We start from the raw sequence: 121,896 nt of genomic DNA on the forward strand, positions 1-121,896 counted from the left end.
TTTAGTTATTCATCAGTTTGTTGTGTAGACTTTACTGTATATCGGGGTGCCTAAGTCTGGTCCTCAAACTTCAAGCTCAAGGTCCTTATCTCAAGCTTGCTGATGAGCTGATCATAGCCAGGTGTGCTCTAGTCGGGCTACACCTCAAACAGACTAGATCGGGGCTCTTGAAGACCGGACTTGGGCACCCCTGCTGTATATAATATTATATACGTTTGCCAGTGATAATGGCAAAAATGAGTTCCCTGGACTATAGGATGCCGTTCGCTAACTCAGCTGGACATAGGAGCTTGTAGAAAATGGCATTCAGAACCATCCGGAAGCTCTCAGAGGACCTCCGGCAATGCTGGAGGCAATGAGGAGAAGTTCGTGGTCAAGCGTGGACCTCAGCCTAGGAGTGGAATTGGAGCGCTGAGCTGATTTCAACTGGAAGTGAGGATAACAAGGAGCGCTGTGTTCCAGGTAGGACTGCGATTCATCTTGCTCATGTTACAGTTTCTTTTGATTTTGCTCGCTGTGTGAAGTTTTTGATCTTCACTTTCCGGAGCATTGATACAGTCCTGCAACTTAGGGTTGGTTAACTTGGTGTGTGTGTGTACGATTTTGTGTGTAGTGTCGAGATTTATTATTATGAAGCAGACAATGATAGAACCCAGAGCTGACTCATTTGTGAGTAAAAAAAAAAGCTACATAAAAATACAGTGTTGATCACAAGGCATGACTGGATGAATCCAATTTTCTTACCTATAGATCTTCTCTAAACTTCAAAGTGTGATTTCACGTTCTACTTCTCCACATTGCACATTCAGCTTCATGCACTATTTATATCTGTTGTTTGCTAACTCGACAGGCTTGTCCTTTTTTTCCCTTCCATCTCTTTGGACCTTTGTTTTCGTCTCCTCCTGCGCCATGTCTAGGGCTAATCTTTTTTTCTTTTTCTCTCTACCTTGAACTCGCTCTAACTGTAAATCTCCATTCATTTTTGTAATCTTGCATTTTTTTTGCACTTCCGCCCGTCGTCCTTGTCACTGCATGATGGGCCCACCTCCACATCCCTCCCATCATTACATTCGTATTTATTTCATTCCTTTCCTCGTCCCCGACTTCCCCCTTTCTTGTTCCTCCAGTCTTTTTTTCTCAGATGTATGATTCATGGTTCCACCACTATGACTGTGACATGAATATTTTAAAAGAACCAAATATAAATTTTCAGCAGAACGAGCGTGCATGTGTGTTGGGAGGATGTTAGTTGAAAGAAAAGAAGAAAAAAAAAATGAGTGAGGGGAAAAGACGGTGTGGATGGGTTTTAATTGTGCAAATCCAAAAAGTGTTTTTCTTCTGCCAGGGAACTAATTTAATTGAATGCAAAAAAAAAAATGCACTGTCACCTTTTTAAAAGATGTTTTTGTTTGCCAAAAAAAAATCAACACACTATGTCCATTTTGATTATGAAAGAAGTAAGACATTAATTCTTGTTATGCACTTAAGCACTTAAGAGTCTGGCATGATCATCAAGCAACAAAGAGATTCAAATATCACCATCGCACACTATCAAGGGCAACTTGTTTGGCAATATGCTCAGACACACACTCACAAGGAATAACCAAAAGAGACATTGCAGAGTCAGACAAACTGCCAATCAGAATATTTCCTCTTATGTAACTAAACTCATGCTGCTGTTGAATTTTGTCTCTGGAATATTATTTGTATTCTTGTCGCATTCCTAATGTGTTTGCATTTAATTTATTGACAACAAATTCAAATTATTGACTGAAAAGTACAAAAAGAAAATATTTTTGCTACTCACACAACAGGCAAGGGCAAATAAATCCAAGCTGCAGATATGGAGAAGTTAAACAGAGCCAAGACGTGTTTTTTTTTTTTTTTTTTTTGCTGTCAGAGGTGACATTGTTTGGAGGTCATTTACAAAGCATCCTCGTTATCAGCTCCTCTGTTCAATTTGGACGACCGACCTTCGTAAAATCAGGCACGCTGACGGGGATTGTTAAGACGGCAAGGTTGTCGACAAAGAACACAACAATGTGACCTTTACGGCTTCGCTATACGCAAGAAGGAACAAATGTGACTTCTATTCAAGCAACTTTTTCTTCAAAGTTCATTCGCCCCCTCTTTTAATTTTTATACCAACTATCTCCAAAATATTTGAAGTACTCCAAAAATATTTGGAGTAAGAGTCGGATTACATTGGAAGCTAAAACTGCAAAGATGAGAGATGGCTAAATGATGAAGTGACAGGTGATTAACAGAAATAAAAAGGGCTGAACGTTGTCAAAGGAAATTATTAAAAGATGAAATATGGTAAAGGGGAAACGTGAAGGGACAACGGAGGTGAAGGAGTAAAAGAATGAAAAAGAACAAGAGGGCAATTGAAAAGCATGACGGGCAAATATATTTTTTATTTTATTTATCTGACACCTTTGACCCAATAAATTGATGAGTACATTCAAATACTAGCATGAGAGCCAGACAGAGATATTAATTATATTTCAAATGTAAGTTATTCCTTGTAAAGAACAGAATGAATTAAGAGATGGTGAGACGTTCATTGCTGCTGGATGGAAAGTGGGTCATGTCAGGAGAGACCAGAAACAAGATGGGACAAGACGCAAAATATAAAATGAAAAGCATAAGGTGGAAGAAGGTTGGAGAAAAGATGAGTTAAAGCATAAGTGAGTGCCAGAAGAGAACAAAAATATTTAAAAGGGAAATGGAGCACTGAAAAAAATCCACACATACTGTAAGATCTTTGAACCCAGTGTATAAAAATATAAAATTATCAGGATTCCTCCCAAAAAAAAAAAAAATCCCAGACAGCATGAAGAAAAATACTTGTGCTGTGTGAACATTAATATTTTCCCAAATAGACTCTTCAGATCGGACGACATGATGAAACATGCCACGTCGCTCGTGGAGGTCACGAGATGCATCATCAATATCACGTGAAATTAAAATGTCACCGTTGTCCGCCGACATTCAATTTCTCACCTAGTAAAGCCTCTCGCAGATTCCGATATCTTCAAACATGCTATTAGGCTAACAGATTGCTGCGGGAGCACGTTTGTTGAAATGCTCCCTCAGGCTTGATTCGGTCGGTGCAGATGTGAGCAGCCAAACACTTCAATTGACTCTTGATTTGATTTATATTTATAAACACTCGCATAGTTTTACATACGATGAAGATGTCACTTCTTAGTCAAGTAATACAGGTAGCCATCTTGTCCGTGTGATTTAAAAAAAAAAAAGAAAAAATCATCCAGAATTCCATTAACCCAATTGACATGTAATGTTCCACCTTGTTGTGTTTCTGTAATTACCACTTCTGCCACTGGTCTGACTGTTCATTAGACACGTACGTCGATCATTATCGTGACTAGCTACTGATTGGTCATGATGACGATCAATGTGTTGTGTCATTAGACACCATAGCGGGAATTATCATTTGGTGTTTTAGATTGAAAAGAATGTGTGGGAAATTAATTGAACTAGGACAAATGCCTCTTTTAATTGACCAGAAAGTAAGCTAGCTGTGTTCACACCCACAACGGCGCAAATGCCCCTTTTTACCATGCTACATAGTGTTTTTTTTCTCACCAGTAAAACTTGACTATTTTTCTGCGACTTTCCCGCTCACATTGTGCTCTTAAGCGCTTGCGACAACCCAACGAAAAGTCACCTTGACGTGTCGCCCGTTTCGTACCGTTGTCGCACAGCTGCTGCTTCTGATCTGTCCTCTACCTGTCTTCATTGTCACCTGCACGTTTGTAACCTTGAAGTCACATATATGGACGGACGTTATATTGGCATGCACTAACCTTAGATTTGTTTTAGTCATTTCATTTATAAACACAAATTTGAAATGGCATCACATTGGAAGGCTCAATGGAACATTGAAGAGAGATTAGTAGCAACTGGAAAATGTCAGCTTATAAAAGGAAAGACTGATATTGATGGACAGGAACTAGAGGGGCGTTTGTTATTCAGTATGTCACTTAGCTGGGGGAGATCAATCATGAGTTGTTTAATGATTATTTACTCGATAAGATGATCAATAGTGTCTGGGATATGACCTCGTATGTGACAATATTCGCCCACATACATTAAACAAACAAAACACACTAGTAGTGTCAACCGGATGATATTTAAATTTTCATATAAGGAAAACTATTTGGAAAAGAGCAGGGATATTTTGCTGTTTCATGCTAATTAGGCCAAGTAAAGAGTAAAACACAAGCAAAATCCGTGACCGTGTGTAACATTGTCGATAAGTCGTGCCAGCCAGTCAATGCAAATTTTCCTTCTGATTTTTTTGTATCCATGGGGGAACACCAGCTCATCCTAAACTGTGGGCGGCAGCAGCAGCAGGTCGCCAGCTCACACACTCATTCAAGCCCATTGCGCCATACCTGGCCAGCAACAAGGCATAAAGCCAAAATGAGCAAGTGGCTGCGTAGCATAGACAAACAGCTTGCCAACTAAATAGACCCAGATATTTTTCTAAGTACTTGGCAGACTAAAGTAGGGCTGAGCATTGTTGGACTCTCATCCAACAGTATCTCATTCAAACATGTTACTCTGGCTTGACTCGATATGAAAGTAACATCAAGCAGTCGCTAGGAGACCATTACATTTATTTCTATTCATCAAATACATTTCTCATCTGAGAACCAAAACAAAACACTACGCGGTAAGCGCCAAACATTTGGTAATTACATCCTCACCTCTGCATGCCCAGTTGAGAATGTTTGTAGATGTACTAGTCATATTTATTTTGAACATATTTTCAGTCAGTGTGACTAATAATAATAATTAGGGCAATTATGTGTTTTGTAGAGTCACAGTGAGCATGACCTTTGACCTTCTAATGTTTATTAAGAGAACTTCAGAAATATCGACTCAATCTGAAATCTTCTTATGCATTATGTGGACAATTTAAATGCTTTTAAATATTAAATGCTTAATGGGAATATTTTTGATTTTTTTTTTTTGCTGCATTCACTTCCTTAATACTGCCTTTCTCTTTAATGGAGCTACTTAAAATGTGTAACGTGTAAGCAGTGCGGAGAAGTGTTGATTCTGGATTCAATTAGCCAGGTCTGCCTGTGGAAGAAGTAATGCCCCCCCCCGTCACCCCCCCTCCCCTACCAGCTTAGCTTATCAGTCTTTCTCCACCGACAAAAGCTGGAGAGAATGTCAGGAGATAAATGACCAAATCTTCACTTGTAAATCGATTTTCGTGTCATTTGTTTTTCACACGGGCTCTCATTATGTCTTGATCGTCACACCTCTTTGTCTGTGTGCAGTCAATAGCGACAACCGCATCATGACTCTCTGTGGGCTCGCTGAAGCAACCATGCATCAGTGTATGCGCCGCAACATGAGCCAAAAGGGGGAGAAGATAACTAAATCTTTATTATTTGTGACTAATTACACGGGCGCTAATTCTTTGCAGCAAAATCTTCCCTCCTTCAACACCCCGTAGATCATTTTTTACACATCCCTGTCTATTTCTATTTACTATGTTTTGAGGTCCAGTGACTCCTTGTAAATTAACTTCCCAGTAAATGCTGGAATGCTCCCGCTCCTTCCGTCTTTATCTATTTTGCACTAATGATGATTCATTATGGATTTTTGTTGCACTTTTTTTGTTCTACATAATTCACCCTACATCAAGCCGGATGTTTAATTGCATTTTCAAGAGCAAACCTATTAGTCACACTTGAAGACTTAGAAGAAAGCACAACACTATTAACTGATGGAGTGTTTTTTGTGTACACTTCTCAAGAGATTAAAAATGAGAGGTTGGAAAGAGTTTCATGAAGATGTCGACAGCGCATATGCTGTTCCAGTTATTTCGCTGTCACACAACAGCAGCAGCAGCAGCAGATGGCATCAAGTCAAGCTATACCAAATGGTTGGCTTATCACATATATGCCAGCGAGTGCCCGAGTATAGGCGGGTGCACGGAAAGTTCGAGCAGGAGGAAGCAGTCACACCTGCTGCCTATTGCAACGAAGCACTTTTCAGCACCTGGGTCTGACTCCACATAATGGGTCAAAGGTCGTAACCGTTGCTTGTGATTTTTTATTTTTTTGCATTTTTATTAAAGAGGACATCAACCCCAAAATTATTTTCTTTGTAATAATGTTTTGTGTAGTCTAGTTAGTTGAAATATGTTCTGATTAATGTTTTGTTTGTGGAATATTAATAAAACGGGCAAAAGCCACCAAAAATGACATCACAATTGTCAAGTGTCAAGTCTCAACCAATCACAGCTCACCAGTTTTCTGAAGCTGAGCTGTGATTGGTTGTAACCAGAGAGCTAGCAACTGTGATGTCATTTTCAGTTGACAGTAAGTGGCAAAATGGCCGCCCCTGACATGGATAAAAACGGGTTAATTTTATTGTAAAGAAAATTTTGGGGTTGACGTCCTCTTTAAACAGATTGCAGTGGACTAATTTAATAGCAGTCAATAGCAAATATTTTTCAAAAAAAGAAAAACATTCCCACTATTGTTCTGTGCAAATGTGTTTCTGGGAATTGCAAGCTTACAAAATCTCTAAACAACAGCTGCAGAATGGGGTATGAAATGTCCTCCAGTAGAGAATAAAACCCTGCTGGCTACATCTTTTCGGTTTGTTTAAAGATTATTCTAACGCCTTGTGAGGATTTGAATACGCTGGTGACCCTGAATATTGTATCGCTGCTTTTGAGAGTCTGGCAAACCGTGCCAAAAACTAGCTGGTGCCAAGGTTTGTTTTGACAACACAAAAAAAATGTCAACTTTTGTGTATTTTGCTCCAATGACATCCCATCTGGGTTACCCATCAGGAATCGCATACAAAGCTAACAATTTTATTTTCCCTGCGCTACGGCTTTTCGACTTTCCCTCAACACTGCAGCGAATCTGTCCGCAGTCTGCCGTTCCCTTTTAAAAGTCTGTAATGTGTGCGAGCCAAGAAGAAAGATAATTGGAAACAATCGAGGAGAAAGTAAAAGCACTGAGGCGAATACCTTTAAGAGATACGGGAGCAGGGCAAGTGTTGGCTTTTATCACTGTGAAACAAAACAGCAGTGTCACTCGTTATGATGCACATGCGAGAGCTTTACACACACACAAACGCACATCTGCATCCACGTAAAACACACAGCGGCTTATCAGTTTGTTTTTTTCCCATGAGCAATAACAAAGCAACATACTATAATGACACTATTAAAAACCCAAATATCATTTTCTTCTTTTCAGCTTACTTGATCGACTGCAGGGGCTTGTTCATGTAAAATAGGATCGAAATGTGCAATTTCAATTTACCGTATTTTCCGCACTATAAGGCGCACCGGATTATAAGGCGCACCTTCAATGAATGGCCCATTTTAAAACTTTGTCCATATATAAGATATATACATTTGGCCCACGGGCTGGACTAATGGACACGCCTGCTGTAGGGGCTCAATGTTGGTCAATATATAAGGCGCACCTGATTATAAGGCGCACTGTCGGAAAATTGGAGGTTTTTAGGTGCGCCTTATAGTGCGGAAAATACGGTACTTGAAGTTTGTAAACATTAAAGCTGTGGAGACTCTCTTCTAATAAAGTGATTTCAATCCAGACTTCAAGATTTAGTGGCAAAGAATCAACAGGATCTAAATATAACAGCACACACACCCTCGACACGATAACATTATGACACATTGTTTGGTGTGCGTGTAATACGTACGTGCACGCGGGCTACGCTGTCTCTTTGCGTATCGTTGTTTGTATGATGTAATTACCAACGGCACGTTAAGCCGTGGGGAACTGGCGGAGTCGTGATGCGTGACCTTATATGGTATGGAGATGATGTGACAGATTTCAAGGCGTAAAGTACATACGGCCGCACGCATATTGTACATCCATGCGTTGTAAATAGCATAATCACCTACACACATGTAAACATACGACACACATGCAATCGGCAAATAATTATGGTTGTTTTCGACTCTTCTGGACTACTTTTATTGTGAATTGAAAGTTGTTAAAGTAAAACTGAAACAGGGTCATATTTGCATATATCATGTATCACTGCTGTTTAAATTGAAAATAGCTAGTTTTACTTCAAATATTCCACTCATTGTTCATGTTTTAATATTGAGAAACTCAAAGTAAAGCGAATCGTCAAATATTGAGGCCTGAATCGAAAAATTGTATCATAAGAAAATCGGGTTGCTATCGTGGTTGCTAATATTACAAACAGTAAGTTAAATGTGTCTATCTTTATTATAGAGTAATGTTCTTTTAATACGTTAAGCTTAAAAGCTATACACTCCTTGAAATGTTAGCTTTTACGATTTGGAATATAATTGCCAATCACGCTAATGTTTATTTGCCTGGATTTCCATAATATAAAACAGGATCTAACTTCTCTGACTTGCCCATTAATGCGCGATTTCTTTTTTGTTCCATCTTGCTCTAATTTGCTCAAATTGCTTTCCCATTCCCCCCCCCCCCCCCCCCCCCCTTATTTAATTAGACCTAATCAATTTTTGCTCTTCTGCCAGAATTGAAATGCATGTTTGGAGAAATTATCTTCTAATAGTCCTCATGAATTCTGAATCAAAGTCTGTTAATCGGCGGTAACGTTATTATGTGATCGTCCCCTCGTCCCCTTTATTTTCCTTTGAGCTCAGATGTTTCTTTATTTCTTTCAGACATCAATGTTCTGAGGTGGATTATATCATATTATATATATTTAGGTTTGTTAGATTACAGTGGGCTGCTTAAAATTGCTTAAAATTTTGAAAACGGTAAATCGTTTTTTGTTCCACGTCGCATCAAATATATTTTAAAAAATCCATTTATTGATTGCAAGGTCACAAAATGTATTAAAAGTTCAAGAGGTATAAATTTTGAATATTTGGAACTGCTTGTAGGAACACACTTATCTTACCTGCTGTGAAACAGCAGTAAACAACTCACCACCTACGTGTCCTTGTGTGTGTGTGTGTGTGCATGAGTTTTGTGTGTGTGTGTGAAAGGAAGAAAGAAAAAGTGACAGACACACAGCGGCTGCTGTCGGATGCATCTTTTCGTTGGCTCCAAATCAAAAACACTTGTACTGTATCTCCTCGGGGAGCACGACAGACAGCAGCAGACTGACAGCAACCGAGGGGGAGAGAGAGAGAGAGAGAGAGATGGGGGGCGGGTAAGAGAGTAACATGCAAAACAGACATCTAAATCCAAATTAATTAAATGATGAATTAAACTGGCGAGTCGTGATTGGTTGTGACCTGAGACTTGGCAACTGTGATGTCATTTTCAGTTGACAGCAAATGGCAAAATGGCCGTCCTCTGAGAAATCTAAAAATATGTGGCTTTTAATTTATATTCCACAAATGGAGCATGAATCAGAACATTGTGGTTTGACTACCGTAATTTTCGGACTATAAGCCGCACAGGACTATAAGCCGCACCAGCTAAAATTCATGATTCAGGGTTCAAAATTTGACAAAAAGTAGCTGCTTATAGTCCGAAATTTACGGTAGTAGGGCTGCACACAACATCTTTTTTGGGGGGTTTACGAACCCTTTAAAAACGTGTATGATTTTATTAGTCATCTTAAATTTACATTTGATGCAGCCAGTCTGAAAAAACATAAGCTACTGCATGTCACTCTCCTTTTATTTCCTCATTTTCTCCTACTCATCTAGAATCTTTATTCCTAATTAATTCTCTTTATTAATTTGGGATGGAGGAACGAAGAGGGTACTGGATGGGCAAGTGAAGGATGAAAGAGGAGTGGAGCATCTTACCATCTGCATTCCTTCCCCGCAGGGTAAAACGATGCATAAAAGTCCTTTGTACTCTGTCGTTTAAAAAAAAAAAAAAAAAAGAATGAGAACGGGGATGATTTGAATCTTGCTATCCAAATAACCCTATGTATCATCTATTTTTACCCCAAACGTCTCTACCCATTGCATTTATGTATACGTCACGGTGTCCATAGTGGCTCTGACATCCATGGGACCAAAAACAAGTACGGCTAAAGGCTGACAAGTTAAAAGGTATGGATGGAGAGGTTGTAGGAGAGAGCTTTAACAAGATGCCCATTAAAGATTCAAAAGCAAACAGTCATAAAATGGTGAGCTTCACTCGTACATTTTACAACTCCATATAACATTCTTGTAAAAGTATCAGCGTCAACTCGAACATGGACAGTGACAAGTAAAAATTAAGATGCGTGTATCTGTCTTGAGAATGCGCCGTAATGTACTGTTCATTCGCTAAATGTAATGTAGCATAATGTGTAAAAGCTAGCATAGCATCATATAACCAAATAGTGTTTTTTTTTTTGAAGTTCTGTGTCCAGACATTTATTTTACTATCATTTATATTAATTCATAGTTTGTATATATAAATGGTTATGTTGTGCTGCAAATAATGCATTTACAAGTTTTGATGGCGGCCATTTTCCCCAAATGTATACTTTAGATGCAGGCTTTGTCCCTGAAGGGCACCTAAAGCAGAATTTCTGTTGATCGGCTGCTACTAAAAGTCTCATCACAAAAAAAGGACAAAAAGGAGAAACTAATTTGGAGTGCAGAGATTGGTATTCATTGTCCGATTTTGGTTCAATCAGGATTGTCATACCCTGTCTGGAAACAAATACACACAAACTGAATGCTAAAGCGGGTGTGCGGAAACACTCGAGCGTCAAAGCATCTGCACCATTTTGCATTCCTTCAGTTAATTTTACTCCTCGATTGATGTTCGTTCTTCCTAACAGATGTTAGCATTTTTAATTTATGGACTTATTTAACCTGCCTCTATTAGATACGAACCCGTGCTAGATTAGTTTCGTTGAACTTCAAATGGATTTAAATGATTGCTGAGGAATTTATTCTGATTGATAATCCTGAAAAATGGATCCCTTTATGATATTACCCTATTTTCCGGACGACAGGGCACACCGAACTATAAGGCGCACCTTCAATGAATGGCCCATTTTAAAACTTTGTCCTTATATAAGGCGCACCGGACTATAAGGCGCACCATTAATGCATCATGTTAGATTTTTAATCCAAATAAAATCATTCTCCATTTTATCTTCTTTATTTCAACTTCAGACGCAACAAATTACTTTATAATCACAAAATAATGATCCTTAGTCTTTTTGATTCATGATTCATTGTCTTGAGCGGGCCACTTATGATTGATTTCATGACCCAATGCTTCGGGCCAGTTTAAATTTAGGAATTTTGTCCATATATAAGGCGCACCGGACTATAAGGCGCACTCTCGGCTTTTGAGAAACTTTTCGGTTTTTAGGTGCGCCTTATAGTCCAGAAAATACGGTATTCAGTTCTGTGTTCTCATTTGAGCTGTACTGTAAATACATGTATTGAGCATCTTAAGCTTGCTAGATTTTATTTATTTTTTTATTTTTTGCTCAAACGAGTCTGATTGACATGTTTAGCTTATTCAGCGTTGGCAGAGGTTTGCACCCGGCTAATTTTTTTTCCCTCGCCCCATTTTCCGCATCTGGTCTTCCGTAATTATATATGCAAATGACATCTTGTATGAAAATGCTCTCCTCTTTGAAAATCTCAATATTAATGAAGGTACGCATATGCCCGTACACCTGAGACGAGCGCTGACCGACCGCAATGACAGCGTCTCCTAACGTGATAATTGCCTTACCGCCTAAGCGGAGCGCAACCATCTGCAAACTCGGCTTATCCCAAACGCTGGCTGTTTAAGATGCGGAAAGCTTGGTCTTCAGCAAGGTCACACCGCTTGTCCCCCCCCGCTCACTTCAGAGGAGAGCGAGGAGCTAATGTGACAAACTGCTCTTGATGCCTGATGACATAGGACGTATTAGTGTGTGGGTGTAAGAGCAGCAAAGACGAAAAGAAAGAAGTAAAACTACACAAATAAAGCTTAAAGGGAGGGAGGGAGGGGTGATGTTTCCTCGACCGCCATCGTTTTCTCATGCATGGCTATTTATTTCCCCATCATGGATGCAAGTGCACATGCTCACTGCTGATGGCCTTCAGTGATTGCTTGTGGAGACACTGACCTGGAAAGAGATGACCAAGCCCCAACTCCCAAATGAGCATGTTATTGTTGTGTGTGTGTGTGCTCCTTTGTTAGCCTCTTTTTCTTAGTCTCTTCCTGAGTAAGAATTTGTTCCAAATAGGTTTCACTTTCTTTGTGAATCTTAATTTCCCTCTGGGATAGAATAAAAGCCTTTGACTGCTTTTCTACAAAGTCATATGCAAATTATGTTTTTGTACACAATTTATACCCGTGTCCTCGGTGAGGAGGGTTTCTAATAGTTTTCCCCCCTTCTATGTAGATAATTATAACACGTATTTGTATTACCGTATTTTCCGCATTATAAGGCGCACCTTCAATGAATGGCCCATTTTAAAACTTTGTCCATATATAAGGCGCACCGGATTATAAGGCGCACCTTCAATGAATGGCTCATTTTAAAACTTTGTCCATATATAAGATGTATACATTTGGCCTGCGGGCCGGACTTTAGACACGGCTGCTGCAGTGGCTCAATATTGGTCCATATATAAGGCGCACCTGATTATAAGGCAGCTTTTGAGAAAATAAGAGGTTTTTAGGTGCGCCTTATAGTGCGGAAAATACGGTATAAAAGAAATGGATATAATGGCTACAGGGATGATACAGTGACATGACAAGCCACAATAACAAAGATCTGTCAATCAAAATTGAATTTGTGACTGATTGCAGATTAGTTGTCTTAATTAAATTAATGCTAAGGAGGATGCTGATCGGCAATAAGTGGTGTGAATGACTAATTATCACTTGTGGCGACAGGATTGGCCACTTGACTGTGAATGGCCCCTCCATGCTGAATCCAAGCACTCTCACACAAACAACATCCTACATAAAAAAAAAAAAAAAAATCTACTTTAGCACTGCCAAAGCTGCTGATTGCTCCACTTGGACAGCACGAATGTGTGGCTCGCACTGCCCCAATCGGGTTTGGGGAAGAATTGCAGCTCAGCCTGCTTCTGCCAGCCGCCGCAGAAGAAGCAACACTCGTGACTTCCCCACTGTGGAATGACGTAAAGCTCTAGTGGTCTTCCTACTTCCACTTCAGTCTGAGTACTTCTACCACTTCTGACAGACACACAGCAGATAAACTGTTCCGACTATTACATTATTCAATATTGTATTTGCGCAGAGAGTTTATGCACTCACATTTCATTGCAGGCAAAGCTGCTGCAAAGTTGCAAGATGAAATGAAATTACCACCAGCAGGATTCTTTCCAATCGTTCTTTATCAGCATGTCATTCATTCATTGGGAGAAAGGGGGAGGGCGGGAACCGTGCTAATGTGATATGACTTGGCTGCGTTAGCTTACCACAAAGCAAACAGACATGATCCATCAAAACACACACACACACTCCACCGTCTTGATCTGAACACAATCCAGCAGAGGCTGCCAACAGCAAAGGTCGAACTGCAATCATTCATTAAGCACCCCCCTCCATCCACACACACACACACACATATTTGCACATACCAGCTGTCATCCACCTGCTTCACACGTTATTGAAAGATGTCTTCAAAGTAATTGACTTTATTAATTTCCGATAAGCAATCATTTACACACAGCAGCATATAAAGGGTTACTTTACTTAGCTAATGAATACCGGCTCGGTTTCTTCTTAATCTTAATTATTTGTTTACAAAGACAATTTGGACAAAGTTGTGCTTCCACCTTGTGAGAGCATTTTGATTTATGATCCGTTTGATTTATTTTCTGAGATTTCTGTGGGCAGAGCTGAATAATGAACTGTGTACAGGGTAGGCATAGGAAATTTGAAAATTTCCCACGCAAATATCATTTTAGCACATACAGATGAAATCCAGTGTGTTTAATCAACTTTAAAAGCTACCGTATTTTCCGCACTATAAGTTGCACCTAAAAACCTCCAATTTTCTCAAACGCCGACAGTGCGCCTTATAATCAGGTGCGCCTTATATATGGACCAATATTGAGCCATGTCCAAAATGTATACATCATATATATGGACAAACTTTTAAAATGGGCCATTCATTGAAAATGCGCCTTATAATCCGGTGCGCCTTATAGTGCGGAAAATACGGTAAATTACAGGATAGAAGAAAATCTCTGACTACGACGTACCCATACATCCGTCATATTAAAACTAATAACTGACAAAAAGTGCCAAGAGGCAACAACAGAGCAAAATAAACATCTTGCAAACATTTACTGAGTCACAGGAAGGCTTCATTTCAAGTGTGGCACACACAAAAGACTGGTAGGGGGAAAATACCAAGATAGATTCACAATTGAGGGGCTGTGCATGTCTGTTTGCTGAGTCCTCTTGTTTCAGAGTGATTAGTCAAAGCACTGAGTTTGACACAATGAGATCAACCCAGCTGAGGAGAAGGCATACATTACTATTCTAGGCCATCACGCACACTCGCACATACCCAATGAGGCACAAATAAAAGTATATGTGTGCTGACAAAGATTTACAGTGATGCACAAGCCTATTAGGGTATGCAGGTGTTTTATCAAGAACACACACATACACACACATGCTGCATTCTTTTGGGTTTCACTTTGCCTTTGTCCTGTAGCTTTTATCTGCTCCGTTCAGCCCATCCCCAGCACGCATTGACTTTAATACATCCTGCATTGGCTGCCTCCTCCATACTCGTCATACCTTTGTTTCCATCTGGGGGCAACATTTATCCTCCTCACGCTCCCGATTGCCATCAAGAGTTTCACCCTCCTTTCTCCAAAAACCTTTGTCAACCCCTTTACACCTCCTCCTTCCCTTGCACACTTTTGCTTACCCGTTTCTTATCACAGTCGACTTTTGTGGACCAGTTTGAAAAATGCAGTGTTCGTTGTTCTCCCTGTTTTGGTTTTAATTCCTCCTCCAAATCTGCCTTTCCAAACCCCTTTGTAAGTTTGCTTATGTAAAGGTCATCAGTGTTTGAAGTTCACATTAAGTTCAAACCCTGGAGGAGTATTTATGGATGGATGGTATGCTTTCCAAATGTTCTCTTTGGTGGAATAGATAATCTAATTTCACACCTTGTATGTCTTAAAAACTAACAATTAGTCACACAAAATAAAAAAGCATTTAATATAGATCGAGAACACTTTAGTCAATAGAACTATGCCGAACAGAAAAAAAGGTAACTAATTAAAACATAAATAAAGTAAATAATAAATAATCTTAAAAAACTATTAAGGTAAGACCTACATAATTTATCTGAATAAAAGAAAACCAAAATGCTAATAAATATTGATATTTTTTAATATTTATATTTAATATTTATAATTGTATTATAATTAATTCATATTAATTATTGTCTCCAATTTCATTGTACTATGTAGAATGACAATAAAGGTTTTCTGATTTCTGATTTCTGATTTCTGATATTTATGATATAATAAATAATGAAAAAATACTGCAATTATTGTATGTGATTGCAATATGTATTTGCTGGCGTTCATATTTATTTTTATATATGTAAGAAATACATTTTGGTCGTAGTTGTAGAATCAAGGAGGGGAAACGTTGAATAATAATCATTAATTGCCATTTGAAGGGTGTGACCAGTTTTGAAAGCCGAAATGTCGACAAGGTAAATCAACTAGCCACCGCTGTGGGGCCTCCTTCAAAATAAAAGCTTTCTCGGGCTATTATGTAATATGTGTTATGCGCTAAGTGTTTTTTCCGAAGTTAGTTTATACGGTCGGTGACTGTGCAGCTGTGTTGATGCTTGCCATGTCAGCTGTGTCATATCGCAACTTTCCCATTGCGTCTCGGGATATATGTGTTGCCGGAGAAGCGAAGATCGGCCGCGTCTGCTTTGACAGAAGCACTGCTGCGTTTAATTCATATAAGAGAAATAATTTCCGTTTCATTGAGCCTCATTCAATTGGACACGTTGTGCTCCTATATTCTTCGGTTTGAGGATTTCTTTAATATGAATATTTCTGTATTTTCATGTATGAATGGTTCAATTGTGCATTTGTAGTTATTTTTCAGAAATATAAAATATGCCGGGATGAGTTCATAATATTGTGTGAAATACTAGAAGCTATAAAGACAAATTATGGACATTTACTTTAAGACAGTGTGCCAAAAAAATGGTTTATAGTAGTCCTGTTTATTAGCAGCAACCTTAACTGCAATATAATCTCCTTTTTAGAATGTGAATGAAAGTAAATCGTTCCACTTTAAGTGAGTTGTAGCCATGACTCATCACACCACTCCCGAGAATTTGCTCTTCTCGACGCTATCTCCCAACACTGTTCCAGAAGCTCATTTTGCCTAAAGACATTGAAATGTTGCATTTTCTGAAGCAATGGATTAACTGTCACTCCAAGCAGTACATTTTTAATCGGGCCACTAAGTTAAGTGTCGGAATGGGGGAATGGTGTTCTTAAATGTGCAGGCGGAGGAAGATTTGCATGCACGTAGTAGATCTGCGTAAACTAAAACACTTAAGACATCGAAACGGTATGTTGGAAAGGTTGCAGCTACACACAGACACGGCGATTATAGACACAACACAAGAGTCAGCAAAATCATTCACTGGATACAAGATGGAGGAGGAGGGGGGTGGATATAAACACTCACTTGCCAACACATAAACACAAAATGTGCACCTAGCAAGGATGAGGTTCCCTGACATTAAGCTGAACATGCATCCTTAGAAATTGAATGTCATTGTTTTACAAGATACCATCAACACTTTGATGTGTGCGTCGGTTTTGGTGTGTGTGTGTGCATAAATGTGAGTAGCTGCTGCTGGCATCGTTATAAATTCAATCAGAGTGCATCATTTTCATTTGGCCATATGTCACACTTTGAAATTAAAGATATCATTATTAAATTAAATTAATTCATTCAATTATGTACCGTATTTTCCGCACTATAAGGCGCACCTGATTATAAGGCGCACTGTCGGCTTTTGAGAAAATTGGAGGTTTTTAGGTGTGCCTTATAGTGCGGAAAATACGGTAATATATTTACATATGTATGCCAGTTAACTGTTCCTAGAGAGTGTTTTTTTTTTTTTTTACCAAGGCTGATGACAGTTTGAAAGATGAGGTATATTTGAAGTAATTTCCAGATGTTATTATTCTTATGTTTTTACTTAATATCGATCCATCATATGGCCCAATCACAAGATAGACAAAGATAAATAGAACATCTGCTTTGGGTCTGCTCGATGACTAAATTTCCCACAAGCAGATGCTGACAAGATGATTTGAGCTGTCTTCCATCTGGCGTGGTAACATTTGGAGCGATATGCTTCAACCTGCACATTCGTAATAGGGACGGAAAAAAAAAGAAGGTCGCTCGGTTGATCGATTCACGCCTGTGTGTGAAATGAAGTGTGGTGACATATTTTGAACAAGTCAAGATGACGTTTGTCCAAAATCTTTATGACTATATTGGCAGCCTCAGCTTCAAGTTATGTAATGATCATAACAAAAGCTCTAATGTCAAAATGGAGTCCATATCAGTGTACATACACGCTATTAAAAAAAAAAAAAAAAAAACTAAATTCTATGCATTTATGGAATCAGTAAGCCTAGATTCAAACCCTCGACCAGAGAAGTGCGAGGCTGACCTGACACCATTTCCACCAAGTTGCTCTTATTTATTCATTGCTCTTATTTATTCATTGTGCCTTCTTATTTTTACTTTTTGTATTGTTTACTTGGATGTGTAATATGTCTTGTCACAGTGGGATAGTAGGAAACGCAATTTCGATCTCTTTGTATGTCTTGACATGTGACGAAATTGAAAAGAAAGCAGACTTTGACTTTAACCGCTCATCATAAAACGGTTTCAGTGCTAATGTTAGCGCTAGCAAAAATGTTTTAGTGATGCAGCTGACTTGTTTTCACCTAATGCGGGATACATGTTGGAGTTTGTGAAGAAGCATTCCGGTGTGTGTGTACGTGGGTCGTACATGGCTTGAGAAACCGGCAGCCAGTGGCAGTGTCACAAAAGATCTCATCAGGAATCGAGTGAAGGAGAAGGAAGGGAAGAGAAGCAAACATGGAGGCTGAGAATAAAAGGGAGGCTGGATTGCAGACGACATGTTTCCTTTTTGGCTCACTGCAAAATATCAACTGCAATATTATTTTTTTCTCGATCAAGGAAAAGCAAAATCAAATGTTACAATTATTCGAATAAGACTTTTTTGCATTCGTCCCATGTTCACTCACTAGAAGAGGCTCGGAACGTATTTAAAATCATACATATGTGTTCCATCGTAATGATAACGGACACATCTCCTGGCCTCCGGATATAATTACGTTTTTCGGGATGGCAAGTGAAGCAGAAAGATTTTTGTATCTCTGGATATTTTGGTTTCGAGGCCTCGCTTCTTCAACTTTCTGGAGGAACTTTGTTTGAGCAGCGGTTGGCCAAAGGGAAAGACGCAAATGAGGCGATGGATGAGGTGGAAGATCAACAGAGATGAAAGGATGAGACAAGAGTAAGGGGAGGAGGTAGGGGGGGGGGGCAATGCTGAGAGGTAGAGAAACGAAGAGCAGATGAGGGATGACAAATACATGATAGGTCAATGTGACATCACGGGAGGCAATGGGGCGGCCATTTAAGAATAACAAAGGCGAGTAAAGGTGATGAGCAAGATAGAACCTTCATGATTCCAAAATAAGGGTGAAAGTGGAGATTTGGAATATGTGTGTGTTTGTGTGTGTGTGATTTGTTGTTTTGCCATTACTCGAAAGCAGCGTCACTGTTGACAGACACGCAAAAGGCATTTCTTTGGGGATTTCTGCTGACAGAACTGCACAGACGTAAACAGATCGCATGCAGCTGTCAAGTGTCGTCTGATGAATAGAAAGTGTTTTTTTTAATTTTGAGAAGCATTTTTTTTTTTGCAAGTTAACCACAGGGACCTGAAGGGTTTAATTAAGCAATAAAACATTACGAGAGCTATTGGATATTTTTTGTATTCAAAAAATCCTATTCAAATATTTTTTAATAAAAAAATATTAAAAAATAAAACATTTGCAAGAGCTATTGAATATTTTTTGTGTTCAAAAATCTTATTAAAAATTCTATCAATTAATCAAATACTAAAATAAAATCTACAAAAGAGAAATAAAAAGAAATACTAATTTGTTTCCTTTATTATATTATGGCTGAACTTTTAAAAGACAGATTTGCAAGAGCTATTTTTTATATTCAAAAATCTTATTAAAAATTCGATCAATTAATCAAATATTAAAATAAAATCTACAAAAGAGAAATAAAAAACTACTAATTTGTGTCCTTTATTATATTATGGCTGATCTTTTAAAAGACAGTTAATTGTTTGAAGGGGTGAATCGATGAGAATGAGTTCACGCCAACAGCGAGTATCTGCGTCACTGGCATCGTCTTCAAAGTTCATCATCATGCCTTTGTTCTCCCGACTCGCTCTCGCAAGGTCATGCACTTTCCACTCACGCTACGCGAGGACTGAATGTTAATGATAAAAAAATGTCTCATCACCTCTACGTTCAACTTTGATTTATTTATGTCATGAGCGTTGGGAGTTGTTTTTGAATGACAGATATTAGAGCTTCATATTCTTTCTCATATCCGAGCCCGGGTGATGCGATGAGTGTCAATGTGAATATCTAAAATTAATAAATATTGCCCAATCAAATTGTCACTTAAGAGCTCATTTAATGAGACGAGGCGGCGGTGTAATAATCATAAGGAGCTAACAGCAGAGCTTGAGCTGCAAAGTAAATTACGCTATCCATTCTCATTCTCAGCTACTTATCACGTAACGCACACGCATTTAGACACACAAATACCGCCGCAGATTCACACACATTAAGATCTTTTTGCTGAGTGATTGTCCATTGTGTTGCAATAGGAAACACACACACTCAGCAGCCGCTTTAATAAGAATCAAAATCTGATTTATTGGGCTGCAAGCATTGGTGGAGTTTTTATTTTTCCTTCTTGGATGTCTCAGGGGTTCCAAAAAAAAAATTACAAACCCCAAAAAAATTCCTTTGAAAAATTCTGATAAAGATTTATTGTCTGAACTTATCGAGGTGGGAAAAGAATCCCAGAAAAATCAGAAAATACACAAAAGTTAATTATCTGTTCTGGCACAAGCATTTTTCAGTGAGGAGGGGGGGGTGGGGGCCCTGCCGCCCCCACTCTAGCTCCGGCACTGCCTGCAACTCAACTCAAATAACCTTAACTTTCTTTTCAGCCATATAAGCGAACCAATCGTATAACCTCGCTGGAAGAGGGAGCGCTCTCAAACTCATTACTGTCAGCGCTCTTTATTTTATACGAGCAGGCTGAGGACGGACAACGTGTAGGTCAAACGCAAAAGAAAAGGAAAAACAAAGTCTTGGATATAAAGCATCTGCTTGGGCCTTCTGGCTGAAAAAGGATTTGCAGGTCATTTTCCATCGCAATTGATTATATAAGACTTCATAAAGGAGCGGCAGGCTGGCGATTTGTGAAGCCGTAAAGAAGGAAATGTCAATTCCGTGCTTCATTCTACTTGAAGGCCCTCTTCATCTGCATCGTTATTGGCTTTTGCCAAAAGACGACACACATTTGAAAACAGATTTAACTTTAATGTTACTAAAATGCATAATTTTACTGCTGATTACATATTTTATCATTTATTGTTGACGATGGCTCTTTGAAGCAAAACACATATTTTAATCCTGCAATTTAGTATGACAGTGATTAAAGCTTTCCAGATGCACCTCCAATGTGTTCAATTCTCATTCAGATCATTTATGTTCTCCTATCTGGGGTTTCAATCAAACATAATGTGTTTATACTCCAAAATGTGTTTTGGGGCGGATTATGTGCTGGCTTTTTTTGCAACACAGTACGTCGTCAGAAAATTCAGCTCCAATGGTTTCGCATTATCCCCCCGAAATTGGTTCTCTGGTGCGTGTGTAATTGTCAAATGGTAACACAGAAGTGGAAGTCGAGACAAAGGACAAAATGGAAGAGAACATCAGACAGATGTTAGAAATAAAGTTGTGGAAGCAGCAAAGTGGAAAGTTGGAGCATCTTTTTGGCAGATGCTGTCTTTAAAAAAAAAAAAAAAAGACAGTCGGACAATCCGGCGGCTGAAAGTGGGAATCAATGTTTACATCATTCCGTATTAATAAAATATAACTCCTTTCTTCAGTTGGTAAAAGCCACTTTTGTACAGACGGTGCAATTGTTTTAAAGCCGTAGGGCTTTTGTTGTGATTTTTTTTTTTTAACTCCCTGGTCCACATCATAAATCTACTAATGACCGGATAGCGCCATTAGGCAAGCTTGTGTGTCCAGTCTGAAGTGAATGTGTGTATTAATGTTTGTTTACTTTTCTCCCAATGTCTTTGGGCAAAGCCAAACTGGAGACTTTTGCTTGCACTTGCATACAAGTGTGCAAATGCATCACCGCTGAACGAATGTGACATGGTTGTAATTTTAGCTATGCTGACTCGATGGGGATCGCCACTTCTCTCGTCTACGCCGACGGCTTATGATCACGAGGGCGCTTTACGTCAACCTCTGCCCTCAGCAGAGCAGCCTTGTGTGTTTACCATGTCTCTTTTCCCAGGGTCGGGTTATGAAGGGTTCACATCATTGCTTGGGATATGAATGCTAAATATATTCAAAATTCAACTCTCAACATATCAATGACCTTTGACCTTTAGAGGAGGTAGACATTTGGGTCTATTTTGAGGTAATCACAAAAAAATATATATTATTTGCAGTGTAGCAATAGAAATGGGTGTATCTTTTTTTTTAACGTTGCAAAGGACGCCGAGGAGTATTTTTTTTCCTACTTACGCAATATTTTGGAGGTGATTGTTGCATTCAGTCCATTTAAAATCTGTAATTAAAATAAAATAAATAAAAAAAATCTGTAATTAAAATAAATAAAATAAAATAAATGAACTATAGAAAAAAAAAAAAGAACTATAGTTCATGTTTGAATTTGTGGATCTTACCTATGTAACACGTTTAAGCCTGCACACAACTTATAGTATGTCTGCCTATGCGTGTTTGAATTTGTGTGTGTGTGTGTCTCTTCCTGCTAAGGTTGTGTTTGTGTGGCACTAAATAATGACTGTCTGAGCTGTATGCCTCCTGGGCTCTTCCAACCCTACACATACACACACTGCACTCTCAACACACATATATACAAATACATACTGGCTAATTCTTAAATGTCAGATGACTTCACTCCTGGAACAATATTTGTTGGGTCCAGTTTAATTTTCCTGTTCTGTAACCTGAATAAATGTCTTAGTTGTAGATAAGTGCATTTAAAATATTATTTCCTGAGACCCTACATATCAAGTCAACAGAAGGTAAATTTAGTGAATCTAGATTTTTATCTTTTTTTATGAAAACTTTACGAGTTCTGACATTTAATTATGTGCTCGTTCTCACACAAGAATAATGACAGCTGCTATTTATTTATTTTTATTTTTTTTAACAAGCACACATTCACCCCCCACTACCTGCAGCTCCTCAGCGGCAGGGAGATAACATTATGGACACTGGATTACTTTCTTTATAGAGCCTCTCAGCTCCTGCTGCAACTCCTGCTCTTCCATAGCCAGATAATAACTCCTGATAACTTTCATATTAAATCTGCACTGGACACATATTGGTGTAGTCTAAATTGGGTGTGCCAACACAGCTTACCCGTGATGATTTATATGAAAAGAAGCGCTCGTGGCTATTTCAACACGGCATGGTAAATTGCATATTTATATACACTGTGTTATGTTACCCAATTATGCATGTAGGGTTTTTTTTTTTTAGTATAATTTTATACAACTAAGTAAATATAAAGTCTTGTAAATTTCACGCATACAGAGGAGGCTATTAACAATTTTTCATTGTTCCTGTAGCTGTGTGTGCTTGTTCATGTTTGAGAGACAGAATGTGTTAAATATCATTCTTCTGTCTGTCAGTGTCGTCTTGGGTCACGACAGTATGGCACAAAAGGACAAGAGAGGAATAAAAGTGACAAATGAACCTGTCCGTCTTCCACTCACACATGCACATGCAGGTGGCTCATACATCAGACACCTGATGGAAAAGTGACTCGGACAAACCAACTGGAAAAGTGACCCCCTGGTTTATGGTGGGGGTGAAGATGAGCGAGCAAAAAACAGTGTCGAGTACCCATTTCTTGCACATTGGGCTTATTTTTGTTTGAGTATAATCATTTCCCACATTTCATTTTTAAAATTGAAAATTTAAAAGCTAATCTTTCAACATTTGGCTACACCAGTCAACTAACCTGATAGCTAAAATATAGCCTTTTATTAAATATGGCTATGTTTAGCCTGTGAAATAAATTTTAAATTTAAATGTAACAAGTGAATAAATCAATTAATTTTGGCCCGATTCTAATTTATACCAATTTTCTTCGATAGCTAAATATAGCCTCTTATTAAATATGGCTATGTTTAGCCTGTGAAATATATTTTAAATCTAAATGTAACAAATGAATAAATATCTTCGATTTGTATCATTAATTTTGGGCCGTCTATGGTAACAAGAAGGAGGCAGATGGAATGGCAATTGTCTTCATTTCATACAGCAATGATTGGGTTATTTTCCAATCGCTGAGCGTGAAATCATGATCAACACAGGGAGAGACAGTGGGAGAAAAAAAGACGATGTTGTGTAAGAAGAGAGTCATTTTGTTAACGAGAGATTTTCCACATTTAAATCCAAATTAGGTTAAGGCTTTTTACTTATTTCCTGTAAATCTTCCAGATATTTTCTACTGGTCTTGCATAAGCACTGGAGTTTTGTTTTGTTTTTTTATACCCGTGCTTGATTTGTGCTTTGTTTCCACCCTTTTGAGCCCGGCGTCAATAATTTACACTCCATTGTTCAAGTGACAAATTTAGATTTACCCTCCAATGTTTGCACAGTTTTAATATGCAGTGTTGGAAGATGAAATGATGAATGAAAACTGCAGCAAAGGTCTGCTGTGCAACTGTGCAGAGACTGTTAAATGGGGAAAACGGTGGCCGTCGGCCAGTGGAGTGATGCAGAGGTTAGTAACTGTCCCGTAAATACGAGCACAGTGATATCGAATATGAGTCACTCGGAAGTAGTAGTAGTAGAAAATGGAAAAAAAGTCCAATAAAATATAATAAAGGAATGAGATATTAAGATGATGCCAGATTCACTGAGTATGGAGGACAATGCTAAAGATTTTGTGTCTGTTAAAATTTTACACTGAATCCTAACATGGTAAATCTGGGATTGAGACAAATACCTAGCGGTGGTATTCTGAATATAATGGAGACCATCTATTGATTTTTTTTTTTTGTTGTTGACTCTTTTTTTGTAAGTGTCTGGTAACTTGAGGAGCTAAGCTGTCAGTGACAACAATTAATGCTTGAGTTTTGGCCGCAGCCCCTTAATTGCGGTCATTACCTCATCAGTACTATCAGGGTTGGGGAAAAAAGAACAATCTAGAGGCATTTGCATACAAATCCCCTCTAATTTGCGGATAAAGTTTCTGAAAGGATTGCAAAAAAAAAAACAATGGCCCTAACATTGACCCTTGAGGAACACCGCAAGAAATAGCGAAAGACTATGATTTATGATAGCCACTAACCATAAAATAAAAATGTCAAATCCATATATTTTTATTTTATTAATTTATCATAGCTCTTTCCTGCTATATTTTAATAACATACAATTCAAGGGTTAGGGTTACTTAGCAATTAAACACACATCACCCTTCTCTCCCTTTTGCTGACTCCTCAGCCAAAATGTCTCTCTCGAACCCCCCTCGTCACACAACCAGAGTGCCCTCTACTGTTCAAAATCTGCTATTTCGGCCCACCCCTTTAATCTTTTAACCATTACGTTTGAAGCTTCATGAAGCTTGACTATAAAACAGTATCGCTAACCTGTCCTGTACTAAATAACATCATCAGATTAGGTAAAGGTTCACTGAAAGAACACTTTACATCTCGACAGAACTTGAAACCTAAGCACATTATCAGAGAGACAAAGACGAATAGATCATCGCCTCCAGCAAAGAAGAGACGAGACACGGCTGTTGGCTTTGACATTGACTTAGCTTTACCGGTTCACCGGGGTAAACATCTGCCAAAGTCACTCTGGGGTTTTTTTTCTAATTCATGAGCCCTTTAATGAGTAAATGCGATTGAAAGTGTCGCCATTAGGGCTGTCTGAGCAGTAGAATTTTATTGGAGAAGGTCAGGGTAATGTGTTTTGGATGGACATTGATTATTTTCTAATTGTTCCATGTTTTGATGACTGGAGTAATCATGTTTACTCAAAACATCAAAACAAATGTGACGTGTCAGTATTGTGGGTTTTTTTTTTTGTCTATTGGAAATTGCACTTGTAACCTTTTAATGTGCACGAAGCATAATTGATCAAATACACATTACCTCTGCAGGCAAAGTTACAGCAGTCTACTACAAACACACTTAAGACGAGGGAAATATTCAAATGAGTCAAATTTGGGAAGTGAAATGGAAGAGTGGCAGTTACTCACGCATGGTTGCCCCTCCTCCTCCTCACATCTTTTTTGGATATTATTTTGCATTTATAGTCCACTTATTCAGCACAAACTCTCCAGGGAGGTTTTCAAATGCGAGTCAAGTAAAAGCTTATATGTGTACATATCTGACATTACTAGACAAGAGACAACTTAAGCAAATGCTTTTCTCATTCGTTTGTATACCTCCAACTCCTGAAATAATAATGGAGGACAGGAGAGATGGAGTGCTTCTATTAGCTATGCAGAAAAAGAACTGAACTGAAAAGAATTTTAAAAAAATATATTTTTTATGCTTGTCTCCATTTTGTTTCCAACAAACCCAAAATCGTCTTCAGCGAGTCAAGCAAAGGAGAATTTATAGAGGGAATTCATTGGGATAAGAATTCCGACATTAAATATTGACAGACTTGAAAGAATACTAATAATTTAGACACATGGCCTAGTTGCTTCTGGATTGCCCTTAAGACGCCATTAGTGGTACTCAGCAGCATCTACTCAGTAAACACAAATGCATGCACACAAAAAAAAAAAAACAGGGTGATATAAAGGTCTGGACATCAGAGAACAAAAAAAAAAAAGTGTCAGCATGACATAACAAGTATACCCGCTGGAAAAACACATACATTTCGCAAATTAACACAAAGTCCCAAATGTATTCGTGCATTCCAGAACAAACATGTTTCACACGCATCATGTCTTCCTTGCTCACTGATGCAAACGTTTTTTTACCCTGTGTGTGTAGTCTAGTGTACAATAGATATTTTTATATTTAAACAATAAAACGTCATTACAACAGCTCTGCAAATGTGAATAAATAAAATAAGATCCCCTGCAGACAACAATGAGGGAAAAGTGAATAAGGAGAACCTGGTGGATCTGAAACAAAAAAAAATGGTCAGCATGTACTCAATAGTTCCTTTTATAAAAAAAAGTGTGCAATACAATGCAAAATGGGGATTGTTTTTTTTTTCCCAGGAGTAAAATAGGCCAACAGTGTTGAAATCCGAAGCATTTGTAAGGCTTTTTTTATTTTTGTCCCAAGGTTGCAAAGTTGCTGTATACAAGATGTCAACAAGAATCACAATGGAATTCAGCATGAAATAAAATAGAAATTCACACAGGAGATCCTGAGCTGAGATTTAAACCCAGAACCTTTCAGCTGTGAGGCACACATACAATCCACTAGGTTATAATTTTTCATAAAAATTCATATGAAATATAACACATTGGTATCAACATGAATGTATCATTTTTGCAGCATTTGGTAAAACGTGCAAACGTTGGCAGGTCTCCAATAAGCGTTCTGGGAATAAGCTCAATCAGCTTTCATCACATCCGACTTTCTTTTCTTCGCACCTCAGTCTGTCTCGACCCATCTGGTGTCAACTCGCTGTCAGACTGTGTGGCGGAGACACACACACACACACACACACGAGAGAGATGTGCGCAACGGGGAGTAAAATGGTGTTGTGTTGCACCAGAAAAAATTTGACATGCAAATGGAATCAATCATAATACACTTTAGTTATATTTTCTCTCATTACATTCTAATAATAATTTTATTTCATTCTGGATGACAATTACTTTCTTAATTAAGGAATCAGTGCGTCATTTGTTTATTTGTTTTCCAGCTATGAGCCTAAAAGTTTCATTATTATCGGTTGTAAAAAGTGTAAGGAAGTTTTCCCACTACCCTCGTTCATTAAGCTATATTTCTTTTTTATTTCATCTAAGGAAGATAAATATCCATGTGACATTATAGGATCATCTCTCTGTGCAGAGTCCCCGTTGTTTTTATTCATCGTTGAATTAATGCTCGAATAAGTCATAATAAAAACAATGACGGTTAACAACATTGCTATTTGTGTGAGTCTGTGTGCGTTGTATGTGTGTGTGTGCATGTCATGAATTGTAAGCCAATCACTGATATCATAAAAAATTATAGTCACTGATAATTAGGTGGTAAACAAAGATGCAACATCAGCAAACAAAGAAAAATATGAAGGGGACGTGCTTATGACAGTGAAGCAGGAAAGTTCCAACAAACTTTGCTAAGATAGCAAACTCTCAAAAGCTTGGGGTTTAATCACAGATAATAAAGATTTTGTAAAAAAAAAAAGCTACCGAGTTGCAAGAGGTCCGTGAGGAGAAGTGAAATGAGTTGATTTTGGCTATACAGCACTTAGGAGCACGGGGCAGTCTCTATGGAACGTGCCCACTCTTAATCCTTTTTAGAAAATGCACAAGTATCTCAACTAATGCGGGATGAGCACGACAAATCCCTTGCGCAAAAGCCCTAAAAACTCAACGTTGGATGGTGCAGCTAGATATAGATAGATAGTGTAATTTCTGCACTATAAACTCCAATGTAAGCCGCACCTAGCTAAAATTTGGGGGAAATCCTGTTTTGTTCATATATAAGCCGCACTGGACTATAAGCCGCAGTTAGTCTAATGTTTAATTTTTTTTCTATAATTTCCAAATCCATAAATAAGTCGCACTGGGGTTCACAGTTTGTGCAAAAGGTAGCGACTTATAGTCCGGAAAATACGGTAGAGATAGAGATTCTAGATATACTAGATATAGAGAGATTTAAATAGAGATGGACCTAGAGCATGACATATATAAACATAGACAAACTTAGACATATAAACAAGATAGAAATGTTATGATGAACTGTGCATTACTTTTAATTGAATCAGATTATTTTAATTTCACTTGTATTTTTAAAATGACTCTTACAGCCTCCACTCGGCTGTCAATTCTAGTACGATATGCAACTTTTATGTCGGGGCATGAAAGAAGTGCACAAGTGCAATTTTCAGTTTACTCTCGCTGCTCCCTGGGGTGATGTCAAACCGTGTAGGTGCGGACAGAGCTTGTGGCAAACTTTAGCTAACAGTCTCAAAGTGCTGGATTGGCGCTTCCGAGGCAGGAAATGAGGATGGGGCAGGGGGACCAAGGAGAAGACAGTGAATAATTTGATTGGACGCCAGGTTGGGTCAATTATAACCACCTTTCCCTCTGACCCTGATTATTACTGCCGCTGCTTGGGACTGCAGCGGCTGTCAGATACTTTGTTCTGGGACTGTAAATAAGCGTGGGAGTCCACGTCAGCCCGAGGTTGAGCTATAGCTGACCAACGTCCAAGCTAATCAGGATGGAAAGTATCCCCAACAAGGCCACCAGTGGAGCAAGAGCATGTAATTAGAGCTGGGAGCAATAAAGCCTCGCATACACACAAAGTGAACAACGCACAAAATAGACGCTCATCTGAGCGCCGGTAATTACTCTCTGATGACAAAAAGAGCCAGTCTATGCAGAACCCAGAGTTATTACCTGAAACACTTATTTAAATAAGGAGGACGGGAACACTGGGATGTCGAGAAGGGAAGAGGGGGGGATTTGGGGAATGTAATCATATCTTAATGGCGGCGAGAATATTAACAGGGTGTGGAGGCAGCCTCAAGGGTAAATGCAAGTTTCATCCAAAATTCAACTGTAGGTGGAAAGACGTCCCCACCGTGTGTATTTTAAACTGTACGCCGGCGGTTTCTTGTTTCGTCTGTTTTTCTAGGTTTCTATTCATTTGCACTTTTTTTTTCGCATAAATTGTAGCGAGGCACCGCAAGGACATCAAGTGCAAATGTTTTGTGGACGACTGCAGTTAGATTCAAGATTTTTTTATTCGCTATGTTTCAGCGGGCCAAACAAGGAATTCAACAGTTAGGTGACTAACAACACTCAGGACGTGTGAAAAATGATTCTCAAACGTCCCCTGATCTTAAACTCCCAGGAGGGCAAGGAAAAACTCAAAAAGGGCACTTGCGCCGTTGTGGGTGTGAACACAAGTGGCTATTAAATTCAATGCAAGAGAAGCGTGCGTTGGAGTACAAAATGGAGCCCAAGTCTTTGATTGGGGGATTAAACTTTCATCAACCTTGAAGTTGAGCCTGTTAACAATCAATAAATATTGATGGTTTAATCATCAATATTTTATTCAATCCTTGGAATAAGTCAACAGTCATCCAAAAAGTTTCTTCAGGTTATTGACACATTTCATCCTTGAATCAGAGTAACTTAGTTTGGTCAATTGTATCGTAAATTATTTTGAATTAATAATAAACTTAATCAGTCTCAATTTTAATTGGCAAACGGAGAGGTATTATTTTAACTATGTGTCGAAGCTATTTCTAATATTTTGCACTTCTCAAGTTGCAGACTAAGATAACAAAAAATGGAAATACCTCGTCCTATGGTCCATTGCAGTTCTATTCCTCCTCCAAACACTATAAAATGGATATATACCCTAGATAGACTTTACTGACCCCCCTGTGGCAAATTAAAGAGCAGAATGGGACTCATTGTGAGAATAGGATAAGAAAACTTTAAGTGTTCCGACACTAGTCTAGTGATTGTGTTTTTTTTCTTTTGCAACTTACAAGGTAATTGTACCCATGTCTCATTTATTTTATTAAAAAAATCCTCTAATCAGATTGAGTATAGCAATATTTGCTCAGACCACTTGTGTGTTGCAGAAGGTACACTAAAATGTTTGTTAAGCAGTAAATTTGGGCTGGTACAATTGCGACACTCTTGTCTCTTTTTGAGTGGTGAGGTACTCAAGCATTTTACTACCTAAAAAACAAATACGTGCACTAGCATCTTAAATAAAGCCAAATATTTTTTGTGAAAAGTTCCTTAGATTGCCTATATTAATGTTTGAAAAGACAAAGTTCTTAAAGACTCAAATGTATTTTTTTAAATGCACTGTACAGTACATAATTAAAATTCTGCTAAATTCGATCATTACCTGTAAGTGTTTGTAAAAATACAATATATAATCGGTCCTTAATTTTAAATTCCTTTCATATCATCCCAAAGAATCTGCATATAGAAAAGCTGGCAAATAAAGCAAAGCGTGGAGAGTCTCTGTTGCTGAAACGCACCAGTGTGTTTAATTAATTTCCACTAGCCTCAAAAATATCTCCACCATCTCTTTTATTCTCATATTTTTCATCTACGGCTAATTATAATATAGCTCCAGTGGTCAGGGCAATCAGCGTCTCACTTGACAATCGTGCTATGTTATTTGTCCTTCAATAAAAATAATACAGTCCAGTAAATGTGGGGCCTCAAAACATTGTTAACCGATAAGAACAGCAGAGATTGCAGTTTTTCCATTACGCGATAGACGAGCGGGCCGGGAGTCAGCCACTGTAATTGCATCGCAATTGTTCATTTCAGTCGGATTCGGCCGCATCGTTTCTTGCGTAGCTGCCTTGAGGTTCAATCATGACATTTCTGATTTCAAATCTAGCTCAAGTGGAATTCAAACCTGACGATATTTTTCAACCATTAGCCTTTATGAGTAATGTTTTTTTTAGCTTTTGAATTTGTGAATTTGAAATGAAGTTAGTCATATCAGAATTGGTTGCTGCTTAATGTTGAGGTGATAGTCGAGGATCAATCCGATCACGGCAAATCGAATCACGTTCATGAAAGCCTTCATGTTCAGTCTAAAAGTGATTCACACTCCTAATGGGTGATCAGTAATTGTTGGAAGGACCTCAATTGAGAAATGTGATTTTGACAAAGGCCTCCAGCACTAGCGAGCATATTTCACTTGACATGTTATTAACTCACATCGTCTCCTCGCTGTCTGCAATGTTACCTGTCTCCACTTTCTTTATGGCGTTGTAGTGCCCTTAGTTCATTATGTTGGAAGAAAATAAATCTGAAAAGGTTACGTAACACTCGTATTAAGACTCCGTCTGCTTCATTATTGTGGCTTTTTCCCCCCAAAAAAATAATCAATCAAAATATTCCAATTTGCTGTTAGATTTATTTTATATATTTTTTTAAATATCTATTTTTTTTTTTAAAATTGCTATTTTTAACTTTGAGGTGGAGAAAATAGTTTTGTATGTGTTTTCGTAACCTTGTTTGAACTATTCAGCAATGCCGTTAATGCTCTGGGCTGGGACTCACAAACATACCTTTTTTTTTTTTTTATCCTTGTGCAGAAGTGATCACAGCATTTGGTCAAGTAACTCTGGCGTGATGCCGCCAACAGCAAGGTCATATTTTCAACATTTATTTATTTATTTATTGTATTTGATGACTAACCTCTTCTGAAGGGATTTCTTGCATCCTGAGAGGGAGCTTAAAACACTTTGTTTGTGTGGGATAAAAAAAAAAAAAAAAAACTCCAGTAGAAATTACACTCTAATTAGAAATACTTGAGAAAAACAGAAACGTTTAATAAGACGTCGGACTTTTTAATTGCTTTCGAGGGAGATATCGCTCACATAAAAGTTTAAAGGGACCGACCCTGACTAAAATCAGTTATTAGCCCAATGACGTGAAATGGCCTGAGGATTTTAAACGATCAAATATTTGAGTGTCCAATGAGCTCGGATATTAATAGTCTTCTTGTGATTGATTGTATACAGTGGTGCTTTAATAAGTGGAAACATTTTTAGCACAAGCAGGCAGTCTAACTGGAGGTTTTTTTTCATTTGATATTTTCATATTTAGAAATGGGCGTCTGCGCCGTTGGGGGTGTGATCATATCTGATTTGATTAGCTAATAGAAGGAGCTCCTCACTTTCATATTTTAAAAGTTTTTATTTATTTAGTGATTTTGTCATACCAAACTTTGAGAACGGCCATATTAGATTGGTGAATTTCATTAAGTGACAGAAAATATTTTGGTTTTGTCAAGGTGGCAAGAGTTAGTTTTGTACCGTTTGTAAGCAACTATCTGTGTAAAAGCGAGACTAACATTTTTGTTTTTCAAATATTTGACCAATAACACAACAGCTGTCAGGCACCATACAAGAAAACAATGTCGAAAAGAATCTGGAAGAAAAGAAATGATTCCTTGCAACCTCCTGAGAAAACACTTTTTTGTTCCTGCACTGTATGTAGAGGCTTTTATCTGAGCGAGAAAGGTGTGCAGAAGGGAAACAACAAATGTTTGGAGAAGATAGAGAAGACAAAAAAAAAAGTTCATGCTTTAGTTCTACCCCAAAAAAAAAAAAACGATGGAAGAGTGGAAAGTCTAATTAAGGATGAGAGACTCCTACTGTCTCCCTCCTTTCTTTTGTTTGCCTCAGCAAGTTTTACAGCCCCCCCCCTCCCTCCTTTTCCCCCCATTTACTGCAGTGGCAAGCACATTCCCCCACTCAATGCCTGCAGCATGGGAGAGGGCTGTATAGCTTCTTCTCGCGGGCACACACACACACTCCAACTTGTGCATTTTGGGCACGAATAAGCATGCGCATGCTTAATCATGTGTTAACGCAAAAAAAAAAAAAAAAAAGACCCATACACATTGATGTTGCACTGCGTAACGCTCTGTTGGGCAACAGCAGGGGTGCGGAGGACTTAAAGATGACGTGATTCCCTCCCTGATCTCTGCTAATGTGTTTGTTTCTGCAGAGAGATAAGAGGGGGGGAAAGGAGCAGCAGAGAAATGAAGGTGGGAATTGAAAAAGAGGCTGGATGGGAAAGAGGGCAAGTGGGGAGGGATGAAAGTGGGAGTCAAGGAAGGAAGAGCTGGAGATCTCGGAATGCTTCAACAAGAACATTATTAGTATTCACATCCCGATCAATCTTATTTTTCCATTGCTTGTCCATCAAATACTGGCATCTCTCTGTGGACTGTATTTTTAGGAAATACTTTTCACTTCCCAAGTTGATCGTTCTTGCATTATTCTTTCCATAGATCTGTGATTTGAAACTGACCTGTCTCCAAAGTCCAAAGACAAAATGAAAATATTTCCAAGGCCCACTGATGAGTTGTTGAGAAGCACACCTTTTCATATTCATTACTTTTTCCAATTTTCATCTGAGCACTCACAGGGCGGAAAAAAAGAAGTTTTGGCCGGCATTTACATATACTCAGTAAAAAAGTGATGAATAAACAAAGAGAATATTTTACGTTATAATAACTACTATTATTATTAACTAGAATTATACTTCTTTCCACTCCTTTTTCAATCAATGCGTCTTATTTTATTATTATTATTTTAATTTATTTTCTTACTTTCGGATGTAAATTACTTTTCTTTTTTTATATTGTTCAAAAATAAATAAATTACTTAAAAAAAATATTGCATGCTTAGTCACCAACAAAAACTGCTTAATTATTTGCCGCAGCAGTTGTTTGCATAATAAAGAAATAATATCAACAAAATCCTTCCCTGAGAAAATTTCCATATTGTTTTTCATTTTCCTCCATTGGATGACACAACAACTAAACTTATTGATTTGAGTCATTCTACTTTTGATTAGCAAAAATAACTTTCCATCCAACAGTCACTATTAAGGAATAAGAAATGACAGAAAATGATTGACGCAACAAAGGTTGTACATGAAAAGGTTAACGAGAAAGAGAACTCCACTGAAGGAGAAATCAATGTTGACATAACCTTCTCTTATGCTATAACTAGCGTACCCTTATGGCCCCTTTATATGGATCTCACACACACACACACACACACACACACACACACACACAAATACATCACCCTTTGTTTCCTGTTTGCCTCCTTTTGTCCTATCATGCAACCTTTCCTCTCTCCTAGATGACTTGCAAACTCCACTTCACAATTTTGCTCTTAGCTCTGATTTCAAGCGTAATTGAGTGATTTTCCTTCCTGCCATGATTTTAACTATTTACACAAAGCCCGCTCGTCACCTGAGCACAAAATGCCTGGCACATTATATAATTGATTTCAAGCATGTTTCCGTGATTGTGGTTTCTATCGGAGGCATGGTGAATAATGAAAATATGTTAGGGTGCGTGACACTATTTATTGTTTTACAAATATTTTCTCCAGTGCTGTGCAAAGTGTACAATTTACATTATCTCCTTGTGTATATGTAAATCTTTGCTAAATATAAATTGTCCCAAAGAAGTTTACTCTATGTGAATGCAGGAGATTAAAGAGGGGGAAAAAGAATCTAATCCAACTGCTACATATCAAATAAAAAAATAAAATTGGCTGCAATGTATGTCATTAATTTTTCAAGGGATTTTCGACAAAAATGCTGTGTTGTTGTAGCTGCTCCGGCGATTTCAAGTTCAGCTGTCATGGACAATAAATGCTGTCATTTTCTTGGCTGGTGCAAAAAAAAAAAAAAAAAAAAAAAGTCACATTGTACAACGTTGAGTCAATGGACCAATAAGCTAACGCTAAATATATTACTGTACAAATAATATATGTGCAAAAATTTGAAATTAATTCTAATTATAATTTAATTTATATTTTATTATAATAATATAATTTATTATAATTCGAAAATTATTTTAAAAATCAGATTTTATGCAGAAATGTAAATTTGAATTAATTTAGAATTGAATTTATTTTACTAATGTGTCGATGTGAGATAAGTGATTTTAAAAGAGTTTTTGTTTAGTGTATGAGAAGTCATAGCTGCTTTACTATTTATGTTACTTTTAGTTATTAAAAAAAATAATTACTAGCTATTAAGATCTTAGACGAGCTGTTTATCCGAAAAAGTCACAGGCGATAAACGTAGTTTCTGAATGTTCTCCTTTTTATAATAAGAGCACTGTTAATCCTTAAGCGGTGAAATTGGGCAAGAAAAAAAAGTAGCCGGCAGCTCGCCTGGTTGACAATTTTATGTTGAGGCAAGCATCTGCGTTCCTTCTCTTGCATGTTTAGAAGTTGTTTTAAGTGAAGCACTTGCCAGCTGAGATGTTTGTTTGCTAACGGAAAGGTGCAGGTGTTCTTTTGTGTGTCTGCGATGTATGCTGTGCACGCTCAGCAATCCTGGGCTTGGAGGAATGAAATTTCTTTTTTAATGAAATTTTCAAAATCTAGCCAAGAAATGTGTTTACTCAGCAGTCATCCAACTGTTTATAAAAGTGAGAGGAGAAGAGAGACAATAATGGAAACACTATGAGGATATTGCACAATTCTTTCACACATAGGGAGCAGAAAGTCTCATGTCAAATAACTGCCAGGATCAAAATATTCTCTGCATTGATTTTAATCAGGAGGATAACTTGATTGCTACAGCAAACTGCTTTAACAAAATAAAATAAGAAAAAAGGTTGTATGAATAATGAGAGCATCATGTACGTAAATACCGTATTAGCCTGAATATAAGACGACCCCCTCTTTTCCAAGACTCAAGTCTGAAAAGACAACAAAATACAATGACGACATAGAACCACCCAAAAACGTTAAGTGAGACCTGGAGAAGACAAAATCACAAAAGTCACTCTGTAAAAGTGAGTTATGATGTTTGAGCATCCATAAAGTGTGGCGATATGGGAACGGCAAAACTGACCGGCTGTTATTGCCGTGGACGCCCAGCCAAAAAAAACAAAAACAAAAAACAGTTAGCAATAGCAAAAACATGGCTTTGTCTAAATACTGTGAAAAAGATTGCGGGAAGAAAAACTACATGTTGAGTGGAGTCATTCATCTTTGTCAACTCCTGTTTTCTGCCGCTATTTATAGCCATGTTCTCATTGGTACAATGTAAGAGGTTATAGGTCAAATGATTGAAAATGTGCGTGTGTACACATGTGAGGGGAAAAATGATTTAATTCGGCTGTGAATGGGGCTCTCCTGCGGCTTCATTATCCAAGCCTGAAAATAACACACTGAGGCAGCAGAATCCTGTTTTAATAGGGCTATTTCCAGCCAAATGAAAAGATATGAGAGAAGAGGCCAAAAAGTAAACACTCACATTTTAGCCGAAATAGTGAGGAGTAATACTATTGTTTTTATGGGCATTGAGACTTTCTTACCTGAATGTGATGATGTAGCGAACAAATCAATGATGGGTTATTCCTATGCTGTTAATTTCCGATAAAGTTGGCGTGAATATGCCTCCTGCAATCCTGCAACACAATAATAGATACGGTCACACTGTGCTGATGCGCAAATGGAGGAGCAGCAACATAAATCAATAGCAGTCAGACGCTTTGATGATATCACATCGAGGCAAATGGCACTTAGGTTTCCAAACTTTAACCCGGGAGAGTCTGATTTTTTTTTGACCCAAGATCTACTGACATGGAAAACAAACAGATATATGGCCATTGGGTATTTTGGTGATTGGTTAACTCGCTGGTGTCAAACTCAAGGCCCGGGGGCCAGATATGGGCCACCACATCATTTTGAGACAAATTGTGCATCAAATTCGTGTGCCGTTACTAGAATTGCAAATTGTCTTCACTTTTAATCATATCTTTTTTTTTTAAATATTTGACCATTTATTTTGTAGCTTTTTCAAAGTCAAAGTCAGCTTTATTGTCAATTTCTCCACATGCCAAAGACACACAAAGAAACCGAAATTTCGTTCCCCCCTATCCCACGGTGACAAGACATGGCTCACAACAGACAAACAAGTAAACAAGTATAACAAAAGCGTGCTGAATAAATAATGAATAAATAACACAACAATAAATAAATAAATAAATAAGAGGAGCAGAAATATGTATATAATATGAGGTCCTCATACATTTATTTGGGTTGACCGTCATAATGGAACCTCCGAAAGAAGCTATGACTACAATGCGGCCCGCGAAAAAAATGAGTTGCACACCCCTGGGTTAACTCATCCACCGCCATGTTAGTTCAAATGGATCTTTGACGTCTGTATCCGTCAATGGTAGCGAATGAGTTACATTAGATAAAAAAAAATGACTATAAAGAGAAATTATTGAGAATGTGCACACATCTATTATAATATCCCATTGCGTTGTGTTCTCTTGCTAATAATACCAACACATCATGATGACTCTCCCCTGAGGAAATAATGAGTCGTCATCCTGCGGTGTTGTCCAATCTTGATCATAGATTTACCCAAAACAATAAAAATCCCTGCCGCGACAAGGAAAACGGCGCTTTAGAAGTTTCAGCAGTGTCGCATCTCGCTCGTCTGCCGAGCTCAGGCCGCCGGTGTCCCGCAGGGACAAGCGTTGTCAGGACAACCAGAGTGCATCTGATAGCCAATCAGACGTAAACCCCGAGCTCACGTCAGGTCCCATGATATCTGGCCTTCCCAAAGCGTGCGTGCCAGCGTCCACGCGTGTGCGTACAGACCTGCTGGCAGTCGTGTCCATCTTGGCGATGTCATCACACACTGACCTCTCTGCAGTGATGGTATGTGACACGCCTCTCTCCGCTGCCCTCATGTTTGCTCTTTTCTCAAAGTGACATCGACACTCATCCAGACGTAGTCGCAGCGCTTACGTTTTCTCTCCGGCTAGTTTTCCCGGTCTTCGTGTGCGTGCCGATTGTTTCACACCAGCCTGCGGGGTAGAAAGTGGCGGGCGGTTTGCTTTGTGGCTGTCATTGATTATGTGTTGTTTTAATTGCGTGTATGAAAATGTGTCCTGACAGCATAACCAATGTGATTTTTTAGAACACGAATTAATTGCGCTGTGATGTGTGTGTGTGTGTATGCGCTTTAATTATGTGTGCGAGTGGGCCTGCGTGCCCGTGGCTATGATTCTTCCTTCCCCGAATGTTTGCTCCTTATTTGACCTCAAAGAGTGCGAGGCAAAAACCAGGACACAGCACACACACACACACACAGTCAGCATATTCAAATCAACCTGCCTAATCTAATATGCATTGAGATGTGCCATTTGATGTGGTGTTGATGTTTCTTGTTTTGGTTCCCGAAGGGGTAGAAAAAAAAAAATGGACTTGAGTGACCAATTTAATATAATGCTCATTTTGCTACATTTCCAAAATTGAGACACATTTAGGTGAATTTCACACCATAATCTGAATCAACCACTTTTAAAATTCCAGCGTTTAATTGACACTTGACAAATTTCAGGCGGGCGGAAATAAAGGACATCAATCTAAAATTTAAACTCAATCACACATGTCAGAAGCTGTTTCTTTTGTAGCATGCTCTTGTGGTTGTTGATGTTGGATCAAACCTTCTGGAACTCGAAATAAAATATTTATGATGGCAAAGAAAGGAAAAAAAATCAAACTGTGAGCACACTTCAAGCACTGGACTACTTAGACAAACAATGAAGTGCATACTTTTAGGGAGCTTGTAATTCTATTAATTCTGAAACTACGTTAAAAAATGATTTTAAAAGCTCCATGCAACTATTATAAAACCCAAAGTACACACTCTGACCATCAGCAGTGATGTAATTGTATTTGCTGTGGCATTCAAGTATGCCCATGTTCAATTCCCACGCTGGAAAAGTTTGACATGAAACGAAAGAGCAGGATAAAAATGAATATGGAAGGAGATGGTGCTTGTTTGTCTCGGTGAATGTGAAATGTGGCAAAAGTAGTCGCATCAAATGGAAGGCGGGCAAGAGAGAGATAGATGCAACTTAAAAACATGAGCTATGAAAGATTGATGTGTTGCTAATTCGGCTGCAAGAAGCTCCTCTCTTGAAGCACGGCGCTCGTTGGGCAACGCATTAGCCAATATGTTTTAAAAATTTAAAGCGACATCTTAATAAAAGGAAATATGTCTATGTTAGAAACAATCAGCCATAAAAGCGTATGTGGCATATGGGGTTTTCATAAAGATTTCATGCCATGCTTCCAAGCAAATTTGAGTTTCCCTGTCAAAATATGGCAAAGCTGCTGTGTCTTTCTCACTTAGCTACATAAAAATGAAAATGCCGTTTGGGTTTCTCAGCTGTTCACTTGCGGAGTACGATTTTTTTTTTTTTCTTGGTGAGGTCATGGGACAGGGGCCAAGTATATTTAAATAAACAGAAAAAACATTTTATAGACTTTTTCCCCCAAATAAAGATGATAAAGATTCTTTCATTGGAAATGCAAAATTTCATTTATTTCAAATTTTATATTGTGGAGCAAGATTTTTTTTTCTTGGTGAGGTCATGGGAGGGGGCCAAGTATATTTAAATAAACAGAAGAAATTATTTTTATAGACTCACAGAATTTTTCCCCCCAAAAAAGTTGATAAAGATTCTTTCATTGGAAATGCAAATTTTAATTTATTCCAAATTATATATTTTGGACCACATTTGAAAGCAGGGATGGTGTAGAGTTTTTTTTTTTTTACAATTTCTCACTTAGCTACATAAAAATAAAAATGGCGTTGGGGTTCTCAGCTGTTCACTGGCAGAGCAAGAAAAAAATGTTTCTTGGTGAGGTCATGGGAGGGGGCCAAGTATATTTAAATAAACAGAAAAAAATCTTTTATAGACTCACAGGATTTTTCCCCCCAAAAAAGTTGATAAAGATTCTTTCATTTAAAATGCAAATGCAAAATTTCATTTACTCCAAATTTTATATTTTGAGTCACATTTGAAAGCAGCGATGTGTAGAGTTTTTTTTTGTTTTTTTTTTTTTACAATGACGGTCAAAGATGTAGTTATCTAATAAGGACTAACGTGACACCGCCTTAAAAAATTTCAGAGTTAAAAAAAAAATATGTAGACCTTTATGGAGGAGGATTAGTGTGATTCCTGATGCTTGTGTATGCCCTCAAGTGGATTAATCTCAGTGACTTTGATGATCCCCCCCCCCCCCCCCGAACCTTCCAAAACTTCTGGACACTTAATACTCCCTGACCTTTAAAACATATGGTTAGCAAAAGTGAGTGGAGATGTGGCTATGAATAAATAATTTGCATAACTCAAACCGGAGGTGAGTCATGCGTAAAAGGACTTAAGCCTGTCTTCTCAAGAGGATGTTTTAGCTCTTGTCAGTGTGTGTATGCGTTTGTTTGTGTACCTGCATCATGCATGTGTGTGCGTGTGTGTTCATTTGTTTCAAGGTCCTTTGCACATCCAGACAATAAGAATGACAAATGTTATTTATAAAAGATTTTTTTACCATTCAGGTTATTTTGATGTGGGCTTTAATTCACGGATGAATTGAAATGGAGAGTGGATTGTTTATTTATTTATTTTTGTTTTGTTTTCTGGTGATCAATAGGCAATTATGGTGAGAGAATGCTGTGAAATGTTATTTACACATATTTTCCCCCACGATGAATTTCATTCAAGCTTGTCACGGTGAGATACCCTGTTAAACAGCGCTATCTTGTGGTAAATGCGAGAAATGCGAGTGACGTCACAATGCGCTGTGAGGATATTCGCTTTTAGATGACCCATTTACTTTTCACTGCATAACAGAATTCATTTTCCTGTGTATCTAGTTTGGAGTTTAGCAGACTAAAAAAAAAAATTAAAAAATATGTAGAACTTTATGACCTAAAATGACCAACAATGCTAAAAGTAGTGGTCACACACTTAGGTTGATCAATGTTTTTTTTTTTTTTTTTTGAGTTTTGTAATTCTACAATTTTAAGGGTCCAGAGTTCAGTGGTAAGGCGCATAAGATTAAGATGACAAGTCTAAACCTCTTAGAGTGCACATTCATGCGAAGTCTAATATTCCATGGACATCATCCATTTTACAGGAGGGAAGGGACTAAAGAGGGAGGCTGCCATTCTGCCAAGCGCTTCACTTTAAAACTTTAAAGAGCACATTTGTTCCTTAATCACTCTTGCTGCTCCACCTCTGCTTTTTCTATCTGGCTACTCGGCACTATTTTTCGGCGCCCATCTTCTTCAGCCATAAGCCCTGTCAGCTCCGATTAGGCCACAGTGTGTTTGTGTGTCAGACTGTTTTAAGTGGTCTCGGGGGACCGATCATTCTGCTCCGCTATTACACCGGACCTACTGGTCCGGTGGGGACGCACAATTGCTGACGCTAAGGTCGGACAGACATCCATTGTGGTTCATTTTACTATCTGTCATACGCAGCATAATAATCAGGCTTCTTGTGCACAAGTTCAGCGAGTCTCCTAATAAACGGGAAGCCATATTGGTTAGCTAACCAGGCATTTTATTGCGGCGACCTCCTTAGTGGCAACTGTCCCATTCATAAGCCACCATCACCTTTTGTTGGAGATTGTCAGGAAACAGAAAAAGGATTTTCCCAGAACTCCTCAAGTGAACCTTCAGGTGCTGCTCAGTCTTTTGTCGCAGAAGATGTACGATTTATCGCTAGTTTGAATCCTCGTGGATTTTTAGCGCTCGCAGGTTTTGCAGCAGAACGGTTTCTCTCCCATGTGGGAACTTTGAGGACTCAGGGAAAGCAGCAACGGGTCGCTCGTTGACAAAATGTCGAATGTATCGATCGTTTCTTCTTCTAGTAATAACAAAAGATGGCTGCTACCTAACTTCTGTGAAGGATTGAACCACAATAGACCATTTAAAAAGATACTGTAAAACATTTATTAACGTGCAGCAAAAACAGAACATATACTTCAGATTTGATTCCACGAGGTCATCTGGGGCTACTCGGGAACGACTGCAGCTACAACGTCACTATAGGGTCCGTAGCGGCCAAAAATGTCCTTGCCTACCACGACGACACACAGCTTGTGCCCCTTTTTGTACTTAGTGATGGTCACCCACATGGGCAGAGATTTGGCCGGCACGTTGCCCAACAGTTTCCAGTCTGGCAAAACTCCGCTCCCCTTGACCTTTTCCATGGTTACATAGGTAGACGCTAGTGTAGAGAAAGAGACATTGAATGTAAATCCAAAAACACAATTGCCTTCCATGACACTTTTTTTTTTTTTTTTTACCTGTAGCTCTGGATCTGTGGTAAAGAGAGTTTAATTTCCTCCGCAGTCCACATCACTGAGAGGCTGGGGGGATTTTCGATAAGAGCCAGTTGGACGTTCACTTTATCGGGGATGTTGTACGACAAAGCCTCCATGGTCAAGTTAGCCGGGAAAGGGTTAATGGGCAAAGGAGGATACCCAGATTCGTTCTAAGGGAAAGCGGAGGAAGGAGAGTGATGAGTGAATATTTAGAAATTAAACTGAAAATTAATATTTGGATATTGAGTGGAAATCTGGCTTCATTGTGTTAATACATTACCTGCTGTGGGTTTGTCTGCTGGATGTTGTTGCCATGGCAGCCAGAGATGGATTCTTCATTCATCGGCGTAGTCAGGGGCTTCATGCAGAAGGGAGGAATTTGCAAGCAAGAAAATGTCAAGCAAAAGTCATATTTAGTCAAAATATGCATGTCATGTTTGGATAAAAAGCATCTTACCTTACTCTTAGGAGAAGGGGCAGACTGACCATCACATTCCTCGGTTAGGGTGTTCATTATATGTGGTAGAGCTAAACGATATATATATTTTTTTTTTCAAAAATGTGACATTTTGTTTTTAGGCCGTACCGCTGGATTAGGCATAGAAAAAAGAAAAAAAAACACACTCAGCAATAATAACCATACCTTGTTTTGTTTGATTCAACTCCTTTTGAATATTTTCGGTGGTATCCTGAAAAGAAAGACATGATTTGAGTTGCTATGCAAATAATCAGATTAGAATGAAAACTCGCTCCGACTCACCAAGACATTGCTGTACCCATTTTCTTCTCTTTCCTCCTTTCTGCTGCTTTTTTCTGCAGATAAATACACATGTGAAACAAATAGTAATTTACAAATACACAACAGTTAGTTGTAATAGTACTGAGCTCTTACGCTGTGGCACCAATTCATTGTCGCAATCTATCCTGGTGAGGAAGACATGATATTGTAAAAACTCACAAGATTTGATCATAAATGCAAACTGATATTGAATAATAAGTGTTTCGTCCTACGTACATAATGACTTCGTCATCATCAGAAGACGGCAGCAAACTCTGAAACTATTGAGATTCACGTATTTGTCATATACACAGAAATTATTTTGAATTAGAAAAGTGTGCAGGCATAATGTCATCCAAACCTTTTTGTTTGACCTCAGTGCAGTGAGTGCTCTTTCTGCTCTCTTTGTAATCTTCTCAAAGCGTTTCTAAATAAAATCAAAATTAACATCTGTAGATAAAAAGCGCATGAGCTAGCTCATCAGTGATGCAGTTTACCAACCTCAAATTTTTGGATGGCTTGGTCATAATCCAGGTCAGTTTGGGCTAAAACCTGCAAAATGGTATTATTCTTTTGCACTTCGTCTTTCAGTAGCATCTGAATCTGTACATTAATACAGGTGGAATTTTAACTTTTAAAATTGCATGTGTAGAAAAATAACCACCATCTCAGTCAACAATTTAAGCTACCTCATCATCATCATCATCATCATCATCATCATCATTATCGTGTCCGTTGACTTTCTATACAACGAAAGGGTTTCACTTACTTCAGATTGAGATAATTTTATATTTTTTCCACAGCTTCCAGAAGAATATAAAGGGGAACATGATCGCTTCATTCTTCAATCTTATTTTTTTTTTAAATGTAGGAAGAAAAGAAATAGCAGCTTTACACTCAGTGCCCAAACAACACTTTCAAAATGTGTTGTTACCAATAGTGAGCATTCTAGCGTTTTAAAAAATATGCAATTTTCAACATCTAACTGAGATGGGCACCCTTTAATTCAACCGAATTTATGATGCATAAAACTCACATAAAGAAAACAACAACAGTTCTGCAAAAACTTTTGAGAAGCGTGCGTGTTTTGCTTTACTTCATATTTATTCCGGGTGGCAACACTTCCGACTCGTGACTTTTTTTCTCGCTCTCGTTATTTTCTACCGTTTACCAATCAACTTAATTATTTCCTGCCACCTTCTGGACAATTTTGGTAATGCATACAGACAGTGCTACCATCAGTCTCACATTAAATTTTGGAACTCCATTTGAAGTGGTATGACTAGAATTATTTCGAAATTATTTAATAAGAATAGCAACTAATAATCAACTTAATTATAAATAGAGATTTGTGCACATAAAATGAATTAGCAATATAGTGAAACAAACTTTTAAATGTTTAATAAAGAATGAAAACAGTTGTCACAAACGAAGGAAAATGTTTAATTAAACAATCACGGACGTTAACTTCAAAGTTTGAGATAAAGGACCGTAATTGTTTGAGGCTTAAACAAATGAAGTTGACGTACAGTACTTTTCCAAAGTGTAGTTGACAAGTAATCCACTAGATGGCGCTAACCTATAAAAGATAGGCCACCTTAATTCTCACGTTCATATTTTATATTTTAAAGCACATTTTAGAGAAAGACTAACCCAACAAAAAGGACATTCTTTGTCCCCATAAATGAAACTGAAAGAGGCCATTACATTTTTGTGCTGTAAAAAATCACACCAAGAAATAGTGATTTTAAAAGTTAGTGCTTTTTTTATGAGCAAGTATTAACCATGAATAATCTTCGATATGAAGCATAAGGTAATGGCAGTAGAACAAAATGACCCATTTGATTCTCACTTGTGATTTTTGAACATGTTACAGTTGGTTTAATAAATAGCCTTTGTCCCAGTTTTTGTTGGGAAAAAAAGAGCAAAATAACCCAATAGCATGACAGAAATAGCAAAACATTCCTACTTCAAGTTTATGTTGTCATTTGAATCCCAAACATCACAGCACATCATTGGTTTGTGTATTTCACCATGTCACCAACAGATGCAAAAGCATAACAAAGACAAGATGTAATATCTCACAATTTATACCACTACATTTCTTTTAAGCTAAGATTAACATAATATTTTCTACTTTTTTGTTATTAACCACATTAGTATTTCAGTCAGCAATAGGTTTAACTATACATACACAGCAAATATGTACATATTTTATTTGTTAATAGCTTCTCAAAAACAAATGTGGACCCAGAAAGAAAATCTCCCATTTTTTTTCATTTTTTTTTTTTTTAGCCCACACATATTTCCCACATGGGCTTGCATGACAATGAACCATAAAAAGAAATAAAAGAGCGAGTCACTCATAAATGCAAAGGTGGATAAAGGCAAGTGTGTTCTTGTTTTTTAAAAATCCTTTAACAACAAATAAGAGGTTTTGTGGATCTTACTAACTTGAATGACCAGCTCATACACAAATTACAACGTTCTCATTAAATACACAAAGAATCATTGGTTAATGTAAAAGATCTTCCTCTTTTCAAATTTTCATAAGAATTTACATACACCTAGCCTTAATTCAAATTAACCTATCATCGCGTGATACTTGTCCAACTTGAAATGCAAATTGAACAAACATGGCTCTGCCTTCCAGCCATTAACTCACGTTTTAAAATATACGCTGAATGTTGTTGGAAATCCAGTGAGATTTTCTCAAATGACAACCATTTATCAGTGTGTGTATAAGAAGTGACATTAAGTGCATCCTTAACTGTATTCACCATTACAAGAGTGCTAGGCAATGCTTGATCTATTTTGAGTGTTGGAAAAATAGCGGCATGTAAATGTCATCTTGGGATATTTACTGTACATCCAAGGATTTCAATTTATATACTCTATCCCCCATAAATTGACGTTTACTTGCGTTTTCTAAGCACCAGATACATCAGACCACTAATTAGAGTCATTGGGAAACTAACCCAAGCCAAAATATAGGAGGAGCCGTACGAGCCGTCATGGAGACTGCTATGATGGAAGGACTTGTTCTGAGCCGTGTAAATGGACGCCGCTATCATCACGCACAAAGCTGAGAAGAGGAAAGAATTACAAATAAGGTTATATTTTGTTGATAATTTGAGTATGTTTGTGTTACTCACAAGCTAGCAGTTGAATAATTGCAGTGAAGACAAATCTCTCCCCTTGCTTGAGCCTGAAGAGCTGAAGAATGAAGATGAAGAAGCTAATACAGCATAAAATGGTGGCCAGGATCATGGTAGCCTGGACCGTCTGCAGGTAGGCTGGAAGGAACCAACAGATGTTAGAAAATTATACATCGCTTGCACCACCAGCAGATGATAAACGTTCCTACCCGCATCAGTAGTGTGGCTCTTGGCGATAGGAAAGCAAGTGGCATTGCAAGAGTACCACAAGTCCGAATAGATCACATCCCGTCCAGGTGTTGATACCAACCACCATGCCTGTAACATATGCAGTGTAAACATCCTGGCTTGTAATGATTTTTTGTGTGTGTGTGTGTTTGTGAAACAAGTACTGTATTTTCCGCACTATAAGGCGCACCGGATTATAAGGCGCACCTTCAATGAATGGCCCATTTTAAAACTTTGTCCATATATAAGATATATACATTTGGCCCGCGGGCCGGACTTTGGACACACCTGCTGTAGTGGCTCAATATTGGTCCATATATAAGGCGCACCTGATTATAAGGCGCACTGTCGGCTTTTGAGAAAAATGGAGGTTTTTAGGTGCGCCTTATAGTGCGGAAAATACGGTACTCACATTATGTATGGTTGCAACAAAGAGGAGAACGGCTGCAGCCAAATGGAAAAGGATGATGAGGACTAAGATGATCAACATGGCTGCTTCCTCTCTTCAGCTGGGTCTTCTCGTAGATGATAGATTTATTCCCCTCGATGAATGGAAGTCAAGTTTGCAGGCTGATAGTTTGCTGGGCCTCTCGTAATAAAGCTCTGGAGCAACAAACATGGAAGACACAAAAAACAAGGTTAAGCTCTTGAAGTTTGTTAAATTCCAAATTTAGTGTTGCAATTGAAGATCTTTTAAGGGAACCAATGTGGAAGTGTTGAAACTGCCCCATCTGCGACCAATTATCCAAACAGCAAGTCACCCCTCAAATTATAGAAAATATAATTGGTGTGTTGTGTCACTGTGGACAACCACACAACACAATTGCAGTCAAGAAAATGTTAAAATTATCTCTGAAAATATTTGTTAAATGATTTAGTTTAGTTTATTCTATCAAGTTCTTTTCGCCCATTTTTTCCTTGTCAGGAAGATAGTATATTCTTAGCGAATGTATTTTTATTAGCTAGTGAAAACAGCATTCTTGAGGTTTTTCCCCAATCCAATTTTAAAATTCTACAGGCCATAATTGGCTGACAAGACCTCTGTGTCAGCCTCAACGATTGTGTTTCCTCCTGTGTGGGTTCCCACAGGGCTCTGTTGTAGGTCCCCTTTTCTTTTCCCTTACTTGATTCCACTTTGTTCCTTCCTCTGGAGATGTGGAATTTTCTGCTTTTTTTAATGTGAGTAGCACCCAAAATTACCTAATTTGTAATGCCAACATGAGGTTTTTGGTGGGACTACTAAAAATCCCACAGCAGATGTGAATTACTGCAACCTGAAATTTGACAGCCAGATTGTGTGTTAATTGTATTTATTGACCGACCTTGCGTTTTATGTGAACCTCTTTCGTGTTATTTATTTGTTGCAATGGTTAAAAAAAATCAACTTGCATTGAATTTGATTGGAACCAACACGATAATATATTAATATGCACATATATAATTTCGATTTTGGTAACTGCCACCCAAAGCGAACATTAAAAAGAGCCGAGTTGGCAGATCCAAAGTTCTCCACACACACAAGCCAGACAGCAAAGGAATTAACCCTCGCCGCCAAAATGGAATCGTAGTAAAAACAGACTCCTCCCGCCGACAGGAAGCAGGCCACAATTTGTGTGAGCACATGTGGCTTGTGGGGGTTCTGCCAAGAGATGGACTGGCCTTGTTTGAGGTGGCGTGGACAAGAAAAGACAGACTAAATCTCAAAATGGTGACGTGAAGTGGCTTTGAATCATGTGACACTGGCTTGAGGATTCAGATCGGAATGTAAACACCAAGTGCTTTTGGTAAACGCTCGTCATCGCTGAACTCTGAGAAGTAAACAGGACAAGCAGTGGACTGAGAAAAAAAAATGGAATAAATTACCAGTTCATGAAGATGTATTTACTTTGCACGATATGTACATAATATAGTCAAGCCAAGTTTTCCCTCTTCCAAACCACAATTAAACCATCATTATTCTAAATACCACAGCTAACTATAAGCATAATAATAAATCTCAAAGTAATAAATACCTCTCTGAGCAAGCTAACTCGATGGAGTAGGATTTATTGCATAGCAACTCTTTGATTTTAATTCCATCCTGCTGAAATACGTTTTTGGAACAGCGGGAGAATTCCCACGTGCACATTTGCACCAATGTAATCATGTCTGCTGATAACGTTGTGGTGTTAGCAAAAAGAAGGACGAAAACAGAATTGGGAAACATGGGAGGGAAAATACCAAACATTGGTATGCAGATACGCACTTGTAGAAACCAAGGTTATGGTAGTTGATAAAAGCTAAGAAAATAAAATCCATTTAAAAACACTAAAACTCATACTAAAAACTGAACAACTAAACATTTTTGAGAAATAAAAACTACTAGCAAACCTACACTAAAAGCATTTTTTTTTATTTTTAGAATTCATAAAACAAAAGTAAAAATGAAATAGAAAAAAAACAAAAAAAATCCCAAACTATTGAGAACATGGTAAAAAAAAAATTGTTATAGCAAACTTCAGTTTAAAAAAAAAAAGCGGACTCTGTTTGAATAATAAAATTTTAACGCTGACATGTAAGACATGCAAACTGTGCATGTAAATTTCAATTTTAATTTTAATACCAATTAAAAAAAATAGATTAGGAACTGCAAATTTTCCCGATATAGTTGACTTGACCCAGAACCACTGTGCACTTACCTCCCCAGCCTTAACTATCACTCAACACTAATTTCAGGTATGAATTCACTCATACTCACCTCAGACGCCATCCAGCAGCTGCACACACACTCCCTTACACACAAACATATACACTCATAATGATGTCCGCATGCCACATACATCGTCCTCGCCGATTTGGAATGCATGACATTGTTTTCCCAAATCTCATGGTGTATCTGTCATACTCGACATGTGCTCACAAAGCGCCAGCTGTTCTGTGTCAATCAACAAGCAAATAAAAGACTTCAATATCTAATTTAGTCAGAATGCCATTTGTGCCACTTGTCACTCAGGGTCGATTATAGATTACATTTACAATTGAGGAACTAAAGCAGCTCTTCTTCCATTGTACGCTTATTGCAACCACCTCGACAGACGCGCACAGACAAAGAGAAACAGAATACAACCATTCCTCCGTTCCACTCACCCTTATAATAGGAAGCTAGAGGACTCTGCATGTGTGTGTGTGTTTGCACGTACGAGTGCGCTGTGCAACTGCTGGAAAATGCTGACATTTAATGTCCTTTTCTTTCATAAAACACAAAGCCACAGACTTAACTGGGCCTCTGAATCTCACTCCCCCGACTCTCTCACTCTTCCGCTCTCCCAACTCCTCTCTAGCTGGCATTTGGGGAAAAAGTGATGAACAGAAGTGGATATGAAATCTTCCAGTGAAGCCCTCTGGCTCCAAATTAAGTTATACTACTGAAAATAATGTGACATTCCTTCTTTCAGAAGTACTTATTGTAGGATAACTCCAAGAAAAGATTCATTCTAGTTTCTTTAATGTATTGTCCAAGAATAACATTTGGACTGCACCAATTTAAATTGGGTTTTTAATATATATTTGTAATTAAAAACTATCAACCCAAGTAATGAGTGCTCTTTAAATCCAGTTTGAAAAATGTGATTTATGGACTTTGCACTGTACAGTGGGACTGTTTCCAAGAAGAATCAGAATGATTAAATTATCTTTTGTCCACAGTGTGTTGTTGGGTTGGGTCAGTTTAGGTGGTTGGTGTTTATACGCAGCAACCAAATGCAAGGTCTATTTTTAGTGAAAACACAAAAGGTACATCTTCTCCGTCATTGTTTAGGGAAGAGCAAACAATATTTGTATATACAACCTTGAACTACTTTATTATTATCATTATATTTTATATTATTATTATTATTAAAATGGCCATGTAAAATCATCTGTGGCTCAACTTTCAGGGTAACAGGCTCGCAAAATATCCGCTGAGCAGAATTTATGTTAACAGTAAATATAGTAATGATGTTGTGAGTGTGTGTGCGTGTAGTCCACACTAATTAGAACCTTGTAAACTGGACAAATGCCCACATAAACACACACACGCATGTACACCACTGTTTTTCCTGCAAGGTTGAAAAAAATGCCTCTGACATTGGAACTCTTTCGTGTTGGACACCGGCGTGTTTTTACTATGTGTTTGAGTCAACACGTGTTGTTCTTAGACATTCCTGAAGTGACAGTCTTGAGTAATGACCCCCACATGGTTTAGGGGACCAGTCCCGAAATTCTCTCCATCTCTGTTTAGCATCCATCCACACACTGCACACTTTTCTTGATCAACTTTATCAGTCAGCAGCTCTCGCTAACTCGGTAACAAATATTACACACTTTTCCACTCATGCTGAGTTCATGATGACAGAAAATATGGGAAAAACTAACATTGACACGCCGGCAAACTGGAGACAGTCTGCCAATTCTGCAGTGACCGACCAGATCATGTTACAGGATACTAAAGTTTGAAATAACCTGCTTTAGATCAGCTATACTAATTGTCCAGTCTATATAGTTATGTTTCATTCATTTGATAAGATACATTGAAATATAGTTATTCCCTTGCCTATAGGTTTGAACAATTAATTATTTTATTGATATTGTAATCATAATGGTGTGTATTAGTTAAACATTTTGAAATAATTTCTCTCATTTATTTGGGCCGGAATAAAAACTCTATACTCTTATTTAAGTATTTTCAATTCAATTAATTGGCACAAGGTTAATCAATTTGCTAAATCTAAAAATGAATTTCCATTCATCAGCCTCTATAAAATTATTTGCACCGATAGAGGGCGCAGTCTCGTCAAACGTAAATCCTTTAAGACATTTAAATCACGTTATAAACTTTCATTTGACTGAATAAATAAACAAATAAATAGGTGATTAAATAATAATGTTTTTTTAAGGGATGTTTTTTTCCAGTTTGAAATGGGAACATGTCATGTGGAACATAGAGTTGCCATATGGAAGGCGAAAAAAAATAGCTGGAATGTTAACAAAAGAAGAAAAAAAATCATTGAAAAGAATCCAGACTTTTAACGTCCAGTTCCTTATATATATAACTTGTTTTAAATATTCCTTAGTTGTAAGAACGCGCACGAGTGTCTCACGACGCCCCTTTGGTCAGCATTTCGGAAGTTCAGGCCGAGTTATTTGTGCGTAAAAATACGCACAAGGAAAAAAAACAATATGTACAGAAGACGCGCGCACCGAGAAACAATTCATTTAGAGGCGCAACTCTAACTTATTAGAAAAAAAGAACATCAACTTGACACACAGGCTTTAAAGTAAATTGTTTGCAGCATTCAAACTATATGCAAACATATTTACTCACCAGGTTTGAAGAACGTGGAATGAAACACTATGAGCGAAGCTCCAGATGAGGCGGCGTTCGTAAAAGGAAATATTAAAGTGAGCAAATATTACACGAACAAGTCTGCAGGCGCGACTCAGCTACAGCTACCGACCCAATTCACTGGACTCTCCTGTAAAAAAAAAAAAATTAAAAAAAAAAAGTTGGAGATGCACTCTGCGGCTCCGCTGCTGGCGTGGGAAGGCTCTGGGGTGTGGCTTTAGGGCCGTGCATGTTTGCGCGTGCGCGTGTGTGTATATAGGGAGGGATGGTGACAGGTAAAGAAATCATTATGAAGAACATAATGGTCGCTTTCATATAGTAACAATAAGTTCAAAATAAAACAAATACAGTCATCCCTCGTTTGTCGCGGATAATTGGTTCCAAAAACCACCCGCGATAAGTGAATCCGCGAACAAGAAGTACTGGGCAGGCTGACGAGTTAGCGGAAAGATGCGAATTCGCGAATTTGGCTGCCTCCAAAACAAGAGGAAAAGGATAAAAAATATATATAAATATAATACATAAACAAAAAAGCATTGTATTTCTTTAAAGGTGTGGATAAGTGTCATAAAACTAAAAATAACATTGAAGTCTTTCATGGCATTATTCATTAATTTACCCGCAGGGGTGTGAAAAGTTAGTAGTGTTTATTCACCGGCAGACACACACCCATTTCTTTAGGCATATCAATTCCGGTGTGCTGTCATATGCAAATAATGGATAACAGCAAAATCAACACAGAAATAAAACCTCAACAATATTCCAAAATGTCTGAGCAGATTAATAGTTGACTAAAAGAATGCATTGTGATGGAAGTGGATTCATGTGTGGAGTCATAAGGACGTCGTTAGCCAGGCAGACACGGGACAAAGAAGCAAGTATTGTCAAGGCTTGTTATACTGCAAATAACTCTTTGTATTTATGGGTATCTTCATGATACCATGCAGGAATGAACGTAAAAAAGTCACATGTGATTGAGTTGAAACTATTATAATTGTGTCAGTTAGTTTCTCAATATAGCTTTTGGGGTCTCCTGTTTCTTTTCTGAGGGGAATGTAAACAAAATGGGCAGACAGAATTGATTGGATTCTTTTCAAATGCAAGTTGCTGTGTAATAATAGCAGGTAACCATGGACAAAAATTCTGTTTAATCTCACAATGTTTGTATGTAGTATATAATTGCAGTGTGCACATAGCAGGACCAGATGGAATCTTTAAATGTATTTATTTTTTGCATACCACCTCAGATACCTTAAGTCACCCCATGGCCCCCCCAGAAGGAAAAAAAAAAACTAGCTCCGGCAATGTGTTTACTGTCTAACTTTCTCAGCGGCACTTTTGGAGCATGGACAATAGGGGGGGGGGCAAAATTGGAGAGTTCTCTGTGGGTTGCACTTGCCTCATTTTCTCGTTGCCTCAGTATCCGATCCGAGTCCAAAAATATGCAAGTTAAGTGTAATGGAGTGTGTGAGTGTGAAGGGTTGTTTAGTTTTGTGTGTCAACTCAACTAGTGATAGATGATCATTGTCGGGGTAATCTTTGTGTCACCCCTTGTCAAGAATGATTTTAAAGAACAAAAGTATTTCTGTGACCTGAGAAAAAATGATTCCAGTTTTCCACCAGGACAGTCGTAATGATGGCAGCCTCGGGAGTGAAACTGCTCATTTGCCTTTTCTAACTGGAGCTGAAATATGTATTTCAAATTGCATAAGCGTTCCCTGACACTTATGAGGTGTTAGCGCTAGCAGCTATGATATTTCGTTGAATGTCAGCGATGTGCAATGTGACCTTTGCTTCAGAAAAGAAGCGGGGAAGGAATAAAATGATGATGCAACAGAAGAAAAAAATGGAATTTTTTTGCTGTGTTGTGCTAGTTTGGCTAGAAAGTTTGTATCGTTAAAAAGATTTGCTTTGGATGTAGGAGTGAAACATCAAGTCCATCTTGGACACCTGTCCCATAAACAATCTGCAGTTTTATTAATTTAAATGTCATAAACAGACATCTCTCCCTATGTTCATGTTTTCCACTTTTCTAAATACGTCTCATAAACATGACATTATTTTTAGATTTATCTCCGGCCTCTACAAGAGTCAGAGGAAGAGGGAGAGGAAAAGTTCGAGGAAACCGTTTCACTGCCAGCGTTGTTCCACAATCACTTACTGACTTTCGCTTTATCATAAATACCCTCCATTTTTTTCCATCTCCTATTACTGCGCCATTTTTCTCCTTTTAGGCAAGTATTTTTTGTTTGTTATTTTTCTGCCATGCGGTTCAATGTGCCTCCTGCTGATTGCCTACGCTAGCAAGCCTGGACACACGTTAATACACACTTTGTGAGAAACAGGAACAGGGGAGATGAGGGGGGGCTGCTTCCTGTCTGCCTGAAGATAAGTATGCCTTCGAGTGTGTTCAACTGGCATGGTTCCAGATGTCAAAGCTACTGGGAATTGTGGTTTATTGGTCACGCATGGAGCTCCCAGTACGTGAATTGAAACAATTTTCTAATGATGTTAAATTGATTTTTTTTTTCATGAAATGTGAATGATAATATCCCGCTAAAAGATACTAAAATATCTTGTGTAGGTGGGTCACCTGCTCATTTTTAACAATAGCAGGTAAATGATATGCGTGGATAGTGACGTAGTGTGTGTGACACCTGATAAAGAGGTCCAACCTGTTAGTGAAAGTGATAGCGAGGGGTTCTGTTGCCTGAAGGGAAGAAGATGATGGGGCTGCTTTGTTGTTTAAACAAGTCTTATTGGCTACAAACCTGTGTGCGCTCTGTGTGCGGGTGTGTGCGTGTGAACATGCATGTGTGTGTCGGTGTGTGTGTGTGCAAACTCATCGCCGACTGCCACGGAGTGACCAGAAATAGTTTGCGAGCCCGGCTAATCTTCCTTCCTTCACACAAACAGTCGCACACAAGAGGACACGCAGACAAAAGGCTTCCCTTCCTTATGACCGCGATGGTTTTTATCATCATCCTACTGACACTGCACACACACGTATAAACACACACACACAGAAATAGACATAGTCGCCCATCAGCTAACACACAGTTGACAAGACAGTACAGCTCTCGTCTGATGTGCTCAAAGTGTGAAGCTTCCAGGAGGTCAGAGGTCATGTTTACACTAGTGCTAAGTGGGTGCTTTTTGTCTTCACCAGCACCCAAACACCCCAAAAAGTGTTGCATTTTATTATTTTATTTTGTGTTCTTCACCCAGCTTTAATTGCTACTCTAGCAATGGATGCTAGCGCACACACTCCCTCGCCCACCAGCAGGCCACAATTTTTATCACTTGTCCACAGTTGCCGATGAAGGTCAAAGGTCACCACTGTTGGACATAAGAAAAGGCCTGGCTTACAGTTGTTGGAGTTCATCTCAAATGTGTTTAAAGGGGGTTGAGGTCAGGGATCTCAAATGCTAACAAAAAAAAAGCCCTTTTTAATGCCTATGTTTGATAATATCGTATTTAGTTCAAGTGAATTATATCATGGTGTGAGGCTGAATATGTGAAAAGAAAAAAAAAAGTCTCTCTTCCAACTAGGGAAAAGGTGTTTAAATATCTTTATCACTTCTGCAGACACAGACACACAAATAGTGTGGTAAGACACCAGAGTGTGTGGCAACAAGATGCAGTTAAAAACAGATAAAATTATCACAAAGGGTATGACCCCACAGCTGAGAATTTCATGTGAGTGAAGAAGGAATGACTGGAGAGTGGGTGGCTTTAAATGGAAGATGGAGAAGGAAGGACATACTAGTCTCGAGACTTTAACAATCAAAAAAATGCTTTATATTCAACGTGGGCGTAGCTAAAATAAAAATGGAGAACACTTCCGTTGCACGGATTACGATTTGCAATGTAACACACCCTGAAAGTGCCCATGTTCCCTTTTTCCATTACTTCCTCTTTTTTTTCCTTTCAGCTGAAAAGTGACATGATCTCTACCAAGTCACCTTTTCCCCAGTAAATACACCCACAAAGTCTCCCTGTTTGGCCTTACGGATGGAAAACGGACAATGTGTCTGTGTCACTTATGTGTGTGCGGTATTGTTTCCGAGTGTGATGACTGCTCGTGCAGCCAAGGCTTAACTTTTTTGCTGAGTAACCCTGTGAGCAAAGTCTCGCCTGAGTCCAATAGGATGTTGCCCACTTGCTGAATGGACAGAATGTGTCTTCATGGACTTCATGAGAGGTTATCAGCTCAACTAAATGAACCACGGGACACAAAATATTTAGTAACAATGCAGGTCACATTTTTGGTGAGGTTTCATGCTTATTTTTATCCCTCACAATCATTGTCTCGTGCTGTTGCTCAAATGCAAGAATCCTAAGAGTTGCTGGAACAATCAAAGAACCAAGAAAAGTCCACTCAGAAAGATGTTTGAATTTTCACAAAAAAGAGAAAGAAAATAAAGTGAGCTGGTCCATCTGAAGTGCCATTAAGCACACATTTGCCCACCTTGTAAGTGTAAAAAGTCTTAAAATGTGAACAACTAAATTATTAATGGTTTCATTGCAGTAAAATAAATATTTGTACAAGTTGGGTTTTCATGGTATACATGTAGAAAGGGCACCATCTAGCGGCAGCTTTGTTGAAATGATTTATCTTCAAGTTTTCTGCTTATAAACCAATACAGTGCTCCTCTCTTGACGTTTCAAACATAAAGTTTTTTTTCTTAAGTTATTTTCGTATTTTCTTTTCATATTCTTATTTATTCCAGGTTCCCTTTTCCTAACACATTTCAAGTGACGGAACTGATATATCCGGAACCTTCGATGCGGGGACGATTATATGATTGGACACAAACATGGACGATGTACCAGTAAACGCAAACGAACGTAAGTTTTGAAATGTATACATATATCTATAATTCAACATAATCAACAAAATGTGAACAGCTAAACTTGTTTTATGTTGAATCTCCACCGAGTTGCATGTAAACATTTATTTAACTTCCTGCGTCACAGTTTGACGCTTCCAATTTTTCTTATATCATGCACATGTAACTGCACATGTAACACATATACACATGTAACGTAATGATTTGCACACGCGATGTTTAAATTAACAATACTCAGTTGAAAACGTTTTAATTTTGCAGACTGTCCTGGTACAAAAAGTGAGCAGGCAGGGAAGACTTCATCATGTCAGGGCTGTCCCAACCAAAAATTGTGTGCTTCTGGAGCTACCAAAGCCCCAGACCCTGGTACAGTATGAGACCTTTCAAACTGAGCTGGTTGGATCGGATTATTACCAATTATTTGTTACATTCTTTCTTTCCCTGCAGCCATTAAAGAGATCGGATCAAAACTGTCTACGGTCAAACACAAGATCCTTGTTCTGTCCGGTAAAGGAGGTGTGGGGAAAAGTACATTCAGCGCTCACTTGGCCCATGCCTTGGCAAGTGATGATACCAAGGAGGTAATGGTTCTGTTTTTCTATTGTTTGGGGCACAGCAAGCATGTGGCCCTTAGAAGTGTTTTCTGCCATCTTCAATTTTAGGTTGCCCTATTGGATGTAGACATTTGTGGTCCGTCAATTCCTCGAATCATGGGGTTGGAGGGAGAGCAAGTAAGTACAGCAAGTAGTTATTAGTTTTATGTTTAAAAATTGTGTGCCATAAAGGCTACTTTTTTTTTTTCTGTCTCTAGATACATCAGAGTGGGTCAGGCTGGTCCCCAGTGGTAAGTAACTTTAAAATATCACAATAAAAATATAACGGTAATGTTATACAATGCACTTGCGATTGACAAAAAATTAAATGTCTGCCTTGTGCTCGTGCTCTAGTATGCGGAAGACAACCTTGCTGTCGTGTCTATTGGCTTCCTGCTTGGTGGTCCTGATGATGCTGTGATCTGGAGAGGACCCAAGAAAAACGGTACACTACATAATTCATCGCTCTTGTCTATCTGCACACCTCTGATTAAATTACATTTGTATCCTGTGGTATAAAAATGTCATTAAAAAAAAACAAAAAACTTCGAATCATTGTACTAGTTTTTGATTTACCATTTCAGGAATGATCAAGCAGTTTCTGAGGGATGTGGATTGGGGCGAACTGGATTATCTCATTATTGACACGCCTCCAGGCACATCTGACGAGCACCTATCAATTGTGCAGTACCTAAGCTCCACCAACGTGGATGGAGCAGTCATAATCACCACACCACAGGTACACACAAGGACATAGTACACTATGACAAATTTCCCATGTGATATTCATGATCGACATTGTTCCTTAATGCAGGAGGTGTCTTTGCAAGATGTTCGAAAGGAGATCCGCTTCTGCCAAAAAGTCAAACTGCCAATCATCGGCGTAGTGGAAAACATGAGTGGCTTTGTGTGTCCAAATTGTAAGGTCAGTGGAAAGACTGCAAGCAAATGTGACTATGAAAAATTAAACGCCACCTGGCCCAGTCAGTGAGCAAGCACAATTTTACAATTAACAATAGACTGTGGTACACAGTGTGCATTCATAACACAGGTTTTTGTCTTGCCCTGTCTTTAGAACACGTCGCAGATCTTCCCTCCCACCAGCGGGGGCGCTGAGACAATGTGTGCAGACCTTAATCTGCCCCTGCTCGGCAAAGTGCCTCTCGACCCGAGGATAGCAAAAAGCTGCGATGAGGGCAGATCTTTCCTCAACGTGATACCCGACTCGCCTGCTGCTGAAGCCTACAAGACAATTGTGCAAAGTGGGTTTGCAGCTTGAAGCAAGCACACTTGTCATCTTTTTTTGAAGCATTGTTCACCGTCCGTATGATTTGTGCTTTGCTCTTTCCTCTTATCAGGCATCAAGAACTACTGTTCCACCCACGACACAGATGAGCAGAAGACAGTGTGAAGCTGCTTTTATGCCAGTCCTGTTGAACCAGAGCTAAGACATCATTCCATTAAAAGATACACCTAGAATAGATTTCTCACAGCCATATTATTTTTTTGAAAAGTGAATACGCTATCATGTATGTTGTCTGAATTACAATTTGTGGATGGCAGAGTTAGTACTCAAAATACAATAAGATGCTTAAAATGTAAAGAAGTGAGAATTAAAGAAAAGGCTGCAAAGTAAAAATGAATGAACAATTATGAAAATAACATTGTTTTTCATTTCTCCAGTATCCCAGACTTATTATTTAAACTTATTATTTAAATTGTTTCATTTAGTTTATTATTGCTTCAAGATACACTTTTCATTAAAGAAAATTCTCAATCCATTACAGGATAAAACAGAAAACTATCAAAGATTTCAAGATAGAAATAAAATTAAACATTCAACCAGCATTGAGTTTGTTTCAAGTTTCTTACATTTGAAAAATAAATGAAAAACATATTCACAAGATAAATTTAACAGTTAAATAAGAAGTAGCTGCTTCAAGAACAACAATTCAGAATTACAACTTAGAATGTATCCTAGATATATACATTGAAGAGAACATTTTAAGTTTAATATCAGAGAAAAACAAAGCAAACCCCAAAACAATAGTTCAGCCTACTACTGTACGTCCAGTGCCATGTTTGAGAGGTGCACCCACAAGGCACCAGTATGAACAGGAAGCAGATGTGAACAAACTCGCATCATGTTAAATACACATGTAACTGCAAAGCAAAATATACATTCTCCTTAAATCAATAATCAGGAAATTAAAATGGAACAATTCAGAATACAAACGCTCCCATGCCACGATCACTTAAGTCTTTGGTGCATCCAAATGATCTGATGTGGGATATCCTGCATGATTTGCACCGAGCTTCTTATGTCTGGATCAATATTGTACTTTAACTCCACAGTGAGAATATCTTCTTACTTGCAGTGTATATATAGTATTGCCTTTTTTTTTTTCGTCATTATGTGCCAAGTGAAGGGCACAAATGCTCATCTGGACGTCCAGGTTGCGTTGCGGTGACAGAATGAGTCTTGACCTTTTGGCGATGGAGGTCATAGTCACGCTGAGATGACCTGTGATCACGTGAAATACAAATTATGGCAGATGGAAAAAAAAAACTTTCAAGGTTACTAACCATTATTAATTACCTTGCTCCTATGTGTACCACAAGGCAACGAACGTACAGCAGACAGGCCTCGTTTGTCCCTGACCTCTCCATCATCTTCACCAGCATTGCATTCCAATCCTCCATCACACCCTTGTCACTCGAGATAACCCTCAAACACATCCAAATCTGCGTCTGAGTCATAGGGGAGGGATGCAGGGTCAGAAAGTACCCCAAGGTCCACCAGAGCCCGGTCCATATCCTCAGGCATAAATACTATGCCCACATTGAGGACGATGTATTCCATCAGAAAGGCGTAGTAGAGGATGAGGACGTTAACAAAGAATAACCCCAGATAAAACATATAGGGGTACTCGTCCAAAAGCGATTCAACTGAATCTAACTGTGCATAAATTGTGTGGATCATAAAGAAAGTCACGATTTAGGCACTCCTTTGTTTGAGTGTCGTGGATATACAAGGGCAGAAGTTGACACGGCTCAAGGTCTGCATATCCAGTGAGTACATTTCGTCCGTCCCGACTCCAAAAAGTGATGTGCACTCCTACAGCTGTACATTGGCGAGGTTTAATGCGCATAAATTAGTCTCGCGTTCATAGCTACTAATAGCACATTCGCAGTATCAAAATATCACAGTAGCAATCTGCTTTGCGGAATTCAAGCCATGCCAAGCGACCAGAGCTAAAAACAGTCGCGTGCAACCTTAGCAAAGAAAAAAAAACTGTCTAACAGAATGCATATAATTTTTGTACATTTGTACCGTGACAACGAGTACGATCCACAAATAAACATTCCCGTTTTGCTTTAACTCCAACACGTCTCATACCCAACTGCATCAAAACATTGCGGACTGCAAAAGTGACAAACGTCACCGATCCTGCGTCATCTTTAATCGACGTCGCGATAATATGACGACATGGAGGAAATAAAAACTACAATACCCAAACATCTCATTAACCACCAACGTTACGTAACAACTCCTCCCATCTCAACCTATCAGCTACTGTTTGCTAAGTGGCTAGCTCCAGCAAATGTGGGTGTAATGGACAGATGCAGCCGCTAACATCAGCGAAATAACCCGCCTGTCAATTCGTCAACTTCCTTACAACCACAGAGATGTTCGGCAGGTCACGGAGCTGGGTTGGAGGGCAGGGGAAAGCGAAGAATATCCATTCCCTGGAACATTTAAAGTGAGTACGTAGCATGCATGAACACACAAATGCTAACGTTAGCTTTGACGTGAATTATAACACAATGTAAAAATAGATTTTTAGTTAGTAGCGTCATTATTTCCCAATTTGGCTTCCTCTGTTAATTAATTTCTCGCTGTCAATACTGCAACCGTATTTAGTTGATCATATTTTGCTTGTCACCTCAGACGACTACATTTAAATTTTATTGGAGGCGTAAATATTGAGCTCGGTGTATGTTGGAAGTGAACTTTGACCCCTGTCTCCAAAGTCCGCATTTGTCAATTAAAATACTTGTATTGTTTCTTTTCTTGTCCCCCGCATATGTGTTCCGTTCATACTATATATTTTTTATGTTTCCTTCAGGTACATGTACCATGTCTTGACCAAAAACACTACAGTGACAGACCACAACCGCAATCTCCTGGTGGAGACGATCCGCTCCATCACAGAGATCCTCATCTGGGGGGACCAGAATGACAGTTCTGTATTTGAGTAAGTCACATTGAACATGTCTACACAAAAGACTTGCTACCTCCGTATCAGCACTCATTTTACTGTTATTTAGATTTCTTTCTGGAAATTGGCTTTCAATTGGGGAGACTATCTATTAACTTTGGGAGCAAGACTCAGAATTGATGAAGCTTGTGAATATTCTAACAGATGACACTGGAAGAGCAAGCATATGAAAACATAATGGATTTTTTTTTTTTTTTTTGGTCAGCTTCTTCCTAGAGAAGAACATGTTTGCCTTCTTCCTTAACATCCTGCGGCAGAAGTCAGGTCGTTATGTGTGCGTTCAGCTTCTCCAGACTCTTAACATACTCTTTGAGAACATCAGACACGAAACATCTCTGTGTAAGTATTTGCCTGTCGGACCAAAGTAACAATACAGTTACTTATTAATCTCATTAAAAGTAAATCACTTTTCTGTGCAGATTACTTATTATCAAACAACCATGTGAACTCCATCATCGTCCACAAGTTTGACTTTTCAGACGAGGAGATCATGGCCTACTATATCTCCTTCCTCAAGACACTGTCGCTCAAACTCAACAATCACACGGTGCACTTCTTCTACAATGAGGTGAGGTCACGAGTCTTTTTAAAATATGTCGCAGTAGCACAAAGTTTGATTCTTGCTGTTAAGAGGTCATCATTTTTTAAATTGAACTGTTCAGTGTGTCTTGTTGGGCAAGCAGTACTTTGCTCACTAGCTCCCTCTATCTGTCGCCCACACACAGCACACAAATGACTTTGCCCTGTATACCGAGGCCATAAAGTTCTTCAACCACCCTGAAAGCATGGTCCGCATCGCAGTCCGCACCATCACCCTCAACGTATACAAAGGTGAATTAAATTTTTTGTTCTAATTCGGTAAGGTTAGGTTCAGCAGGAGGTGGTAGAAAAAAAATAGACTTTTAAGCGGGGGTCACAAGGTACATTCAGGGACACATAAAGCGATCGCTAATTAAAATGTGCTGTTAACCGGTGTTATTTTCACACAACACACATGCATACGTTCCCACACATCCATGGGAAACTAAAGTGGAACTTTTAATTTTTTCTTCATGCACTATGAATCATTTACTTTGCATTAATTAATACACGACATGGTTAAAAATCCAATTTTGTCCCACTCTAGTAAAGTTGCATGTAATTATTCTTTCACAAGTTTTTATTTACTGTTGAAATAAACTATTGAGATATAACACATCGACAGTCCTTTTCAAGTAGTTTGCAGTTTTTATGTAAAACAGCAAACATTTGGGTCCCCTCTCATCATCTACTTCTTCACCGCCACCCCAATATTCACTTTAACACTGTGTTTGTTTCTCCCTCCCTCCCTTCCTTCCTCCTCAACAACCACACCTCCTTGTTGTCCCTTCTTCCCTCCCCTCTCCGCGCCTCATCTGCCTAACTCCAGTCTCATGTAAGTTGGTTCCATTCATTCCGTCTTATTCTTGGACTGGGTATTACTAAAACTACCTTCCCCCAAAAAGCTCATTTTCAATAAGACTCAATTGGATGTCCTCAAAATAATACCATCAGTCCTCACATGTCTGTTTTATTGATCCCCAGTCCTGTCTTATCTGTTTTGAGTGAATCTGTTATGAATGGGGGACTGTTCTTGCAATCCATACTCTGATTGATCATTCTTTATCACCCATGTATATTCACAAAGAAAATTTGCATGCCTTTTTTTGTGTGACTTCACACACTTATATTGATTGATTGGATCAATTTGATCAGTGCTTTATTTTGTCCAAGATAACAAATTGTCTTTGGAGTCACAATGTGTGTGAGTGTGCATGCGTGGTTATAAATTTGAAAATGTGTGTTTATTACAAGGGGCGTGATAATAATTATATTTACTCTCTTTAGTGGACAACCAGCACATGCTGCACTACATCCGAGATAAGACAGCGGTACCGTATTTCAGCAACTTGGTCTGGTTTATCGGCAGCCATGTCATTGAACTGGACAAATGTGTACAAACCGATGAAGAGTAAGTGCACGCAGCAGTCTTTGCGTTTCTGCGTATGACCTGTAGAGGGCACACTTGTCCTTTGTTTGAACCCACTCAGAGGAATTCCAATCACAATACTGTTGTTGTTGTTTTTTTTGCATGAACATAGAATGGCCACCAAAAGACATTTGAAAACACCCAAATCTCTTTTTCTCAGGCACAAAAATCGAGGCAAATTAAGCGACCTGGTAGCCGAGCACCTCGACCACCTCCACTACCTGAACGACATCCTCATCATAAACTGTGAATTCCTCAATGATGTTTTGACGGACCACCTCCTCAACCGCTTGTTCTTACCTCTTTATGTGTTCTCGTTGGTTAGCCAAGAAACGGTAAGCTGGCTCAAAATTGCTCCACAGATTGTGAGAAATCAATTTCCGTGGCTTCTTGTGACCTTAACATGTTTATTTAGCATGAAGAGCGAAAGATCAACCCTCAGGTGTCCCTCTACTTGCTGTCACAAGTAGGCAACACCCGGACAATACTGAACTAAAAATACATTGGGGCTTGGTGATGAGTAACAATCGTGTTTTGATTATACTCGAACTGTCCAGGTATTTCTTATCATCCACTATCAACCCCTCGTCAACGCCCTGGCTGATGTCATCTTCAACGGAGACCTATCTGTCTTCATCCCTCCGGCGGGCCTTCACAACACACAAAAGAACACTGTAAGTCATTTTTATTATTAATGTTTTTGATTACACCAATAATATATATATATATTTTGAATATTTTAGTGTTATTTTTTATGAATCAACAGTAAAAAAAAATGAATTTACACACCGCTATTAATGTCAAAACTGCAAAAGTCAGCACACCCCTATGGGAAAAAATGTGGGTGAGCCTTACACACATATTGTAGAAAAGTCATGTCTTTCGGTTCAGCCCCAAGAAACAATAGGGTCGAAAAATGTCTGCGATATATTCGCCCCTTTGTTTCAACCACCCGCTTAGTTTCCAATCTAGTTTCTATCATTTCTCCATTTTCATATTTAGAACCCTCCGCCCCCGCTTTTCGTCTTGGTTTTGACCATCTGCCTTTGTAGTTGGGTGGGCGTTAGCGAAGTAGTGAGCGTTTCTGAGAACATTTGTGGTTGTTCTCTGCTTCAGCTTTGTGTTTTTCAGAAGCAGCCTACCTTTTCGGTGAATGCGAGCAGAGGTGTGACCTCATATAAATAATGTTGTTTGAGACAACCACAACAGAGTATCTACACCCAAACATGTCTGTCTTTTTTCAAGAGTCACCACTTTGCGTGCTCTTTTATAGCAAGCTTCCATTTCAAAACTGTTAAATAGATTTTTAAGTTCTTAAAGAAAATATTTTTGGGAGAGTAAAAAAAAAAAAAAAAAGCTTTTTCTCTTGCAGTGTTATTTTTTTTATGTTGTTTTTTTTTTTTTCCAAACATTTATTCTCTATTTGTGGGATGTTATAGCCATGTGGACCAGAAAGTAATTTGAATATCTTTCTGTTTGTCTTTAACGTACCATGACCTCCATTAATTTCTCAGCAGCATCTTGAGAGCGTGAGCGGTTTACCAGAACATAGTCATCCCACAGGTGTAGCACACGCGCCCGCCCCTTCAAAAATACTAGTCTGCGGTTTATGTGCATGCTGCAGCCATGACAGTGCAATCCCACAGCTTTCGGTCTTTTCAAATGGTTCACTTGCTGTTGGAAGGATCAATTGAAAGTTGGGTGTAAAATGGGCACGCTAACGCTGAAAGCGTGAAATTGAATCTTTTTCCAAACAATCGTCTTGAGTTAACTCTTAATTCATGGAGAATAATGGCTGATATGGAGAGACGGTCTTAAAAAAAAAAAAAAAAGTGTTTTAATTCAACATAAATCTGGTCAAACTTATCTGTATTCATATTTGGATTGCCATTTTTTATGGGTCCTTTCACCTAGCTTCAGTTAATAATAAAATCATGTCACTGTATCATAAAAAAAAAAAATTGAGGTCATGCCTGTCCGACTCAGTTTTACTGTAAGACTCTGGTTTTGCGCCCTTTGTCTTATATACCTGCTGTTTCCTCTGAAATTGTCTGCGGTCGGGTCTCTGACCACAATCAACCACGTGTGTGTAAATTGATCAAGATTAACCTAACGCGTACTAATTTACTGTAAAAGATAGCGTGTCTTAGTCAGTGCGGTGTGGTCTTTTTTTTTTTTTTATATTGCGCTCTGCAAAGCAAGCGAGTAACTCTTAAAATTTATGTTACATGACATTAAAACCCATGTATGACTTTTCAGGCTAGTTCCAGAGCTGTGCGGCGCTTTGCAAAGCCACCGGAATCTTTGGAACGCTCGCTGGAGCTCTCCCGCCACCGTGGCCGCAAGAGAACCCAGAAGAGGCCAAACTACAAGAACCTTGGAGAGGAAGATGATGATGGGGGTGCCGGGGGAGGAGGAGGAGGAAGCGGCAGCAACCGGGAAGGGGCTGATGAGAGTTGGGACGATAGTGGCCGAGAGAGGGAGAAGGGAAAAGGTACAGAGGTTGTTGGGAGTTCTAAGGGGAGCAGAGCGAGTGGGGAAACGGCGGAAGGTGAGTGCCAGGATTATTTGTGTACCGTTTACCTCCATCAGTCTCCAGTCTGCCATGGTGCACCTAGCGAAAAGCAACCTTCGCAGCAGTCCTCGTCTCCAAACCAAAAAGAGAGTCAACATTGCCTGCCTGCTGCTAATTTCTTCCCTGACCTTTTTCATTGAGTGAAAGGTGACCAGCAGTCCAAGTCCATATCAGGACTAAACACTTTTGAAACTAGACACCAAAAACTACATGGCCTTAATATGGACATTCTCTTTGCTAGTTTTGAGATGAAGCCTTCCTGCCTCCCACATTTTAATTCCCCCCACGGTGACCAATGACCACACATCATCTCCTTATCATTAGAAGTCCATTCCCCACAATGACATCCTCCATCCTGTGCTCCTCACCTCCCCGCCTGTCCTTTCGCTCAAGCTCTGTGTGCATGTGTGTGGATTTTAATTTTAATGTGTGCTTTCAAAACCTTATCGTTAATCGCCAAAGTATGTGTCTTCACTACCAGAAATAGAGATGGTGGTAATGGAGCCTTGTAAGGTGTCGGAGTTGACCGAGCAAAATATCACGGACGAAGAGAAGACTGCAGCAGCCACGCGCACGCACACGCAAAGAAACAGGTAGACTTTGCACAAATATTACGCAAGACATCAGCCGCAAGTACAAAAGGATTTGATTGGTTGCTATCTCATTCCACAGGCCTTTCTTGGAAATGGTTTACAGTGCCCTCGATTGCACTCATGACGACTACCATGCCCTGTTTGTCCTCTGCTTGCTTTATGCGGTTTCACACAGCAAAGGTTAAAATATTTTATTGTGCTACCATACAACACATTCACAGTGAAGCAAACAAAATAACTTCAATTTAAATATATCACGAAATATAATAAAGACAGTCATCAAGTGGAGAAAATAATGCACGTTACCAAGAACTCTGTCATTTTTACTTTTGTCTTTCTGCCTCTTTATTTTTCCCTTAGGTATAAACCGTGACCTTCTCGAGCGACTGCAGTTGCCAGTCCCGGACCAGGAACGAAGCTGTTATAGTTTGGTACTTGCAGAAAGGTTGATCAGAGTAATGAGCCAAGCAGCACGACCGGGTAATGAGCACATTGCTCTTCTTGCTTTTCTTTTCTTACCATGTGCTCATGGCTCATTCATGTCCGTCTTTTGCGTTTAGACGGTCGAGTCCGTCTTGCTACCTTGGAGCTCAGCTGCCTTTTATTAAAACAGTCTGTTTTGTCTGGAAGTCCGTGTATCATCAAAGATGTTCATCTGGCCTGCTTGGAGGTATGACACACAATGTTTTATAGTTGAGTAACCTTTACCATTGTATCCCTCTACAAATATGAAACTTCACCTCTGAGCACTTCCAAATTCTTTGTGGTCCAATTTCCCTACCCACCCTTATTTTCGTACTCTGGTTTCCAAGAAGTGGGTGTGTTGCGTTAAGCAAGAAATGCTAGTATGGCTCTAGCGCAATTGTGTTTCTTTCTTTCCTCTTTGCATTTTTGTTAAGTGTGCTTTACAAATGCGCTCATACGCTTTGCATGTCATTTGCATCTGTTTCACATTTCCTGTTTTGTTCGCACAGGGGGCGAGAGAGGAAAGTCTCCACTTACTGCGGCGATTTTACAGGGTAAAACGTGCAACTTACTACACACATATCCACGCACACACCATTGCAGTGCACATTCATTACTGTACATTGGCAGTCCACCCACCTGAAAAGGAAAGTGCTGTTTTACAGTTTTACAGTGTTAACTGCACACTAGGCAGTAAAATGTATTGGTGCGCACGAGTTGGTACTCTAATTGGCTTTTACTATCCCTGTCCTGATTGCTTTCTCTTTTGGATTCAGTCACGACGGTTATTTTAAGCAGTGTGAGCCAAAACAATCCTGCAGGAAGCCACTTTCATTTTCATTTTTAAAAACCCCTTGCGTTTGCAAGACGTTAATAGAAATAAAAATAATACAATTATATCTTGGCGATTCTCACACCAAAGTTGGAAGCATGAATTGTCATTTGTAAATCCATTTTAAACAACACTCATATATTCTACATATGACTCATCCACAAAACATGTTGGAAGATTAAGGGTGAGACACGAGGCAATTATTCGCTATCACTCGATTTATTTACTGTAACTTGGTAACATAACAGGAGATCACCATGAATCCAAAATGACTCACGCGATGTACGTTCGGCATTAAATCAGGCCTTAATCTCCCCTTGCGTCATCACATGCACACTTATTGGCCCGTGGTGAATAATGGTGCGTTTGACTAAAGCATTGTATGCATAATCCACTTAATTGCAGGGCGAGGAGATCTTTCTGGACATGTTTGAAGACGAATACAGAAGTATGACGGTATGTTGGCCTTTGTTTTCTTTTCTTCACAAAGGTTTTCTATTGTTTGACAACCGGATGTTATTGACTCACGCACGTTTGCGGTGATTTATTGTTTCAGAGTAAACCGCTGAATGTGGAATATCTGATGATGGACGCCTCCATACTCTTGCCGCCCACCGGCACACCTCTGACCGGTATTGACTTTGTCAAAAGGTTGCCTTGTGGAGATGTGGAGAAGACGCGGAGGGTATGTCGACTGTGGAGTCACAAACTTTTTGTCAAATATGCTATCATGCTAACTCTCCCCCTTTGTGTGGATCCACTCATTGCCTTCAGGCCATACGTGTGTTTTTCATGCTGAGGTCATTATCGCTGCAGCTTCAAGGAGAACCTGAGACACAGCTGCCTCTCACCAGATCGGAAGATCTTATTAAGACTGATGATGTCTTAGACCTCAGTAAGTTTCATGTAGAAACACTACACTTTCTTTCTGTTTAATAAATGACATCTGTTATACATACAGCCAAAGCTTCACTTAATATTAACTCAGCCGTGACTTTAATAGGTACACCTTTAATCATTCCAAAAAAACAGGGAGGTTAAAGTCCCCTTGGTTTTATCTTTGTCGAACACTTTGTTCAATTGTTGGAATTTTACCGTTGAAAATGCATCATTAGCAGATGTTCTTGGTAAAGTGACAGACAAGTCATGACGAAATAATCTGATAAGGTTTTGCGCATCAGCTTCATTTCGCATGAAACGTCCTTGATGACTCAGCCTCGCCCTGTTTTTTTTTTTTTTTCTTTTTTTTAAGTATGGTGTCATTGATGTACCTTTGCTTTAATTTATTACGTTTCCTATAGAGCTTTACTTTTAAATCAGACATTATAGTTGCAAAGTCATTTACTGTGATTTTCCATTTAGTACATTTTACGTGTTCTACTATTCTGTTTTGCATTTTTGCTAGTTTATATTTCCTGAAAGAGGAAGGTTTCACCGCACACAGTTAAAAAGAAACTGACAAGGATAATTTTTAAGTACAGTGAACTGTCCCGTATTATGTAATGAGCCAAATCGTCCACAAAGTCTTTATTAGGAATGAACAAGTCTTTCAACGAAACACGAGTCATGAGGTGGCTTTGTGGTTGTTGATCACATTTAGGGAATGCAGCACCTCCATAGTTTGTTTCTGTGTGAACGCTTTAAGTGACACCTTTCTACGTCAATAAGTCCAACAACAAGCTTCTTTTTTTTTTTTCCATGAACAGGAACTCAGACTTTTTCTCTCAATGACCCATTTTTCCAGCTACAGCTACTTTAAAAATTGGGATGTTAGGTTATTTTAGAAATAAAATAGACGTGAGTCTGCATATCAATCAGAATTTATATATAACCCAATTAAGGTAAATAAACCAAAGTTGCCTTTTTTTTTGTGTGGGGGAAAAAGGAACTTATTTTCTTGATGTGAACTCATCCTTAGTCATTGTGGTAGAAACATTTTGTCCTAAGTGTGAGCGTCCGGTAGTCCAGACTTCTGAGTCGCCGTGTTAATTCTTGCACCAAGCGTCATACATGAGTGTAAAAAGAAAAGAAAAAGAAAAAGCCCCCTCATTATCAGGTTGTGGATGACTGATAAATAAATATACATTTTTTATTTCTATTATCTCATGCCTATAATCTATTTTTTAGATAACAGCGACTTGATAGCATGTATGGTGGTCAGTAAAGATGGCGGCCAGGCTCAAAGGTTCCTCGCTGTTGATGTTTATCAGATGAGTTTGGTGGAACCAGAAACCAAACGCCTTGGCTGGGGTGTTGTCAAATTTGCCGGCCTATTGCAGGTATTTCCTTGTCTTTTATCTACTTATTATAATCTGCGTGTGTTTCCTGTCAAAATGAAAAGGTTAGGTTTTTCCCTTGTTCAAATCACTTTTCATTCATTCATTCTTCAAGCCAACCAAATACATTTAATTTCGCTCCCTTCGTGTGAAAAAAAAATTAGCGTTGATATAAACAGATATGTCAAAAGTGCTGCGCTGAATCGGTCAATGAAACTTTTTTTCCCGAGCGCTTTTCATACGCATGGAGAAAGGACAATAATTTCACAGCATGTAGTTTTCGCAATTGCGTTGACCTGTTTTGCCGAATACAGAAGTTGATTGCGCATAACCTCTTTCATCCAACCACAAAATTGTTGCTAATGAAAATGCTGAGTGGTGAGTAACCATGGAAAACATCTAACCACAATGGCTGGTGCGCTCAAAAAAAAGTCTGTCAAGCTCGAGTTGTTTCCGTCTTTCACCAAATAAGCCCCACACTTTATTATCATTTCTTCGCCACCATCATCAGGACATGCAGGTGTCCGGCGTGGAAGACGACAGCCGAGCTTTAAACATCGTCATACACAAGCCCAGTTCCAACCCGCACGCCAAGCCGCTGCCCATCCTACAGGCCAACTTCATCTTCGCCGACCACATCCGCTGCATCATCGCCAAGCAAAGACTAGCCAAAGGTCGCATTCAAGCCCGACGTATGAAAATGCAAAGAATATCAGGTGAGAATGCGCAGGTTTCAATATCAAGCTCGTGCACGGATTTAATGGCACAATAAGCTCTTTACTGGAAATCACGTGTGGCAAAAAGAAAGTGAAAGAACGCCTAATCACTTCATTACTCGAATTACTGCTCTTGTTAGATCCACTGATAATCTCAAGTGATGCGTCGTAATCGGGGAAACGTACCTATGACCTTTTATTCGCTGTCGCACTCCTATTTGAATGATGTTGCGCAAGATAAAGGACATCTTGCTTCGTATCCAAACCGACATTGCCCAACATCCACCGCGAGACATTTCGTTCCACACCAGTAATGTACCAGCAACAGTCAACACAAAGCAATTTATGAGTCATATTTCCTTCCTTCTTATCATTATCTGTTGTGTAAAATTTTTGGCAGCTGATTAATCAAGGAAAAACGTGCTTGACTTCAAATAAAACAATAAAAACCAAGTCACCAGCGAGTATAACCGTCATCGAGTTGAGTTTTTCTAAGCACCATAAACCTTTGCAGTTCACTTGCTGGATCTTTTTACATTCTGTCATATTTCATCACGCAGCTCTTTTAGACCTGCCTGTGCAGCCAAGTACAACTGAGGTGCTGGGTTTCGGACAGACCGCCAACGCCTCCCCCAGCGGCCTCCCTTTCCGTTTCTACGAGCAGTCAAGGCGAGCGCCCAATGATCCCACAGCCAGCAGAGCAGTCTTTGGCTCAGTTGATAAAGTCCCTGGTAAGAAGATTGTGATGAGCAGCAAATTCATGTGCACGTGTTAACAAATATGTGGGTCATTCATAGGCTTTGCCGTGGCTCACTGTGTGTCGCAACACACCCCCTCTCCTCTGTCCTCCCCTTCGACTCCCTCCAGTGGGAGTGGAAGCACAGGACGATGCGACTCGGTTACCACGAGCACCATTTCAGCTCAGAGCCCCACAGGTAGAACAGTTTTGCATATACTACATTCCTGTGAAATGTACTACGTGGGTACACAAGAATTATATTGAACCAAAAACCCTAATACAAAAGGGACTCCAAGGTAAGAACCTAATAGGTTCCAAGAGGCTGTTTGTAAAGTGAATTGTTTGTAAATTGAGACTTAAAAAATACTCTAGTGTGGAAAATGGGAGAGACAGTCGCAAAAATGTATATATATAAATATATACTATATATTAAAAAATATATATATATTTATATATATATATGTATATATATATATAAAATGAATGTGCTCTTCATTATTTAAAGAGCAAAGTACAGAAAAAACAATATAAGAAATATATATAAATACAAGGTTTACAAACAATCATCATGAATAAAAAATACTAGATAATAAAGTCTAGAAGCCTGAAAGAGTGAGAAAAAAAAGAGAAGGAATCTTGAATAGCGCCATTATTTCAATTCTAAAATGGTGCCTTTTTCCACCTAAAGATGACGGCACATTTTTGGAAAACACTCCTCCGTCCTCGTCCTGCGGAGAAGGCGAGGGAAGCGTCGGGGACTTAACGAGCACCGCCTCCACTCAAGGCCCGCCGCCGACCTTGGCTCCCAGCCTCACCCCGGCCTCCCAACCCACAATCTCCCTCCTCACCGACAGCAACGCCGACAACCTGAGCGTGGAATCGCTGACGTTGCTGCCCCCCGCGGATTCGCCGCACCTCCACCCCTGCGCCAATCCCCTCGCTGCCCCCGCCTCCTTTCTCATGAGACTGGATGAGCAGAGTGATGAAGAGAAAGAGGACGCAAGGAAAGGAGAGGAAGAGGCAGAAGTCTCGCCGATGGAGCACACTGAGGCGGGTGGGACTTTGAGAGAAAATCCAAACATGGAAGCGCTCATAGCCGTAGTCGAGGATCCGCTGGGTGAGTCAGAGGAGAGGCGAGACTCACCTCAGCTGGAGGAAGAGGAAACACAAAATGGAGAAAAGCACACGGAAACACCTAACTCACTGGAACTGGACTAACAACCCTGGCACAAATTTCCCACTCATCCCGGCGACAATGGCGTGTCGAAGCACGCGGCTTGGCAGCGGGCCATTTCTGTGCCGTAACCTGCAGGTCGTGCGTGACGTCTACAAAGGCTTTTCCGTTTGCACACAAAAAAAAAACCCGTGGAACGGAACTGGTGGTAGACTCAAAGCACATTTGAGGGTTTCACACACATGAGTTTTTGCGCACGTATCCAAGCGTGTAACCAGCAGCTTTTTTTTTTTTTTTTTTTAAACTCCCAATTGACGGGATTGTCACATGCGATACTGCTGATGTAAGGTTTTAAAAGATCTATTTTTTAAATCTTACGTTCACATAACCACTGAAGTTTTGTCATTCACACGCTGCTGCACAAGCCTTTTATGCACTCTTGTGTGTGCAGCCTCAATTCATTCATCTTGGATGTACTGTACACGTGCTGCGTCTGAATTAGGAGAACTTCTAACATCTACCACTCCAAAAAAAAAAAAAGTTGCTTTTGTATGAAATGCATTCGTAATGTGCAATTTGTAAGTCATAAAAAAATGGCCCTGCGAGTGCTAGAGTGAATTGGAGATTCAGAGCCAACAAATTCCAACTTCCTTGGAATCTGTTTTACGGCTTGAATTTTTTTCCCGAGAAATGTTACAGCTGAGCGTGCATTGTCGCGCCACATCATCTCTAGTTCTGAATGTTTCTTTGTCATGCGCTTTATATTTGGGAGCCTGCAGACATAAAAAGGCGTCAAAGAGCAAGAATTGAGTGGCTTAACCATTGTAATTGCTCTAATAGCTTGATTCGACCTTACAAGAACTTGCAAAGCTTCACAAGACCACTAAAAAAAAAAAAAAAAAACATGACAGTGCGGAGCAGATCTCTGCGACGGCAATAAACAAGTTTTTGTGAAGGCCAAAAACGAATGTGACGCACAACTTAACCCTCCGTGTTGCCACGTTAAATTTATCTTTGGCTTTTCAGCTCCATCTCAGCTTCTGTGCCAGCTGGCTTTTTTTTTTTTTTCCATCCCAAATTCTTCCCAGTTGAATTAGTAATAGTGAAACTGAAAGCAATACTCTTCTCTCACCCTCATCTCGCTGCTGTGAATAGCACCAGAGTGATTATGTTTCAAAAGAAAAAGAGTATTTAAAACCCTGAATGCTCCAGTGGCACTTTTGTTCTCCATCTTAAAGATGTGTCGCCTTGACAACATGCCATTACAAGCTGCCATTTCGTATCTGATTGTAACGTGTGTGTGTGTGCGTGCGCTGTAAATGCTTCTGCCTTTTAAACATGTAAGTATTGTTAATGACTTTGAAAGAGAGGAATAAATAAAGAGCTGCAATAAATTATTCTACCTAACAACATTGCGACATTTTTGGTTTGGAAATACAAACACTCTAAAATGAATAGCGAGCAGCGACATGCGTGTCAGAGAGCACGATGACTAAAGTGTTTTCTAACCATATCGCTTTTCCTGTCTTCAAGGAAATGTGTGTATGCGATTGTGCGTGCACGTGTGTGTGTGTGTGAACATGTTCCGGGCACTCCAATGACGTGTACTACACAGGAGTGGTGTCACCGTGAGACTAAAGTTTTGACTTTGCTGATTCCACACAGTTAAGGGAACAGATAAAAAAAAAAAAAAAAAAAAGTTGGTTAGCTCAAATAAGACAGACTTGATAAGCACTTATCAAAAAAAAAAAATGTTGAACATTTTTTCCATGTCATGCTCAAGGGAACCTCTGGAAGAACATTTGAGTTATTCAAGGTTTTTTTTTCAGTCTGATTGTCTGTTTCAAGTTTTAAACAAAAAAAAAAAAAAACTCATACACACTAGAGTAGAAAATCCCTTTTAGGTTTACTTAGACTAAAAAAAAAAGTCTTTAGTGATTTTTTTTCCAGAACATGTGCCTTGCACTGTGCTCAGTGTAGCTTGGTGTGGGATTCATTTTGCAAACCCTGAATGAATGCATTGTACAAATAATGTTTGCGTGGCACTTCGGCAGGACTCTCAGCTGTTATCACTAGTTGGCATGAGCCTGGTGGTTTCCATTGTGGCCTTTTAGGTGAGATGTCAACTGTGCTTGGTTATCTTTGCTAGTTCCTGTTAGTTGTGATTAAATAGACACAGAAGGTCAATGGCTACGTCAGATGACAGTGTTTGTTCGAGACTTATTTGAATTCAGGGTCCTCTTTCAGCCATATTTGACCCCAAGTTTTTTGGCTGCAATAATATCTCAAAAGTTCACCATAAAAAATCTAAAATTGTCAAATCCAGAGTCACAAATTACAGAATTTCATTAAAGTGGTCATCAATGCAACCAGGAGTAAACAAAATTAGCATCACCAGTTAATTTTAGTGAAAAACTAAATTTGTGTTCTGTCTTTAAGGTCCAGATCGGAACCCCCGATGGACTGTTTATGGCCCTTGAGCCTAATGTTTAACACCCCTGGTTGAAATACTTCTATTTATCCATTAAGACATACTTGAACAGTAACATTTCATTTTCTGCTACTGTATATTAATTTTTAATTGACTGTTTTTTGTAGCTGAAGCGCTGTTACAGCTGTAGCTGTTATAAAATGCACTATATAAAGTCATACTGTATTATTCAAAATGAACCTTACCCATTGTCTCGAGATACCTGCCCCAAAAATGTCCCACTTCCTTCCGAGATTTCAATCTGACTTTACCTTCATTCAGAATACTGTCGACTTCACACTTACAACTTATTCTGCTAAGTGTGCGTCATAGTTGATTACCACTAAAGTAGCCACACCCTTCTGGTTTTTTGCTCACACATGAATTTGACCCTCCCTGTTCTTTGGCAATGCCATTTTACGATTGTTTTTTTTTTTCCTCCCACACAAAGAAACAAGACAAAGCAAGCACTTTTAGTTTGTTTAATTAAAAACAATATATAAAATAATAACCATTTTTGACAAATTATCTGCCTGGCAGACAGGTGAACTAGAGAGGGTACCTCAGAAAAATATTAGAGATATTAGAGTAGTGCCGTGTGCTATAGAATTTAATCACTGCTTTCAAGCGCTCCCGCCACCACGCCCGAGTATTCCGAGAAGTACGGAGAAAAGTGCACAATACTATTATTATAGTCCTTCCACATAGTCTGTGCTTCAAGTAATCTTCTTCCACTTCATCTCTGGGCTTAATGTCTTTTTGTGTCCTTATGAATGGAGGATCATTTGTGTGTGTTAAAGTGGAGTGAAAGGAGGACAGTGCAGTGCCACAGACTTTCTCTAGGTGGCAGCCTCCTGATAAGAGCGTTAAGGTCAAGCGTAACAATGTCATAATTTGTAAGGGAATTCCAACAGAAAACCTTGCGCCACGTTGGTGAGGGGCAGCTCGGAAACCTGCGTCCCTCCGCCGCAGAGCTCCATGATGCGCTTTCTGCAAATTTCTTGCAACGTGGGCTCCCATTTCCTGTACGGGACCCTCAGGCATTTCTTGGGGGAGTTGGTGTAATGCTCCAAGAGGGCAAAAAGACTGGGGAAAGTGCGCTCGTTGCCGGACAGTGAGAATTTTTGCCGCTTGTAGTCGAGGCGGACGCTGACCGGCCCGGTCTTGGCTTGATAGGACAGTGTGAAAAAAACATCCTTCTGCCGGCTGTCCCGGATGAGGTAGCTGCCTAGCGGGGCATCCTTCAGCATGCGGTGGGCCTCCTCTACTCCTAGAGGACCCCAGTAGAAGCCGCTCAACTCCAATTGAGCCGCTGTGTCCGTGATGATCCTGCAGTCTTCCATGCATTTGAACGTGGGGAAGTGGGTTAGGTATTTGCATGGCGTGGAGGCAGACCTCTGCTTGGGTTTCGGAACAACCCGGGACTGATGCTGCGCCAACTCGGCAGATTCTGAGCTCGAGGAGCCTGACAAGTGTTGCTTGCCGTCTGCTGCACTGTTGGCTACCATCCTCCAGGAGGTTCCAAACCCTCTCCCATATCTGACCACGACGATGGCACCCTGGAAAATGACACAGGGAACATCGTCATACATTAATTAACAATTTCTCAAAAATGCAGATTTTTGTAAGAAATTGGATTTGAGGAAAAAAAGATAAAGCCACTGTAATAGGATCTATATAATACTACATACGAGTTTGAACATTTAATTCAGTGATTCTTATACGTGCCACTAGAGGGCGCTTTAAGAGACATATTTCGAGACACATCACAGCCACTTGTATTACCCAATCAGACCTAATAATAACTCAAACTGGTTCAAAATGCAACAAAGTATTAATTTAATGTTATGACTGTGGAGAGGCTTTTCTAGTACTGAACTATCTTTGGCCACTTCGGGCAGTTTTTAAATAACTTGGACAGTGTCAATAGAGAGGATTATCTTCGGTTCAGGCAAAATTTTGGATATAGTTGCTTATAAAGTGTCCAAAAATGCCTGTTTTGTACAAAGCCTAAAGGCAAGGCAAGGTAGCTTTTTTGCACAAATATTGTTTATTTTTAACTGTCAACCGTTTTGTTTGCATAAAAAAAACTTCTATTAAATTGCATTTACTTTTGCAAGATTTCTAAACTGTTTTACGGCCGTTTTTTCCCCAAATTCGCATTACGGCTGGAATGGTACAAAACAAAGGTCGGCTTGTGGATCCTATGACGCCGTCTACAAGCCCAAAAGGAAAAAAAGAAAAAAGATAAAGCATACATTGATATCCACGATAAGGTCTTACCGTTTTGTTTCAGTTTAATCCCAAAAGTGAAGATACATTTGCGTCTTTGCGTCTATCTCTGGCAGCACAGCCTCAAATCTCGAATGGTACTAAAAGTCTACAGTCCCTTTTTATATGCTGTTGCTCTTGCAGCCCCGCCTATAAAAAAAAACAGCCTGGCTAGTCAGAAACGAAAGTGAAACTCCTCTCTCTTTTCGGTTAGAGCGGTGCGTTTATTGGAAATTTCAACCGCAAGCGCACATGACAGATGCGCCTGTACTGTACTAAGAGGCACGTTCGTCATGTGGTTTTTTTTTTTTTTTTTGGTTGTATATACTCATGCTTTGCTGTTTTTGCTTAAGCAAATGTATTTAAATGTGCTCTAAGACTTTTGTGCATCCTGGTTAAAACGCGTGCATTTTTTTTCAAGGTTGACAAATACATCCCCGCAATTTACCATATTTTTTTCATCCCATGCACGAGTAATTAAATAGCACTCAGAGCGATAGAGAGAAAAAAAATTAGCAATAAAATGTGCATGTAGCACTTTTCACATACTTATTGGCACAACCGAATGCTGGAATTTTGGCCGTAGAAACAGAAAATAACTTAACCATGAAAAAAATCTAAATATAGTCTGACATTGGCAACGTAAGTAGCTTCACTCCTCCCTTGTAGAGTAAACTGCATTGTTAATCCATTCTTTACATGTACCTTTGCTTATACCTTTTGATTACTAGAAATAAATATACACGATTAATGTATTTACAAAAAAAAATGTCATTAAATATATATATATATTATAAATACCTCTGGTAGAGGACCCGAGCTTGAAGGGAAAAAGAGACCAACCACGGGGGGTGAGGAAGAAGTTTTCCTCTATTAAGCAATTTTTTTTCAGAAGTGTGCACCAAGCTGGCAGCCTTTTGCATGACTCAGTACCTAATAAAAAGCTCTAAGTTTGCAAAACGCTGGTGATGGCTACTTTAATGTTTGCCCCAGATTTAAGGGATGGATGTATGAAGATGTGAGTCAATAGTCAAACTTACGATTTGTTTATAATACATATAGGTCATCAATATTGGTATTTTACATGAGGTATGCATGAAAAGGCCGTTGGAAACACACGATGCCACTCCGGATGTGATCTCGGCTGTTTACCGTGTACATAGTGTGTTGTTTATTTTTATCCTTAAGTTTCATTTCTGTGGAAACAGGGAGAGACACCGGAGAGTGTGTGCACGCATTCGTTTTTGCAGTGCATGAACACACACCAGTTGTGGTGGACTTGTTCAAAACACTGCAGAGAAGAAGTCCAATGCATGCGTTACAATTGAAATGCAGTAAAGAAATGACTCTCTGCAATGATCATAAGTTACAATTCATAAGGTATATCAACATTTTTGTACTGCATCATGCAAATCTCAGTTAGCCTCTCAAACATATTTTTAAATGAGTAGCTCTCTGACAGTGTCATCAATACTTAACATGATCAGCTATATTTTCTCTCATAGAAAATATGCAGGTGTACCTAATAAAGTGGCCCATGTTATTATTTGACCGTTTCAAGTAAAGCACCTACAATTATTATTAAACGTGGAATTGCACGCACTTCCTTGTTTAGGAATTGAAAGTCTTCTTTGCAGGTGTGTGCGTGATTTAAAAAGAAAACAAAACCTTATCCACTGTGATCACCAACAAAAAGATCTTGGTTGTTTTTTTATTTTTTTTTATTTGCTTTTGGTCATTTGGCCCTATTTGAGATGTACATGGTTGCCACATTTCATACAAACTGTTACTATGTGCAACGGTGTGTATTTGGTCCACTTTCTGCATCCTCTTTGGGTGACATTTCTTCATGCACTGTTTATAGTAGCGCCATCTGCATCATTAACTTTTTCTGGGGAACATAATGCTTTCATTATGATGAGCACTAAAATGTGGAAACTCTTCCAAGCTTTTGCTTTCAGGTTGTATCAAATGTCAGTTTTAAAGCCATCCTAAAACACATTTCTACATGAGTTGCCAAGAAATATGATACCCGAGGTCCCAGTTTAGCCTAGTAAGTCCTTGGACTTGAAAAAGTAAGCGAAATACATATCATGTGTCTACTTAGTGTATTTTGACTTTTAATAATATTTATAGCCGTGTTTAAATTTAGAATTTGTGATGCAAAATCCAGCCTGTGATACTACTTTTGTGAATTTATTGGTTTGGTTGGGAAGGAAGTGGAAGTAGAGCTGCGGGGAAAAGAGAACAGCAATTCAGTGAAGCTCTACAGATGATTTGAAGGAGGTAGTAGAAGAAATCCACTGGGGCTTTCGGGATTTTTAACAGCGTTGTGATCTTATTGTAATTTGCTTTTCCCTAGACCAGTTTCCCAGGCGGGCCTTTAAAACCGAAAGTAAAAACCACTCCTTCCCTGAACTACAAGACTTATGAGAAGCAAATAAAGCTGTTGTAAAGTTTAACAAAGGCAAACAAAAATTGTTCTTAATGTTATTCACATTAAGACCACCAGGACTTTTTTTGGAGTTTTTCCTTGCCTTTTTGGGAGCTTAAGATCAGGGGATGCTTTGAGAATACTTGTCAATTTTTGTCTATGTGAAGCACTTTGAGACTGCTTGTGATTTAGGGCTATACAAATAAACTTGACTTGACGGTGCAGGAAAAAATGCACATCCGGTCTTCATTCTAGGAAATATCAAAGGTCATCCCGAGGTAATGCATATGTTTTCCAACTGCCCAGGGTAAACATCAGTCAGAGTGAAAGCGAAACGAAAACGAGTTGGACACTCATTGATTGTGCTTGACACCCACTTCACCTCCCATCTCTTATTCCTGGAAAAGCATTTAAGAACAATGAAGCATAGGAAATGATCCATGCAAACATGTCATATACGTAAATGATTGAGTGTGGCATTCCTAAGAAATGACTAGACAGTTCGTAGACTCCATTTATGAGTGTACTGGTCTGATTCACAATTATCAAAGGAATGAGACATAATGACTAAATGGAAATATGAATGGACAACAATACTTGTCCATACTATTTTTTTGTATTTATACTAGTATACTACTTTTGTATATGTATGTATATACAATAGTTGTAAAACTACAGTGGGTTTGTTTAGTCATGTGTATCACTGGAAAAGGGAACCAACACTTCTCTTGAATTATTTTCTAAACAAAGAGGATCTATTTCAACATTTACAGTAAGTCCTGACGTAGTCAAATCTTGTGAAGGCACTGTGTGCAGAAGTAACTAATTATGTGTCCTGATAAGTGTGACGGGTGTGCAGAGGCGTGACTGTAAACAAAGTTGTTTTTTTTTTCTTGTGTATAATTTACCCTCTATGAGTCAGCGAGTTGTTACAGTCATTTGCACACTAGGTGGTGCTCAAGATGCCTTTATGGAAAAAGTACACTTTTTGGTGAAGGCCGTTGCACACTAGGTGGTGCTCAAGATGCCTTTATGAAAAAGTACCCGTTTTCATTCATTCAGTGATCTATCCATTATCTGAACAGGTTATCCTATATTAAAAGAAAATAAAAATAATAATTTTTCCTCCCTGTCATCAATTATACTAAGTGTTTTGATATCCTGTTGGTATTTATTTACGTCCTCGGGAGAAGTATATACTAATATAAGTATATACTTATATTACAATCTCAGGAATATACAAAATCGAGAAAATCCACACATTTTACAGCGATTACATCAGATCCTAATGAAAAAGAGAAGGTTGGTTTATGTGAGAAATGAGTCATCATGTGACATTCTATATATATATACCCATCCAGGTACTCACGGGGAACTCTTACGTCATCACCGGAGCCTCTTGATACCGAAAAGCGCCTCAAACGAAGGCTGCAGGGTCACGTGGTAATGTAACCACGCAGATATCTGGGGCTCCTATCGAAGATGTTTTATAACAAGAGAAAATCTGTGATTATATTTCCTTGATTAGTCCGTGTTGATATCTTGCTTTGCAGAGCTTTTATTCCTAGAAAATATTTTTAGTATTTGTGCACTTAAAACTTAATAACTGTTTGAAAACGAGGAACGATTTACTTCCTGCATGGTGCTTCAACTGGACAACTGAACTGTGCCAATGAAATGCCTTTAAAATGTGAGCTTTTCTATTCCATTGTTATTTTATTGTATAAGTTTTTGGTTTCGTTTCAGAGCTGTCGTGAAAGCGCTCATTGTATTGCAAGTGATATGTGAGTGTACCACTAGATGGCGCCCTCATACTCCACACTTCGTGACTCACTAGTGGCAAATGACTAATAATTGGTGGATAATGTTGATGGCAACACATTAGCATAGTAAAAAAAAATAGTATAGTGGTTAACATTTAAGAGAATCTCTACTTTCTGTGAGGAGGTAGCATGATCCACCTGCACAATCTACTAACATGCAAGTGGAGATTTAATCACTATATTAATCTTTGTGTATATATATGTTGAACATTTCATACACTTCGTTTCCTTATTGGCTTGTGCAAGTGTACATAAAGTGGATGGTGAATGTGTGCTCTTGAATCTAGTTTGCACACTTAATTTGCGACTTGCAAGCCATACAACAAACACATGCGAGCCTTCCAAATCCTTCTCAGAGCAAAAAAACCCAACTGAGCAGCTGTGCTTTTTCCGTTTCAATCAGAAAAAAATATACACACAATGTGTTGTTTTCAGCTTGCCACGTGATTGAAGTGAACTGAATATTTTGATATTTTTAATATTTGTACTTTTACTTAAATATAGCCACCAGTGGAATGGAATTAAAAAGTGGAATGTTGTCCAGTCCCATTCAAATTCATGCACTTCCAATTGTGTTTTTTGTTAATACTTTAAATTGTGAGAGATCAAGGTTCTCTCTCTCTCTCCTCCCTGACGTGCGCGCGCCCGTTACCCGCCGTGCTCGCGCTTGGATGCAAACGAGAAATCATTGAGTGCACAGGCAGCTTTGCAGCGACTTGCACGCTCGTCGCTTGCGCTTAACATTGAAGCCGACAAACAATTCGGCTGCAGGAGGGTTCACGTCGTTGCTCTTTAAGTTGCTGCGCTCTGACCAAGCAACCAAAAAAAAAAAAAAAAAAAAAAACAAGGACGCAACTGTGAGAATTTTTGGTGGTTGTTTTGCGCAAACTCGCGGTGATTATTTAAAGTTAAAACTTTAGTTATTGTTGGAAGAATGGCTGACAGTGCAGCGGCAAACAGCGACGGTGAGGATGGACCCCGTGAGCCCATGAGGGGCTTCGCCCGTCAAGGAGCCTTGCGTCAGAAGAACGTCCACGAAGTGAAGGACCACAAATTCATTGCGCGCTTCTTCAAGCAACCCACCTTCTGCAGCCACTGCACTGACTTCATCTGGTGAGCACAGCTGCACTCTGAAAAATTTATTTTCCTAAATGAATTAAGGAAGGACCGAGATAGACTGTTCCCCAGATGCAACCGTAAATGTCAGATGAAGTTTAATGACTGGATGAATCAAACAAAGGATGTGCACACTTGTTTCCAAATTAAACCCTGAATTCTGTTATTGTCGTGCACTTGTTGATGCCCAGGTGCGCCTGTGGCCAAGCTGCACCCTCAGAAAAAAAAATGGCTTCTGATAAAGAATGTATTCCATCATTCATAGCCAGCTCAGGTTCATGGAAACTAGTGCGACAATGATTGGACACAAGACTTGACCCAGAAGTGTGGCTGTTGTCAATCATTGTTTCCCCCTTTTACCTTGGAACCTCACAAAAAATGATAATGAAAAGATAATCTTGCAACCTGTTCATTGTTTGTGTTCTCTTCACAGGGGTTTTGGCAAGCAAGGATTCCAATGTCAAGGTAGGAGCACTCTCCTCGACCCCCCCCCCCCCCCTCCCCTCGGTGTTTTTGGCACAAAGTTGTGATCTGTGCGATTCTCACAGAAAAAAAAAATTGATTAAGGAAGAATTGTGCACAAACAATATGCTTGTGAAGGATCAAACTGAAAATGGACGTTTGCTTTTTGTGTACTTTACTCATCCAACCATAATGGCACACAATGGTGTGACTCACTAATTGATTCAAGTTACGGCCCTAACCTTGATGGAGTCAGCTATTTTTTTCTTTCAGACCTCTCTGAGAATCTGTGTAAAATCCTTCAGTCTGTTACATTTTTTTTCCCCTCCCTCCTACTCTCTTCTTGTAGCGACACACCTTCACTCTGTCTCTTTTATGCTCACAAATTCTGAACAAATTTAAAATGACATGGATGAAAAGATGGAGTGATAACCCCACCTCTGATGTCTTTCTTTTAGATCTATATATATATATATATCAAAATTGATTTAATCATCAACTGGATGTATTCAAGGATTTTCATTTTCACGTCTCCTAGCAACAGTGGAACACAACTGCCTATATGCCGAAAGATGGAAGAGGTTCTGTTCACAACAGCGGTGTGATAGCTGATAATTAGCTTGGGTGCATATGTGGCGCGTCAATAGTGTCCTTTAGGAATGCATCCGCTTCACTGCAGGGGGGGGGTCGCTTTGCTCGGGGAGAACGGCAGGTGGGGGGTGGGCGAACTAGGAATTTTATCAGGAGGAAAAGGGATGGCGTCAAAAATAGTACAAGAGCCAAAAAAAATCTCAATTAATTCATCATTTTATCAACTTTGGTGCCATTTAAATCCTGTCAACAAATGTTGCATTGACTTAAATCATTAACCAGAAATTATAAGGAAATAATAAAAAACACTACAGAGGAACATTTGAAATGTGCCGGGTCATTGCGGTTTGTGCAACGAAAGAACTCGCTCGACATTGTCTTTAATTGGACAAAAAATGCTAGCATGAATGTAGCATGTGAGATATAAGACTGCATCATTTGAACTTTGGAGAAACCCATTGATGCACAAACAAGTCCAAACTATATTTATGATCAATATTAAAGTAGAAATTCACTGCCTTTGTATGGTGTGTCGACTGTTGCTGATTCTTTGTTTTCTTTGGATTGTTGCTACTGTAAACAAATAGCTGACATGCCTGCAACGTGCATAGGTCAGTGTGCAAACATGCTCCTCCTCCTCTTCAATTTATGTTTTGGACAGAAGAAAATTGACGAGATTTGATTGCCTTGTTTGGTTTGTTTCTTGTGAAATAGTTAAGGGGCCTCCTCTGAGAAATAGATCCACTGCCAACAATGTTTGTTGGTTCGGGAAATAATATTGCCTTTGACGCTTCCATCAGCTCTGGAGCTAACCTTGTGACCATATTAGGAATGCCCATACAATCTAGAGAGATCTCAATTATATAATCTAGCGCTCTTTATGCTTTTACAAACTATGAGAACATGTCAAGTGACTGCGTGATTTGACTGGTTATGTGCGTGGAAGTGTGTCCGATTGTAAACGAGCGTGTTAACAATGAGTTTCAGTGTTTAACAAGCTGTTAAGTGTCCTCCACGGTTTCAGCCCCGCATTAATGGACCAATGTTCCCTTTTTAGCCTTGAAGAGGGACTGATTTGTTGTGTCGATTGGGAGTTTTTTTTATTTTTTTAAGGGGCTTTAAACAAGTTCAGGGATAGAAAAAGAAAAAAGCTAATTAAATTCAAAATAAAAGGTGTTGTAAATGCCGAAGAATGAGTTAAGGATTAGTACGGTATGTAATTGTAAAAACAAACTGTTTTTTTCGTGGCAAATGGTCTGTGTCAGCTAATTTTGAAATATTTTTTAAATGTCACAAGACTGACAGGCAAGTTTTTAGATGGTATGTGGGTATTTTATTGCGATTTGGTAATGTTAAGTTAAAAATTACAACTTTAAGTAATATTCAGTGTTGAGGCTGGTTGAGGGGAAAAGGTTGCTGAAAGTTTAAAAAAAAAAAAAAAAAAAAAACACTTTCAAAGGTGTCCAAATTGTGGACTGTAAGTCTTCAGGGGGTATTCGACATTAGCAGTTCCTCTCTAGAAGGCAAACGGATGCATGAAAAAAAAATCACAATGAGTAAAAATGGATAATAAACCAAATGGTGTAGGAAGCCGATGAAATGAGAAAAAAAATTAGCAGATATGTAACAAGTCCTCTGAGAGCCACAACTAAAAAAAACTGCTGTTTTCTCAACGGTTTTATAAATATAGCAACGTGTGGTAAATTGGAATTGCTTTATCTCAACATGAATATAACATGTATGTCAGATTTCCATAATGTTTTCATCCTTATAGAAATCCTGTCAGTGTAACATAAGATGTTTTTATTTTTTTATTTTTTTTATAAACAGTGGATCTTTTATGTTCTTGGAAATCTCACTTTGTGAGGGGAAGCGGTGATTTCCGCCGGGCATATGACAATTACATATTGACAAAAATAGAGCAAGTCCGGCGAGGCAGCTGGTGGGAAATGAGCGAGAGGTCTACTGTACATGCTGCAATGACACTTGAGCCGGAGTTGGTGGATGAGATTTATTTTTTTTTTCCAGGCAGAGGAGATAATGGACAGGCAAGTGGAGCTGCACTTAAAACAATCCCGTAAATGCATTCTTTGCTTCAGCTATTAGCACCTTTCAGACTTTTTTTTATTTATTTTGAAAGTCTGTTCCTACATCTTTCTGACTAAGGGTGTCTTTGAAGCGTAATCGCCCGTCTCCTGTGTTTGCCGTTAACCACGGGAGCTGCCGGCGGGCATGTTGCCAACACCTTCTCTGGATTCTTAAAATATGCCTTCACGAGCCCGTCCGAGTTCAAATGACTAAGTGAACATTTGCAAACAGTCGGTGTCTATCGGTGGCGCCTCTCGCATCTCAGGTGCTTCTGCAGCTCCAACCTGTGTGGGCGCCGGGTCTAAAAACAACCTCCCACGCGCACAAACATGCGCATCGACGAGTTCCCGAAGCAAAGAGCGGAAAGGTTCTCTTTTGTTTTCCATGGTCTCTGTTTGGCCAGATTTTTGATTTTCAACAGCTTTTCTTTAACTTGTCAACGTCCCCCCCCAGCTTCCTTCCATCCTCCCTTTGGCTCCATCTCATCCTCCATCTCCCCCTCTTTTCTCACGTGGTGTTGGAAGCTGTGGGCTTTGATGATTTTATAAATAGCTCAAGTGTTCCACTGAGAGCCCCACCAAATGGGATAGATGGATGGATGGATGGAGGCCCGGGTGGATGGATTTATGGAGGAGTGGGGATCGAGTGTGTAGGTGTGAAGAGCGATTGGGAGGAAAACAAGGATCATTCAAAAGCTCGGCAAAAAATATGGATTGGGAAGTTTCACCATGACTGAATTTGTGCTGTCATGCTGAATATTTTTATTAAATTCCAGAAGCTCTTGCATAATTTATTTCCTTTAATTGATGGGTATCGAGAGGATGAAATCAGCATGGAGCAAATCGTATCCATAAATATGCATTTGTACCATTAGGCCACCCACAAAAATAATCCAATATCATTTTCTGAAGTTCGAATTTCATGCCCGTTCCGCTCGAACAGATGTTTTTTTGTTCCCTCAACAAAATTTGATCCCCACCCAGCCCAGCCCAGCCAGTCACTCTACTGTAACGACCAGTGTTTCCTCCTTGAACTTCTTCCTCTTTTAAGCTTCAGCAGTGTAGAGCGTTCTTGTTTTTCTCTAAGAAAAGACAATCATTAAAGTTTGAGGTTGGTGAGGGTCATGTGACCTTGACCTTTGTTCCTTCAGCGACCTACTATGGTTCCATCTTCCTTAGAGCTTACTTGTCCTTGCTGCTGACATTTGTGGCAATTGTACACCCGTCGCCACGGCGACACCTTGGAGACATGACGGGGTGCTTCAGACAACCGATGTAGGTCAAGCCTGTTTCAGGTTCTACACAATAGCACACAATTAAAGACTGGACACGGAGTTGATGTTTCCTCTTGGTAGTGTCGGGCTGAGAACAAACTGGAGTGAGATCTTGTTGTGGGTGTGGTCAGCCGCTTTGTCAAAACTTTTGTTTGCAGTCTCCAAATATCTCACCCAGTTGTGAAGGATTTCCGTCATGTTTTGTCAGTTCAAGTTTGCTGTTTGTTAGTCTTGATGGAGAGCAGCTAACTATGTCACTGTTGCTCCTGAGATGCTTGAACCCTTTCCGAGACAGATGGTAACCTAGCAACAGGGGCAGAGAGCATTCATCCTGGACTACTTTTTTTTTTTCTTTTTTTCATCCCTGCCTCTTCGTTTATTTGCCTTTCTATTTGTTGCCCTGCATGATGTCCAATACTGGATCAACTTTATTTATTTATTTTTGCTGGTTTTGATGAGCAACAAAATATTTAAGTGGATTTTCAAACGGATCTCTTTCGAATAATCCCCCCTTTTTTTTTTTTCTTCTTCGGTGACCACCATGAGACGACGCTTTTCACTTCTCACATTTTTCTGTCGTGCAGCGAGCGATACGATCTGCCATTTATGAGCGTACGCATGTGTTAACACGCAGACAGACAGGATTGGTCCGTTGCCAAGGCTTGAGTGAACTGTTGTAGACGTTTGCCAAGATGCAACACAACTGTATAGAATAGACACACAAACACGAGCTTGTATTTCCTGTTTGCACTATTTACCTGCAAATGTTGACAAAAGCCTTCCAAACCATATCATTGCCATTATTTGTATGGAATATTAACTTTCCAGATTTCTTTTTACCTCCGGCATCACCTTTTATATCATTTCACTCTGGATTAATGAGGGTAAATTAGATTAAACTGAAAAGGGGGATTATGGCACTTGTCGCTTCTAATGATTATTCTTTTCAAACCTCACTTTAAATTTATTTATTTTTTTACCACTGTGCTCAAAACAGACGGTCGAGTTTTGCGGGGGAAGTAAAGAGACAAAGTGGCATTTGTGAGGCAAGTGTGAGGGAGGAGGCAAAGTGAGTGGTCCGAACTTGATATACGGTATAAGAGGTAGTATGTGTTTGTGTGTGTTTGGCTGGACGTGTTCAGTAGCTGCTAGCTTTTCGGGTCACGCTGTGGAGGCTGGAGTACGAAACTAAGAGCCCTCCACAGTCACGCAAACAGAAGGAGGGCGGGAAGCAGAACGTTAGTTGTGTGTGTGTGCTAATGAGAGAAAAAAAATGCACCAATGTGCAAAAGCATTGCAACATTTTTATTTAAAAATTAGCGGCGCGGGTTTGGTCATGTGATATTTTGTGTATCTTTTCTGAATCAATGTTCAGGGACAAAAAAAAAGTCTTTCAGGTCTATTGCTCTTCTGCACCAATGCACAAAAATGATTAAAAAAACAAAGTAATCTCATGTCGGCCATTATGATTGGACGATGTTTGATCTGGATGAATGATTGTTCTCTTTACAGTGCACGGATGGAAAATCCACTCTCGCTGTAGGACCTAATGACTTTTTTTTGCACACTGACTTGAATCCAGACTTTGAACAATACATTAGATTTATCGTGAACAGAGGTCAATTGCTTCAATTGAATGGAAATTCTCCTTTCAGTGTGCATCAGGACATTGAAGCGTATGAAGCAGCACTTTTTGGAAGACCAAAAAAAGAGATGGAGGAGCTGAAGTCAATGAAAGTTGCTGAATGGAAGGAATGAATGAGGGGGAAGGTGTTGGCTCGACCATGTAGAACCGTCTTGTGCCAACATTTCTTTCACGTCTTGCACTGAGCTCCACAGGAAGAAAAAAGGCTCTGTATGTAGGTCTGAAAAGTTTTTTCGGATTTTGTAGTCAATGATATTTACAGAACAGGAAAAGTTCTAATCTAATATTGACGGAAAGTGAAGTGCCAATAGTTAAATTGTTATTTATTATTTTTATTGAATTTATGAAGTTGAAGTTAGTAGCATAGCATTTTTTTTTTACCCCACTTCAAAAAAGCTTGAAGAATCTCTGATGTCAGATGATGCAATGGAGGGATGAAAAGATTGCTGGATTCAAGTTGAGAGGGAAAGAGGATGGATGATAGGGGTGTTCTGACTCACGTTGACCCTTCTCCCATCTTCACAAGCATTGTGGGTATTTATATTGTGGCGTAGGTTGTTCAACCCCCTTATATAAGCCCGCACACACACACACACACGAGCTAACCCAGGGGAGAATAATGTAGTTTGTGTGGACTATTGACTTTTCTACCTCCTGTTTATCACCGTGCTCCTTGTCCGCTTGTATCATTGTCTTCCCACCTTGCTCGCCAGGATCTTCAGCGAGACAGAAAAGTCTGTCTCGTCGCTTTCTTAAAATGCTGCTCAGCTGTAGCCACAGATAAGAGCTGGTGGAGGATGTCATGTTTGGGCACTAGCCACAAGATGAAGGAACCGTGTTGGTAGTACTGACAGTGTGGCTCCACGAGCTGGTGTGTTTTGCATCGACGTCTAAATCTGGGCCATCACTGGGCTTCATGTCATCGCATGCAGACACTGGCAGCTCATTAGTGGAAAATGCTGGGCAACATTAGTCGTCTGCCAGCATTTCAGAAAGAGAATAAATAAGATGTGGAAGAAAAAATATAATCTGCAATTAAAAGCAGAAACATTGGCTGATAAAAGTGCGCGAAAGTTTTTGTTCATATTTGGCCAAGCAGTCGCATTGTCACATCCCGATCCTGTTTTGCATTCAGAGCTCTGTTCTCTATGAGCACAACAGGACTTTAATATTGATTGACAAACCAGGGATTATGTAATAATATAAAGTGAATATTGATGAGGGCTGTGCAACTCGAGACGCATCACAGAAATATGACTGAGGGAAAAAAACAACCCAGTTATATCGTGAAGGATTTGTGCATGAGGAGTTTGGAAAGTTCGGTTTCAGTTTTCTTCCCTCACCTGAAATGCCCTTTATAAGGTAGAAATTAAAGTCCCCAAATCACTTTGACCTTTCAGTAAAAGACTGGGATCAATATTTTGCCGCCGCCTTGTGAAAAGCTTAATTTATCCTGCTTATTGGAAGCTGTCAGGCAAACACGAAGCAGCTTGCTGGCTGGGAAACAATTTGGAACGCCAACAAGCTAACATTGTTGGAGTGCTGCAGGTACATCACATGGCTGCTTGCCGTTGCAGTGACCTGGTTAAAAAAAATTAAAAAAAAAAAAAAATCAGATTTTCATGATTGTATTTCGCAAAAAAAGTCATATTTTTGTTTATTTTTTTTAATGATATTTTTAAATGCTGAAAATGAGCCCTGATAAACTTACTGAATAAATACCTTGAGTTTGTCAACATATTTTAAAATATTTTTCATGGGACATCCTGAGGAAATGACAATTTATGATCAAATTGAGAATTCATCGTTTGCATTTCAACCCCTATTTGCGTTTAAACTACAGTATGTAAATTTTTTTTTTTGACAAACCAAAAAATATATGCGCTCGCATTTTCTGTTTATATCAAGAGCTTTTGTTTGTTTTGGCCCAAGGGTCATTCCATTGTGCATTCTATTTTTTGCAATCCAATCTGTGTTTTGGTAAAGGATTTGGCAGAAGTGCAACTCCAAAAGAGCAGTTGCCTCCAAGCAATATGTGCGTACAGCTCTCCCTATTTCCCTCCCTACCTCCTTGCTTCCTTCCACCCTCGCTTTGTGTATTCAATCTGCGATATGACTGGGATGAGTGGGTGGGCTGATGCGTGTGTTGTATCATATCAGTGAGGGGGAGGTGCGACCAAAGAGGAGGATATTGCGTGGGAGTCAAGTGCCATTGAGGTGCACGTGATGGAGCCAGATGAAGAAAAGACTTTGTTTGAATATTCGCTAATCACTCTCTGAATCTCTCAACTGTCCAAATTCATTGTTGCATGACCTTGTTGGCTTATTGGGTACAGTCAAAAAAAAAAAAAAAAAGTATTCCAAACTGTGCAATTGGGTGTTTTATGAACAGAGGCGGAGAAAATATTCCCAAATTATATATAAATTATTTTTATAAATTAAAAAATAGCCCTCTAAATAATTACTTGACTAAGAGTAAAGTCAGAATAGTGAAAAAAAATACACAGTAATTGACAAAAATATAAAGCATGAATATGCAAATTCAGATATTTCCCAAAATTTAACTATGTATATAAAATAAAACAAATGAAGCAACTGATCTTAAATGAACTTTCTTTGTTCACACTTGTAAAACAGGCACAATAAGACCCGGACGACGTAGCTGATCTTTTTTTGTACTCTGTTTGGTAAACAAATTGAAGGTGAGGCCAGAGGTGTTGCCTTTCACTTCTTTCCTCAGTTATTTCCCTCGGAGCAAATGTCACACGTCATTACCATGAGTCAGCGCTCGAGGATCGAGTCGCTCTGAGCTCAAACAAATCTATTGTCCAAGTAATAATAGATCAGAAAAGTAGCAAGTACAGTAATTTGACGTAACTGAGTAAAAGCAATTTATTGGAAACAAAAATACTCAAGTCAAATGTATCCAATAAGTAAATATATTGCATTAATCTCCCTCTTGAAGTCCAATTTTATTTTTAGCCAACTCTCCTCGTCACACCTGCCAGTAAATCTGACATTGATCAATTTGATGGGGACGACAGGCCTGATGGCAGCAATGCATTGAGGCTTTCTTGTGTTTCTGCGCCACTAGCTGTTGTCAACCCATCCACACACTCCAGTGAATTCATTTTATTTTCCAAGCAATTAAAAAAAAACTAAAAGTAATGCAAAAACAAAACACATATATCAAAGCAAGCCCTTTCCTTGCGTTGTAGCTATGTGTGAGAAGCACTTCTCCGGAGTGTCTGACAATGGCTCAGTGGTGCAGGACTGACAATAAGAGTGTGTGGGTGGTAATAAGACAGAAACCTCAGTACATTTCCCACTGGAAGCCATTTAATAACCTGATGGCAGATTTAACACTTTTTGGCCACATCCAAATCACATTTGTCCAGTCTCCTCAGACCGCTTCCATCACTGCAAGTAGGTCATGGAGAAGACCCTGACCCGAGACTCCCCTCACCTTATTTTGGTGCCAGACAAACAGAATCCCATTTCATGAAACTGAAAAACTCTTTTTTTCTTCTCTCCACAGTGTGCTGTTTCGTGGTGCACAAACGTTGCCATGAGTTTGTCACGTTCTCCTGCCCAGGAGCTGATAAAGGTCCAGCTTCAGATGTGAGTATGACTCACAAACATGTGTGGGAATAAAATAAAATGTGTCTAGTACTGTACATCAAGAAATGCGGGTATTCTGACCATGCGTGAGAACTCTCAATTAATTCTAAGGTTCAGTACCAGGGTGAGAACTCAATTAAATAGTCACTGATACCGATACTAAGTACCGATACCATGAGTACTTTTAATACATTTTTTTTTTTTTATTTTTCTGTTTCTATTTTGTCGTTCCCTAATAGTAAAACAACCATTATGAAGGCTTCGATACTGATATCGAGAGTACCGATACCTTGAAATAAGGCTGGTATCGATACTAGGTATCGGTGCTCGCCCATCCCGAAGGAGTAGTTTAGGTCTCAATAGTTTTGAAAACTAATTTAACTTGGAAAGATATTTTGTGTTTCTAGCAAGACTGTTCACAAATCAAAATGAATCAAACACCTTGTGGGTAAAAACTCCTCTTACGTTTCATTAATAGTTTATGACTTATAATACGGAGCAAAGAGTCAATCCATACTGAGTTGGAAAGATCACAAGTGAAATTAAGTTTGATTAGTTCAGGATGTGGCTCCATAAAGGTTAGGAGACATCATGAGCGCCTGTTCAATTATTCACCGGGGTTTCTTTGTAATGCAGTTCATTGTTCCATCATCAAAATAAATCAAGGCAGCTGGCATAATAGATTCTTAATAATGGCATTCACCTCTTCACTTAGCTCTTACGACAAGTGTTATTAAGTGTTACTTTGATCATGAACTTGTGTAGAATTTCAAAGAGCTGACAGGTAGGTTATTTCGGTTTTTTAAATTGGAGACTGAACAAACTCCGAGTTGTTTCCAATGTTGGCTTATCGTTCGAGCGCTTTCATCAACGTCATCCTTTGAAGAACCCAAGGGTCTTTTTAAATTCCACGTCCTCGTCTCCCTCAGGAGGACCCTCCAGTGTGACAAATACACTTAGTAACCCCGAGAGGAAATTTGCCTTATTGTGTTATAGGATGATGGAACAGTCAATCATCTTCAGAGTAGCTGTTTACTCATCCAACATTGTGCTCTCCGTTCTTTGAATAGCTCTCCAACTGTCCTTCACTCTGCAGTCGCCTCTACCTATTCTATTTAAATGCCAGTCCACCCCAGGGGGTGGGGGACAGTGGGCTGCTCGTAATTACCAGGCCTTACCAGCCCCACCGTGTCATTTCCTTAATGAGTTTGTGGACTTACGACCTGAGTTCCAATGCAGGGGTAATCTAGGCTAGCTTCCTTTTCAACTTGCAAATTAAAATAGAAGAGACAGGTAAGACTGCTCCTCTGACTCTGCAAGGAAGAAGGGAAGTTTGCCCTTCAGTTATGCAACAATGGTCCTAATTTACTAATAGCCACCTTCAAATTGAGTTTCCTCCGTCCATGACTTAAAAGCTAGTGGGCAAGGATCCAAAGCCACTTTCAAGCTTTGACTGGAGCGCAGTGATTGAATGGCACTATGTCAAAGCTAAAAGGTAAACAAAGTGTCATTAGGTTTGGTTGGATGCACAGATTAGCATGAGCTAGCAAGGCGCTAGATTGATTTAGCATTGATTGATCAAGATGGGTGAACACCGGTTCTCAGGGCACATCCCTCAAACCAGCCTAATTTCAACAGGACATGAGTAGGGGGTGTAAAGTGTGCTATAATTCTTGATCTTTGTCAGATTCTGACGAACCATTTCAACAGACACTGTAACTGTAAATATTCCAGAAATCAACCCCGATAAGATTGATTTCTCAATTCTTCCTTCTGCATCGGCAAGGCCGAATGTTTGTCAAGGACAATGCAATCGCTGCAGCTGTTGAGGAAGATTTAGTATATGCATCATCACCCACTTTACAGCTCGCCCATTTCCTTTTCCTCTGTCTCACAACGATGTATGTTTAAAAGAAGAAGTCAATTATAGATCTGGGTTAATAGAATACTTGTCCTTTGGGACAAGTCGAGGGATGAGATGAGGCTCTAATGAAACCTACATTCAAGGTCCTCAGCTTGCTAATGGTACTTGAGGGTGTGTGAGGATGCCAGCAAGCAAAAAAAAAAGATAGCATGATAGCATGTTCCCTTGATACTTTTACATTTTGACGCTGCAATGGACATATAATATTTTATTAATTGGTCGTCAGTGTTCAATTGATTGTTTTAATGTGCACCGTTTAACCATCCAGGGGTTATTCGTTCAGTCTCAAGTTTGTCAACTACCGTATTTTCCGGACTATAAGGCGCACCATTAATACATCATGTCAGATTTTTAATCCAAATCAAATCATTCTCCATTTTATCTTTTTTATTTCAACTTCAGACTCAACAAATTACTTTATAATCTTTTTGATTAATGATTCATAGTCTTCAGCGGGCCACTTATGATTGATTTCTTGACACAATGCTTCGGGCCAGTTTAAATTTAGGACTTTGGTCAATATATAAGGCGCACCGGACTATAAGGTGCACTGTCGGCTTTTGAGAAAATTGTAGGTGTTTAGGTGCGCCTTATAGTCCGGAAAATACGGTAGTCTGCAATATGAAGAAAAACGTACTGCTACAGGAAGCTACATTATTGTTTATCCAAAAATTAATAATGTGTGCAAAGCATACTGTGTGGGTGGTACTGTAGCACTCATTAGTGAACAGTGACTGTTGCGTCGAGTGCATATGTTATGAGCTGACTTCATGCTTAGAGACTCAGCGGCAGCACATATGCAAAGAGTGCAGTTGTCTGCCACTTTGACTCCACTAAAATATTAATAGGCTTCATCTGTGCACGAGAGTACATGACGCCCATCTATCACATGTTGGGATCGTCATGGCGATGGATTGACATCCCACTACTTGTGAGGAAAACGGGGGAAGTGAGATATGAGTCTGCAGAGCAAAAAGTTTTGAAAATCATGTTGGCAAATTTGTATTTTTAGCCATTTGAAATTTCCAAAATGCATTTACTCTTCTTGGAGGGAGTACTCGGTATTATCAGCCTCATTTTTGACCTGACTTGACCCCGCAGAACTACTTTCACTCTCTAAGCAAAAGATGATAGCAGGAATGTTTCATCAAAATAGTAATGGACTAATGTAAAGTGTCATTAGCATGATTGTTAGCATGTTGAAAATGTCTAATGCTGCTAGCCTAGCTAGATGCTAGCCACAGGTATGTTTGCACAGCACATTCATTTCAGATGGCAGATGGTTCTGTAGGATGAACTTTGATCTCTTGTCAACATATCCCGTTTCTTATCAGCATCATTACACAGCAACTCGTGTTTTCGTCCCCGCTCGTCTCTCGACGCGATCGCGGCAACCTTTTTCCCCTTTACCGAGGAAGAAAAAAACTAGCAAGGAGGTGCAGTCGTCCTTGAGAAGAGATGAGAATCAACACTGACAAAAAAAAATAAAAAAATCTGCACAGTTGCACGTATACACCCACGCAAAGGAAATCGCAGGCAACCACACAATCATCGAGGCTTAACAAGAAGCTCACTTGTGAAGAAACCTTGTGGAGGCTGCGTATAATTCAGGCAGCAGCCATCTCATTTAAACACAATTTTCCTGGACAGGTGTGGAGGAAAGGAAGAAATCAATTTGCATGGTTTTTGTGCTCATGACTACAAAAGAATTGGAAAAACAGTATTTGGAATATTGCAACCTTTATCATGTGTTGTAAGAAATTATTTGATTTCATGCGTAAACAATTTTGTAACATTTGTTGATTCGAGCGTCAGACGACAAATAAAACGTTAGCTCATTAGATGCGGGTGCACATGGTTGCAGGTGTCTCTCACACACACACACATGCACGTACACACACAGCTTGGACGGAAATAGAATCGGTTTCTGCCCCAGTTATGCCTTACAGGTCTTCTTAAAAGGGGAAATGATACTCAAGTTCCCAAATTGAGTACTCGTCATTTGCATTGCGCATTTGGATCATTTATTTAATAATAAATCAAAGGTTTTGGTCACATTTTTATTTGCAAGACCTTTAGTGTTGCCATTTCTTGCATCATTTTATCAACTTCTCTGCTAGCTTCTGATATTTCTCTCTGTGTGCAGGATCCGAGGGCTAAGCACAAATTTAAGATCCACACCTACTCCAGTCCGACTTTCTGTGACCATTGCGGCTCTCTGCTCTACGGCCTCATTCACCAGGGCATGAGATGTGACCGTATGTACCAACACAAATCAATTCTTAAAAGTTTTATCACCCTTGATACTTGGTCCTGGCTAATGAAATGGATCTTGTCGGTTACAGACTGTATGATGAACATCCATAAGCGCTGTGTGGCCAATGTGCCGAGTCTGTGCGGTACCGACCATACTGAGAGGAGAGGACGGATTTACATCACTGCTGAGATCAAGACTAATGTGCTCACTGTTACCAGTAAGTAGTGCTTTCAACAAATGCTCTGGCGCCCTCTACTGGTAGATTTACTGCAGTTCAAAATGTCATAGTGAGTGTTAGAATAAAAAAAAGACTGGTCTGCTTCCTGTGAGGCAGCTCTGCTTACCTGTATTTTATTGTGATTAGCAAGGCATGGCATGAAATTTCTCATTGTGATTTTTAAATTATTTTCAACAGGAAATAATTCAAGTAACATGCATAGTTAGGGTTGAGTAAACTTTATGCATATGTTGAACTGGTGCAAAACCGCTAGGTGGCAGCAGAGGTTTATGATATAGTTGCTCTGTCTGAAAGTTCCAGTAGAAACCCATATACAAAATATTGTATGGGTTTTAAAACCAGTTAACTTTTTTTTTTTAAGATTTCTTTTATAAATCAGATACAAGATTATTTTTTTTTGCTCTGATTCTAAATCCGCCCTTGTTTTTTTTTCCTTTAGCACATCAGGTTAATCATGATACAATAATATGTATTATAGTATCTCATTCAATCCCATGACCTATTTATATGACCTTTCAAAGTCCAGTCTTTCAATCCCAGGTACCTGTTTATATTTTTTCATGTCTTATTATTATTTTTAGGAATTATGGTAATAAAAAAGGGAAAAAAAATGAGGTGATGAAGTAATATTCATGAATTAAGACTTGAGTTAAGCACCATTTTTCCTCCTGAAATATCATAGGTATGTATTACAATGCAAGATAAAATCTGATCGCACAAGCTGTTATTGGTCAAACTTAAAAACATAAACATGAAAATATATCAAAAAACTAAATTTTATGCAATAAATGCAGCTTGTTACCAACATTACTTTGCAGTTTGCAGCGTTTTTGGTGCAATATTTCTTTGCATCCACAGGGGTCACTAAGTCCACATCAGCTGCTGCCAACCTCAATGCAGTGTAGCAGAGAACATAGAACGTCTGAGAAGCGCCTGTAAAAGCACCAGAAATGGCCCGAGCACCTCATCATGGCAAAATGCATCAATGCCAGAGAACACAAATCAAAGCAGCAGACATGAGTGAAAAGGAAAAAAATTATTGATCACTTTTAGGTCACTCGGGGAGATCAAAGCTGAGTGTTAGTGGCAGAACCGCATCTGTGGAGATGGAGGGCAGTCAAGCATTTGGCTCAAGGACACAGTGACCAGCAGGGGGAAATGCACTCTCAACATTGTGGCTTTGGGAGTTCTCCTCATTTAGTACTCCGGCCATGTCACTCGCAGGCTCATAGCGCAATATGACATCAGAATGGCATTTAGGATTTTTAAAAATTTATTATTACCGGAAATCTTACAAAAAAAGGTAAAGGGTACCGGTATTCAATTAACACTGCAGCTCAATCCCTGACACTGACAAACAATATATGTAAATAACATTTAATACACGTAAGCACACTTATAGTGTGGTATATGGGCAATCCCATTTCATGCATTAAAATAAACAAGAGCCAAGCATATAAAAGACACACACAGACTATTTACTGCAAGAGTCCTATGAGACTCTTTGGCATGCTAGCCTCTTTATAGCCAGAATTTGCTGGTCACTTTAACAGGCATCATCTAATATTTATTGCCCCCCCCCCTCCCCAACGGAGTGCCCGTATACAGGGCAATCAAACATCTTTGTTTTGCAAATCCTAAAAGTGCATACAATGTTAAAATAACTGCTAATTTGCTTCACCTTTTAACAGACGCTCCAGTTTAGCATTTTATTTTAGCCTCTTCTTGTCGTTTTATTGTGGATGGTTTTAACAAGGAAATCAAATGGGCACTTGACACAGTAGCGCCACTAAAGACAAAATAAGCCTCTCCCAAATTCCATCTTGGCATGGCGAACAAATGAAAGAAAAGTGCCGTAGTAAAAAGAAAGTGCTGAAAAGAAAGTGAGGGATAAATAAGCAAAACAAAATAAAAATTCTACTTGAAACATTGGAACTAGGTTTGGATGATTTCAGAATTTCTTTGAATGCGGGCTCGAAAAACTTTGCAACAAAGGTCAACGTCTGTTTTCGTGGCAATGATCCCACCTTGTTTTCCCCCTCCAGACAATCGACAAGCACAAAAACAGACTGTTAAATGATGTTTAATGTTGCATGTGATTACATTCGCCGACTGTGACAAAAGCATAAGTGGTAAACCTTTTCAGTTATTTGCTTTCTCAAAATCAATTTGTTGAATAGAAATTGTAAATGCAAAGGCAGGGTGAGTCATTTTCATGGCTGATTTACAAGAAGTGTTCTCTTGGAATCTTTTTTTCCATTTTTGTATGAATTTCTTTCTTTTTCCCTCCCCGCAGTCAAGGAGGCCAGGAATCTTGTCCCAATGGATCCTAACGGTCTATCAGACCCGTACGTGAAGCTTAAACTCATCCCAGATCCTCGCAGCGAAAGTAAACAAAAGACCAAGACCATCAAGTGCTGTCTCAACCCCGTCTGGAATGAAACCTTTAAATTGTAAGCACTTTTTTATTTTATTTTTTATTTATTTTTATTTATTTGTTTTAATTTTTTAAATTATTTTTAATATATATATATATATATATATTTTTTTTTTTTTAACACCACCCTTGATCATTGTTTTGTTTTTTAATTTTCTCCATTAATTAGAGCCGCTTGGCCATCTCTGCCTTTCTTCTCATCTGCCTCCATCAGTCTCTCCCAACCCGATGGGTTCCCTCCTCTTTCATCTTGTGTTCCTCATTTAGTCTTCTCACTCGCTCGGTCGGCGCCGTCTTGTAAAAGCATCACATTACGCGCCGCTTTCCAAGCGTACGTAACCGCTGGCGCTCCGATAACAACATCTGGCGTCTTATATTAATAAAACCACGCTTTTGGGCTTGTTTCTTACCGTTGAATCCAGTTATGTGTTTAATAAATCATCATCGCTGCTTTGGTGTGTTATGTATTGGAGCAGAATTTTGCATAAATAAAAACATGTTTGCATGAATGTATTTGGAAGATCATGGCCCACCAAACTAGATGTTTGTTTCTCTTCAAGCCACTTGAAGGAGTGCGATAAGGACCGCCGCCTCTCCGTGGAGGCGTGGGATTGGGACCTGACCAGCCGTAATGACTTCATGGGATCTCTGTCCTTTGGCATCTCGGAGCTGCAAAAACAAGGAGTGGATGGATGGTGAGATGGAGGAGGAGGAGGAGGAGGAGGAAGAGGAGGGAGAGTGAAGGTGACCTTGTTCGTTAGTGCGCTGTCGGAGAACTACTTTGGTTTGGGCTCTTGCGATTGTGGCGACATCCCCCCCGTGCCGAAATCTTCCCTCGGCCACTTGTTTTCTCTCTCGCCCATTCTCGCTTTCTCTCTTTCTCATCCCTTCTTTCTGCTGACACGACCGTCAGGGCTTTTAATGAGATGCCGGCATTTGAGGCAAAATGGTGGTATGGAGACGCTGTAGGCACTTTTCAATGACATGAACGTAACATCTGCTTTTGCAAGCTAAAAAAAAAAAATATTATTGGCCTCTGCGGGAGGCGTCTTTTAAAGAGCGGAATCTTTCCCAAAGCTTTATTTTTATTTCCAGTGTGTCTGTCGGGCGTATTGGAATTTACAGTACTGTGTATATGTTGTAAATGTGTTTTTTTTTTTTTTTTAATAATGATCGTGACTTATTGAGTTACAGTTAAAAAAAAAAAAAAAAAAAAGACATGTAAGTGAAGGAGTAGTAAAAAAATAAAAAAATCATTCCACCAGTAGATGAAAATGATCAAAGTAAAATACGATGTAAATAATTCAAGGCTTATATGACTATTATTTTTCGAAAGCCAAGGCGTATAATTGACTGTGAATTTTTGGAGGTTATCTAGCGAGTTGTGAGGAGTCAAACGTGGCATCAGTAACGGACTAAATGTGAAATTGTCTCCTATCGATTGTGCGCAATGAGAAGTGTCTTCGCTCCTCTGTCAGGCTTTGCGAGATTACCATGAAGGAGAGGGAATTGCGAAATAATGAGCCGATCATTCTTTCACACTTTAAATTGGCGTACTAACTGTCGGCAGCCCCGGCCTAATGGCTGCAGTTAATGTCTAAATTGTATCAACTAATTGGGAATTGATTTAAGTGGAAATATGCTCTGTCCTCAGGTTTAAGATGCTCTCCCAGGAAGAAGGCGAGTACTTCAACGTTCCCGTTCCGCCCGAGGGGGAAGAGGGCAATGAGGAGCTTCGGCAGAAATTTGAGGTGGGCCTGTTTACTACAACCCAGTGTGTGTGTGAGACACTCTCTTGGAGAGCTATTAGCATTTGGCAGCCACACACTTACCAGCCAGTCTGGCACACTGCAGGGGAGTGTGTGTGTCTGTGTGCACAAATGAGTGTGTATGTGTGAATCTGATCACAAGGCCATTATTAACACATTGGGCACAAGACGACTGTTGCTTTGTCGTCCTCCTCGCCGACTGCCAAATGTCACGTCGTCGCTGTTTGTTGGTCTCACTTGCGGTCGTCCACCATCGATGCAAAAAAATGAACATCACGAAACTGTATTAAAAAATCCACACTGTCTAGCTAATATTATCGTTGATGTCTTGTGCGGAGGCCCCAAGGCGCTACAAAGTATGGCCTCGGAATTTTCCCTTGCCATCTTGCGTTAGCCCAACATGCTATGGCGAATCCAGCATCTAAAATAGAATTAATTATGCTCCTTGCTGACCCATATTCGGGAAATGCTTCCGCACACTCTAATTATTTTTACAGAATTATACGCCATGTTTGGCTTATCTGACCGATGTGTCATTGAGCATCGCACGCTACACACACACACACCACTGTGGTCCACTTTTCATAAATGCGACTTGTCACGGTTTGGCCACCCAAGTACAAGCAGCCCCAAATACGTCGATAAATTGCTGTGATCAATAATGGATCAGATTGGTCTTCTCGCAGGCTAGTTTGATTTATGGAGAACATCTCGCCAGCCCCGTTAAATGCTCATCCTACGCGCATTGCTTTATTTCACCACTTATTATGGCTTCCTGCCCGCTCGATATACATTTCCTGCATGTCTCGCTGCTTCCCCTTCTGTTCCCGATGTTTTCCCCTCCCGCTCTTTTGCTTATCGCTTTTGTCCTCATTGGCCTCCTGCGAGCTTCTGTCTCTTTATCTGTTTTTCTTTCACTCAGACTCTTGAAGGTCATGGTCCTCGGACACGCTGTGCGGAACAGCACCAGGCGGGGGCGGAAGGGGGGGGGGGGGGGGGGGGGGAGTATCATGCATGCACACACCAAGGGGGAAACAGTGAGGGGGGAATTGCTGCAGTTTACTGGGATTGTATTAGTTCTGCATTTACATGAATTGTTTTAATCCATCACGATGGAAAAGCTGGCTGACACACCCTGGTCACTTCATTAGGTACATTTCAATGAGTAGGTACGTGGAGTCGAGAAATAATTTTTCGCTCCAATCCGAATAATCTTTTAATGAGTTATGTTTATCCTCTTAAAGACTGGGGTGTCGTGTTCTTACATTCGTCTCTCATCCCGATCCAGAGGGCAAAAATTGGTCCGAGCAAGAACACCGAAGGCAAATCTGCCAACGCCGCCCGCTTCGACTCCAACGGCAACCAAGATCGCATGAAGCTGTCCGACTTTGAATTCCTGATGGTGCTGGGGAAGGGCAGTTTTGGCAAGGTGACTTTTTATTTTTTATTCCTTACTTTCTACTTCACTTCTATGGTCCAGAATGGCATCAAAGCTCCATACAAAGTGTTTGGGGAGAGGAAAGCAAAGTAGCGGTGAACCAAAAAGTCTAAGCGAGACATCCAAAGAATCAATCGTGATCAAACGCAGGTAGAGAAAGAGAAATGAAGGGAAAGGGACTAAGATGACGTGACAAGTACTGAGCGATGAAAGCCGAGAGACAGATGGGCGTGTGGTCGACGTGAATGAATTTTAAAGAGCAGGTGTATGAGAACAGGCTGAATGGAGCGACGTGAGAGAGCAGGCACAGGGACACCTTGGTAGCTGACGTGAATGAATGACAATCAAGGCAAGAAAGCAAAACTGAAAGGGAGAGAGAGAGAGCACGGCGACCAAAACAGCGGGGAGAAAGTGACACATACGCAACGAGAGAGGGACAATTGACTGTTTTAGACCTTGGATGCCTGTTTCTATGGCAACAGGCACCACCGTGCCGCCTCGGTGCTGAAAGCCGAGTCGAGGGTCTCGCATTGTTGGAATGCCAAATATGCATCGAGAACAAACGCTCGCGTGGATTCATGAAAAGCACAATATGTGCCAGCCTCTGATGACGCACACTTTGTCCAATACAAGAATATATTTGATTATATACTGGTTAGTTTTGAGTGATGATGTCAGAGAGGTATTACTGTTGAATATGAAAATGTTTGTTTCATCAATTCACCGCATAAACTGTTGAATTACTGGATTTTTTATTAAAATAAAAACATTGCAGGATTTTTTTTTAGGGGGGTTGGAACGCATTAATAGCATTTTCATTCATTTCAATGGGGAACGCTAATTTGGCATTGGAACGAATTAAACTTGTGTGTCAAGGCAGGTATTTGTATTATTCGATATATAGTTTTAATAGTGTTCACCAGTATCAAACAGAAGTGAGAAGAATTAATTGACGGGACAAGGTTGTAATAAAACGATGATGTTAACACTCGCGCACGATCAGTCCGTCCCCTCCCTCATAATCGACAGGCGGACACACCGCTCGGGGAGGCGTTATTAAAGCTGACAGTTCCGACTAATGCAACGCGGCGCCGTGTGTTGTAACATATTGCGCTATGATGCACTGCAGTGTCGCGCAGTAGATTGTGCTTCTCGCCCGCTTTCCCCGAGTGCATCCAGCGTGCAAGGTCAGCAGACGGAACAGCGGCTGTGGCATCATTTACGACACTTTGTGACCCCGGGCCTGCCTTTCTGTCAAATGACCCTGAACAACTTTATTGGCTAAAACAGCATTGACGCTGTACTGTAGCAACACGCCGCCATTAAATCAAGTGTACGAGTCAATCTGGAGCGACACTGCTCTGTTTTTTCCCCCCCATTTAAGGAAAACTCGTCCTTGCGGCCGAGCAAAATCAGGTTCAAGCCAGATGGTCGTCATCCTGTTGACACCAGATGGAAAGCCACTCATCGCTTTGGTGACCGGATATTATCAACCTCTACATATGCAAAGTTCAAGTGCTTGCTGAACTTTTATGCTAAAGATCATATACTGCATATTCTTGAACTGTGGCCGCCCTCGACACACACACACACACAGATAGTGTGTCCATCTGTGCAGCACTCCCCTGTAGCCTAATAAACCCTGCATATTACCATACCTGAATATTTATAAGGCATAAACAGCAAATCTGATAATTCTCTGATCTCATAGGTATCATGAAGTAAAAGTCAGTCAGAGCTTCCGAAAAGTGCATTAAACTTTTTTTTCCCCCCCCTTTTCTATGCTAATGCACGCAACAAACATATTAGACGGTTTAAAAATGGAAAAAAAAATAAAAACAATTGGATTAAAGAGCCTCCATTGAGGTTCCAAAACTCAATTAGCCTTTTGGGGAACACACACACACACTGTTCTCCCTGTTAATGGAAACTCTGCTGTGTGTTTAAAATATTCTTCTTTTCATTGGCTCTTTTCAAGATAAAACACGCTCATGCTTATATTGGTTTGAGACTGATAAGCGGCAGAGTTTAACGGAGTAGCTTTAGACGTTAAATGCTGATAATGCAGTTTAAATTGTCTTCCATTTAGGAGACTTTTTTTTTTAATTTAGAGTTAGAGCACTGGCATTCTGCTCTTAGTATACATTCATTCTGTGATTATTTGTCAAATGTTATTTTTTTTGAATGATAAGACTGTCAGATTAAATTTTGCACTTCTCTTTTTAGGTGATGCTTGCAGAGCATAAAGGGACCGAGGACCTGTACGCAATCAAGATCCTAAAGAAGGATGTGGTGATCCAAGATGATGACGTGGAATGTACCATGGTGGAGAAAAGGGTGTTGGCGCTCTCGGGAAAGCCGCCGTTCTTAACACAACTGCACTCCACATTCCAAACCATGGTAGATTATTTCCTTTCATTTTGTTTGTGCATGCTTCAAACTGTTTCTTAATGACTCTCACTTCAACTGTGATACATAAATCAAAATTAAACATTATATAATTATAAATTTAGATAAACAGTATGTTCAACCAAACCAGATAATCTAATCTAACAAATTTGCTATCTTGATGCTAACATATCATGGGAAACACCATAGACAAGCTAACAAAATTAGCATACATGTAATTTTACAGCTACCAAACATGGCAGATATTTTTTTTTTTCTTCTGAGGTTGTTTTCATTTCATTTAATTTCCAAATGAAATGAATCAGCGCTAGGCTGTGACATCGCCACTGGACTCTGACGTCTTTAACTACGTCTCACAGCCGTAATACACGAACGAGCCAGATCCACGGCGGAGTCGTGCTCATCCCTGTGACGTATAATCCATAATATCGCTCTTAAAATGAGTCAACAGAGGAATAAATATAGCTCGGGAACGCCGCCGCGCTCAACTCGGAGAGCACGTCATTTACGTCCTTAATATACGTGGCAGACTTTCATGTGTGTATTGATTTGTGAGAATAATGTGCTCGGACATGCACTCGTAGTTGTTGTTCAAGGCAAACTTCGATGACGCACGCGAGGGTGCGCACAGAAAAAGGGAGTGTGTTAATCCTCTGCAGCACTAATTCTCCACGCAGCAGACGACCTCCCTACATACTTCCACCACGCTCATATTTATCGTCGGCTGTAATGTGTCGTCGTATAGTTTGATCATCCGAGCGCGGTGGAAATTCACAATAAGCTCACGCTGCACAAAAATGAGAGTTATGGAATAATAGTCAAGCTCACACGACGACGTGGAGACACACAGCGAACACTGGCCCATGTAGAAAAATCTTTATTGGCAATTTCTCCTGCTAATGGAAGAGGATGGCATCTGAAATTGATGTGACTGTGTTGGCTCAGTTGTGGAATAAGTCTTTATTGGTCCATTTTCGCTACCAATGTCATCCTTCTATTCTCATGACTACCGTTTGACCCCATCACCTTTCTTATCTTTTTTTTTTTTTTTTTTTTTGCATTTTCCCTGAACCCTGTTTTGACCTGTATATTTATTTGTTTGTTTATGTATTTATTTATGTATTTATGTATTTATATATTTATGTATTTTTTATTTATTTATTTATGTATTTATTTTTATTTTATTGTATTTATTTTTTCTTCTATCATCGCTGCTTTCTCACTACAGGACCGCTTGTACTTTGTCATGGAGTTCATCAATGGCGGCGATCTCATGTATCAGATTCAGCAGGTCGGCAAGTTCAAAGAGCCCCATGCTGTGTGAGTAGACGCAAAGCGTGCACAAAAAAAGATGACTTATGTAAACTGTAAAAAAAATAAATAATAATAATAATAAACCATCCAGCTCTCGCGTGTGAACTCAAACACCTCCCTGAAAAAAGGCAGGAAATAATAAATGTTGCCGGAGAGATCTGTGATGTCAAGTTGAACCCAACGCACTGACATATTTAACAAGCTAGCTGTCAGCCAGGCTAAGAGCTTCTTTGACGTTCGCCCTTCATGTGTTTCGTTAGCCATCCGTCTCTTTGGGCCTAATTTACAAAAGGTTTGTGTGTGTGCAAAAACTTGATTGTTCACCCAAACCTGACTCAAGCAAGATTGCGTCTACTGAATTCTAAATGGCTAAATTCATTTTGTGCATTCTATTTGGGGATTGTCGTAAAGCGGGCCCTTTGTCTGGCAACGTGATGAATTCTTCAATGGCTCGTCTTTCATCCACCATATTTGGATCGGTGCTGCCTTAAAACGTCTTTTTTTGTGGGGAAAAGGATAAGGTCACGTTAGCTTTGTGCGACAGCCATGGCCCTCCGGGGTGTCATTCTGTTCACAGATTAAGCGCTAAATAGGCTGTGCATATTCGTCACCACTTTGCACGCACTCAAAATGTCTCCTGACGTCTTTCACAAAGCGCCTTAGCGACAAGATGTCGATTGTGCACGGCCTGCAAAAAAAAAAAAACTTCTCATATCTGCTTGGCTGCGGGGGTCAGTGTGTCCAGACTGTTGATCTTATCAGTTGGCCTTGAAGAGACAGCGTTGACCTTTGAACGTGCTCGCCTTGTCCTTTCCATCAGCTTCTTTTTAATTACGCCTGTTTTCTGTTCATTTGTAGATTCTACTCGGCGGAGATTGCCATTGGATTGTTCTTCCTGCATCAGAAGGGCATCATTTACAGGTAACGGCCACAACGCAAGACAAGAAATCCATCACGTTTACGCTGACCCGTCTAGACGCATTGACCACGACATTAAGTAACGTCAATCTCGAGATAGGTTTGACCACAATCCTTTAGCTCGTGCGTCTTGTTTGATTTTCTAAACGGACAATTAGGCCAGATGTGTGGTGGGGGAAAAAAGTGTGCATGAAGAATGCATAAAATTTATTTTGATAATAAAATATTTTAAGTTGTATTGTTAATCATTAAGTTAATTTTTTGCAAATTATTTAATTGTCTGTATTTAGCTTTTTATTATGCTCATCATTTTTTCTAATTCACAATAAATCATTCAGTGAGTTTTATTCTGAATTTTAACAGAGACCTCAAGCTGGACAATGTGATGCTGGACAGCGAGGGCCATATTAAAATCGCCGATTTTGGCATGTGCAAAGAAAATATGAACGATGGAGTCACCACCAAAACTTTTTGTGGAACACCTGACTACATTGCACCTGAGGTAGACTTGTTTGCCTTTACTGATATTTACATCTTTATATCGACTGACATTTTGTGTCTCAATTACCCTCGTCTTTGTTTAATCAATACCATAATGATCAATCTTTATCTTTTAGATCATAGCTTACCAGCCTTATGGAAAATCGGTGGACTGGTGGGCCTTTGGAGTCCTGCTTTATGAAATGCTAGCCGGACAGGTGCGTATGTTTTAAGTCCGAAAAGAACAAACAGTCAAAGAAAATAATGTTATTTTAATAAGATAAGTTGTAAAAATGAATTTATATTCATGATTTTCCCCCCCCAAAAAAAATTAACACTGATGCTTTTGTATCCTGTAATATTTGACAGTGTGTAATGAGAAGTTGAGTTATGAAATTACATCCCTTAATGAGTTTTCCTCTCATTCGGGTATTAATAATTGTTAGGAGATGATGTGATTGTTTAAATGCTGCACATCTCATTTGGTTGGTTGTATTCAGAGATTTTTTTTTTTTTGGTGTTGAGGTCCACTGTAATTTGGTATTAAAAAGTTCAAATCAGGAATATGTAGGCAATAGTAGTGATAAAATATAGGTTAAATAAAATGTGTATTCTGTGTTTGATTCGTACCGCAGCCGCCGTTCGACGGTGAGGATGAGGACGAGTTATTTCAGTCCATCATGGAGCACCATGTCTCTTATCCCAAATCCATGTCCAAGGAGGCCGTGGCTATCTGTAAAGGGGTGAGTGTGCACAATTTCTCTATTACCCACCGAGCAAGGTCCCTCCATCACACGTACAGTATGTGAAAGGAGAAAAAAATTGGAAGGAGATGGCATTTATTTGAGAAAGGGAAGAAGAGTGGAAACAGAGTGGATAGAGCGAGCGAGCGAGAGGGACATCAAAATTATCTGCATAATTAAAACCATTGTGAGGGAACATTTTATGTGCAATGAAACAACATTGTTCGCTTTCGCTATCTGTCCTGCTTCCATCTCTCTGTCATAAGCGCTCTCCTTCACGTCCTTCTCTCTGCCCGCTGCTCATTGTTTTTTTTTTTCTTTCATTGCACATCCTCTAACACACACACACACACACTGCGGTGCACTAATGAAATGGCTCGAGCTGTGGGAACTCTTCAGAGTAGACTGGACAGTTAAAATGAAGCTGCCTAACTGGGCTGGACCACTTCTCAAGCAATATAAGGCCCATCAATACACACAGCCTGGATGTTGTCTTCGACCTTTGTGCCTCACTGACCGTGCTAAATTGTGGCCACACACACACACACTCTTTGGCCACGGACCAGGTAATCCCAAGTTTCATCGATATTCAGCATATTTGAGTGAACTCTGCTCTCGGCTACTCTTTTAGTTCATGAAACGCATACTGGCCGTAACATTAGATACACTTCTGTAATTTTAATGAAACATAACAAAATTTGGTCGCTGGGCCTGCAGAGTGGATTTTTTTTTTTTTTTAGGCTTTATCAAATTTACTAAAAGGCTGCTGCGTATGATTGAAAAATAATGTATTTGCCTCGGGAAAGTAGCACGTCGCTCGTTTGACGTGATTATTTTTAAATGTCCTGTTCCTAGGAACGGTAAAAATTGTAATCACAAGGTAGCTCATGTTCTTGTTAGTCAGAAAACCACGGACAGGGAGTTCCTGGTTTGGAAATATGTACGTACAAACACATCGGTCCTTATAATTAGTAAAAATATTTGGATGATATCTTATGAATATAAAACAATAAAAAAGTAAGGAGCTGAAAATAGCAAAGATAGACGCTTTAAAAGCATCAATTATCGGATTGGGTAGGTGTACCTAATGAAGTGTCTCATGAGTGTAGACACATGACCTCTCACTGCACAAACTTGAATCCTATCCACGTATTCTCATAGCCAAAGTCGCTTGGCGTGCTTTTGCTAGCAAATTGATGTCAACAATGTTCACTCTTTGCAAAAACAGACCCACCCAAAATATGCACACACATTTACACACGCATCTACAGGCCACGTTATGTATTAGTGATGATTACTGGGTTGTAGTGGATCACCGTTGAAGCGTGAAAGCTCGCCTCCGTCCGCCCCCACAGATCCCACCGCGCCTCGCTAGCAGCGCCCGGGTTAACGCGCCACGCGGGGGAGACGACTTGAAGCCTGACATGAGATTTCCATTTGCGAGAAAAATCACCGTCCGAGGCTGCGTTTCTCAGAAGTGAAGACAACGTGTAAATGCGATCGCAACAAGCCCCGTCGTATTATTGTTTTGCTTATCGGAATCCGCCGCGAGCAGGTGCAAGGTTTTCTGCTCCACCTAACACATCAATTCAAAGATTGTGTCATTGGAACTTGTGTATAGGTGGAGGAATTCATGCTTTTTAAAAAAAAAAACTAAAATTGTATGTTCAAAGTGTGTAAAGGGAATGATCAGATGTTTCCACTCCCCTGATTCTATCCGAGCCGCCATCTATATTTTATTGCCAGCAATGGACTACACACACATGTATGCTAGCAGAAGCACATACGCTATGTTCTATACAAACACGCCGTTACAATATTCAAGACTAATTGAACACATTTGTTCCTATACACACAGTACACAAGTGCACGCACTCTCTCGCACCATCACATGACATGAGATTCACTTTTGATGAATTGGAGCAGCACTAATGTAGGAAATAAGATGTCGCTGAAAATATCATAATGATTGAATTGTTGGGAGTTTTGATGAGGTAAATAGATTTTGCCGACGTCAGCAAAAAGTTATTTTAACGCCGTCTAATATGTCCAGTATTTTCACTACATTTGATGACTCATCAAAAAATATACATATGTCATCTATCAGCAGGTTGCCTGAGAATAATTTTATCTCTCAGCCTTCCTATGGTCCATAAAAAAAGAGAATGGAAGCAGCAGCGTGTGTAAACAATTCCTTTCTGTAATTTTGTGTTTATTCACGAGAATGCGCGTCTGCCTTTGTGTGTGCGTAATTGACTGACCCGTGAAAAATGTTATTTTAGTTCTAATGTAATGAGCTATGACTGCTGCTCCTCAGGGAGGCACGCCCCACCTACACACACACATAAACACACACATCAGTGGCCGTGTTGACTTTCTTAAGTTTTGCCTGGACAGACGTCATAAATGCTCTTTAATTTTGCCCGAGGGAATACAAACGTGGTAAAAAGACGTGGCTGGCTTCGGGGATGCTTGCTCACTTAAGTTCATAGAGAAAGAAAAGGACTGATTACCAGTGGCGGAGCTAGTTTTTTTTTCCGGGAGAGGCGGGGGGGCCATGGATATTAAATCTTTAAAAATACTAAATCTTGTTTCAGTGTTGAATAATAATACAGTAGGAGTGTAAAAGACCTTGAACAAAAAAAAATGATGAGGCAAATAACACTTGAATGTCAACAGCTCCAAACATTTCAAACAAACAAGACTGAACAATGCACCAGACAAATCCTGCAGGTGCCATGAGAGCAAGCAAGCTAATAATCCTCATTCTTTTCTTCGCTCTGTCTGGACAGTTGATGACCAAGCATCCAGCCAAACGGCTCGGCTGCGCTCCAGACGGGGAACGAGACATTCGGGACCACAGCTTCTTCCGCTACATGGATTGGGAGAAATTGGAGAACAAGGAAGTGCAGCCGCCGTTCAAACCTAAAGCTGTAAGTTTGACCCGATGTGACAAAAGTGTCATGGAAACTTTTGCAGTTTGATGTTTTTCAAACTCTGAGCTCTCCTCTGTCACTTTACACTGTCTCTTTTTTCTTCTTTGAATGGGACAATCACAGGTAAGTCAAGATCGTGTTTTTTGTTTTATTTTAGCCCGAATAAGTTCTAGTTTATCAGATGAGGTCAGTTTGAGTTTAGCGTCATACTCCGGGCAAAAAAAGCTGAGAGGATACGAGTTGGACAAAGTGACCTAAAACAACCTCGTATCAGTGTGTGTGTTTATTCTCACTATGATAAATTTACTTGGATCAGAATTAGCAGCCCGATGATGTCACGGTGACTCGGACACACGCGCCATTATTATGCACGCACATACTCACGCAGCCCGAAGCCTCGCTGCTGGTAAAAGGTGGTTTTTTTTTTATGCGGTTGTCTTGACCTGCTGTTTTGTGTGTTTGATTCTACTATTGTATGTGTGTGTGTTGTTGCAATGTGGGAGGAACCTTTTGTGTGTATATATTTGTGTGAAGTCTTGGTCCTGCTGACATTCAAAAGGAACTCGAATGTTTGTTGTCTAGTCATTTCTCTTGTGAATTAAATATTTAAATTAGTCACTTAGTGAGGAAGGGTTCTCTTTTTAGGAATATTGTTGCTGCTGGGCAAATGACTGAATAATATTTTTATGGCACTAGTGCTTTTTGATTTTTTTACTCACCACCCACTTTAGTCGGAAAAAATGGCAAGGTGTGCCTAATAAAATGACTGTGTTGTCAACCGGTTTTAAAATGCTGTGGTTGTCTCGCTCACATGGCTGACAGTTGAGATTATTTATATAATGCAAGATTTTGGTGTGTCACATTTGACTATGGTTTGGTTGGATAGTAGATTTGGAGCGAGGATTAAACATTCTGACTGACTGGTTGGCTTTTTGACTCCCACAACTTTTGATGTGGCGTGGCCTTCTTCTTCCACTTGGTCTTCATCTTTTGTGGCCAATCTTCAATGTTCATCTTTCCTACCACAACATTCCATCCATCCATCCATCCATCCATCCATCCATCCATCCATCCATCCATCCATCCATCCATCCATCCATCCATCCATCCATCCATCCATCCATCCATCCATCCATCCATCCATCCATCCATCCATCCATCCATCCATCCATCCATCCATCCATCCATCCATCCATCCATCCATCCATCCATCCATCCATCCACTCACACTTTTTCTTTGTCCAATTCTTTGTGTTCACAGTTGAATCACGTTTGTCTGTTTTTTTTTTTATTTGCATGCTCACAGGCTCAGTCTCAAATGAAACCTACCCTGGAGTGCACTGCACCTTGTAACGGAAACTTCTCAATTTACCTTGATGCAAACAAAACAAGTGACACGCTTTGAATAGAATAGAAGTGAGATTAGGACGTTCTAAATTTGCACGTTGTCCCATCTGGTCGCCCAAAGAGGTTAAAAGGCAGGTAATTAGCCGAAAAATACCATTTGACCTCGGTGTGTTGCCCATATTTCCCTAAACTATAAACACGGTGGCTTCATTTCATTTAGCCTTCAGAGATACACAGATTTAATGAGTTTTGGAGTTTTCCTCTGGGTGACGTTGTCAGAGGATATCGTATCCTTGTTTTCTTAATTAAAGCTAAGCGCAGTGATGGAGACGCACGCAGAAAATTGCTTGTCTTAAAGCCCCCATGAGGCGTGCTGTCGGGAAAATATCATTTTTAAGTTAATAACTTGTTTCATGCACGTAGAGGGCGACACACCTCCTGGGCTTAAAAGCTTTTTTTTGGGTGGCTTCTTATGGTCACACTGAGAAAGTAAACAATAACTTTTCTTGCAAGTTCACATAAGTGAGTTTTGGATTTGTCACTTGTCTGTCATGGAAATATAATTTAAAATGGAATGTACGTGCACCTCCACGGGACGGGGTATTTGAGACTTAAGTGGCCTTATGTTCAAAATGAGGTTGAATGTGTTTCAAATATTTGGAAACAAGGAACTTGTGTTCCAGTGCTGTGCTGGGATTAATTTGAGTGATCTTTTATCACTTTAAATATACAGTGGTACCTTTACTTACAAAGTACAGTGTGTGTGTGTGAGTGAATTAATTATTCTGTATGCACTGTACGCAGGATTTTTGTAATCATTTTACTAGGTTTTAATATTATTTTATTATTATTATTATTATTTTAATATTTATTATTATTTATATTATATTATTATTATTATTAGGCTCTTTTTTTACTTTATTGGAATCATGAAATATAATTTTGAGGTAAGTTTGGTTGGACTTGTAACGGGCTAACGGTATTTCAATTCATTTCAATGGTGAAATTTGATTTGGTTAATTTCAAGAGAGTTAAAAGCCTGGTCACGGAACGAATGAATTAAAAAAAGATGTAAGTCAAGGTACCACTGTAGTCTGGAGTGATCCAAATCTGCCGCAGGAGTAAACTGGAACACAGCCCAAAGTAGGAGAACTTATTTGAAACGATGTTCAAGTGATGTCATTTCCCGCCCTACCTGCCACTCCCCCCTTCTTTTGTTCCCCTCCTTGATCCATCCATTCTTGTCCACCCCCCCACCCCCTGATCCGCCCTCCCGTCCCTCCCTCCTCAACAGTGTGGACGGGACGCTGAGAACTTTGACCGTTTTTTCACGCGCCACCCGCCAGTGCTGACCCCTCCCGACGACGAAGTGATTCAGAACCTGGACCAGGACGAGTTCCAAGGATTCTCTTTTATCAACTCCGATTTCCCTGGAAGCGTTCCTACTGCCCCTGCCCCTGCCGCTGAGCAGGCTTGATTGAAGCTCATTTATGGATATTGGGACACACACACACACTCTCACACACACACAATCTACTGCATACAGAACATGCATGCGAGTCTCTGCAGGTATCAAACCTGGAACATTCCAACAAGTCTTAGAGACACAAACAAATTAACACATTTCTTGCTCACACTGCATTTTAAAGGTCCAAATTGATTTATTAACAATTTACTGGACATTCTGATGATCTGAAAACGCATTACAACTGTTTTGGCCAAAATAGTGATAATAATGATTTTTTAAAAATAAATGTTTAATGTACTTTGGGGAAATAAAATATTAAATTCAGCAAAAAAGAATTCTGTTTAATAAAAAAAATCCGATATCTACTCACATGCAGTGTGAACAAACTGTGTTAAATAACATAACATATATGGGTGCAAAAAAAAAAAATACATGGCAGCATTCCGAGTGTTTGATTTTCTCTCCACCGTCTCCTTCCTTGGCTCTTCTGGCACTCTTGAGTTTGGCTTGCAATACTGGTGTGCTCCCTTAAAGCGTCGATATTAATCTTAGCCACTGTATGTTTATTCTTATCTATAATTGGAATGCTTGATCTTTTCGTGCATGAGTTTCTATATCTATATCAATAAGTTGGACCCAGGCATTGTATTTTACCGTCATGCCTACTTGCGTGCTCTTCCGAGATCATGATGGTAAAATATGGTTTGAATGGTGTGTTCGATAGACAAAACTCCTTTTGGTGGGGGATTCGCAGTTCCTTTCTTTGTGTTTGACAAAAAAAGCATGGCGCCAATACTTGTGTACATAATATATCCGGTTTCTGTGAATGGATGAGAATGAACTTTGCATGCCTGACCTCTCGGCTCAACGCCTGGCTGGCTTGTTTGTTTGTTTGGACGGCCATATTGGCTCCATCTTGCTTGGTATGGATGGAGCGCGCGCTATCTGACTTGCTGCTCCACAGCTGGTGGAAGAGGAATGAAAGGAAAGCAGTCTGAATGAATGTTTGCACGTCATTCGCTGAGGTGGAAGCACCGTGGGGGGGGGGGGGGGGGGGGGGGGTTGATGTGTTGTGACAGTTTGTCGTGTTGCCTAGCGACGAAACTTAAAGACGACGTTTTAAGTGCGCTGTGTGCATGTGCAATGAAGGTGTCCGTTCAAACTGCAGCAGCACAGAATGGAACAAGTCACAAAAGCACAGTCATGTTTGTCTTTTTGTGTTTTGTTCAATTTAGCAATAATCTTGTGCTGATATTTGTTACCGCACTTCACCGGAACTTCTTTTTCACTCCAACCATTTTTACTCGAATGAATTCATCTCGTATCATTACAGCAGTACACTGCAGCTGATCATTAATTTTTACTAAATTATTCATAAATGTCTGTTTTCATTGACAGACTTTGCCATTAACTGGCCACAACATAGTCTACTTAAGCTAAAATTAGACTTGGAGTTATATAACCCATAATCGTAGTACTGTCGTGTTTTATTTTGTAAATGTAAAGAAGATGCAAGATAGACTGTGCCACATTGTGGCTGGTCAGTTGAAAGGAAGAAAATATTCTTATTAAATCTTGAAATATAGATGCAGCTAAAAATTACCGTTAATGCAGCTCCATTTTTATTTATTGTACGTGGTATCCTGTATTATAACATAAATAAACAGTATCAGAGTTAAGTGCATAGAAATGTGCACCCGTTGGTCAGTATTGTCACAAGATGTGTTTGCATTTTTGAATAACAGCGATGCAAAAAAATAATAATTCCTGCATGAAAAAATAATTGTTTTATCATTGAGGCTTTACAGTATTTCCATGTAACGGTGCTTTATGTGTTTTAGTCCACAGCGCTTCAAATGTTTGATGAAACAGCTTTTTGGTGTGGAAAGAAAGAAAAAAGGCTTTTTACGTGCCAAATTTCTATGATTTTACAATACAAGGCTTGCAATAAAAAAAAAAAGAGAATTAGTCGTGCGCAGGGGAGTTGTCATGTGTGCTTTCATAGTGGTCTGCAGCCTTTTCTTCTTCTTCTTCTCTATGTGTATTTATTGAGCTGGTGCAACATGCAGTGGAGGAGCCAGATTAGAGTGATGGAGGCTGACAGATGGGGAGTAGACTGGAGAGAGGAAGGGAAAGAGACCAAGAAGAGGGGAATGCAACAATGAAGGAGGGAGGGAGGGAGCGGCAAACGGAGCAAGGCGGGCGGCTACGACAGGCTGTGCATATTTCATGGCTGCCACTTATCATAAGAGCCTTTCCTTGATGGGGGAAGCGCAGGTTTGATGACTTCAAGGAAATAACATGCACAACACGACCTACATACACACAGCCCTGCTGAGCCACTAAAGCTAAAGTACAGTCTGTAAAGTCAAATATGTTTTAGGGAGCGAATGGGTTAAATGAATCTACGAGCTGTGATTTGGGGTACAGGAAGTTAGGTTTGAATGTGTTTAATGCTGATAAAACATTCATGCTATAGGAAAATAAATGCCCTCATCCAAAATTAAGAAATGCAGGCTCTGGATAACACTATGGCAACAGACACACCTTTGTCTTCTCCAAGGTAAAGTATGGACTTGTATTGTTTTTGGAATAATGCTCGTCAACTAAAATATTACATTAGTAAGATTTTGAGGTGTCAAAAAAATGTTTTGTTCGTTTGGTCTTCAGTGATTAAAAAACAATTGAGCAATATTTTATAGTAAAAGTTTGTTGTTTTGATCAAACACAAATGATAAATCAGAATTATTTTTTAATGCTTCAATATGATTTGGCGATAATTACTACAAATTGAAATATGAGACGATTAATCTGATAATCAGTCAATTAATTGATTAATTTTGACACCTCTAGTTGTGAATGAAAATCTGAGTTTCCGATAATGTTAGGACGCCACTATTGGGTTGGGTGAAAGTCATTTTGTCATTCATGATGCAACTGGATTTAATGCAAATGATTTTGAACAGCAGCGGATGCTGTCTAAAGTTTGTATTGGCGTGCTTGTCATAGCTGTTGTACACAGTAAGCCGCTGCAGCTCCGGAGCGTGTGATAATTAATTCCAAATGTTGCGGCCCTAAAAAAATGAAAGCCAGTGGCTTCGGCACAAAGCAGCCAGCGCTTATCAGCCCAAAACAGGTCAGCGTTCGATACCCGCCTTTCATTCACCCTCCTCTCCTCAGTGCCTCCCACACACACACTCACACACTCGCCGCTAATCCTCTGCTTCCTGGAAAGTGATGGCGGGAGGCAGGAAGTAGAAGGACGACTCGGAGTAATGACTCTCCATGTAATAATCCTGTGAGCTTGTGGTTGGCATGCGGGTTCTATCGCCACATCTCCACCAAAGGCCACTGATATTTATCTCTGCTTTTCTTCCTCCTCTCATATCGCCATCATTCTGCCTCACAGCATTAAGCAACATTCAAGCGTGCTCAGATGGAACATATTAGGAGCTGCCCTACATGGCTGCCAGCTGGGTGTGTGAGCATGTATGCATGTGTGTGTGGTTAAAGTTTCGAAACAGAAGAACAGAAAATTGATGAGCTGACACTTTTTTTTTTACAATATCCCTGCAGGATAAACAGGAGTACTGTATATACGAATAGCGGCCATGTATTTACAGTCATCCAGGTTCAAGGGTTTAATTCTATTTTATTTTTTTATTTTATTTATCTTATTTTATTTAGTTCAAGGGTTTAATTCTATTTTATTTTATGTATTTTTTTATGTATTTTTTTTTATTTATCTTATTTTATTTTGTCAATTTTATTTTATAATTAATTTGTAATTTTTTTCTGACTTTTTTGAAAGCTTTCATTCTCCTAGTTCTTAGAATATTAGCCTAGCTTTAGCTTTTTTTCAATTTCAATCTCTTTGGAGGATGCCTGCGTACCTAATGTAGTGTCCACTTTTCTTCTCCATCCCTGTCCGCTCATCTCATTTTCATTTAATCATGTTTCCGTCCACGTTCACTCTCCCTCCACATCGGCGTCCTCTCTTCTTCCCGTCACATTGCAGAAAACCCGACGGGACACGTGCAACTTTGACAAAGAGTTCACCAAGATGGCCGTAGACCTGACGCCCACAGACAAGCTGGTCATCATGAACCTAGACCAGGATGACTTCATGGGCTTCTCCTACACCAACCCGGAATACGACGGTCCGAACTGAAGCCCGAACGGAATGTTGACGAGAGAGGTGACACGTGCTCGGCCAGTCCATTCAACACATAAATGGTATCGTCCAACTCGACTTGCACAATACTCTGGTTACCAAAGACTTTCAACGTATTGTGTAAACTAAAAAAAAAAAATGTTTATAGAAAGGATGACATCATATTGAATGTAATATTAAATATGTTAATAGTCTTAAAATGTTAATTGGGTTCCCTTTTCCCATTCCGACTATATTGTAATAAGAATAGAGGTTAACTGCATTGCTGGGCTTTTAATAATGTCTGTTTCAAAATGATAATACATTCACAATGTGGTCGAGCAAAAGTGTAATATGACAAGGTCAAAATGGAAAAAAAAAATTACAATTTTACATTTTCATCGTATTTCACCTCCTTTGGTTTTACGATACCCGCGAAGAGATGACAGTGTCACCCAATGTAGTGAAATCGTTAATCAAAAATTGAAGTGCTGCCTCCACAAGTGAAAACACACGTCCCTCGTTTCCTTTAGATTGCTGCGGGTTGCTTTAGATCAAGGAGTTGCTTGGCCGTAGCTCGCTCGGGTCACCATGGTAACAAAATCCATGCTCAGGATTCTGCAGTGGAAGGGGCGGGGCTAACAGTGGCTCATTTGCATGAGACAGGACCACCCCTTTTAAAGCAGACGTATTTAAGAGAGGCAAAAACGGAAGAAGTTCTTTCATTGGTGTTCAACTTTGGAGGTTCTACTATATCAAATTGAGCCAACTTTAAAGTAGCAAGATGGTGAAAGTTCTCGTTTGGGGTGCCAGTTGGATTTGCGGAAACGGAGCTCTGAGCACTTGGGCTTTTCCCTCAACTACCCACATCAACCATGACTGTGCTAATTTGTGCATCTTGACCATTGTTGCCTTTTTCAATTAGCGGTCATTCGTGGCACTTTGGAAGTGCTGACACATCACTGAGGAAAATGCCTAATGAGGAAACTTCTTTGAAGCATTTTGCCTTCCCATCCCCCCTTTAATTATTTCCATTTGCTCGGTAATCCTTGCTTCTGTGGAGGCCCACTGGGGAGCCGCAAATGATGTGATGTCAAAAGGTTGCGGCGGTCACCAATCGGGCCCAGCACAGCGGCTGAGGAGATGCTTTGACAACTCCCAAATGAGCCATTTTGCAAACAGCAATAACATCAGCAAGGTTGCTGATTCCCCTCCCCTCCCCCCTCCTAAACACATTTGTGCGTGCGTGCATAAATATATGCAGATATTGAATAACTGACGTTTGGAAGATGCAAAAATATGTGTGGATTCAAGGCCATGTTCTTTCAAATTCAGCAAATCTGCTCTCCCAGCCTTCCGACACTTTTTACAGCGGACTGCCAGCACGCACGCCCACTGCAGTGCACTGCAGTTTATCCACTGCCGTACTGTACTAGCTTGATTGAGACTCGGAATTATTAAGTGAAGCGTAACAAGGCGAACAATGATGTTCTCTCCTGGAGGCGCAAGGCACACTGCGGGTCTGATGCACACACTTAGGCGCATGCAGACACACAAACACACACACACAATCTTTAATGCATACATCTAAACCTGAAAACATTTCTTTACTGCCCTGTTTAGAATTATTGAAGAATATTTTTAAAAGTGATCAAGACAGAATATAAAAAAATATTTATTGTCCCATCTATGAGATTTCTGATTTTGCAAAAATAGACTAATTGCACATCCTCTCCAGTAGGTGGCAGTGGCGTTCCCGTTATCAGTTACGGGGGAAATATTGAACACAGATGAAAAGAAAGGCAGAGTGGTTAAAAAGCAATGTTAAAAATAAACACGTTAATGTTATTTCTAGAGTTATACTATGCATGCATGTGTTTTTTCTCTCGTTCATATCTTGTACTATATAAGCTGAATCGACCCGCTGTAAAATGTCGATGAACTGATGGTTACGTGTTCCATATATTGGGAATTATCATACATTCTGTGCTTCTTTTTGTACGTGGATCCATGTTATTAGAGATTACAGTTTGTGTACATCTACAGTGTAGGGTAAGAGTCTTCCATTATGATAGCTGGAGCTACACGTTTTTAAGATAATTATTCTGGAATTGCTGTCGATTGAGATATTATGACAAATTAAGAAGAGATGTTAAGTTCCCCATCCACGTCTTGTTTTAGCTTTAGCTCAACCTTCTTTTCTTCTGTGCGGTGGTCTCAGTGAACCTGAACTAGTGGCACCTTTTTAAAATTTCCCCTGCCTCACGTGCTTTGATTTCGGGCTAGCTGCTAATGCTAAACGCCAAGTAAAGATACTGCAAATGAAAAGTAGAAGAATGTTTTGTGTCATGGTTCACCAATGAGAAAATGTGTACTGTTGATGTTTATGGTTGTAGAATAATAAATTATTGTGAAAGGTCACGTTTGGATTTATTATTGGTCCTCAATAACATCGTCACTTTTTCAGCATCCAATAAATTGGACTGACGATCATCATCTTTGGTGAGTATGCCATATTTATATTTGACTGTGTCATTTGATAAATTTAGATTTTTGCTCCGAGCAACACAAATCCTTCCTGATTTGTGTAATCAGAGCACAATTCAAAATTTTGTTTTATAGGACACGGTGCACTCGGCAGATAGATGACGACTTGATGGAAGATTGAACGGACGGTAAGTGTGTAATAAGGAGATAAAAAGAACAGCAGGTTTAATTATCTTTGTTGTTGCAAATTTCCCCCGATCAACTTAAGTGGGAGCCACTACTAAAATACAAATCATCTCGTTTAAAGCTCTTCGGTAATTGGAGTGTGAGGCTGAAACCCAAATATGCAGCAAGAGCTCTCCACCTGGAAGCAAGCTTATAGCGTGCAACGTATTATAGCAGATATTTCCGAGATATTTATTAGGAGAGGGGAGGGGGTGGGTTATATCTTCCAGCATATTGGCAATAAGAAGGTGCACCTGGTTTGCGGTACGCTTCATTGCATCGGATGGAAATAACAACTCCTCCGCTACGTTGCTACCGCTAGCAAACAGATGTTTTTTAACCTTCATTTTACCTGTATAGGTGAATTGGGGGCGGGGCCAATGAAAAGCGGCATTGGTGAGAACGATGAGAAAGTGACAAAAGCGAAAGAATCTTATTTATTTCATTCAGCGCATCTAGAAAATGCTCAAGAGCATGACGGAGAAGCTTATTGGATTTACTTCACACTCTGGCTCTCACTCGCCCACACGCAGCCCCAACGCACACTTTGATGAAGCACAACATAGGCTGTTTCACTCCATCACACATCACCGTTAATTCACTCTGCTCTTCCGCTCTTAATCAATACGTCAGTCTTGTGTCTAATCACACACATTTTGCATCTTTACTCTTCTTTACTGTA

General features: G+C 39.5%; 7 protein-coding genes across 13 annotated transcripts; 3 read left to right on the plus strand and 4 right to left on the minus strand.

Moving 5' to 3' along the window:
• Positions 1-41,846: 41,846 nt before the first annotated feature.
• Positions 41,847-44,132, minus strand: atf7ip2 (activating transcription factor 7 interacting protein 2). Of its 2 annotated transcripts, XM_049744900.2 has the most exons (11): positions 44,059-44,132; positions 43,792-43,871; positions 43,524-43,574; positions 43,384-43,449; positions 43,260-43,303; positions 43,137-43,168; positions 43,005-43,057; positions 42,888-42,933; positions 42,702-42,772; positions 42,525-42,602; positions 41,847-42,414 (listed from the first exon to the last, which is right to left on the minus strand). In XM_049744900.2, the coding sequence occupies exons 2-11, from the start codon at positions 43,861-43,863 to the stop codon at positions 42,223-42,225; spliced, it is 705 nt and encodes a 234-aa protein (XP_049600857.1). In that variant the 5' UTR covers positions 43,864-43,871; positions 44,059-44,132; the 3' UTR covers positions 41,847-42,222. The 2 variants fall into 2 exon arrangements, with proteins under 2 accessions (XP_049600857.1, XP_068509425.1); XM_068653324.1 differs by having other exon boundaries at positions 43,524-43,625; positions 43,792-44,130.
• A 266-nt stretch (positions 44,133-44,398) lies between these two features.
• emp2 (epithelial membrane protein 2) lies at positions 44,399-51,983 on the minus strand. The gene is made up of 5 exons (XM_049744915.2): positions 51,750-51,983; positions 46,821-47,011; positions 46,390-46,498; positions 46,178-46,318; positions 44,399-46,107 (listed from the first exon to the last, which is right to left on the minus strand). Exons 2-5 carry the CDS (start codon positions 46,896-46,898, stop codon positions 45,938-45,940), a joined length of 498 nt encoding a protein of 165 aa, XP_049600872.1. The 5' UTR covers positions 46,899-47,011; positions 51,750-51,983; the 3' UTR covers positions 44,399-45,937.
• A 509-nt stretch (positions 51,984-52,492) lies between these two features.
• Positions 52,493-58,878, plus strand: nubp1 (nucleotide binding protein 1 (MinD homolog, E. coli)). Of its 3 annotated transcripts, none has more exons than XM_049744888.2 (11): positions 52,493-52,644; positions 56,504-56,621; positions 56,885-56,989; positions 57,071-57,204; positions 57,286-57,354; positions 57,435-57,467; positions 57,571-57,661; positions 57,801-57,955; positions 58,031-58,141; positions 58,292-58,478; positions 58,575-58,878. In XM_049744888.2, exons 2-11 carry the CDS (start codon positions 56,591-56,593, stop codon positions 58,625-58,627), a joined length of 969 nt encoding a protein of 322 aa, XP_049600845.1. In that variant the 5' UTR covers positions 52,493-52,644; positions 56,504-56,590; the 3' UTR covers positions 58,628-58,878. The 3 variants fall into 3 exon arrangements, with proteins under 3 accessions (XP_049600845.1, XP_049600846.1, XP_049600847.1); XM_049744889.2 differs by having other exon boundaries at positions 56,530-56,621; XM_049744890.2 differs by having other exon boundaries at positions 52,531-52,648.
• On the minus strand, positions 58,696-60,688 carry dexi (Dexi homolog (mouse)). 2 transcript variants are annotated; one of them, XM_049744918.1, is made up of 2 exons: positions 59,816-60,688; positions 58,696-59,740 (listed from the first exon to the last, which is right to left on the minus strand). In XM_049744918.1, exon 1 carries the CDS (start codon positions 60,197-60,199, stop codon positions 59,930-59,932), a length of 270 nt encoding a protein of 89 aa, XP_049600875.1. In that variant the 5' UTR covers positions 60,200-60,688; the 3' UTR covers positions 58,696-59,740; positions 59,816-59,929. The 2 variants fall into 2 exon arrangements, with proteins under 2 accessions (XP_049600875.1, XP_049600876.1); XM_049744919.1 differs by having other exon boundaries at positions 59,803-60,688.
• A 72-nt stretch (positions 60,689-60,760) lies between these two features.
• On the plus strand, positions 60,761-74,287 carry clec16a (C-type lectin domain containing 16A). Of its 2 annotated transcripts, none has more exons than XM_049744865.1 (23): positions 60,761-60,980; positions 61,347-61,475; positions 61,705-61,838; positions 61,919-62,067; positions 62,225-62,330; positions 63,366-63,489; positions 63,668-63,842; positions 63,923-63,973; positions 64,065-64,181; positions 65,767-66,058; positions 66,564-66,675; positions 66,755-66,855; positions 67,036-67,155; positions 67,236-67,345; positions 67,650-67,694; positions 68,378-68,428; positions 68,529-68,657; positions 68,747-68,867; positions 70,100-70,251; positions 70,760-70,964; positions 71,525-71,695; positions 71,762-71,899; positions 72,392-74,287. In XM_049744865.1, the coding sequence occupies exons 1-23, from the start codon at positions 60,907-60,909 to the stop codon at positions 72,919-72,921; spliced, it is 3,336 nt and encodes a 1,111-aa protein (XP_049600822.1). In that variant the 5' UTR covers positions 60,761-60,906; the 3' UTR covers positions 72,922-74,287. The 2 variants fall into 2 exon arrangements, with proteins under 2 accessions (XP_049600822.1, XP_049600823.1); XM_049744866.1 differs by having other exon boundaries at positions 65,767-66,001.
• Positions 74,288-75,815: 1,528 nt separating this feature from the next.
• On the minus strand, positions 75,816-77,786 carry socs1a (suppressor of cytokine signaling 1a). Its single transcript, XM_049744909.2, has 2 exons — positions 77,631-77,786; positions 75,816-76,906 (listed from the first exon to the last, which is right to left on the minus strand). Exon 2 carries the CDS (start codon positions 76,853-76,855, stop codon positions 76,235-76,237), a length of 621 nt encoding a protein of 206 aa, XP_049600866.1. The 5' UTR covers positions 76,856-76,906; positions 77,631-77,786; the 3' UTR covers positions 75,816-76,234.
• A 4,757-nt stretch (positions 77,787-82,543) lies between these two features.
• On the plus strand, positions 82,544-120,923 carry LOC125983525 (protein kinase C beta type). Of its 2 annotated transcripts, none has more exons than XM_049744875.2 (17): positions 82,544-82,988; positions 83,425-83,456; positions 92,589-92,671; positions 96,742-96,853; positions 96,941-97,069; positions 99,387-99,543; positions 100,088-100,222; positions 101,182-101,278; positions 102,585-102,725; positions 104,961-105,134; positions 106,372-106,463; positions 107,316-107,378; positions 107,739-107,877; positions 107,993-108,073; positions 108,491-108,598; positions 111,391-111,531; positions 118,368-120,923. In XM_049744875.2, the coding sequence occupies exons 1-17, from the start codon at positions 82,810-82,812 to the stop codon at positions 118,518-118,520; spliced, it is 2,016 nt and encodes a 671-aa protein (XP_049600832.1). In that variant the 5' UTR covers positions 82,544-82,809; the 3' UTR covers positions 118,521-120,923. The 2 variants fall into 2 exon arrangements, with proteins under 2 accessions (XP_049600832.1, XP_049600830.1); XM_049744873.2 differs by lacking the exon at positions 118,368-120,923 and adding an exon at positions 114,176-116,327.
• Positions 120,924-121,896: the final 973 nt, after the last annotated feature.

Source organism: Syngnathus scovelli, chromosome 16 (assembly GCF_024217435.2).
Source record: "Syngnathus scovelli strain Florida chromosome 16, RoL_Ssco_1.2, whole genome shotgun sequence".
Lineage (NCBI taxonomy): Eukaryota > Metazoa > Chordata > Actinopteri > Syngnathiformes > Syngnathidae > Syngnathus > Syngnathus scovelli.

Excerpts from the sequence above, each read along its gene's own strand:
- atf7ip2 (XM_068653324.1), bottom strand. The coding sequence starts at position 43,863 with ATGAAGCGATCATGTTCCCCTTTATATTCTTCTGGAAGCTGTGGAAAA. Across the intron at positions 43,169-43,259 it reads GATGATGACGAAGTCATTAT|GATAGATTGCGACAATGAAT; the intron begins GTACGTAGGACG and ends CTTCCTCACCAG. Across the intron at positions 42,773-42,887 it reads GTTGAATCAAACAAAACAAG|CTCTACCACATATAATGAAC; the intron begins GTATGGTTATTA and ends TATATCGTTTAG.
- emp2 (XM_049744915.2), bottom strand. The coding sequence starts at position 46,898 with ATGTTGATCATCTTAGTCCTCATCATCCTTTTCCATTTGGCTGCAGCC. Across the intron at positions 46,499-46,820 it reads TTGTTGCAACCATACATAAT|GCATGGTGGTTGGTATCAAC; the intron begins GTGAGTACCGTA and ends CATATGTTACAG. Across the intron at positions 46,108-46,177 it reads AATTATTCAACTGCTAGCTT|CTTTGTGCGTGATGATAGCG; the intron begins GTGAGTAACACA and ends TCCTCTTCTCAG.
- nubp1 (XM_049744888.2), top strand. The coding sequence starts at position 56,591 with ATGGACGATGTACCAGTAAACGCAAACGAAC. Across the intron at positions 56,990-57,070 it reads TACCAAAGCCCCAGACCCTG|CCATTAAAGAGATCGGATCA; the intron begins GTACAGTATGAG and ends CTTTCCCTGCAG. Across the intron at positions 57,205-57,285 it reads CAAGTGATGATACCAAGGAG|GTTGCCCTATTGGATGTAGA; the intron begins GTAATGGTTCTG and ends CTTCAATTTTAG.
- dexi (XM_049744918.1), bottom strand. The coding sequence starts at position 60,199 with ATGATCCACACAATTTATGCACAGTTAGATTCAGTTGAATCGCTTTTG.
- clec16a (XM_049744865.1), top strand. The coding sequence starts at position 60,907 with ATGTTCGGCAGGTCACGGAGCTGGGTTGGAGGGCAGGGGAAAGCGAAG. Across the intron at positions 63,974-64,064 it reads CCCTCTACTTGCTGTCACAA|GTATTTCTTATCATCCACTA; the intron begins GTAGGCAACACC and ends CGAACTGTCCAG. Across the intron at positions 67,346-67,649 it reads TTCATCTGGCCTGCTTGGAG|GGGGCGAGAGAGGAAAGTCT; the intron begins GTATGACACACA and ends TTGTTCGCACAG.
- socs1a (XM_049744909.2), bottom strand. The coding sequence starts at position 76,855 with ATGGTAGCCAACAGTGCAGCAGACGGCAAGCAACACTTGTCAGGCTCC.
- LOC125983525 (XM_049744873.2), top strand. The coding sequence starts at position 82,810 with ATGGCTGACAGTGCAGCGGCAAACAGCGACGGTGAGGATGGACCCCGT. Across the intron at positions 92,672-96,741 it reads ATAAAGGTCCAGCTTCAGAT|GATCCGAGGGCTAAGCACAA; the intron begins GTGAGTATGACT and ends CTCTGTGTGCAG. Across the intron at positions 101,279-102,584 it reads AGCTTCGGCAGAAATTTGAG|AGGGCAAAAATTGGTCCGAG; the intron begins GTGGGCCTGTTT and ends ATCCCGATCCAG.